At 40.1% G+C, this 144,179-nt stretch overlaps 1 long non-coding RNA gene across 2 annotated transcripts; it reads left to right on the top strand.

The window, feature by feature from the left end:
• Window positions 1-42,545: 42,545 nt before the first annotated feature.
• On the top strand, window positions 42,546-88,455 carry LOC143682526 (uncharacterized). 2 transcript variants are annotated; one of them, XR_013175173.1, is made up of 4 exons: window positions 42,546-42,601; window positions 48,595-48,714; window positions 71,911-72,018; window positions 88,350-88,455. It is a non-coding gene; the product is annotated as an uncharacterized LOC143682526 (long non-coding RNA). The 2 variants fall into 2 exon arrangements; XR_013175172.1 differs by lacking the exon at window positions 88,350-88,455 and adding an exon at window positions 74,082-75,275.
• Window positions 88,456-144,179: the final 55,724 nt, after the last annotated feature.

Here is a 144,179-nt window from a genome sequence, read left to right as displayed (position 1 = left end):
TAATTTAACCCATGGCTATTTTTAGCCCAAAGTTCTAGTCAGAGAAGTCTCTTATGGAAGCAAATTGACATTTGGAGCACAAACACTAACAAATTGAATCTAAATAATATGCAAGACCTTTTTTTTTATTTCCTTGACTTTTCTTTCTAAATATGTGTAGGAAAATATGGTTACATGGACAAACCTCTGAAAAGCTCTTTCTTTTCCACTTGGACAATTAATTGCTACCACTTATAAAAGAACAGAATATTCATTCCCAGGGATTCATTTTATTATATCCTAGAGCCAAAATTTATATCAGGGATATTTAGATAGAAAAAAAAGTTGCTATAGAATAATGACATATATGAGGAGAGGGGAAATCTGGTGAACATGGGTCTTTCATGAAATGAAAGCAAGGTTTGAGTTGAATCTTCATTTCAAAGCTACAATTGGAGGTCTCTGACCTGAAGTTTCTTCATCTCTAAAACGAGAGTAAGGTCTCTTGCTTTTCATGGTTGTTGTGGGGACAAAACGACTTCACACATGGAAAGCTTAGCCCAGTGTTCTGCTCACAGTGCAGGAATGTAGACAGCCAGAGTGAAGCTCTTCTCAACCCAAGTTTGCTGCTGGGGTGTTTGGGGTGAAAGCAATAGCATCTGCCACAATAATCAGCTTCTTTATAGCTAGAACCTTTTGCCTGTCATTCCCTGAAGTGAACTTTTGTCCTGGCACCCAACAAAATGAATCACTTAGCACCGAGATGAGTGCAAATCCACCATCTATTATTAGTTTCTTTCTTAACGTCTTCACCACCATCAAAAAAGTGGACCAACCAGCCAATTGGAAACCACTCATCACTAAAGAAGCATTTGGAATGGGGCCAAGCCTTTTGTAAAATTACAATCTGCTTAAAATAGATGGTCTCAGAGATCAGTTACAAATATGTCCCATTGGACATCCAAGTGTGTTTATTTCTATCCAAGGCAATTTGGAAGCAAGTAATTCAGACAGCTATTTGGGGCATCATGAACTATGTGCAGGTGCTGCTATTCCATGAATAAGATGTGCTGTGCCACTGCTTCAGTTATAAAAGGCCCTTCATCTCCAGTTGTCAAGAGAAGGCAAAGGCCATCAAACAGTGTGCAGGACTTACAAAGGACACTTAGGGGGAGGAATAAATCACATGGCTTGGGAAGATGGCATGCTCACACTTCTTACCTGGAGTCCTACTATATGCTCTATAACTGCTTTTACCCCTACCAAAGTGTTACCCTGTTTTTTTTTTTCTTAGAAGAAAAATCAAACAAAAAGCCACAAAGCCTTGTTTAAGAACTAAGCAAAAAATCAAATAGTTTTTACAAAGCACCATTTAGAGTAAAATAAACAAGGAGAAATGACCCAGATACTTCCTTTTAATAAATGCACACGTTGAAAAATAATAGTATTTATACCAAAACTTTCTTGAGCTTCCAAGAAACAGCAAAACATTTAAAAATTAGTTTTAGATGTCAGATAGCTTTCTTCTTTTATTTCTAATAAAATAAGAATAAGAATAGTGACAGATATGGTTTTTTTGCAGAAAAATGTGATTTTTTAAATTGTCAACAACAGAGCTTCCAGACATTGAAAAGACTAGCAATTTGGATTTTGAAAGTTTTTTAGGAAATCATTAACATCTAGTATTCAATTTAAAGTCATTCTAAAATTCTCCATTGATTCATGTTAAAATGAGGAATAAAAGAACTAGCTCTAGCAAGTAAGAATTTCCTAATACTTTAGAATATTTTATTTCACCAAAGAAAATGTCAATTCTTCTGTGAAAGCCTACCCTGACCACTCCATTTTGAACTAATTTTCTGCATTACTGAACTTTTATATAACATAAAGTTAGTGCACTCCATTCAAGAACTAATCATACATAGCTTTGTATTTTTGCCCAGTTAATTTACATGTATTGGTTTTGTTTTCCCAACTAGACTGTAAGGTTTTGAGAACAGGGGCCATATATTATATTTGTTCTGTACCATTCAGGCATCTGTCCTTGCAGCACAACACAGAAAGTCTGGGCTCCAATCAAAAGTTACTAGGCATGGCTAAGGACAGAGTTGGCCAGCAAGGTAGTGTAAGATGCTTCAGGGTGCCACAGAATCTTTGAACAATAAGCAAAAACTGACAGTCTTCCTCCTCAGAACTCCCAAAAACAGTCAAAGAGTTGCAGTAACTAGGTAGGTTCAGAATCAAGAAAACACAGCTTTACAGAATGTTGGGAGAAGCTTGCGCTGCCCCTGCTGATCTCTCTTCACATCTTCGCCAGTATTGTGAGTAGCAGCCTGCACTCCCATTGGAGGTGTCTAGCCTTGTTCTGGAGGGAGCAGAGTGACTCCTGCGTGCATAATGGGGTGTTTGTTTGTTGGTTCCAGTGTATTTTGTGGCACCCTGAAAGACGGAACCAAGAAACTCTTCTCTAGCTCATCTCCTAGAGCTTTCTCTGCAGTCAGAAGCAGCTTGCAGATGGTGAAAGATGTGTAAGAAACAATTAACTCAAAGCAGCCTGGGGCAAAGAACTTTAAGAGCACTGTGGAGGAGAATAAAGTCCATTTCATAGGGTGTAGAGGGGGTATTTGCATTCCTGTAAATATGGAGTCTTCTAAAGCCATAAACAAGCACATGACCAGGGTAAAACCCACAACCAGAAAAGTCAGAGAGGACCCAGCATGTCACAATCACCAGAGGCTGATCTTCTGAAAAGGAGGACTAAACTCTGAAGAAGAGCACCAGTCAACCATGAAAGGTATTTTTTGCTTTGGTATTTGTTAGTTTTTGGTAATTGTGAAAGCTATTTGTTAGTTCCTGATGCTCAAGTAAACTTCTGTCACATCACTAGCTGGATATAATTTTAAGAGACAGACAGCTCCAGGATTAAATCCCAGAGTTAACACTTTAAAGTATTAAAATGTATGGTATATAGTGAGAAATTACAAGACAAAGAAACAGGAAATGATGTGCAATTAAAGGGATAAGATAAAAATTGAGAAATCACCAATGACAAAGACCATACTTCAGTATATAACTCCACTTTTTAATTTTTTTAAGAAATTAATTTAACTAATTCTTTTTTAATTCTGTCAGTTTCTAAAATGCAAATGCCTAAAAAGTAGTGATAAATTTATAGTATTGTACATGCAATGTATAAAGATACCATTTTTAACAAGTACAATAAAACAATGGGTAGCAGAAGAGTATAGGAACAGTGTATGCTATTGAAGCTAAGTTGGTATCAAATAAAATGTGATTGTTATACATATAGGATGTTAGAATTTAGCCCCATGGCAACCACAAAGAAAATATTTGCAAAATATATCCAGAAAGAAATGAGAGGGAACTCAAAATGGTATAATAAAAAAACCAGATATGAAAGAGGGCATTAATGGAAGAATTGAGGAACAAAAAAGAGTCATATTTACAAAGACAAATTGATAGAAGGTCTAGTATTATCAGTAGTTACCATAAATGTAAATGGATTAAACTCTCCATTCAAAAGGCAAAGATTGGCAGTAGGGGTAAGAGTATGACCCAACTATGGGCTGTTTGCAAGAGGCCTGCTGTAAATTCAAAGACACAAATAGGTTGAAATAAAAAGATGGAAAAATACATACCATGTAAAAGGTCACCAAAAGAGAGTTGGGGTAGCTATATACATATTAGATAAAATAGACTTTAAGAAAAAACTGTTGCAAGGCACAAAGAAGGTCACTATATACTAATAATTTACTTCACAGCAGAGCCCCATATTATATAAACACATATTGACAGAATTGATATAGTAGTAGATTATTAATTAACAGTAGCATATTTAATTATGCAACTTTCAGTAATAGACAGAAATTCTATACAGAGGACCAATAAGGAAATAGAAGACTTTAGTAATACTATAAACCAAATAGATCTAACAGATGTGTGTAGAACATTTCACACAATAGCAGCAGAATACACATTCTTTTAAGTGCATATGAATCTTCTCCAGTAGAGACTATATGTTAGGCTACATAAAAAAACAATAATTTCAAAAACATTGAATTTTGTTATAATGAATTTGGTGAAATGTATCTTCTCTGACTACAACAGAATGAAGTAATAAATCAGAAACAAAGGGAGAACTGGAACATTCACAAATATGTAGAAATTAATACACTCAAACAAACATGGGTCAAAAAATAAATCACAAAGGAAATTAGAAAATATTTTGAGGTGTATGACAATGAAAATGCAATATACTAAAATTTATAACGTGTAGGAAAGCCAGTGCTGACAGGGAAATTTATAGCTGTAAATGCTTATATTAAAAAAGAAGAAATATTAAAAATCAAAGACCTAAACTCACAACTACAGGGTCCAGAGAAGTAATCTAATCCCAAAACAAGGAGAAGGACATAAGTAACAAAGATTAAAGTAGAAATAAATGAATAGAGAATAATAACAAAAAAATAGAGAGAGAATCAATGGAATCAAAAGTTGGTTCTTTAAAAAGATCAATAAAATCAACAAACCTAGCTAGATTAACAAAGAGGACACACACACACACAAAAATCAGTAATGAAAAGGGAGACATTAAAACAAACCCCACTGAGATAAAAAGGTTTGTAAGAAGATACAATTTACAACTATAATGCTAATAAATTATATGGCCTTGATGAAATAGACAAACTCCTAGAAACACAAAAGTTACCTACATGGACTCAAGGGGAAGTGGTCGTTTTAAACAGGCCAATAAAGAGAGTGAATCGGTCATTAAAAAAAAAAAAAAAACCAAAACTCCCAACAGAGAAAATACCTGGACCAGAAGACGTCACTGGTGAATTTTTCCACACATTACAAGAAGAATTAACCCACTCCCATTCAAACTCTTCCAAAGAACTGAAGAGAAGGGAACCCTTCCTTACTCATTCAATGAGGCCAGCATCACCTAATACTAAATGCAAATGATACTGCCAAAAAAGAAATGGCAGGGCAGGCCATGGTAGCTCAGCAAGCAGAGTTCTTTGCCTGCCATGCCAGAGACCCAGGTTCAATCCCCAGTGCCTGCCCATTAAAAACAGAAAGAAAGAAAGAAGTGGAAGGTCAAAATCTCTTATGAATATAGATGATATAGATGCAAAGATCCTCAACAAAATACTAACAAATCAAATCCAATAGCACATTAAAAAATGATACACCATGATCAAGTGGGATTGACCCAGTCATGCAAGGATGGTTCAAAATAAGAAAATCAATTCATGTAACTCACCACATTAATAAAATGAAGGGAAAAAATAACATATGATCTTAATGAATGCAGAGAAAGTCTTTCACAAACCGCATCACCCCTTCTTGATAAAAACTCTAAGAAACTAGGAATGGAAGGAGACTTCCTCAATACAATAAAGGATATTAATGAAAAACTCACTACTAACATCATATTCAAAGGCAAAAGAATAAAATCTTTCCCCTAAAGATCAGTAACAAGACAAGAATGCCCACTGTCACCACTGTTATTCAACATTGTTCTAAAAGTTCTAGTCAAAGCATTTTGGCAAGAAAAAGAAATAAAAGGCATCCAAATTGGAAAGCACAAAGTCAAACTTTCCCTGTTTGCCGATGACATGATCCTATATATTGAAAATCCTGAAAAATCCACATCAAAGCTAATAGAGCTAATAAACAGAATACAGCAAAGTGGCCGAGTACAAGACAGACATGCAAAATCAGGTGTTTCCATATGCTAGTAATGAGCAGTCTGAGGAGGAAAACAAGGGCAAATTTTCATTTACAATAGCAACTAAAAAAATAAACTAGCTAGGAATAAATTTAATCAAGAATGTGAAGAATTTATACACAGTAAAAGCTACTACATATTGCTAAAAGTTATCAAAATTGACCTAAACAAATGGAAGGCCCATGTTCATGAATTGGAAGACTAAATTTGGTAAGATAGCAACTCTTCCCACAGTGATTTACATATTCAGTGCAATCCCAATTGAAATGTCAAGAGCCTTCTTTGCAGAATTGGAAAAGCCAATCATTAAATTTATATGGAAGAGTGTTCTAGTTTGCTAGCTGCTGGGATACAATACACCAGAAATGGAATGGCTTTTTTAAAAGGGGAGTTAAAGAAGTTACAAGTTTACAGTTCTAAGGTCATGAAAATGTCCCAATTAAAGCAAGTCTATAGAAACATCCAATCTAAGGCATCCAGGGAAAGATACCTTGATTCAAGAAGGTTGGTGATGTTCAGGGTTTCTCTCTCAAGTGGAAAGGCATATGACAAACATGACAGCATCTGCTTTCTTCCCCTCTAAGCCCCTTGCTTCATGAAGCTCCCCCAGGGGCATTCTCCTGCATCTCCAAATATTGCTGGCTGGTGGACTCTGCTTCGATGCTCTCATTATTCCATCATCCTTCTCTGCTGTTTCAGACTCTCCAAAGGTCACTGGCTGGTGGACTTTGTGGTTCTCTCGGCCCTTGTGGCTGTGCTTGGCTCTTCTCTGGCTTTCTCGTCATTCTCAAAAGGCATTCTCTCCAAAAAAAAAGTCTCCTCTTTTATAGGATGCCAATAAACTAATCAATACTCACATGGAATGGGTGGAAACCCTTCTCCATCTAATCAAGTTTAATACCTACAATGGATTGAATCATATCTCTTTGGAGACAACCTAATCAAGTTTTCAACCTATAGTACTAAACAGGGATTAGAAAAAAATCATTGCTCCCACAAGTTTGATTAGGATTAGATCATGGCTTTTCTAGGGTACAAAAATCCTTTCAAGCCAGCACAGAAGGATAAACCAAAACATCTTGAAAAAGAAGAACACAGTTAGGGGACTCACAGCCTGTGATTTTAAAACTTAATGCAAAACTACAGTAATCAAAACAATATGCTCCTGGGATGAGAACATATATAGACAATTTATCAAATATGGTTCAAAACTAAACCTCACATGTATAGCCAACTGATTATTGACAAGGAAGCCATAGTGAAAGGAGTCTCCCCCACAAGTGTTACTTGGAAAACTGGATATCTGTATGCAAAAGAATGAAGATGGACCCTTACCTCACACCATGTAGAAAAATCAACTCTAAATGGTTCAAATACCTAAATATAGGAACCAAAATTAAAAAACTAGAATAAAGCATAAGGAAGCATCTTCAGGTCCTTGTGTTAGGTGGTGGCTTCATAGATTTTACACCTAAAACACACAAGTAACAAAAGAAAAAATAGATAAATGGGACTTTGTCAAAATTAAGTTGTTTGTGCATCAAAAGAATTCATCATAAAGTAAAAATACAGCCTAGAGAATGAGAGAAAATTTTACAAACCATATATCTGAAAAGGATTTAATACCCAGAATATATAAACAGATCTTATCACTCAACAACAAAAAGACTAACAGCTTACTTTAAAAATGGGCAAAAGACTTGAATAGACATTTCTCCAAAGAAGATCTACAAATTACCAAAAAGCACATGAAAAGACGCTCACATTATTAGCCATTAGGGAAATGTAAATCAAAACTGCTATGAGATGCCATTTCACATCCATTAAAAATGGTTACTTTAAAAAAATGGAAAATAAGCATAAGAGAAGATATGGAGAAATAGGAACAATCATCCATTGTTGATGGGAATGTGAAATGGTGCAGCTGCTGTGAAGAACAGTTTGGCAATTCCTTAGAAAGTTAAGTACAGAGTTACTATATTATCCATTAATCCCACCTCTAGGAATATATACAAAATAATTGAAAGTAGAGACTCAAATAGATATTCAGATATTGCACTCCAGTGTTCTTACAGTCCACAATTGTAAAAAGATGGAGGCAACCCAAGTGACCATAAACCGATGAATGGATAAATAAAATGTGGTATATTCATACTGTTGGGATATTAGTCAGCCGTAACAAGGAATGAATCCATGTGACAACTTGGATGAAACTTGCAGACATCATGATGAGTGAAATAAGCCAGACAGAAAAGGATAAATATTGTGTGGTCTCCTTGATAGGTAAAAATCAGAATAAATACATTTATAGAGTCAGAAACTAGAATACAGGTTACCAAGCACCAGAGTAGGAGTAGGCAATGGGGAATTAATGCTTAATTTGGTGCGTAATTTCGGAATGATGGAAGCATTTTGGTAATGGATGATGATGGTAGCACAACATTGTAAGTGTGTTTGATATGACTGAATTGTAATTTGTATGTGGCATAAGGGGAAATTTTAGGTTGTATATATATTACTAGAAAAAAAAAATTTCAGATAAACCAAAGAACTGGACAACACAAACACTGAACCCTAATGTTAAGTACAGCCAACAGCATAATTACAATAATATTCTTTCATCAAATATCACACTAATGCAAAGCATTAATCATAGGGGTAGGGTATGTGGGAACTCTATATTTTCTGCATAACTTTTCTGTGAATGTATAACTTTCCTAATTTAAAAAACTTAGTTGTAAAAAAATGGGAAAATGACTTCAATAAACGTTCATCCAAAGAAGAAATACAAAATAAGCATTGGAGGGCATGTGAAAATAGGAATCCTTGTTCATTGTTGGTGTGAATGTAAAATGGTGCAGCTTCCATGTAAAATTTCATAGTATAAACTAGGGACTATAGTTAATATGCAAAGAAGCAGAAAGATAAAACCCATATTGAAGGGAAAAATACATCTATCAAAAGAAGACTCAGAAATGGCACAGATGATAAAATTAGTACATCAGGACATTGAAATAGATAATATTTCTATATTCCATGTGTCAAGAAGCTTAGAGGAAAAAATCAACATGTTCAATAGAGATAAGGAAGATTCTATGAATAACCCAAATCAATTTGTTCACCATTTAAAACAAAATAGTCATAATGTATTTGGGGGATTATAACATATATAGAAATGAAATATAGAAATATATGAAAACATGAACACAAAGGAGGAGGGGTACAAATGGAATTACACTAATGAAAGATTATGCATCATGAAGTAGTTTAATATTAGTTTAAGTAGGCTGCAATAACATGCATATTTTAATCTGTAACACAACCATTTAAAAAAATGCAAAGCAGTATGCTGCTGAACTCATCAAATAAATTATTTTCTTTCCTTTCCTTTCTTTTCTTTTCTAATATTTCTGTTTCTTTTTAATTTCCATTTCTCTGCTAACATTCATCATCTATTTTGTTTCTTGTCCATCTTTCCATTAATACTTTTATATTTACATAGTTAAAGTTCTTTTTTGATAATTCCAACATTTTTGGCATATATTGATCTGCTTCTACTGCCTTTTTTCTCTTGCTATGGTTAACATTTTCCAGATTCTTCACATTTCATGCAATTTTTTTGTTGAACACAGTGCATTATGTGTGAAAGAATAGAAAGACTGAAGTAAATAATATTAACCACAGAAAGGGTTATGCCCCTTTTTCCATCAGACCAACTGCCATGGCCACTAGTCCAACCTAAACTCGGGTCAGGCCTTGTCTCTGTGATGGTTATATTCAGCTCACCCGTGTTTTCATATGGCTTGAGGGCAGAATCGGGACTTCCCTTTCAGCAGGGCTTCAGGTCTGAGAACCTGTGAGACTGAGACGTGCATGTTTTGCAGCCCAGTGTCTAGCTTTTTAAGGTGCTGAGGAATTGCAGGGCCTCAGCACAGCCTCAGCGCCTGTGCATGGGCTCTCTCTGCCCTGCTGCCTGCACCCTCAGCAGGACTTCCACGCTGCACTTGACAATAGGCTTCTGTGCTCTGAAAGCTCTCTCCCAACTTCCCTTCCCTGCCTCCAGTCTTCACAGCCCACCCTTACGCTTGGCAAAGTTGGTGGGAGAGACTCTGGTCTCACAGATCCAGACTTGCTTTATGCCTTTTAGTCCTCAGGATTCCGATCATTGCGCAGTCCACATGCCCCTGTTACAAGTTCATTAAGAGTTTGCTGGGTTTTCCTTTTCCCAGCCTGTTAGTCCCCCTCCTCCTGCTCTTCCACAAGGAAGGAAAACAGCAGTGTGTCTTCCACTGTTCTCCTGGGAAGGGCTCGTCCTTCCTGGAGTTTGATTCCTTTAGGTTTCTATGAATTCCTCAGATCCTTGCTGAGTTAAAAAAAATCTATGTCTTTGTAGGTGATTGTCATGGTTAGGAACAGGTGTCAACTTGGCCAAGTTGTGGTACCTGTTCATCTGATTGGGCAAGCGCTGGCCTGTCTGTTACAATGAGGACATTTCATAGGATTAGGTCATAATCACGTCAGCTACATCCACAGCTGATTCCATTTGTAATCAGCCAAAGGGGAGTGTCTTCTGCAATTAGTGATGCTAAATCCAATCATGGGAAGCCTTTTAAGGAGGACTCAGAGGAGACAGGTTGCATTCCTGCTTTGGCTGGTGAGCCTCTCCTGTGGAGTTCATCCAGGCCATCCATTGGAGTCATCGGCTTAGCAGCCTGCCCTGTGGATTTTGGACTCTGCGTTCCTACGGTCACGTGAGACACTTTCATAAATTTTATATTTGCAAGTGTTCCCTGTTGGTTCTGTTTCTCTAGAGAACCCTAACTAATACAGTGATCCAACTTCTTCTCACTGTTAGGAGATCTCTTGGGACATCCTCTGTCCTAACGTGGAAGGGATGCTCCAAGGAGCTTACAGCTTAGACTGGATAACGCACTTTGGCCATTTGTTTCAAGAATAATAACAGTGGCAGAAGCAAAACGTGAGTCATCTGTACTCACTCAGACTTCAAATTACATGCAGAGGACTTGAAACCCCAGACTTGTGAAATTTGATACTAAGCTACTTTAATACATTATTTGCATAAAGCCAGTGTTTTACTTTTTTGCAGGAAGTGACAGCAAACTCGAAATTACAGTTGGTGAGCCCTTACAGATCATCTAATCTAAAGGTTTTCACACATAGTCCATAGAATCCTAGTTTTCCATAAAAGCTTCTCTATAAAAGTATATCTATAAAAGTATATTGAGAGCTGCCATCATGAAAGTCCAGCCTACCTTGGGCCTCCTTCCCTACTTTTTAAACATAAAAATCTTGTTTAAACAGTTTTTAATATTAGGTTCTGAATTACATATAATTTGAATAGAGGTTCTGATGTTTTCAAATGGTGAGAATTAAAAATCCCGCCCCACCCCCGCTCTCTCACCACAAACACACAGATATATTTACATTTTCTTGTTGAAGAAATTGAAACTCAGAGATGTAAAGTGACTCCACTAAGGTCACACAGCTAGCTAATAGTAGAAATGGTGCTAGAACCCCTCCCAACCCAGTAAACTTTCTTCTCCACATGTTCTTCATCATTCCTAATTAATCTTCCTGCCCTGGACTATGGTAAGTCCCTACCACATTGGTCAATTTCAGTGTGAAACGATGGATAAGCAAGTCTAGTAGGATTGATTAATAATTCTAAGGACTTCAGCGCCTCTCATCTAACATCAGTTGGACCCAGGTGAAATGGGAATCACCAGTGTGTAAATGATTTGGACACTGTAATTTCCCCCTGTGATTTAGTTTGCTTCCTTCTGTTGATTTATTTAGAATGTGCTCTGCTACATCTCCCAACCTCGCTGTACTTTGAGAACCAATAAATGTCAAACAGATTAGACAGGCCCATTACTCTATGGACACATTTCTAAAAATGGTACAAAGGTGAAATCCCAGCGTTTGAGATGATTGGAGTATTTACAGGATGTTAGGGAAACATCTGCTTCAGAAATTTAGAGGTTCAAGAGTTGATGTAATGTTTTATTAGGAGCTTACAGCACCACTAGTCACTGTACAGAAAATATTAAGCCATTATAGAGTGAATGAGTTTTGAGTGCCTCTTATATAGAATGGGCTGTACAAAGATTGGTCCTCTAATAGCCACTTAGAGTGAATACATTTTGCTTTTATCAAAAGAGAAGAGAACAGAGCTCACTTTTATGGCTGTGCTCAAAGATAAATATGGGCAGGAAGAGGTGTTTTTTTTCCTTTCATACTGACCACTGAAGTTTGAGCATACGTTTCCCCTACTCTGATATAATGTCATTTAGCCCCAAAGAACACACACAAGTGGTAACTATTCAGTAGAATGAACCTTGATTAGTTATCTTCCTCATTACCATTTATGGACACCAATTATGGAGTCAAGCATTGTGCCCTATCTTATTTAAACTTCATAAGAATCTTGAGATATCGGTACAATTATTCTCATTTTACAAATGATGAAACTGGGGCTTAGAAAGTTTAAATAACTTCCTCGAGATCATACCCCGTTGTCATCAGTTATTAGAAAACTAGCTTACATTTGAAATATCCACAATAAACAGAATAGTTTGTTCTGGTCATTTCATACCCTCAAGAAATTCATATTCCTCTTCAAGGTATCATCCAGAATAGAGCTGGGGTGGCTATTTGCCACAATCACTGATGGATTCACACCACAATCATGTTTCTTCGATCTTGTCTTCGTGATTTAAATATACTTTTGGAATTTGCTTTGTGATATTGTTCTCTCCCCAAAGCTAATGAGGTAGTTAGTAGAGAGTTTGCAGAGCAAGAATCTATGCCTGAAGAGAAGAAAAGATGAAATATAGGGTGGGATTTCACAAGAACCAAACAATACCTGCAGTTTATGATGTTTCACCATGTAGTTTTATATAAACACGTAGATGTGTAGAAGTGCATACACATTTGTGCACATTGAAAAAGAAATAAGTTGCTTTCTTCTCTTTGCTTTGCATTTCTGAGGAAATTGTGGTCAGACCCATCATTTATTAATCAAAATTTCATGCTATAGCTTTAGAAAAATATCACTTGATTGTCCATGCGTATGCTGCTAATTGGTAGGCTTTGCCTCTAAACTAAACCGTAAAGGGAAGGGGGCATACTAAACCAATTGCCCTACTTAGGCAGCTCCTGGCAGGAATGCTGAGATGGATTAACATGCATAACAGAAGGCGTGTGTGACCCTGGGAGACAGTAGAACCTGAAATAGCCTTAATATCCTGTCAACTTCCATTACCAGACCCCACTGAACAAGAAAAGCCTATTTAACAATCTGTCTGGGATGGAAAAATCCCTTTCTTTTTTTTTTTCTAACTAGGATTTTTCATCCTGTTCTTTTTTATCCGGAGGTTGTTTTCTTCTACCTCACTTCTCAGAGTAACATCACTGTGCTAGATCATCTTATATGATGTGCTAATTTCATCAGATTTCCCAGCATGTATGCTGCTCCACAACCTTTGCTTCTATGAACATGCCCTCAAACGTCTAGTACACTGGCTTCATATCAAACAACTGGCCATCTCAGGCCAAGCAGTGTGTTTGGACAGAAAAAACTCCATCCTGACACTTCCCTGTGTGCAGAGCTGGGAAGGTACTAGAATTAAGAAAGAGGGGGAGAATTAGTCAAGCTGCAGAGTAGCAAAAGCAAGAATATCTTGGGTAAACACCTGGGCTTTCTCAGGCATACACAAATCCAGATGTCTTGTCAAGTTGTCAGTTGCATTTGCTTCAAACATCCTGAGGTAGCCTGGCATGCCAAGTGCTACATGCTCTTCAAGGGAGGTGTTTCTGGGAAAATTCTAAAAATACCAGAGCCCTGAAACAAACCGAAAATAATTGCATTTCTGTAGCTTTTTAACAGCACCCTCAAGAAACAGAGAATTCTCTCGGTCTCAGGAAATGTTTTTCCAGTTTTCCAATTCAGATGTCATGCCTTCAGGTTCCAAATTCCTTCCATTCACAGGATATGTCTCAGCCATAGATTCAATTCATTTAATCAAAGGAGTTGAGTCCTGCCTCTAGAGAGTCACTGGGCAGTGGACAGCTGGATTCTTCAAAGTAGAGCCATGTGACCTTGGACAAGTCACTGCTCTCATCTGAAGCATTAAAGAGGTGGAGGAAAGTATTAAATCCATTTATTTATTGGGTTCTTTACCATCAAGACCTTATGTAAGTGATTTCTGACACCAAATGGTTTCCAACATTTCTTGTAGTTTTGATTCTCTATTCTATTTACCGTGTGCTTAACTTGATTTCATAAATGTGCATTGAGAGATTCTGTGAACCAGGCACAGAGTTGCATGCTGCAAGAGTCATCAAAATAGATATGATAATAAAATACTTCAGGACTTTGCAAAATAGTTTTAGGATGACCCAGGCCTCCAGGTTTCTTTTTCCACAAAATTCAGAGAGCTTCTTATCGTGTCACTGGGGTCAGTGCATCTCCCACTCTGTCACCACATCCTGACAGAAATATCTCCTCTTACTCCTCAAGAAATTCCTCAAATCCTCCCAAAGCTATGGCTTCAGTTATCTGAGCTCCCACGTCCTTCTCTATTAAATGGACTCAGTAAATTAGAGGCTTAATGGGAAATAACAATGGGGTTGAGTGAAAGAAGAACCAAATTCAAGTTCTGGCCTTGGCATGAGGTATTTGGACAATTCACTTTGTCTTCTGGGCCCCACTTTCCTGATATGAGGAATTGGATTAGGTGATTTGGCTTGATTCCTAAAATTCTACTCCTTGAAGAAAAAGAGAAAGACAAAGAAAGAAACCAAGAAAATGTGCATCTAAACCTGCCCCACCCAACACAGTGAGGGGCTAGGAACATGGGGCTATGGGGTCCTGGAGTCGAGGTCAGTCTGATCGAGATATGCTGAGAGCGTAAGAAACATACCAGATTTCAAAGTTGAAGAGTGAGAAAACGAAGGCAAAATAGCGCATTAATAACATTTAATATTGATTACATAATGAAATGATAGCATTTTAGAAATGTTGGGTTAAATAAAATATATTGTTAAATCAACGTCACTTGCTTCATTTTACTTTTATTTTCCTGTGGTTTCTAGAAAATTTTAAATTCGCATGTGGTTCACAACTGTAGCTTGCATTATAGCTCTATTGGACAGTGCTGGTCTAAACCCATTTACTAAAAACCATCAGTTTTTGTAGAGTTAAGTACGTCATATGTTCATGTTGTTCTTACTGTCTGGTGGGCATGGGAGGAAGGAGGGAGAGAGGAAGGAAGGAGAAAAAGAGAAATGGAGGGAGGAAGGAGGGAGAGAGGGAGAGGGAGGAAGGAAAGAATGCCCTTACCACCTGAAGCCAAGGCTTCTATTTCTCCTCACCACTCCAGGACTTGATCATAGAGCTGCAGGTAAGAGCAAAGCTGAGAACTTGGGAGGCTGGCGGGGTTTATGTTATAAAAAGTAGACAGTTACCAACAAGGGAAAAACAGGAGCCCTGAGAGGGGCAAAGGGCTCCAGGAGAGAATAAGTCTCCTGCTGCTTGGAGCCGAATCTTTGCAGGGAGCTTGAAGTGACCATCGGTGCTCTGCTTTCTGAAAAAAAATGTTCTCTCTCCTTTCACCTCTTCATCCTTCTTCCTATTTCATTCTTTCATTTTTATCTTGCATTCTTTCTTTGCTAGGCACTTTCACCTATGTAGTTCATTTCATTGCAATAAGCCTGCAAGTTTGGTATAATTTTTCAATTGTGAAAACTGGAATGTAGAGAAGCTATGTGACTTACCTAAGATGAAACATCCAGTAATTATAATGGAGCCAGGATCTGAATCCATATCTCCCAATTGCAACGGCTGCGTTTTTTCCATTAACCACATCCTATCTGTGTTTTTCACCTCTTCCCTCCTAGTAGGCCCATGGTATATTTTAAATGTGGCTAATTCTCCAGTTGCGTTGTGAAGACAGTTTGAAGTTTATCCAACTTCACATTTTTACACGCTTTGAAAATATGACAGGGTTAATTTTCGAAGCTTCTTTCCTCACTGCTAACTAAACACTGTCCAAATATTAATCAGATTTAAGTATTTAGGCTAATAAAATAAGTAGGCCTGCGGCTTGTTTGAATAGCTTAGCCAAACCTGTGAAGAAACAAAATTAGCTGATACCCTGTCTTCCTTTCAGTAACAGATTTGGTGAAAAACACATTAAAATATTTTTGCCAAAAGAATTAAAATTAATTCCTTTTTTAGTCAACTACAAGAAATCCATTAATATATGAAAATAAACCCTTTGAATCAAGATCACGTATTTTCTGTAATTCAGTTTCAACAGAAGTGACAAAATCTGTTTCCTTTTCACCTTCATAAGCCACAGAAAAGAAGACAAATGAAATACAACCATTGTACTTGTTTGAAATAAAGTTCCTCAGTTTTCCATCTGTAATACCCTAAATGCCAGTGTTAATCCATCTCTAAATCCAAAGGCTTGCAGTTCAGACCCTAAGGAAAGCAGAAGTTATGCATACAGAACTGTGCAGTTCAAAATCCATGACAGAAGCCAGGTCATCTTAACACCAGATTCAGAATTAGACTTCAAACAAATCCCCAAGTTGGGAATTTAAGCATGCATCAGGGTGTTTTCTTAAATTCAAAGTAATAGTGAACCCAAATATCGAAATCATTTTATATATTGTTTCATCTCAACAATTTGTTTGTGCTGTAAAATCCTTCAAAGATAAGGGAGCCATGTATCATCTGCTTTCACAAAACCCAAGACATTACAAGAAAATTTAAATATACCAAACATTGACAGAAGAGGTGAAAATGGTTCTTGTGGACTAGTAAATTTTATTTGCAAAAGAATGCTCCCTGGGTTGTTTGAAGTAGCATTTATTCTAGTGAATTTAATTGCAAATATATAATGTTTACAGAATCAATTAGGCTAGAGGAGTTATTAGAAATGGCAGCTCATAATTTTATAAATCACTTATAAAATAATATGAATCATAAGTAACATAGCTTGATTTAGAAATTTTCAGTTCTCAAGAAGCTTTCATAAATGCGTATCTAACATAAAAGAAGATATATCTATGTGTAAATAAGATATCAGGAGTCTAGGAAATGTACCATTTGTAGGTAGGTAGGCAGGTAGATAGAGACAGATATTTTTTCCTTTTCAAATCAGGAAAGATGTAATAAGGAAATAAGTATTTCAAATAAAGAAAAGTCAGACTCCAACTCAAAGTAACTTTAGGTGTACTTTACCTACGTAGTAGATAGACTTAAAATTTTTCATATGAATCATGATTATGTGACCAAAGTATGTTAAATAACCCAAAATGTGGACATCATCTAGAGAAAACCTCTGGTGATTTCTTTATTAAAAACAATCACCTGCTTCTTCATTTACTGCTGTAAATTATTCACTCAACACATGATCACTGAGCACCAACTGTGTGACAAACTCCGAGTCTAACATTCAGACTGGGCAGACTGGTCCAGCACGCAGGAAATGCAGAATACGCACTCAACTTTAAGCCTTGTAGAGATGGATTAACACTGCAGACAAACAAGTGAACAAACTATTTTGCTTAATAATTACAAAATTTGCTGAGTGCTACAAAGGAAATAAAGATGGCATGCAGTGTGAATAATCAGAGAAGGATTCTCTGAGGAGGTGACATCCAAATCAAGATCTGAAAGATAAGGAGGGGTGTGCCCAGCACTCAGAAAGAAAGAGAGCAAAAATATGGGTTTGTTAGGCATTGCTGTTGTAGAGAGACCAGGGTTGAAAGACCCTGAAGAGTGAAGAAGGTTGAAGGTTAGTGAGGAAGGAGAGGAAGTGCCAGAGAAGTGTTTGGGTGGGTAGGAGTTTGGTGTTTAATCCAATCTGTGTGTCTAAAGGACCATTCACATGCCATGCAGAGATCTGATTGACAAGGGCAGCATGGAAGACAGGCCACTTCTTTGGAAACTATTGCATAATCACTGTGAAAATGGTGGTACCCAGACTCAGCGGTTAAAGTGGAAATAAGAGTAAAGCAGTGAATGTGAGGATAGAAACAGCAAGGCTACTGATGGGTTGGATGTGAGGCTTGATAAAGAGATTTGCAACAAAGATGTGTACCAGATATCTTCAAAACCCAGATTTTTATATGAACTCTTCTCGATTTGCTATAAGAATTATGTTCTGAGCACATGAACACATGGGAAAATGAACTCTTTTTCACAGGAACTTATTTTACCTTCTGAAATACAGATCCTCAATACAATTTATAACAAATTCTATGGGAAACCATATGAAGTCAAAAACTGGAAATCTGTGATTCTCTTTTTCCTTCATTATACACTCAGATGAGCACTTTTTTTTTATTTCTCTTCTTTAACAAAATAAAGGGAGTAAAGAGAGCAAGAAGGACAGAATTAAGCATACAATACCATATGCCGGGTGAACACAACTAGTCATGCAACTTCTGCACATAACTTGAAAGCTCTGAGGTTCAGAAAGAAAAAACTGACATAAAAAAATTGCTCAGAATGCTTTATGTTGTCACATTAATTGACTTATATTCCTTTGTGAATATCTTGACTCCATCAGCCCCAGTTGAGTAAAGCTTGGAACGTTGGTTTCCAAAACTTAAAAGCCACAGAACAAAGCTCATATGAACCTACCAATTATGACTTGGTTTTGGGATCAAACTTTTTCTCCTGCTGCAGCTTTCACTAGCTCATGTCAGTTATCTGGATAACATGGGCATATAAATTCTAAGTTTTCTCCCAGTATTTTCCAGCACTTTCCTGGGCAGTGGAGCATGCAGAAGAGTCAACAGCAGATTTACAGTGGTGCACCTTCCCAGATGACTCACGGACACAGAGAAGGAGGTCAGTGACCCACCGTGATGACTCCAGACAACCTCTCAAGCAGAGGCTAAGTGCTCAGTAAAAAGTTGCTAAGCAAGCTTTCCTTGCAGCTCTCAGTGGAGACCTGGTTCACAGTTGGTTCTGGGTTGATCAATACGTAAAATAGATGACTTTCTTCAAATCTACTCCAATGCTCTCATCTGTCCAATTTTTATTGAACTTTCATACCTCTCACAGAAAGTAAGCTGTGTTCTTTGACTGGTTAGATCATTGTGATTGTTATTTGTATAAATTTAGGTCAGCCTCATGAAATTCTGAATATCCCATATGGGAAAAGACAGCTGCCTAGGCAAAAGAGAGTCATGCCTGGTTTACATTTGAAATTATTTCTTCTCATCCTTTTTAATTTCTGAAATATTTTAGGCACTTTGAGGAGTGCTTGTCACAACTAAAATTAAGGTGGAATTGTCTCTGAATAACCCATCTCCTGGATCTCTTTTAATCTGGAGGCTTCACACTCCCCTCCCTTCTTTCCACCCACATCTCTCCTTCCTGCAAGTACAAAATCCTACAATGGAAGGAGCTAGGCCTTAAGTTTCAAAGGCTAAATATTAGGCCTACTCAGCAATGTAGTTTAGTTGCAGAAATAAAGGTTGGCTTTGTCATCAAACATGCTTGGGTTCAAATTCCCTGTCCATCACTGTGACTTAGAGACATGCTACAAAAAAGTAACTTCTCAGACCCTCAGTTCAGCACTTTGTAGCACAAGTCCTCTCTCACCAGTTCTTTGTGAGGAATCAGCTAAATAATATCCCTGAACATTCCTGGCACATGATAGGCTGCCAGTGAATCTTGAGCAGGAGTCCCAGCTCTGTTGTTTGCTACTGATACTTAGTCGTGTCTGGTTGCCAGGAGACTGTTTGCTTCAGGAACTGAAGAGCCTCCTGGGAAAGAATTCATACTGAATGGGACTATCAGACAAGGTTGGCCCAAGAAGAAAAAGCTTAATAATCTGGGAGAAGCCTGGCTTTGACACCGTGACCTACCCCTCCCCCAGCCCAGTCCCTTTCAGAGCTAGCATAGCAGAGTACCAGGGAGAAAGGAGACTGAACAAAAACAGAGATGTTTTTTCTAAGACTATTTGGCTCATTCTTTTGTATTTCTTCCATTTTTCTTTCCATACCCTTGTGGTCACTGGGCAGAATTCTGGCTGGCCTAGTTGCCATGAAATTCTTTATTTCCTTGGCTTAGTGGGTTTGGCTTATTGATTCAACCCAAAGTTGGAGAACCTGGGTTCTGTGCTTGACTTTCCAGAATGAGGTAAGCCCCTGGCTCCCTCTGTTTATTTCCCAAGTCTGCATTCTTTGGGTAAATTCACATTTACATGGACTTTGGACTTTAGAGTTTCTCACTAACATATGAAAGTCCAATTTCTGATTAGCAACCTCTCAGAACAAATTTCCTGTTACATTAACAAACCTTGTCCCTGGTGGGCCATTATGTCAATTTACCCCCCAACCTCAAACAAGGAAGCAGATACTCAGTATGATCATGGCAGTATGAGGAATGAACTTTGGGGATTGGCCAAGATATAAACAGGAACAACCCTACAGAGATGCTTGAGGTTTACAGGTTAAAGTAGCCAAATCTGGGGATCTAGAAACAGAGCTGCCGCTGAGGCCACCTTTGATTCCTCATCCTCAGTTCCCCACCCTACAGTGGCCCAGTGTCTTTCAATAAATAAAAAGCTCCTGCTTTTCACACCCCAAAGCTAGTTCTTCTAGGTTAATGCTGTCTAGCAGCATTTTCTGCAATGATGACGATATCCTAAATCTGCCCTATTCAATATAATTGCTATATGAGGCTATTGAGTCTTCGAACTGAATTTTAACCTTATTTTTGTGTGTGTGTGGGGGGGATGAGTCAGAAAAATGTGGTCTAAAGATGGAGCTGAAACTCAAATAAAATTAAATGGTCACTAGTAGCTTGTGACTACCGTACTGAACTATGCAATTCTAGATAGTTCTGGATAGTCAGCTCTCAGCAATATGAAACTCCAGGACCTTGCTATCACTCAGCAGATCTCTAACTCTGTTATCAGGGCCCTGGACCCTAATCATGTGGTTATATTCTCAATGTAAACTCCAAATTCTGATAATAAGGATCTGAGAAGGACAGTTATAGACATAACCTTATGCGAGTTGTTTTGAGTTCCATCACTTGAGGCCCAAAGAATAGAATCCCAAAGAGAACGCCCTAAAGACTTTCTACACTTCCTTGGTTCCTCAGAGGACTCCCATTGGATCTTCTTCTATTGTCCCCACTGCCAACTTGTCTGTCCAGACTTTCCCTCTTCCCATTCCCTCCCCTTCCCCAATAGACTTAATTTAGGATCACTTTTTTAATCCTTCAAGACCAAAGTATATTCTCAGAGTAAAAACATTTTCCCACACCAAAACCTCTTAAAATTTGTTATTGACCCCTTGCTCTGAACAGAACCCACTCTGTATGCAATAAGGTTCTCAGAAGATGGCCCTGGTTGAAAAAAAATAAATGTTCCTCAAAAATTATTCTCTAGTTTCAGATATACATGAGAACAGGACAGATACATATGTCTTACCTCTGACATTCTCATTCAGTAGCTCTCAAAAGGGCTTCAGAAATATGTCTTCTAACAAGTACCCCAGGAGATACTGATACAGGTAATCTTCAGAATTCACTTTCAGAAAATCTGAACCTGCTTAGGTTTCTTAATTACATCTCCTGGAATGTAATATATAAACTGTGTCGATGGCAAATTCTCTAGCTTTAGTTTTCTCCTGAAACATGCATCCTGCACTGATGCACTGCTCTCTTTCCCAAGAATGTGACTTATGGTACCTCCTGAAGCCCACATCAGAGACTGTCCCATTCAAACCAATGCCACAGTCCAGTAACTTTGTGTTCCTCCTGCCTTAGGGTCATCAGCAGGGCCCATTACACAGGTATAAGTTGTTGCTCCTCAGAGCTCCTCTATACCCATTCAGATGAGGGCTTTTCAGGCCACCTGTGACACCTTATGTTCTACTTTTTTATCCCATGCAAGGGGCCCCATGCTTAATTTATCTATCTGGATCATGATTCTACTGCTGCTAACCTTGAGTTTCCAAAGCTTCAACACACAATAACACCAAAAGCTTTTGATGTCAGCAAGTCTGTGACAGTAAGAAAGGCTTGTACATCAAAAGCTAAATTAGGAAGCATATGGCCTATAGAATCTTTCTTTCCTGCCTAAAACTCCCAAAGGTTTCCTTGCTTCTAGAACATATTATCTTCTGCTGTCAGGGACAAATCCATCCAGCAAATCAATGTACAAACCAAGCATACCAATAGAATTTTAGAACTTTCGGAATTTAGGCTAACTTGGGTAGGAGTCACGGAGTACCTCTGGAAATAGGGGAGGAGGGAGGCTAGAAGGAACAGTCAAAGAGAGCTAACTGGACAGAGCAGGGGCCAGAGTAACTGACCCAATGCAGCAGCAGGCCTGGGGAACCTGTTGAGTGCGTGAGAAAATCCTAAAGTTTAAGGCCCAGTACTGGGGTATTGGGCTGTTTGCAGGATACAATGACCCACGCTACAGTAATTCTGGAGGGTGTATAGTGAGCATTTGGGGCTAATGATGTGTTGTCAAATCCAATATGGTTCCAGCTTGGATTAAGGTAAGGCAATAGATTAGGTTTCAGAAATGCAAATAGGCAGAGACAGCAGCGACCAGTCAGTGAGACAGGATGCGGAGGAGGGGGCAAGGAGGAAGTGCTGTGGCTCATGGTGCACTGTCACTCAGGGCTTGGTGCAAGGGGTGGGCAGCTTAGAGGTCATGTAGGAGCCACCGAAGATGGTCAGTGTGATAACTAAGCCACAGCTCAGTCAGTGGGACTCAGAGATGGAAATCACTGAACTGTGAGCCCTAATCTAGGCTAGGGACAGTGACGGGGAGATCGCTATAATAATATCCTTCTTTGCTCCATCAGAATTAGCCCAGGAACTAGTAAGTTACTAGTAGAACTGTAAGAACAAGATTCATTCCATTTGTGCTAATTGTGTTCCCAAAACAGGTATGTGAAGTCCTGATCACCAGGACCACAGAATGCAACCTTATTTGGAAATAGGGTCACTACAGGCCCAATTAAATAAGTTAAGACAAGGTCATACTGGAGTAGTGTGGGCCTTTAACACAATATGACTGGTGTCCTTTCAAGAGGGGGAAAGTAAGCACAGACAGACCCAGGTAGAGAAGAAAGCCAAGTGATGACAGAGGCAGAAGCTGATTATGCCACCAGCCCAGGAATGCCAAGGGCCAGCGGCCACCATCTCACCATCAGGAGAGGCACGGGACAGATTCTTCCCTCCAGACTTCAGAGGGACATGGCCCTGCTAACAGACCCTTTGATTTTGCATTCTAGCCTCCAGAACCGTGTGACAGACAATACATTTTTGTTGTTTTAAGCCATCTCATTTGTGGTACTTTGTTACCTCAGCCTTAAGAAATTGAGACACTCATTAAGACAACTGAACCACACTTCTCAAATACTGTCATAACAAAGCAGGCTGCATCTCCCCCCAAAACACTCTATCCCCTCAAATTGAGATCCCACACACACATCTGCCAGCATCTCTACCACTCATCATCATCATCCCAGTCAAAGAGAATCAACCTAAGGAACCGAGACGACCCACGTTGATAGGTGCCCCAGCTCAAGCTCAGCTGGTTTGGTGGTGCCGCTCAGGTTAACTTCCAACGGCACCTTCTTCTTCCTTCCTGTCTCCCACTCTCACCTTCATTAGTTTTCACAGCACCATCAAAAGAAGTTACAAGCCAAGCATAGCTTACCAACTTTCTAGAGGCCAAATTAAAAATAGTTATGGCACATCAATACCAACCAAATAAAATATAAAATAAAACAAGATGTAAGATCACAAAGGCAAAATTACTTCTGAGGAATTACCTCTGAGAGGCTTTTGACCCAAAAATTTTAAAAAGCAACAACGAATGGAAAGAATGATGTTTCTGGGCAGGGTTTGAGCTAAATATCTGCTCACAAGGATCTTTTCCGTTCAGTACAAACAGGCATTAATTTGCATGTGTTTATTACTTCTGGTTTCCAAGCACATCGGCAATCAATTAAGAAATAGATAAAGCTCTCTCCCAAAAAGATTAAAGGAGAAAAATGTTAACACACCACTAATATGCTCACCAGAAAATAGAACGTGGGTAATCATTGCTAAAGGTAAATATCCATGTTAATATGACCAGATGGAAGGCTGATGAGAAAGTTGTCCTTCTTTTCACACTTCAAATAATGGATGAAATGGAATCTTCATCAGCAGTATAACGGCAGACATACATTAAGATGGTTTATACTTAGATATAACAAGCTAAAAAAAGTAGAAAAAGAACACCTGTCAGATTTAAAAAAAAAAGACTTTCTATTGTTTATTCATGCAATCTTCACAATTTAAACTGTATTTAATAAATTAATAGCATATTCACTAAATATCTCCCTAAAAAGCCATTTTATTTGAGGTATATACATATATTCTACAAGAGATGACCAGGTAATACCTAGGAATTAAATGTGATTAAAAGGTCTATTAGAGGAGGTTTGGAGAAAAAAATTCCTTACTGCAACTTCAATTTGTCAAGAATTCAGTGGAAGTTAAATTGTGTCTCCCTGCCATCAGTAAAGAGTGATGCTATAACTTTGGTCTTGTATGAAACTAGTGGAACTAATGTTTCAGCCACCCATTCATCCAGCAAACCTTGGTTGAGTATCTACTGTGGATCTGGCTTTATTCCAGGTAACAGGGATTCAAGTAAATTGGATGAATGCTTTCTTCTCTTCTTAAAGTTGGAAGAGATGCTCCTATTCCTGCCATGAGTTATTCTCCCATTATCAGCTGACACACTGAGAACAATAGACTAGAAAATAGCCTGTGCATACAGTAGAGTAGAAGAGGGAGAACAGAAGTGGTACGAGATAAAGCCAAAACCATCTGCAGAAGCAGATCAAAAAGAGCCACTGATGCCAGGGATCAGAGAAAATAGGCACTCAAAGTCCCTGAAGGCTTTTAACTGAACAGTAATATGATCGTATCTCTGTTATAGAATACTTGGTGATGGGTTTGGGGTTAAGGGTCACACCTGGAAGCAGACAGGTCAATAGTCAGCTACTGCTGTGATCAAGAGGAAAATATAAGGCGACTTGGTCTACAGTAGGGACTGTTGGAGATATCAAGACATGGGCAGATTCATGCACACGTAAGAAATTTCCCCCCGGCCTCAGGGATTGAGTAGATGTAAGAGATGAAAAGAGGGAGAAGGCAAGGGTGGTGTCACTTCATCTCCCTGGAACCCAATATTCCTATCTATAATATGTGTTGGGTTTATTATTGTAACCAACTCTATCGCATTACAAGATTGTTGTAGGAATCAAGTGAAAACAATGACAGTAGAAACATTTTGTAAGCTGGGAAGCTCTATATAAATGTTTGTTAAAACACAACAGCAAAAAGATGCTTGGGAAAGAAATTCTTTTCTTTGAATCTTGATTTCTTTCATCTACAAAAATGGAACAGTGAGGGTGCCTTCCCGATCTAATATTCTATGACTCTATGACGCCTTTATAACAATAAGGTGGAGTGGTTCACCCATTTCTTTGAGATGAGACTGAAAGACAGGCTAGTGATCAGCCACTACTATTTTAAAGATGAGCTATTGATTCCTGCTCTAATATGTGACGAGCAGGCATTTGTCCACGCATAATCTTTATTGCACCTCTTCTCTGTATACCAGGCCTGGGCATGGAAATGTGAATAAGATTCAGTTACTGGAGTAAGCCACTTACAGTATAACCTCTAACCACATGTATCTAAATGCTTAGATGTAGTAGATCTTTGGCATATCCTAAGTAGTTTCCTCTTTCTATCTTGCAAGATACAAGTCAGCCAGTCTTCCTTAAAAGGGCTCAGATAAATGCCCTGTTGCTTTCCAGAGAAGTCCTGCCCTCCCCTCCTCTAGGCCTAGTTGCATCTACCTCAGATGATGATGATGATGGCATCAAAATCTATTCCTAAACTAATGTTCTTCAACAAAGGGTACAGAAAGCCAAACTGATGAATTCCCAGAGTCATTATAGCTATACTTGAAGTTTGAGTAATTAATCCCTCATTGATTTATCCAGAAAGAGTAAACAGAAAAGAAGGAAAAAGAAAAAACAAAAAACAAGTTAACCACTCTAGGCTGTGGCCTCAACAGATAAATCAGTCTACAGTAATTCAGGGGCCAAGAATATGCTCATTGTTTCCCAGCTACCCTTTTCAGCTTTAGGCTGACCTGGAACCTTTTATGATTCCTCAGCTCCCTGGACTTACTTCCTTCTCAAGATTTTATTTGAGAAAATAAAGTACAAAAAATATATACCTGTTTGGCACTTCTCTACAGGGTCAACTATTCGATGCCACTGTAATAAAGGAGAAATATAAGACTCTGGCCAGTTTTTCTGTCAAGGAATATTACAATGTTTGCATTTGGATCACTCTTCAAAGATTAGTTTCACACTTTGATTTCAGCTCATGTATAAAAGCCACTAACTATCCTATCCTTTGCAAATATATCTTAATTATCTGTGGTAAGAGAAAAGTTATAACCTATAGGGGAGTTAAGAAAAAGCTTCTATTTAGAAAAAACACGACAGCCGAAAGTCTTGAAGAATTCTAATTGGGAATGTAGTCTACCAGAGTAACTCAGACATAGAACTTTAAAGATATATATACATATAAACAGAATTGAAGGAAATGACTATTCTAATCTTGTCCTAGTTTTTTTTTTAAGTATAACATCCGTTCCAATTTTTTTTCCAAGCATAGAGTTCCTTATTGTTTCTAGCTCATTAACTTTCCTCTGTCTCTCCCAGAACCACACATTTCACCACTGTTTTGCATATGGGAGGCATAAACAAAAGCAGGACATTTTAAGGAGTGATCCCATGGGGCCTTTAAGAAGTTTATATTTCACTGGAAACTGAGACTCTTTTACCCAGCTCAGGGGAACATCTGCTTCCTCTTAGCAACTTTAAAAACACTTTGATCCTGACATCCTTCAATATCACCCACACAATGTAGCTGAAGTTTTCCTGAGCAAAATAGGAGAACAGAGTGACATTTGAGTTGGGGGCAACATGGAACTTGCCAGGAGACATTTAACTAAAAACTTTGCTCAGCCATGAAAAAAAAACACACTTTTAGTGCTGTTCACTCTTGGTTCTTCCTTAGAAATGCTTTCTGCAATAACGCTGAGCATCTATGTAGCTTTTTAGAAACATTAAACAAATTATTCCTCAACCAACCTTTTGTCAGGAAGTCAGTTAGATAGAATATCATTTGTAGATGAAAAAAACAAGAGCTGGCTAAATTAGAATTCATGTTTCCTATTATCTCTGTGTCCATGACCCCCAAGAGTTTTCATATGTCACCAATGATTTTATTCACGATCATTACTTTGTGATAATTACATATTTCAAACAGAAAATGCTCCAGCAATCACATTATTTGGGGTGCCTTGATATTTTAGCTCATTGCAAAAGCAACTACTGTGTGCAGAGTAAATTTTTAGACAATGTAGTAGTTTATTTTTATCAAACCAAAGAATGTCCTAGTCCAGGGGTCATTAACTACAGCCCTCCTCACACTGTTTTTGTAAATAAAGTTTTTTTGAACATAATCATTTGTTTTACATATTGGTGCAGCTGCTTTCACACTGTAACAACAGGCTTGAATAGTTTTGAGATAGTGTGGGCCACAGGCCTAAACTAGTTACTCTGCGGCCCTTTATTGAAAAGTTTGCCAACTCCTCCTCTAGTTCAGTGATTTCCAAACACCAGATCTAGCTAAGAATCTGGCTGAAGGCACCTTAGAGGTTCTCATTCAGTACATCAGTATAAAAGGGGCCCAGGAATCTGTACTTTAAAAAAATCTCTTTCAAGTGATTGGGTTGTACAACTCTCTTTGGGAATCCTCTTCCAGGGGAGGCAGTTTAAGTGTATTCAAAGGGGGAAAAGGATTTTTCTAAATGGGAGGAATGCTCATGGGATGATATTAAGGAAATACTTCTTAGATGGCAGTCTTGCAAATGTTGATGGACTTAGATTGTTAGAGAGAAAATCTATAAAGCCTTCCAGGCAGCAGAGAAACAGTATGAGCCAAGAAGTTGAGGTGGGAAAGCACAAGGGTGAGTGAAGTAAGAAAATGACTATGGTAAAGAAACAAAATGAACAGTAGATGAGGTAACACTGAGAAGTTATGAAAGAAAGTACTTCTTATGTGTAGATTTGGAGGTCACAACGATAGATGCCTTTGAAGGCTCACTGAAGACCAAGTCATCTGCACTGAAGCAGAGCTGATCTGACCAGGTAGCATAGCCCAACCTTTCTGAAGACCCATGGAGGGCATCTGTAATGTCACAGGTTAAGGTCAGGCCACAAAATTAAATCAATGACCTTTTTGGCATTTGAACCTGCAACTTCAACCTCATGTGCACTACACCCAGAGGTTCTCAGATGCTAGCCTACAGTAGCATCACCTGGAGGACCTAAGGACACACAGGAGGCTGGGTCTCCCCCCTCAGAGACTGAGCCACCACTCTAACCAGATAAGACAAGTGCCTGGAAAAGTCCCGTGTCCTGCACCTATAAATAGGCGTTCTCACATTGAAGTCCACCCAGCTCCAAGGTTGAGAAGCAAGGCATCCCTGCTACCATCTTTAAGTCTGAACTTTTCCTACTCATTGCCAGTTTGGATGGAAACCAAATTGAAGTCATAAGATCATAAACAATGAGGGTAAAAATAGAAAAAATCTCAGAGAGCACATGGTTCAACCTTTCATTTGATAGAAGAAAAAACTGAGAATTGGAGTAGTTATACAGCTTAACTGAATCCAGTTCCTAGAATCAACCCAGAGGGTTCATCCCTCAGAAAGAACCTGCTTAATAAAAATGGGTGGTATTTAATACTAAAAACTAATCAAGGATGTACTACGTGTTCCCTGAGTTTACTAACAGCTTACAAATGGCAACAATGTAGGGACAATCATCTTAGTAACAGTTCCGATAGTGAAAGCCTATTGAAGGTGCAGTCAAAAGAAAATTAATCAAGACTAACAGCAATTTTGGCTCTTGAATAATTGGTCCAAAAGTGTATCACTCTATTAACTTCATGCCATTAAAAGGCAAACCATACCATTGGTAATATTGAATATATACATACTGAATATATATATATATGTATTTAACTCTTCCTTGTTTTGGTGAATTTCAAGTGCAAAGAAATTGAAACTTGATTTAGGTTCAAGTACTGTTCCCTGATTATGGGTAAATGACAGCTCAGGTAACAGCAACAACTGATTGAAAATGACATCTAAGCAGAGATGCTTTTAGCTACTACCTCTGGGCTCCCAGGACACTTAGAAATAATTCAGATATAGTTTCTTATCAGCCGGGTATTAGCAGCCTGTAAATATGTATCCCCATTCAACATAATGGATTCTGACAGAATAAAAGCCACCTGGAAAACATTTAAATGTCCTTCTTTAAGAGGTTGTTTAGCTGCTTTTTCCCTAGGGACAACATTATTTTAGTTTGTTAACATGTGGGATGTGTCAGGTTCTTGTTTTCTGTTTGTTTTAGTTTGTTTGCTTTCTGCACTCTTCATTTGTCTTTCAAATGAAAGTAAAAAGAGCCAGTTTCTTTGTCCAGCCTCATGTCATATGTAGATAAAAATGAGTTAATCTTTAATGAAGCAGAAAGTGAGTTATATAAAGGCAATTTCCTTCCTGGCTTTACATGACGACTCTTGTTCATGTTATTGGGCTCATCAACCAAATGGTTATTTATTCATAGGTCCATCCAGCATATGTCGAACACTGCTACATGTAAAGAATTTTGACAGTATTTGTCTATTTGTGTTGTTTTCCTCTCCTGTAATTATTGCAAAAGAGGAAGGAACAAGCAAATATATATGACTCCAGCACCAGGCAGAGTTTGAGTCCTATTTTGCCTTTTGCTCTGTCATAGTATCATTCTCACACTCTGGGATGGGTAATCATTTTACCAACAAAATTTCTCTTCCACCATTTCCAACGTGCTGAAATAAAGGATGCAATTTCTCCTCTTGAAAGCTCTAGGCATTATGAAATGTTCTATTTATTTATAAGTTAAACATAATTTTCCTCAGCCTGGTATTCCGACGTGTCCTTTACTTCTGCGTTCTTTCTTAACTTATCTTAACCTTGGCTGAACCCAGATTTCAACTCCGGATTGTCTACAAACTAGAGTCTAAGCAGGTATCAGGTGTACCCCCCTCTGCAGTCAGCTGTTTTCCTTCAACATAGAACGAACTTCACTTCCACAAAGATTACGACCCCTTCCAAGACTAACTTGAAATTCAGTCTCTTCTACTGGGCTCCTTGGGAGCTGCAAAAACCCACAGTGAGCTCTTTCTCTTTACTCCCAGAACACTGACTATTCTTTACCACATATTTGACATATGAAAGTCCTGTCTTACATGGTGAACTATTTACATGTGCTGTAAGCTCTATTGTAAACAAGAGGGCATATGTTTCTTTGTATATCTCATAGAGCTTAACACATTAGATGGCTACATCTGCTTGGGAGAGGGGGTCAAGGAGGACACTGAAGTGGGAAACCTCAGGAATGCTTAGAGTCATAGTCATTGCCAGAGAGTATTTATTCAGGAAACATCTCCAGCAGAAAAGCATCCATGGAATTAACTAAAAAGCAAAAAAGTTCAAACCTTAAGTCGGTTAGTTACTAAAAAAGATTTACTAACATTCTGAAATCACTGCAGTTGAAATTTAAAATGAATTTTAAATTTTTTTGTAGGAAATGTGGAAATTAAGTGATCTTCCTAAAATTATATAACGCAACCTTGAAGTGAGGAGTATGTTTCATCTTCAAAGAACTTTAGACATCTCTACTAATTAATTAACTCACTCATCATTAGCGAAACCAGCCATCTGGAAAGATGGTTGCAAAAAGGAAAACACATGGTTGTAAGAGTAGCAAACTAAAACCCTAACCATATCCTAGAAGGTCATCATTTGGTGATGCACTAGGGTTGCGATTCTGTTGGTTGTGTGGGTTTTGGTGTGGTGAGGTTTGTCTGGCTTCTCTTAGGCAGTGTATCACTGAGTATTGTCGGTTCATGCAAATAGCTCACAATGCCAGCCTTTGCAGGCCGGATGCTAGGGTTTTTCATTTCCTACAGCAGGATGGGAAACAAAGAAAACATTATATAGTGCTTTTAATGCTGAAGCACCAAAATATGCTTTCAGAAACATGTAGGAAGGGGAAGGAGAGACAGAGGAACACAAGAGATGATACAAAAAAGTGATTCCCAGTTTTAAGAAATGAGCCAAATTCTAGAATTAGAAAGAAAACCTCAAATTTTGATCTAAATATGTCTGAAGTTTTTTTTTTTTCAGCCTCAGCTATAATGACAAGTTACAGAATTTAGGCTTAAAAAGAAAATCAACCTTCCCTGATCCTCTGACCTATATTTGAAAGAGTATATATTCAGATGGTTTCTTTAAGCAAATAGTAACTGACTTTGAAACAAACAAACAGGGAGGTGGGGGAGGGGTGTGGCCTCATGCTAATGCACAGCCCCACCGATTTAGTCATCTTCAAAACAATTTTAAAATCAATTCAGTATTTCCTGGATAGGTTGACGTCACCCTTTCAGATCTGAGCGGAGGACTGAGCTGCTTGCTTCGTACTCATTAAAATTCTGTATCGTACACTATGCAGGAGCGGATGTCTATTTTCAGAACAGCCATAAAACAAAGCAGTGAGTGTTCCTGTCTCTGGGGCCAAGGTGGGGAGAGCAGAGGGAAGCCAGGACCGACGAGGTCCACGGAGGGGGCAGGGGGTTGGAAGAGCATGTCATCCGTTAACGCTTCCCAGATTCTAACAATAAAATTAGCTGTTAGCCATATACAATTAATAAAGCATCCAAAACACAGAAATGGATGCAAGGACACTGCAAGAACTCTCACCTGGCCAGTCAGAAAAATAATAATAGACCATTGAAAATGACTTTCCACCAAGAAAACGGAAAACACCGGTTCTCAGTTCTTCTTTTATTATTTTCATTTCTTCTTGCAATCCTCTTACACAGGGAAATTTCTGTCACCCCTCTTGATATTGCCTGCGTAATGGACGCCCAGTTCTTCCAGACATACGCGTGATGTGTGGGTGCGTGTACACACATGCACGTGCACATCTGCAGATACATGAGAGGCATCTGCCAGCAGGACGAGTCCTCATCTGCAGGGACCCTCCGAGATGAGGCTTTGCCTTTTCCCTGGATCTGAAGGCTGCACATAATTTAGTTCTGCTCCTTTGGAGAGAAGTTAGGGTGGCTACACGGAGCATCCAAATCTTACGGGACTGAAGGAGCAAAGCTGCTGCCTTTCCTTCATTGTCAGATGGGCTGCTGTGGCCATGGGTGAGGCTTACAGAGGCTCGGGGCTTACCCTCCCACTGAGGGAGTGAACCTTGCAGAAGGGAGACCACACCCCACCAGCAAAAAACACACGGTCTTCGGACCACTCAGAAGAGCTCACTCTGCACTCTCCTCAGTCCCTCCTGGTGGGAAACAAGCTACCCACTGGCAGTGCAAAAATGACCCCCAACTCAGAACAGGGCAATCGCATGTGTGCCACACACGTGGACACACACACACTTTGCTTTTGAGCATTCATATCATGTATTCTTTCTAGCCGGACAACAGACATACCCAACTTCAAACACTATTGAATACACTAATTATACTTAATATCCTCAATCAGATGCTGGACTTTTTTCATCTTCTATCACCTGCTCTTCACCAAAAACTAAAATAAATAAGTGAATAAGAAGCCAATGGGACTGTGCATGCAGTAAAAAGCAAGATTCTTATGCCAAGAACAGGCTGACCTTTCAGCGATCACAAGACACATACCTCTACGTAAATGCCCCAACTCACAGTTCTCTGGAATCCAACTCAGTGTGCAAAGGCAACCCAGAATTGCCTAAAGCCTCAGCTTCCCTCCCACGCAGGGTCAGGGAAAAGGAGGAGTTTCTCCAAGAGGGATCAGCCATGTGCTGCGTGGCCCAGAAGGAACCAGCAGCCTCTCTGCCCTCTATGGTCATACCCAGCCAGGTCCACGTCTCTGCTGGACAGAGTGGCTGGAGGAAGGGATGCCCTGCCCTGTTGGAGTACTGGGGACCTGGGAACCATGCCACAGGGTGGTCTACACAAGACACCAGGGTTCTTTCTCTCACTGGCCCAGGTCTTGCTGCCAAATGACAGATGGAGTCACAGTCTAGGAGGAATGGCTCACTGCAGCCCCCCAGATGCTGAGAACCAAAGGCAAACAAGCTTCAGTTGGCAGCCCTGCCACTTCCCAGCAAGTCGTTCAACATCTGGAAGATTCACCTTCCTTATCTGCGGTTTGGGATAGTGACAGTCCCTGCCTCTCAGGGTAGATAGAAATACTAAATGAGGCAGATTTTGAAAGGGCTGAGGACAACTGCCTGACACATACTGTATATGTGTCAGGTAGGGTTTTTAGATACTTTGGCCCACTCATTTTTCCATGTATCTCCTCTTCAATTTGGAAGAGGATGTACAGAGGAGAACCAGGCGCCTGCACTGAGCCCCTGACCCTGGGCCCTGCAGGTCCTGACCTGTCGGGCAGGCACCGCCCTCCCGTCCCACCCCCTCTCCTCTGAGTGTCTGGGCTGAGCGGATGCAGGCTGGGGGCTGGCTCAGCAGATGCACACAGGCGTCTTCATTACCCTGAAATGACCTAATAATGGGAGCCTAGACAAGAAGTGTCTGGCACTAGAAGGAACCTGGTCCACCTACTTATTGAGTACAGGCGTGTAGGTTCTGGAAATGCAGTTTTGATCCAAATGGTAGTCCTGACTTAGTATTAACCTGAGAGAGAGTGGACACACTGAGATGTTGTTCTTCCTTTTGTTTTCGAGTCCCTACTGCCTATAAATAAACCATCCCCTCCCCGGGGAGATATGCCAACTTCCTGCAATCTACTTGCAATATGCCACGATTGCAGGGGAGATGAGCAGGGGCTCCAGAGCTTTTCTGAAACTGGGATGGGAAATGTGTTTTTATAACTAAGACTGAAAGATTTCAGGCTAAGGAGGAATGCTTAGTCTAAGGAGGCTTGCTTCTCTACCTTGTGCATGGTTTCCAAACCAGGGGATTTTTATACAGCCTCTGGGACTGCTCTTGGGCTATCTTTAAAGTAATAGTATGAATGCCAAAATATTACCTTCTCTGGGGAAAAATAGGACAGAATATTTGCAGGGCCTTAAAAATACAGGCGTTCACCACACTTAGTGGTTTTGCAAGAAGGTAAAGGGCACCAAATACGGAAGTATTGTAAAAGTGGAAACCTGTAGTTGTCAATTTATAAGAATTAACCTCTTGTTCTTATCTCAATCGAAATGGCAAAGAGAAACTGTTGGGCTTTGCGTCTCCCTGATTAGGTACCAAAGCATAGTGGTCGTGGTCAGAACTGCCCAAACAGCCACAACTTCCTGATTCTGCCCAACGCCATGTGACCCCCAAACGGGAAACCCACCTGTTCTCCTTCCCGTCTCTGGTCATCCAAAAGGACAGAGTGGCCTCTTGAGCACTTGCGATATGTTCTGTACACTCCTGGGTTAGGAACCAGAGACGTAAAAGATGAAATTTCCCTGACCCCAGCAGAGCTTGGTCTAGAGTCTGTCTAGCAATTGTTAATGAGTGATGTTAATTAGAGTCACACTATCCGGGTTCAAATTTTACCTTCCCCCACTTACAAACTGGGCAATCTCTGGGAACCTCAGTGTTAACATCAGTAAAATAGAAATAATAAGGACACCTCACTCAACAGAATGTCCGAGCTCACGTAAGCAAAGAACAAGTTCTATGATAAAAGGTCCATAAACGTTAACTGCTGTAGCTAGAAAAGAGAAAAAAAAAGTGGTGACTATTGGCAATAAGCTATGGTCGGTTTGCAGTCTCCTAACCCTCTTCTAGGGATTTTTGAGAAGGTAAAAATTTAGAACATTTTTCCTAACATTAAATCACGTTAATACACAGCAATAGAAAATAAAGAAATATAATTTTTTTAAAGTAAGTTAACGGCTGGTTTACTTTGAAAGCAGAGTTTGGCCATTTCTCCCTTGATTTGAGCCTGTTCATCCATTAACATATTAACCATATTAACATATTAACAATCCACACCACACCCTTACCTAGGTGACTATTTTACTTGGATTTGTAGTGCTACTTTTTAAATTGAATGTCATAATTTAAGATGTATATTTTAGTTATAAAATTATAATCATTAGTGTTGAGCTCTGCTTTCTTCTCCGCCATCCCCCCTCCCCTGCCCTCTTTTGCTATATGGACTTGAGACGTTTTTAGCTTTAAATAGGGAACCTGAACAAGACATGCTCTCAAACCATCTTTTATTCTAACTTTTTATTAACCTATAAATTCTCCAAATGTCAAAGCCGTGTCACATTTTTAGCAATCAATAAAAGCAGATTTTGAGAAGAGGAAGGTGAGAGACATGTCTCTAACAGGCAGTTTACTCAACTGCAGGCAGAGCTTTTTTAGAGGTTCAGGAGTCACAAAACAAGAGCTCGTCTCTCCTCTCTGTACCACGACTAAAAAAAGAAAACAATGAGGGCAGCAGGGAGATTCCAGAAGGCACAACATGGGGCGGGGGAGGGGAGGGGAGGGTGGAATCCGGGAAGCAGATGTTGAGTGTTGCAGCCGAGGATAGGGAAACAGAGAGGTGAATTTGTTTTCAAATATTTAAAGCCTCCTGGTTTGGAGTCTAGGTATTTTCTAATCTTCACACGCTGCATCCTGTCAGAAACAGTGATAGCTCTTCATCTTCCCCAGCCTAGTTTTTTCTCACCTCCTTTCACACATCCTGTGCTTCTCATACATATCACATTCAGACACCGCATGCACCATCCAACAGCACATAGGGCAGTGCAGGAGAAGCAATCTAATTAGCGATTATCCATTTACAATTCTGTAGAAGCTGGTTCTCTGCAAAGTCAATAGGCAGTCTGACTCAGGGTTTCCCTTGTGCAATAGATTTCATTCCCCCTAAGGATGTATATTTAAAGAACAGTCTAATATATTATATCCCACCCAACCATTTGGCAGATGTTTTTAATCTAAAAATGAAGGGGAAAAATTCATTTAAGAAACCACAGTACTAATATGAATGTTTAGTAATTCTTACCAATCTATCTCCTTTTGGGATATCTGCCTTGAATATGAAGACAAGAATTAATTCAATCAGCAAAGACTTATTAAGAACCTAGCATTCAAGTTATTTTGTCAAATACTATGAGGCATAAAAAATAGTCCCTGTTCTTCAAAAAGTTTACAATCTAGTTGTTAAAGAAAACTCAAATTTCAATAAATATTTTAGTTCCTAATGCAGCAATATGAAACTCTATAAGGACAATGTAACAAAACTTTCCTATTGCCATTAGGTGATACAAAGTCATGAGAGTTGATAGGAAGGTAAAGTTGTCCAATGTGGTGAGCTGAGACAGCTTCCCAGAGGAGGTGGGATTTGCCCTGAACCGTCAGGCCACTGTAGCCTTCGGGCTGGATGGGAGGAGGGAAGACTGGCCGCAGATGGCGGGAGTAGGGAGAACCCCAGGAAAATAACAGAAGGAGCTACTTGCTTGCTGGAGCTGAAGTTTCATGTAGAGAAGCAGGAAGAGATGATGCTAAGACAACATCTACGTTTCAGACAATTTAAGGAGACCTGAGTCCTCCATGTTGCTCTAATTACATTCTCTGAGCCAATAAAAGATGTTAGTCAAGCCCCTACCATATACATGGAATTGTTTCAGGGTAGGGGTAGGTGAACAGGGGAACAAAGAGGAAAGATCTAATTTAAGCTCAGGAGCTAGATGCTAGATGTAAAAATAGGAAATGTCAATAATGCAAAATACACTAAACAAAAAAAAAAAAAAGGAAGGTGAATAAACAAATAATGACTCTTCCTGTAGAAGAAACTAATTATTTTGTTTACTAAATACCTTTTCCTTTCTTCTGAGAATAAAAGAGCTCTCTGTTATTTCTCAGTGTTATTCCTTCCAGACCTCCAACTCCAGCTTCCAGGAAAAAAGCTGCCTTTTTCTTACAGGATCCCACTCCTCAGACTGCAATTGAATAGTAAGGAGTGAGTCCTACCAGTATCTCAACTAGGGTTTCTTCCGGAAGCCAACTATATCCTTGCTCAACTCTTGGCTTGGTATTTCAATCTTTCTATCAATAATAGGAGCATCCTGTTAATAAAGTCTCCCTTTGACGAAGTTAAATCGAATTGGGTTCCTGTCCCTTGCAACTCAAAGAGTCTTATTTAACTTCCCCTTGAAGGTATTAAACTTGTGTTATAATCATTGTATTCTTTCCTTCAAACTTCTCGGTTGTGAAGCAAGAATGGTGTTTCATTCCTTTTCATATCATCTAACGTACTAGGTGTGTGATCTGTCCTAGCAAACAGTACTCTTTAAGGAAAACACTCAATCACTTGCCACAACATTAGTTTATTTCTCACTCACATTTGTGGGTATTTTTACAGGGGAGATATCTGTCCTCCAGATTGTGTGTCAGGGACCCAGGCCCTTCCCCTACGGTCATGGAATTCTGGGCTGAATCCTCTGCAGATGGGAGCAAGAAACATGAGGAGACCCCCTACTTCTCCAGCTGAGCCCAGAAGTGGCATACCTCTCTGCTGCTCTCATTTCATCAGTGAGAAGTAGCAACATAGATGCAAGTCTCCAGCAGGGAAGCCCATTCCCAGCAACAACTCTGCTTTGTGAATGGGAGGTGTTAATCATTGATGAAACACTACTTGTCTTTTCCAGAAAGATATTCAGATGATGTTTGTTGGATTTCTCTTACTACAATAAAGAAAAACAAAGAAAGAAAGAAGGAAAATTTAAAAAGTAAACAAAGAGAGAAAGAAAGGAAGGAAGGAAGAGAGAAAGAGAGAGAAAGAAAGGAAGGAAGGGAGGGAGAGAGGGAGGCAGGGAGGGAGGGAGAGAGAGAGAGAGAGAGAGGGAGAGAGAGAGAAAGGAAGGAAGGAAGGAAGGAAGGAAGGAAGGAAGGAAGGAAGGAAGGAAGGAAGGAAGGAAGGAAGGAAGGAAGGAAGGAAGGAAGAGAGGAAGAGAGAAAGAGAAAAAGAAAGAAAGAAAGAAAGAAAGAAAGAAAGAAAGAAAGAAAGAAAGAAAGAAAGAAAGAAAGAAAGAAAGAAAGAAAGAAAGAAAGAAAGAAAGAAAGAAAGAAAGAAAGAAAGAAAGAAAGAAAGAAAGAAAGAAAGAAAGAAAGAAAGAAAGAAAGAAAGAAAAAAGAGAAAAAAAGAAGCCATCTATGGGCAAGATGAAAAGAAAATTAACTGTGGGTTAGAGACTGGAAAGTTTACTTCAGCAAGCAAGAATTGGGCACTTTGCTTGCATTTCCTTAAAATGTTCACTGGAAGACATCCCAGATCACAAACAAAAATATGGAGGAACTCTGCTAATTTCCCTAGTGGAATAACAACACCTTTAATCTACATTTAAAAAAAAAAATCTTCCAAATTATTAACCTTTAGATCGAAACAGCATAAGCCAGAGCTCGCATCTACAGCCGCTTTCATTGTCAGTCACTCTCTGCACAGGAAGCAGTTGCCACATAAAAGCACAGCACAATCAGCCAAGGAACATTCAGGAAAAGGAATAGAGTAAAGGAGACCAGGCTTCCTTAAACAAAGCCAGACACCAGTCATGGAAGGCCTTGGGAACTTGGCAAGGTGTCAAGACAACTGCTCCAGAGCTGGAGGGAACTTCTGGAAGACAGGGACCATATTTAAGTCATCTTTGGTTTTCTTCTAGTTCAGTGCCCAGCACATACAACAAATAAATTAACAGAGCTGGGATTTAGTTATTATACCTTAGAGGTATGTGAGCATTGGGCCTCAATAACCAATTAAAAAAAAAAAAAGAATCTAAGACTAGGGTGCAAGCAAGCAAGGACAAACAAGACACGATCAACACTGAGTTTCTTTAAATACTATTAGTGCATAATCTGTGTGGTCTCAGGGTCAGGAGCAAGACCACCAAGCAGAGGTCAAAAGCATTTGTCTATTTACATAGTATGTAGAGTCAGGAAACCGTGGAAGTTATTATAAAATTATTGTACAACCAAATTGGAAAAGGTCAATTGTAAAAGATCTGGTTTCTTTCTTCTTAAGCACATACGTGCCATTTCAAACAGCAGAACCAACTTTGGGCACAACCGTGAAGTGGACCTGGTTCACTCCCTTTTCTCCCCTTTCTGTAGTCAGCAGGTGGCTGCCCATGTCCAGTGCCTGTACCTCTCGCCCCTGCCCATCCCCCACATGCCTCCCACCCCCCAGGCTGCCCAAAGCTGCCTAGGACACCTCTTTCTTCAGACTTTCCTTTCCTAAGTGTACCCCTCCTGTGTCTCAGCCACCCAGGCTCTGCTCTCAGCTGGTGAGTGCCACCTGACACGTTAACCTGCCTTAATGATAAGTCCAAGTAAAATGTAATCTTGCGAATGGGGCCCACTGGAGAGAAGGCATGCGCCCCGTGGAGCAGCTGTAATCATGGGGATCTCCACGTGACATGAGGCCACTGGGAAGGAGAGCAGGGCCAGGGTGGACTTTCCCTGCCCTCCAAAGCACACCAGCGGAGGCAGCCTCTCTTTCCATCAGATAAGCACAGCCTGGCTATCGAATCCTTTTTACAACAAACAAATGTCTTGGTGAATTAACCCAAAAAGACCTCTCGTGGCAAAATCTCAGCCGCAAGCCAGTGAGAAAGAGAATGATTCTCTTAGCTGATGCCTCTTTGAAAGGGTGCCTGAGTCATTTCCCTGTTTCAGTGGCCTGACTTCGTTATTCCTGGTGATCTCAAAATGCTTCCTGTAAATTAATAGTTGAAAACAATGTGGTCTCGGATATTCCTTCTAGACACCTTTGATACAGATCCAGCTGGATAGTCTAAAGAACAAAATTAAACATCCCCAAATTGTAACTGTGACCCAACCTACAAACTTCTGCAGTTGCTCATGGCTAAAGGAGGGATATTTTGCCACAATCCGACGAACAGTTTAGAGGCACTGATGTCCAAAGATAATACAAAATAAAAGTGTGAGCGATGGCATCTATTATGTAAGCCCACCGGTTTTACCCATTTTCCCCTCCCCATTCTCACAATTCTGGCCTTCAATCTTTTCACGCACAATCTAGAGAATAAGTGAGTTCATACACATGTTCATATATTCATATGTATATACATTTATGCATACATTCATACATAAGTCATTATTCCTAAAGCATTTCTCATGGAGGCTGCCTTTTAAAATGTTTTTCTTTAAAATAAGAGTAGGTTATTGTATTTGTCTCAAATTATAATACTTTACTCAGCAGTCAGCTCTCTAGAAACTCAACCAAATTGAGTTTTGTTTTCCCACTTGAATTGAACAACCACAAAAAAGGACTCTAGCACTGATGAGGAATGTACATAAATCAAGCTCATTCACTGCTCTTAGGCCAGAGTTAATTAATCTACTATGGGGCTTGTTGCCTGAACGTACCTGGTAAGGCACACATGGCCTTAGCTAACAGAGGACATGAAATTAAACATACGGTGGGTTGTATGAAGTGGTCCCGGGGAAAGCAATGCGAGTGAAAGCTAGAGAAGAGGAATCAAAAGAGAAACCCAGCAGACAGCCACTGTCCTTTGTGAGCCCCAGTACCCAAGAGCAGCACTCCAGGACCTCAAGTTTACAAATAATGGTCAGAGAGAAGATGCAGAGTCCTAACGAAAAAGTTAGGTGGCATCTGATAGACTCTGCTGATTAAGATAGGAAGAAGAGAAAGCTTAAAAGCAGTAACTCTCTATTAAAAATGACTTCCAGAAACCTTGGTACATAAAATGTATTTGTAAAAGTCCAAACACTGAGAGCACTTTATTCTTCAATAGTGTCCAATAGATGAAGTGTTAATGCGTCACCTAACTAAATTCAAGAACTGAGAAAAATAGAGGGAGAAACCACCAAGGGCTAATCGTTATTTTTTTAATTCTCTAGGATACTTTCAAGCACCTAGAGTATTTTTAAGTTTTGAGGATCTGTTTTAATAAATGCCAATTAGGTAAGCATGTTTAACTCAGCATATTTAGAATATGCCATCATATTGTTCAAAGGCTGCGTCAAACCTACGAGCACAATGTGTGGTATAAGAGCGGAGAAATGACCGAAGGAGTATGGTTTAGTGTGTGTGTATATGTATGCACATGCATATGTTCTACTTTGCTAGCTGCTGGAATGCAATATACCAGAAATGGAATGGCTTTTAAAAGGGGGAATTTGATAAGTTGCTAGGTTACAGTTCTAAGGCTGAGAAAATGTCCTAATTACAACAAGGCTATAGAAATGTCCAATCAAAGGCATCCAGGGAAAGATACCCTGGTTCAAGAAGGCAGATGAAGTTTAGGGTTTCTCTCTCAAATGGAAGGGCACATGGTGAACACAGTCACAATTTCTCTCTCAGTTGGAAGGGCACATGGCGAGCAAGGCATCATCTGCTAGCTTTCTCTCCTGGCTTCCTGTTTCATGAAGCTGCCTGGGAGGCATTTTCCTTCTTCATCTCCAAGGTCACTGGCTTGTGGACTCTCTGCTTCTCATGGCTATGTCGTTCTTCTCTGCTGTCTCTGAATCTCCTTCATTCTCCAAAATGTGTCCTCTTTTACAGGACTCCAGAAACTTATCAAGAAACTCCACCAAATGGGTGGAGACATGTTGTCACCTAATCCAACTTAACAACCCCTGTTGATTAAATCACATCTCCAGGGAGATGATCTGATTACAGTTTCAAACATACAGTATTGAATAGGGATTATTCTGCCTTTACAAAATGGGATTTTGATTAAAACATGTGTTTTCTAGGGTACATACATCCTTTCAAACCAGCACAGTATATATGAATGTATGTAGGGGTACATATGTATATTGATGGATAGATGAATTAGATGGATAATTGATAGATGAAGATGATGATAGATAGATGAGAGAGAGAAAGAGAGAGAGAGAGATGGATTTTTACACCAGTGACTAGAAAGTAGTACTGACATCCAACATTATGAAAATAAATCATGGCAGAATAATTAAGATTATAGCACCTAGTATCAGACATATCTCTATCGGAAATCATTCTCTGCTACTTAATAGTTGTGTAACCTTGAAGAGAATACTTGACTTCTCTGAGCTTCTATTTTTACCTGTAAAATAAAGATAATAGTAGTATCTAACATAAAGAATTATTATTAAGATTAAAGCTCAAAATCATTCATTTTTTTCTTTTTTACCTTATTATTAGTTATATAAATGTCCTTTAAAATGGCCTGTGCTCACCCACCAGACATTCAGAATATTCTGTTTTCATTTCAAAATTGGATCTAAACTGTTGCATTTTAAAATGTAGACAAGGAAGGGGGTTGAGCGTTTCACCTACACAGGTAAGCACGTTCAAAAGAACAACGACCAGCCATGCGGCGGGAAGAACTCCAGCTTTGGGGGAAGCTATCCTCGTTGCCCAGATATTTTGAGGTTATTTTTAAAATGAAAGAAAGACACACACACACACCAAAAGGCATAGAATAAACACCCAGAAATAATTTGCTTCAGTTTTACATGGGTTATTTTTGTAGATTTGTCTTGCTGTGTGGATTTCATTGTGAATGAAACGAATCCGTGATGTAGCTTCCATGGAAACCTGCATCTCTGTGATTGGCTGCATGGTAACCAGCCTCTCCAACAACACCTCGCAGAGCAGGGATCCTGTGAGTATTTAACAGACACAGCCAACCCCACCAACCCCACGGCATTTCTGAGGCAGCTCACCATTGAGAAAGGACTTCACATTTTCTCACCCTCTGAATATTCTTGTGAGGATTTGTTTTTCTTCCTTGTAAGCCCTGACTGAGAGAGAAAAGGAGTGTGGGGGTGGGGAGACCGGAGGTGGCCAAAGGGGCAGGCAGCCTTGACAGCCTGATAAGATAAACCCTTATCAGAGTTGTGATTGTAATGACCTCCATTTCAGTGGTTTATTTCAAAACAGAAAAAAACAAAAGAGAGATTTGCCCCTCAAAAAAGATGTGCCGATATTTCTGCCATTTTACATTTCATCACCATTAAGAAAGTATCATGTCATCTAAGACCATTTATATAATCACCAGCATAAGGATGTGACTAAGCAAGCAAGATGAGCAAATGATACCAACTAAGTGGTCCAAAAGATGCCATGCGTGTGGAGATTTTTTTTAAAAAAGCATTCATGATTTGAAACTCCCAGAGTGCCTTGATTTTAATGCCTTGAAAAGCATTCACTGCCCCCCACCCCACAAAGTCCTAATTTTAAAAAGAGTTAAATTTCCCGGTAATCATTCACAAGAAGATTACTACCCCTGGATTACTACCTGGATACCTCAGAACTCACCTCCTCACCTGCCCCCTGTACTTAAAGTTTACTTATACCCCCTCACCAGCCACTCAACCACTTAATAGGGGTTAACAGTACTAAAAAGCAACAAGGATTTTCAATATTTGCATAATTATATTCCAGTTGGGATATTATTTGAGTGACTCAACTCCAGAGACAGAATACACCTTGAAAGTCTCAAAATAAATGTTTAGGGTAAAACCTTAAAAATGATGAGAGAAAATTAGTACACTCTGAGCTTATAGCTAAATAACTCTATAGGAATGTCTTGATATTGTTTATCAGTCCAATGTAAATCATGTTACAAATGCCATTGTGCAAAGCGCCTGGACTTTTTCTGAAGCTGATATTTGCTGATAGCCCAGAAACATAGTTGTCAATGTGCTTCTTGTCAATCTTTAGTCTGATAAGGCTTAATGAAAAGACAGGTTTAAAAATGTATATACAGGAAGACCTGATACTCTCACAAGTGCTGGGGACTGCCGAACTTTATAGGACAGGCCCTGGATCTTGGGGCGCACCCCTATGACATTTATTCCTGCAAAAGAGAAGCTAGGCCTAGTTATGATTATGCCTAGGGGTCACCCCCAGAGATCCTCTTTTGTTGCTCAGATGTGGCCTCTCTCTAAGCCAACTCAGCAGGTGAACTCACTGTCCTCCCCCCTGCATGGGACATGACTCCCAGGGGTGTGAATCTCTCTGGCAATGTGGGACAGGACTCCCAGGATGAGTGGGGACCCAGCATCCTGTGATAGAGAAAACCTCTAGACCAAAAAGAGGAAGAGAGAAATGAGACAAAATAAAGTTTCAGTGGCTAAGAGATTTCAAACAGAGTCGAGAAGTTATCCTGGAGGTTATTCTTATGCAGTATATAGATATCTTCTTTCAGCTTTGGGTGTATTAGATAGGTAGAGAGAAATACCTGAAAATTTTGAACTGTAATCCAATAGCCTTGATTCTTGAAGATGATTTTATTTCTATAGAGCTTTTAAGGTGTGAATGTGTGTGTAAAAACCTTGTAACTGACTCTCTTTATCCAGTGTATGGACAGATGAGTAAGAAAAAAACAGACAAAATAGATAAACAGTAAGGGGGTGGGGGTTATGAGATGTTTTTCGGTGTTCTTTTTCACTTTTATTTTATTTTTATTCTTACTTTATTATTTTTGGAGTAATGAAAATGTTCAAAAATCATTTGTGATGATGAATGTACAGTTTTATGATGATAGTGTGAGCCACTGATTACACACCTTGCATGATTATGTCCCAATAAAAAAATCATTGAAGAAAAAAAATAACTAAACAGGTCTTCCTACTAGAAAAAAATGTACATATACGTGTATCTCATTTATGCTAGATTAATGAAAATTCACAAAAGATTGCAAAGTCATATGCAAAAATATTAACTGCGATTATCTCTGGGGGCTTATTGTTGATTTGTGTGTGTGTTTTATTTATATCTTTCTTTATGCTCCTTATTTCTCATATAAATACATGTTATTTGTAAAGGGAAAAATTACATTTTTAAAGACATCATCAGAGCACTTGTAACTTTTCTTTATAAGAACAATAAAACCTTAAGTGTAGAAAGAACCTTACACATCTTAAAGGAGCGCACATCCATTATCTTATCACATGCATACCATAGACTGGGATGGAGATTATCAGAGGTTGCGTCTCATTTGCAGATAAGGAAGCTGGGGGCCGGGAGTCAGCTGGCACTGCAAGAGGGTAGGGGAATGAGCATCAGAGTTGAGTGAAAATAGCTGTTGCCCCAGGGCCCCCTGTCTCCCAACACTTAACGTTATATAAGAGTAATTACACTGACCATTTTCACATCTTTTAAAACTAAGTTAAAAATCCATTTTCACGTCTTAATATTTTTATGTGGCCTGTTCCTGCATGTAATGCACTGTTAAGTATCAAGTAGATGCTCAGTAAATGTGTCAATAATTTACAACAAAGCTTCCCTCCTTGTATTTATTTTAAAACCCATTTACTTATTTAACTAGGCATATTTGCTAAATAATTGAAAGAAAACTCTTAAATCAAATTTGTTTCCTGAACCGAGACTATGGTGGTTTAAAAAATATATAGTTACCAGGGGTGCAAGGGTAGTTCAGTGGTAGAATTCTCACCTGCCATGCGGAAGACCCGGGTTCAATTCCCAGACCATACACTTCTCAAACAAAGAAACCAGCAAAAACCAACCAGCAAACAAAAAATTCAATAAATGGTGCTGCAATAACAGGAATCTCACATGGAAAAAGAATGAAATGTGACCCCGCCATACAGCATACAAAAAATATATACATATACATATATATGTATATGTTTATATATGTATATAATGTATATATATGTGTGTGTGTATATATACAGTTTCCTAGCCAGCCACACAGTTTTAGGGGAAAGTGTACAGGAAGAATAGCATGAGTGTTCACCTAAGTATAAACAGCAATGCCTAGAAAGAGGGTGAGTGTAACTGCAACCGCACCAGCTCCCTAATCCCAGAGGGCAAGAGAGAGGGAAAAAGGAACACACACACTTCCCACTCAATCCACCTTTCCCATCTACCCCTCGAGTGAGATCATCAGAAGTCTGGAGAGACAGAGCTCCAAGAGACAGTCCCAAGATGCATGAGTAGAGAAGGGAGAAAATAAGGAGACAAATACCCCAAGACGCCACAATGGAAGGATATTCCCTACGGTTTTGAAGTTCCTTTCTTAGGTTGTTCACTGGTTTTAAGGGATCTGCATCAGCAAGGTTACTGCTGATATGCATGACTCAATTAGAAAAATTCCCCTTTTCCTCCTGGGCAAGACAAAGTCTTGCACCAAAGCACTCAATTGGTAAGTGGAGCCAGGGTTGGATTTCAGCCCCCACTTGAGCCTTAGCCAGTGACCCTTGTGCAATGAACAACCTACACAACTGTATTCCATGGCTCTGTCCATGAACTGTCAAATTGGGGTTGCCTATAACTGGAGAGCATTTTGACTCCTTGTCAATGAATTGTTCTTTGGTTGATGAATACACATTCATACACATCTCATATATAATTCAGACAAAGAGATGATTTGGGGAGTACAGAGGTAAATGAGTTATTTACCTAATTAAAAGGAAAATGGATAGCCACCTCATAGAGTATTTTAATGACTGAATGAGATAATAAATATCAAAAACAAAACACAATGCTTAGCACATAGCATCATTCAATTAAATGTTGGTTCCCTGCCATTTCCCCCTACTAATACAGAAACTATTTAGATAAAGAGGTTGCTACTGGAAAAAAAATTTTTAATCTAACTCCTCTGGCCATAAATCCTAGAGCCTTCATATCTCCCCATATAGGAACCAACTTTATTCCCTCCCCCGCCACCATCCTCTACACCACATGCATTTAGTGTCCCAGGCAGTATGCCATAGACACTGAACCCATCTGGAAGGACTGAAAATTAGTTTTGTGTGAAATGTTAGTGCAAAACTCAAAGCCAGATCTGACTTTACATTTTATAATGAAACTAAAATTTGGCTCATGTTTGCAAAAATGTTTGCCAGCATTTGCTATGGGCTGTGATTGTCATTAACCCATGGATTTGAACCCATCTCAAAGCCAGACAGTTCCAGATCTGTTTAGAGCCAGGCAGAAGTCAGGCATATCTCCCAAATGTCACTTGGAACATTGACCCTGAAAAAATTAGCAGAAGTCAATGCACAAGACTGTGCAGGAAAAATCTGCAGAGTCATTTCTTTCCATGAACTTGGGTCACAGCCCTTCCTGTGGCTCTTCTGTCTCTTCCAAATGAGCTCCAGAGACAGATGGGCTGTTTCTGAATGTTTACCGTGGCTTCTGGGGTAGCAATGAATTCTTTTTCTCTCCTATAGCTTTTTAGTTAAAAAAAAAAAAAAAAGTATGAATGTGTAGAGAATCCACCTGCTGTATCTTGACCAAATGAAAAGGCAGTGGTAAGGAGACAGTCACTCTCTGTTACTGTTCCCAATCTTGGCATCCCTTACCATGCTGACATAGAGGGACATTGTTTTCGATATGCCCTTTATTCTCTCTCTAAGGCAGCTGCAGCCTTCTCAGAAATTCTGAACCCTGCAATCTCACGCGTAGACAATGGCCTCCATAGTGTTTAGACTTTAATAAAATGGCATTTAGCCAGATTTTGCTGATCTGCTATGGCCTAAACCAAGACAATTTCAAGAGGGTGAAACACAGGGTAAAAAGAAGTAGAATGAGATATCTTAATAAATAAGAACTTGTGCAAATAGAAGAAGTTCTATCATAAAAGCAAGTTTGGGAGGAATGGAGGACATTATAAAGAACATAAGGCAAATATCAGAATGTAGCTACCCAAGTCAGAATGAAATGGTACACAAAACCAACACAAATTCAAAGTAGTTTAAAGCTAAGGAATTAAAAATAAATTCCTTTAAAGTTAAGAACACCATGGAGGAAGAAAGCAATAACAGAATATAAGTAGAGAGCTTATATTCTCTATGGTATCCTCTGAGTGATAAAAACTATACAGCTGAGCATACCAAGTGTGGGGGGTTAGAGCCTCTGGGGTGGGGGACAAAGAGAAAGCAGAGCTCTGTCTTTGCTTCTCTCCATTGACTCACCCAACAGTGCATGGCCTCTGCATTTCACTGACATCTCAGTACTCCTGAAGGCTAGGACCAAACTGCCTCTTGGCAAAGGCCTCCAGATCTTCAAATCCCACTTCACCCATGCCTGTAAATAAATTAGTGTCCGCTATTACGACGCAAAAAAAAAAAACCTCAAAAATAAATACATGAATAGTCTTCACCAAATGTACATCCTCAGAATTTTGGAAGCACTTTATCAACTGTTGCAATGTCTCACCCTGTAGTGTAGCTGTTGGTATGCTTCCTATCAACCCCATTAATTCCATGAACACTGAATCCATGTCAAAGGACCATTTTATAATCCACAGATCCCAATACAGTGCCTTGAATAAAGAATTTAGTTCACAATTTATTCAACCTTCAGACTATATCCATATATTTCCCTATGCTTACCATTAATATCTAGAAGTATTGTCAGCACTGTTCTGTTTTTCCTTGAGTGTGTCTTCACACCCATTCATCCCACAACAGTAGGCACCAACCGCTTTGCTAAATTTCTCCAGGATACCAGGGTATGGGCACCAAGGTCTCTACCCACCACAGTCCATCTCCACGGAGATGTCAAAGTGAGAAAATTACTACAATAGTAATGACGGGTGGTTCTGTTCCTAAAATGGCTAAGGAAAAGGGTGATGGGGGGGCTCCTGATCTGAAAGTCTCAGTCAACTTCATCCTGCAGGTTCAGAGACCTTTGGGTTCCCAGAGGAAATATAATCACGGAGGTGAGGCCAGACATGCACATCATTTTCATGACTCCTGCCGTCATTCTATCAACTTCAAGGCGGATTCCCATGCACTGGTAGGTGGTCAGTATTTGCTGTGGGAAAGATGGGTTGGGACAGGCAACCTATGAGCTGTAAGCTCCTCAACTGGTCTATTGGAGCATGAATGTGGATGATAAACTCTTTTCCTGCTTCCCAGTGGATCTTCTCAAGGCAAGCGAACTGTTCCCCTGAGGCAGGCAGACCCAGGACAAACTCACTGTAACATCCGAGTTCTCAGAGAGGTAGCCCACTAAACTATAAGCCACGATGACAGAGCACCATCTGAATTAGTTCTGGTATATCCTCAACACCTGACAAGGTGTGGAATATAATAAAGCACCCAAGAGAATGTGTTGAATGGATACATAAATGAATCACGAAAGGACCTAAAGCAATAAGTCTAAAGAGGAGACACCAAATGAATAGCTCCAAAGACCAGAGGCCACACAAAGAGAAGAAATTCTGCTGTCTTCTCTCATCATATTCTGATGAGAACCTGGGTCCAAGACTGTCCTTGGCCTTGACCCTTCCCCTTGTGGTGCCTAGGAGGAGCAATCTGAGCTTTCCTTAGAGATGGGCTGTGCACAATAAATTCATTTTAAAAGTATTCTCAGAAAAACACATGCAAAGAAAGTGTGCTCCGAGTATTGCTAGGAATACAGCAGAAAACAGGAGAAAAGCTCTTGAGTCATAAGGTTAAAGAAGGCTTCTTAGAAGTGGGACCATTTGAGCTATTTACATTTCATGCAGACCACAAAGCCTGTCTTTCCACTTGTACTTAAAGAAGAAGGCAAAAAGAAAAAGGATCTCATGCTTTCTGCTATAAATAAAAAAAACAGAGGAAAAAATCAGAAAAAAAAAAGCAAAAACTAAATGGGGAAACAAAAATCATCATAGAGACAATTTTCAAAAATGTAGACTTCCAAAATAAACAGCTGGGTTGTTCAAGCAGGGAAAATCTCGGGAGTTTCTATCCCAGTACCTAATGATGCCCCCCTTCCTCCTCCCCCACCTCCATTCCCTGCCACCCCCATCCCCTGCCACCCCCCATGCAAGCTAATGAAGTGGCGGGAGGCCACGTCTCTGTCATTGGACCGGGAAGGGTCAACACTCCCTGAAGTCAAGCTGGGAAGGTAGGGTGTGGCTGCACCCCGTTTTCAATGAGCCATTTCAGCCACAAAACCTGAACCCCTTCTTCAGATTTTCTGGGAGCTATTAGACCCTTGGGTCCCTGCGGGGCCAAGGGAGGTTGCAGGGCAAAAACGGGGGGATTTAATGTCCCACCAACCCACAGGACATGGGCAGCAAGCAGTCAGATTCATGCGAACACAAGTTGAGGACCAAACTCATAACCATTTTAAAGGTTTGACCAAAGTTCAAATTTTCCTTTTAAAAAACAAAAGAAAGCCCCTAAATCTCTGTAAATGAGCAACAGACTTCCACACCAAGTACTCATATTTACCTCACACATAGCAAGTCAACTGGAAAACCAGTCAAGCTTGATAAATTCGCCCCATTTCTGACCTTCTGGACTAGAAGAATGCAGGTCTCAGGCAGTTTCTGTAACTGGCCTGAGGTGACCTGAGGCCTTCCTCCCCCTAACAGATGGGAAAAAAGAAAAAGAGCAGCCAGCCACTTCACGGAAGACATAGGAACACAGTGGTTCATGTTTGGGTGATATCACATCACATGTTATAAAACTCATGTTTTTCTTCCCACAGAATGTTTAAAAATGTCTCTGGGTAGCATGCATTCGATAGGGACATTTTGCTTTTCTAAATTGCAGGCATTCATCGGTTCTTGAATGTTCCCTACATGGCAGAATTTCTGGCTTACTGTGTATGAGAGAAGCACATTTTTTAATCAAAACAGAGGGAGATTTGCAAAATGAATTCCAATGAAACATGAGCAAGGAAGCACATCCAAGTAGGTTTCGTGATGACTAATCAACATTCAAGAAATGGAAAAAATAATAATAAAAAAGAACATATCCAATTGTCAAATCAAGACTTTCCAGTTCCCTGGTCCTGCATCAATTTGCCAAATGCCTTTTCTGTTCTCTAATCCTATTTTTCAATATCTCATAGCTCTAACCTGACTGATTGCTCGGCCACCTCAGCCCAAACTCATTAGGCCAATTAAATAAGAGTGTAGAAGAAGGCTGGCTTAGCTTGACCGTGCCATAAGCAATTGCATTTGAAAACATTGCACTATCCAGTCTTATTTCAAGTGCTCTGATCTTGTAGAGGTGGTTTGATTTATTAAAGGGGACACACTGCGCTCAGAGGGCTTCTCAGGACACTGAGAGGGAAAAAAAAGAAAGTAGTAAAAACCAGGACCTTCTGATAAAAATAGAATGCTTTACCACCCAAACCCTAAGGCAGTTCACACACACGGTGCCATTTTTTAAACATAAAGAAATAGACTCTGTCTTCACAGCCTGGTTCTGTGAAGACAGTATCTCCCAGGGAGACTCTCTGGTGAATGTTCAGAAAGAAGCCTTGTTCTAAGGAAGGCTTTACAAAAGCTTTGCATGGTTGCTCAGAGCATCCGGCCGGGTGGCAGAAGTGGGGGCTGAGCTCAAGTCCTGCCATGATCACAGGATCATGTGAGGGGCTGTACCAGCCTCTAGGAAGGAATAGGCCTTCCCTAATTCGGTGGCACAGAAGTGGGCACATTTATGCAATTATTGGGGAGGGAGTGCCTTTTTCTTATCCACAAAGAGGTTCCATCCATGCTAACAGATGGTGATGTGGGTGGTAAATAGGTCAGGAAATAATGTATTATCACCTTTAGGAAGTCTCTTGAATTCCCTTTGGCCGCCGAGGTGTCTCTGCCCCCACACTTGCTACATGGGAAATTGGAGTAGAAAAGGCCAACTGTAGACTGGGTTTCAGCCCTGGGTTTCCTTTGGGAAAACAGACATACGTAGAAAGAAGGATGAACTTGATGTGCATTGTGTCTGAGAACTGTCTTTTCCACTATTGCATTCTTAGTGTCATGTACTCAATAAGTATGTGTGAAAGGAAAACATTTATGACCATTTTATTCTTTCATGTTGCTTTTATCAAAATATATATATATTTTTATATATTAATTTGACAAATAAAGCATATATGGGAAAATTTTTCAAAATATATTACAGCATTGTAGGACCTTGGAGCTGAGTATTGTAATCTAAACTGCTTACTTCCAAATGAGGCAACAGAGTTCTAGACAGTCAAGTGACTTTTTGTAGGTCATGCAACCAGTTGGAGGCAAAGCCAGATATGAAACTCAAAACACCAGACTCCACACCCTACGTCTTTCTTCAATGCTTCTGTGACTTGGACAGCAGGCACATGTACCTCTACATAAGTCTCTGCTCCTCTGTGAGACCTTGATAGCCTTCTCATATACTGGGAAAGCCCTAAACCATACCTGTGGCCCCTCTACAAGTACCATTACTTTTGTGAGCAATTTTCCCAATGCTACCTCTGGCACCCCCAGTCAGTTCCATATTCATGTACCTACCCCACACTACTAGGGTCATGGGGAGCAGTCGGATATCAGTCCCATAGCATCTGCATGCATGGGCCACAAAGAAAATCCTAGAACCCATATTTTCAAATCTTTTGTGAAATGAGCCACGGAATAAGCAAATCAATAATCATGAAATGACCACCATGGGGAGGGTAGATGTGCCACGTGGCATTTTTGAGCTCTGTAAGGATGAGGACAGAGCAGAAAGAAGCCAGGAAGTGCCCATGGAGTCATGAAAGAGTGCTCTGGCTTTGCAAACATCACAGATCTGCTACACTGCAGACACCCAAAACAAGCCAACCAGGTTAAAAGAGAAGGGTAAGCTGAAAGAGCTGCTTACTTATTACCTAACTCCACTTTTGTGCAAAGCATTCCAGTGACTGCTAATAAACAAGAGGGAATCTCCCCTAAAGAGCACTGGATTCCAAACTCAAACAGCGGAACAGCATTTAAAGAGATATTTTGTCTGTGGAGAAATTACAGATTTTCTAAGCTACATTTTAAATAACTGGAATGGCACATGTGGCTGGTAACTCAATAGAGAAGAATATGTGAAAACCATTATAACAGATGGAGCATTTTAGTCAAATAATAACAAGTCGTTTCTTCTTTAGGCAAGTGGTTCCAACTGGATGATTGTGGAAGGAAAATAAATATTCAGAACATCAATCACATAGGATCACACAGGCATTTCTAGCTTGGCATGAACTTGAAAAATATGATAAAGAAAAACTTAACAATGAGTGGCAGATTTACAGGCTCAAAATGTTTAGCTCCATTTGCCCTTCAAGAGCCTTCTGGAAATAGATTTTCATTTGGATAACATGATATTCTACCTTCTGTATATTCACTAGAAAGTCCAAATTGGACTAGCCAGCTATGAAGCAAAAGATAATTTTATTATACCTTGATACCTTTGTGTTTCTACTCAATATTTTTTCACCTGGGAATATTAGTGTCTTGATCATTTTGTTTATCATCATTTCATATTTATCAAATGCCAATGCACAAGCTGCTACACAGAAGACATAAACACGAACTGAATCAGCAGAGTCAAGTAGGGGGTAGGTCAATTATCCAGTAAGTTGGTTAGCTATTTAAAACTGGAAGCATTTCAATAGCTAGGTTATAAGCATAAATTATTTTTGTAAATATTTTTGTAATTTGGAGGGGGAAAGAATTGGGGGTATTAGGAAGAAATCTTTGTAAATAGTGTCTAAAATTCAGTTAGTTGTGGTTTAGACACTCTAAACCATACTACTCAGTTTATAATGATTAAAGGAAAGGGTAAGAGATAAAAAATAACTCCTTTAAAAAGATAAGTTGGCTCCATATTTGAGTAACAAAATTAAGTTGTAATGAATTATGATCCAAAGTACGAAATAAGTATCTAGGAGTCCATGCTCATATAAATAAATATTAAATAAACCAATAAACAAAGGTGAATATACCAATCTCCAATGCAAGAATTCCAAATAATTTGTGTAAATACATCATCCTCAAGAACATGGAATATAATTCCCCATTCTTTAAGTGTGGACTGTACATAGTGACTTCCTTCTAAAAAGTAAAATATGAAAAGAGAAATCTTAAAAAGTAAGCTTACAGTGGAGCAACCTGCCAAACATGTTGTTTTGGTTTGCTAAAGCTACCAGAATGCACTATTCCAGAAATAGATTGGCTTTTGCAAGGGGATTTATTAAATTACAAGTGTACAGTCCCAAGGTCATGAAAATGTCTAAACTAAGGCATCCATAGAAAGAGACTTTGACTCTGAAGAAAGGCAGACAGTGTCCGGGGTTCCTCTGTCACATGGAAAGGCACATGGTCACGTCTGCTGTCCTTCTCTCCCAGCTTCTGTTCCCACATGGCTCTGTGGACCTTTCTGGCTTCCCCTGCAGTGTTTTCTTTTTTCATCCCCAAACATCTGTGTCTTGATTTCATCTCTCTGCTCTCTGTTGGCTCTGAGCTCTCTCTCTGTTTTTGGCCTCTTATTCTGTTCCTAGAGGACTCCAGTAAAAGGATTAAGACCCACCTTGTACAGGTGGGGTTACATCTTCATGGAAACAACCTAATCAAAAATCCCACCTAGAGCGGTGCAACAGTGGCTCAGTGGCAAGAATTTTTGCCTGCCAAGCTAGAGACCCAGGTTCAATTCCCAGAGCCTGCCCATGCAAAAAAAAAAGTCTCACCCACAGTAGGACTGCACCCACGAGACTTTATTCAAAGAACATGGCTTTTCAGGAGCATATAACAGTTTCAAACCTGCCAAACACTGCTGCAGTCAGGTTATTAAAGTACACATCAACAAGTCTTGCTGACAGTAAGCAACCATGATACAATGTAACACTAGATAACCATGATATAATACAATGTAACAGTAGGTAAACATGATACAATATAACACCAGGTAACCATGATATAATGCAATGTAACTAGAGGTAGACATGATACAATGTAACACTGGGTAACCATGATATAATACAATGTAATAGTAAATAACCATGATACAATGGCTCAGTGCCACACCTGAGCTCTTCCTCAGGAAATCCATAACCCCAGTCTAGTCATGAGAAAAACATTAGATACCTTCTAAGTGACAGTCATAAGATCTTCAAATACAAGAAGAGTCTGAGAAAGCACCATAGCAGAGAGGAACCTAAGAAGACAAGATGAATGAATGACAGAACGAATATTGATTCATTAATATTAATCATATTATATTAATATAATATAATTGCATGCACAATATTGGTTCATTAATTGTGACAAATGCACCATGCTAACATAAGATGTTAATAATAGGAGTAATTGGGTGTGGAATATACGGGAATTCTCTTTACTATCTTTGTAATTTTTCTGTATTTCTAAAACTACTCTAAAATTAAAAATTTATGTTTTATAAGTTGTGCCGAGAGGGGGGGGGGTGGGGAGAGAGAGAGAGAGAGAGAGAGAGTGGGAGGGAGGGAGGGAGAGAGAGAGAGATTACGAGAAGAGAGGGGTCAGCGGGCGGGCGAAGACCCGGACGCCTAAAGGAAGCCGCAAAGGCGAGGTGGGACGCTAGCGGGGCGGCTCCAGGCTGCAAGGCAGGAGGCGCGGGAAGAAGGGCGGAGGGCCGGGAGGGGGTGGGGGGGAGGCGGGACACGGCCGGTGCCGCGCACCAGGACCAGAGAGCGAGGGGCGCGGAGCCCAGTTCTGCTCATGGCGGAAGGCGCGCAGCGGGGGAGGGGAGGGCAGCTGCCGTCTTTGGACAGAAGATGCAGGAAGGCATCTCGAACGTGACCATTTGCATGTTGCTGCTGGTTTGAGGGCTCCGGCCGGAGCGGAGGGCTAAGCAGAGCGGCCCTGGTGGTGGACAGCCGCTAGCGGCCCGGGGTGCGGGTGCCACGCGGTACCAGCCGGTGCCAGGCGGCCCAGCCTGCATGGCCTCTGGGCCCCGCTCCGCGTCTCTGAGGGTGAAGGCTGGTCCCGGCCGGTGTCCTCTGACTGCGGCCTCCTCTCTGCCCTTCCCCGCCTCTTCCAGCCCTCCCAGCCAGGGCCCATCTTCAACCGTTATGACTACCACTTCAATACACCTCGGTATACCTGCGGCACCCAGCATTGCAAGCCCCACAAATCCAACATGCATATTTGGCATTATCGTTATTAAAAAAAAAAAAAAGAAGAAGAAGAAGAAAAAGAAAAAAGAGGTGGGGGAGATGGAAGTTAACAGCAAGACCAGGAAATCTCAATCCGGTGGAGCCGAGAGTGCTAGCACTTGGGGAGAAAGTCAAAATTAATCTGTAGATGCCAAGCAGAACTGTTTGGAATAATATGCTGAGAACAGCAGGGGGGGATTCACAGCACAATTTGCACCTTGATTGAGTGAGGGATAGCAGGCAAACGAGGGTCCTCAGCAGGTGCTGGGTGACATCTAAACTGAGGCAAGGCAACCAAAGGAACTGAGGTGTTAAGTAAATAGTTGAGGCTGGTAACAAGCATTGCTCTGGGATGTGTTCTCTCTGGTATTTCTAACCCGGAGGAAGAGTTGACTTTTTTTCTTCAACATTGTCATTTTGATGTTTTTACAAAGGCATTTATGTCTAGATAGGGGCCCTACTTCTCACTACCTTGAATTTTGCCTAGTATGAAAACACCCCGTAGCAACACTTGACAATGCTGGCACTGACCGTTCTTCAATTTCAGCAGCAGATTCTTTATTTGGAGGGACTGAGTCATCCATTTCTCAATTTTCTCACCAGCCAAGTATTTTTAACTCACTGTCAGCTATGGAGTGAACTTTAGGGCCTATAAGAAAACACATAGTCTTTTTCAATTATCTGCTTTTGATTGCTGAATCCAGGTATGTATTACATCAAAAAGTAGGGTCTTTCTATCTGAAAGCAAGATTGGTTTCAACATTTTTCTCCATTTTGTTAAATGCCTAAATGAGTCTCCACTGTACTAAACAGAGACCTGGTGATTACTCGCCTCTACCACCCTCAGTACAGAAACTGTGTGCTGCAGTCTTCAACTCCCCGGCAGCCTCCATGGACAGAGAGTGCATAGGGACGGTTGCATCCAGCTCTCCACAATAGAAGGTCCTGCCCAGGGAGGTGAGCCTCTATGGACCTTTCCTGGTATATCTTAAAGGCTTAAGACTGGAAACAGACAAGGCTTAGCTGCTGCTTCAGAGCCACTGTACACGTTGACACTTAAGGACAAACCTTCATGAAAAAGAGTTCACTACAACATCTAAAAGAAATTGTCAAGTTTCCATCTGGTTCTTAGATCTAAATAGCAATGGAAGTAAGGAGACCAAGAATAGAGTGCATGTTTCTCATTATCTGTGTATACAGCAAAATGGCAATTAAAAGCATTTAAGTAAGACTTTCCTTTTCTCAGTTTGTTGCTATTTGCATGACAGATAAAATTGGATCTCATGGTCAGGGGTAGAGGGGATCTAGAAATGACTGGCTATTGCAGAATATGGCATGCAGATAATACAGTTCCGTGTGATGCATTTAGAAACAGAAAGCAGACATTGCACTTTGGGATAGGAACACCAGGGAAAATATCAAAGCCAATTAAGACAATGATTAACAGAGATGCAGGCTGAGCACAAACCTGATGCCCAGAACTGCAGGATAGAAGAGGAGCTTGGGAGAGGAAAAGTCCCCTGTAAAATGTGATGGTTAATACAGAAACCTGAGCTGATCAAGTTTGAAGAAAATCCCAAAGTATCTGATCTGTTCTTAGACACATTGTAGGTATTTTGGAAGGCAAAGCCAAACTCATGTCTATAAAAAGAAAACAAATATTCAGAGTTAACACTAAGAGAGCAATCACTATATACCAGGTGATTTCCCAAATGTATAAAGATAAAAACTCGATTAATACTATAATAACCCTATGTGGTAGGGACTTTTATTGCCCCTACTTTACATATGAGGAAACTGAGGCACAGAGAGGTGAAATGACTTAGCCAGGTTACTGAGCTAGCAGGTGTGCTCTTAGCCACAATGTGCTAATTCACATCACACCCAAGCTGCCAGCCTCCAGGGAAGAACACACAAATTCAGATTAGAACTGTGCTGCAATCTAAAATAATTTTAAAGTTCACTGTTTGGAGCTCACTTTGTTCCTCCATATTTTTTCTTCCACTTATTAATTCCACAAATACCTACTGAATGCACACTCTGCATCATGCACTATAATAGGACTTAGTAATACAAAACATTCATGCCTTCCTGAAGCATACTTTCCAGTGAGAGGCAACAAACAATGAAACAATAAATAAGTTTATTGGTGGCATATTAGATGGTCATGAGTATGGTGGAGACAAATAAAGCAGAGAAGATGGACAGGGGTGATAGCTGCAATTTTAGTAGTGTGATGAGAGAAGGTCTTACAGAGACCCTTATAAAAGGGGTGAGGAAGAGGCCAGGCAGATATCTGGGGGACAATCAATTCAGGCAGAGAGAAGAGCAAGCATAAATGCACTGAGTCTAGAAAGGGCTAAAATGTTCAAGAAACATTCAAAGGGACTTGTGGCTGGAATGGATTTTTTTTTTGACCATTTTAATGTATAGTATAACATATATGCAAAGCAAAGAAATAAAAAAGCAATAGTTTTCAAAGCACTCTTCGAGAAGAGTTACAGGACAGATCACAGAGTTTGTCACAGGGTACCATACAGTCTTCTCACATTTTTTCCCTTCTAACTGCTCCAGAATATAGGAGGCTAGAAGGCATAAATTTTTTAGCATCACAATCAAATCAACTTTTTTTGCTTCCTATTTTGTGAAAAATAACATATATACAAAAAAGCATTAAATTTCAAAGCACTGCACCATGATTAGTTGTAGAACATATTTCAGAGTTTGACATGGGTAACAATTCCACAATTTTAGGTTTTTACTACTAGCTGCTCTAAGATACCAGAGACTAAAACAGATACCAATTTAATGATTTAGCATTTATATTCATTTATTAAATCCTATCTTAACTGTACAACTCCACCATCAACTTTGAACTTTCCATCCCTCCTTTTAGGTGTGTTTGGGCTTTGGCCATTGTAAATCTTTCATATTGGAAGGGTCTGTCACTAATATGGGGTAGGGGGATGGAACTATCTGATGTTCTGGAGAAGCTGGGCCCTCTACGTTTCAGGGACTTATCTGGTCCAGTGACTCATCTGGAGATTGTAGGTTTCTGGAAAGTTACTCCAGTGCCTGGAACCCTTGTGGAATCTTATATATTGCCCTAGGTGTCTTTAGGATTGGCTGGAATGGTCCTGTTTGGGGCTTGGCATGTTCTGACAGGTAGCAAGGTCTACCTGAAGCTTGCATAAAAGCCACCTCCAGAATAGCCTCTCAAATCTATTTGAAATCTCTCTGCCACTGGTACTTAATTAATTATGCTTATTTTCTCCCTTTTGGTCAGGATGGAATTATTGATCCCTCAATGCCTGTACAATGGCTGGACTCATCCCTGGAAACTACCTCCCACCGTCGCCTGGGAGAGTTTCACTCTGGATGTCATGTCCCATAGAAGGGAGGGCAATGATTTCACCTGCAGAGTTGGGCTTAGAGAGACTGAGGCCACATCTGAGCAACAACCGAGGTCCTCCAGAAGTAACTCTCAGGCATGCCTATAGGTAGTCTAAGCATCTCTGCTCCCTACATAAGTTTCACAAGAGGAAGCCACATGATCAAGGGCATGGCCTATTGATTTGGGTGTCCCTAAAGTTTGACACAGTATCAGGGGATTCCCTGATGGTAAGGTTTAATAGTTCCATATTCTTTCTCCCTTCCCTCAGGGGACTGTGCCAATACATTTAATGTTCTCTAGGCTGTTTCCAGGCATTACAATAATCTATACAGGATTCAAGGACCTCTTTCTTTCAAGGGGCACAGCCTCCCTGTGTCTCAATTGTTCAAATGAGCTGTACAGATAGGCTGACTATGTGCCACAGAAAATTTCAGTTCCAGACCAAATAAAACTTTCTTCCTTTGGTCTCAAAGAGTATGTGTGGTTCTAAATTGTAGACACTATCTTCCTTACCCTGTGTTCTGAATTACTTTAACTCCAACTTGATCAGCTTCACTCTTACCTCCAAATATCAGGTTATATATAGAAAACAGCATCTCAAAATCCAGAAATAATAATCACCACTCCCAACTTAATGTGTCTGCTCTAAGAGCTTACAATCTAGGCCTCTGTAGTCTTATAAGCATTTTCTAAAGGTGACCCTACCATTGTTGTTCTTTTGTTAATGGCTTATTTTGTCTCACCAAATGCCCTACATGTTCATTCACATCGTTGCATGCCTCACAACATTGTTTCTTTTTGTGCCAGCACAACCTTTGTTCATAAATATACACAATCGTTTGCCGATCTACTTCTCAATCAGTGCATCCTTCAGCCACCTGGGTTCATCAGGCATCATGTATAGGGCCCAAAGTCCACAGTCCACTAACATTCTCAATTTTAGATAATTTCATTGTTTCCAAGAGAAAGAAAAGCAATAAACACACCCTCGCTAAATAGGAGATCTAAACCCCCTTTAACTCTTGTCCCTCCCCCCATTATTTACCGCTGCTGTTGCTGTGGTAGTGCTGATGATTTCCTTTTGAAAACAGCTCATAACATGCAATAGCAGTGTTCCCTCATACCCTGGACTTAAACACTCTTTGTACACGAATCATATCTTTGAAGTAATTCTTGCAAGAATTAATTCGTAATTCTAGTGTTAATCAGTGGCACACATAGGTCTATACAAATCCTTTCAATCTTGTTCATCTTCAATATGGTAATATTACTCATAGACCCAGTAAAGAACCACCTTCACTCCTATCTATCCCCTTACATTGGAGTTAGCTAATGGTTCACCCATCTCTTGTTTCCATGTAGCTCTAATTCCCCTATATTCTGTACTATAAGCCTCTGAATATACATTTATGCTGGTCATAAAAGTAGAATCATACACTATCTATCCTTTTGCATTTGGCTTATTTCACTCAGCATTATGTCCTCAAGGCTTATCCATCTTGTCATGTGCTTCAGGATGTCATTTTGTCTTACTGCTGCATAATATTCCAACATATGTATGCACCACATTTCGTTGATCCACTTATCTGTTGATGGGCATTTGGTTTGTTTCCATCTTTTGGCGATTGAGAATAATGCTGCTATAAACATTGGTGTGCAAATATCTGTTTTTGTTATTGCTTTCAGCTCTCCTGAGCATATACCACGTAGTGTTATTGCTGGGTCATAGGGCAACTTAATATTTAGCTTCATATGGAACCGCCAAACAGTCTTCCATAGTGGCTGCACCATTATACGTTCCCACTAGCAATACATAAGTGTCCCAGTTTCTCCACATCCTCTCCGACATTTATAGTTTTCTGTCTCTTTAATAGTAGCCATTCTTATAGGTGTGAGTTGGTATCTCATTGTACTTTTCATTTGCATTTCCCTTACATGAATGAAAATGAGCATCTCTTCATGTGCTTTTGAGCCATCTGTATTTGTTCTTCAGAAAAATGCCTATTGATATCTTTAGCCTATTTTATAATTGGGTTTTTTGTTCTTTTGTGGTTGAGTTGTATGGATTTCTTTTTATATATGGGAAATTAGACCTTTGTCCAATAAGTGATTTCCAAATATTTTCTCCCATTGAGTTGGCTGCCTCTTCACCTTTTTAACAGTCTTTTGAGGTGCAGAAGCATTTGATTTTGAGGAGTTCCCACTTATCTGTTTTTTTTCTTTTGTTTCTTGTGCTTTGGTTATAAAGTTTAGGAAGCTGCCTCCTATTACTAGGTCTTGAAGATGTTTCCCAACATTTTCTTTTAGAAGTTTATGATGCTAGTTCTTATATTTAGGTTTTTTTAATCCACTTTGAGTTAATTTTTTGTGTAGGGTGTAAGATAGGGGTCCTCTTTCATTCTTTTGGCTATTGATATCCAGTTCTTCCATGCCCAATTATTGAAAAGACTATTTTGTTGCAGTTCTTCCATGCCCAATAATTGAAAAGACTATTTGGTCCCCATTCAGATGGACAGTTTGGGGGCCTTGTCAAAAATCAGTTGACCATAGATTTGGTGGTCTATTTCTGCATTCTTGATTTGATTCCATTGGTCAATGCTTCTATCTTTGTGCCAGTACCAGGCTGTTTTGACCACTGTAGCTGTATAATAGGTTTTAAAGTCAGGAAGTATTAATCCTCCCACTTTGTTCTTCTTTTTTAGGGTGCTTTTAGTTACTCAGGGTCTCTTTCCCTTCCAGATGAATTTACTACTTAGCTTTTCCAAGTCTTCAAAGCATGTTGTTGGAATTTTGATTGGTTCTGTGTTGAATCCGTACATCAGTGTGGGAAGAATTGACATCTTAACTATATTTAGCCTTCCTATCCATGAGCAGGGAATATCTTTCCACTTATTTAGGTCTCATTTGATTTCTTTTAGCAATGTCATGTAGTTTTTTGTGTACAAGTCCTTTACGTCCCTAGTTAAGTTCATTCCTAAGTTATTTGATTCTTTTAACTTCTATTTTGAGTGGAATGTTTTCCTTAACTGACTCCTCAGTTAGGTCAGTGCTTGTGTATAGAAGTGTTACTGAATTTTGCACATTAATATTATATCCTGCCATCTTGCTGGATTTGTTTATTAGCTCAATTAACTCTGCTGTAGATTTCTCAGGATCTTCCAAGTATAGTATCATGTCATCTGCAAATAATGAGAGTTTTACTTCTTCCTTTCTAATTTGGATGCCATTTATTACTTTATCCTGCCTGATTGCTCTACCTAGAACTTCTAGCAGAATGTTGAATAATAGTGGTGACAGTGAGCATCCTTGTCTCATTTCTCATCTTAGGGGGAAAGCTTTCAGTCTCTCTTCATTGAGTACAATGCTGGTTATTAGTTTTTCATATATTCCCTTTATCATATTAAGGTATTTACCCTTTATTTCTATCTTTTAAAGTGTTTTTATCATAAAAAAGATGTTGAATTTTGTTAAAAGCCTTTTCAGCATCAATTGAGATGATCATGTGATTTTTCCCTTTCGATTTGTTAATGTACTATATTACATTAACTGAGTTTCTTGTGTTGAACCATCCTTGTATTTCTGGTATAAACCCCACCTGGTCATGGTGCATGATTCTTTCAATGTGTTGTTGGGTTTGATTTGCTAATATTTTGTTGAGAATTTTTGCATCTATATTCATTAGGAAGATCTGCCTGTAGTCTTCCTTTCTGATAACATCTTTACCCAGTTTTGGTGTTAAAATAATATTAGCTTCATAAAATGAGTTAGTTCCTTCTTCCTCAAGTTTTTGGAAAAGTTTGAGCAGGATTGATGTTAGTTCTTCTGGGGCTGTTTGATAAAATTCCCCTGTGAAGCCATCTGGACTTGGGCTTTCCTTTGTAGGAAGATTTTGATGGCTGATTGAATCTCTTTACTTGTGATTGGTTTGTTGAGGTCTGTTTTTTCCTGAGTCAGTGTAGCTTGTTTGTATGTTTCCAGAAATTGCCCATTTCATCTAAATTGTCTAGTTTGTTGGCATATAGTTGTTTATAGTATCCTCTTATGATTTCTTTTATTTCTTCAGGGTCTGTGGTTATGAAACCCTTCTCACTTCTGATTTTGTTTACTTGCATCCTCTCTCATTTTTGCTTTGTCAGCCTTGTTAGTGGCCCATCAATTTTGTTGATATGCTCAAAGAACCAACTTTTGGTTTTATTGATTCTTTCTATTGTTCTTTTGTTCTCCCATTCATTTATCTCTGCTTTAATCTTTATTATTTCTCTTGTTCAATTTGCTTTGGTGTTACTTTACTGCATTTTTCTCAAGTTTCTCCAGGTGTGCTGTTAAGCCCTCAATTTCTGCTCTTTCTTGTTTATTAATAGGGGCATTTAGGACAATAAATCTCCCTCTCAGCACAGCCTTTGCCACACCCCAGAAATTTTGACAAGTCGTCTTCTCATTTTCATTCATCTCCAGATACCTACCGATTTCTCTAATAATTTCTTCTTTGACCCATTAGTTGTTTACAAGTGTGTTATTTAATCTCCATGTATTTGTGAATATTCTCATTCTTTGGTGGTTATTGAGATCCAGCATCATGCCATTGTGATCAGAGAAAGTGCTTTGAATAATTTCAGTGTTTTGTTTTTTTTTTTTTTTTAAAGACAGAGAGAAGGAAGGAAGGATAGAAGGAAGGAAGAGAGGAAGAAAGGGAAACATCTTTTAAACATTTTCTTGTTTTTATTGTATTTTGTTTCTCCGTTTTCGTTACATGGGCTGGGGCCGGGAATCGAACCGAGGTCCTCCGGCATAGCAGGCAAGCACTTTGCCCGCTGAGCCACCGCGGCCCGCCCAATTTCAGTGTTTTTAAATTTATAAAGACCTATTTTGTGCTCCAGCATATGATCTATCCTGGAGAATGTTCCATGAGCACTAGAGAACAATGTATATCCTTGTGTTTGGGGGTGCAGTGCCCTATAAATATCTATTAGGTCTAATTCATTTATCATTTAACTTCTCTATTTCCTTGTTGATCTTAGGTCTGTTTGTTCTATCTATAGAATGGTGTAGTAGTGTTCCTACTATTATTGTTGAAACATCTATTGCTCCCTTCAGTTTTGCCAATGTCTATCTCATATACTTTGGAGCTCCTTGATTGGGAGCATAAATATTTATGATTGTTATATCTTCTTGGTGAATTGACCCTTTAATAAGTACATAGTATATTTCTGTGTCTTTTATGATGTCTTTAAATTTAAAGTCCATTTTGTCTGATATTAGTATAGCTACTCCTGTTTTCTTTTGGTTACAACTTGTGTGGAAAATCTTTTTCCATACTTTCACTTTCAATGATTTTGTATCCGAGTGTCTAAGATGAGTCTCCTGTAAGCAGCATATAGCTGGATTACATTTCTTAATCCATTCTGCCAATCTGTATCTTTTTATTTATGAAGTTAGTCCATTAACATTCAAAGTTATTACTGAAAAGGTGCTTCTTGAATCCACCATGTTATCATTCTTATTTTATTTGTCAGATGTATATATTCTTTTCCTTCTTTCTCCTTTTACTCTTTAAATTACCCTCACTGGTACTCTTCAATTCTGCGCCCTCCTCCAGACCTCCATCTCTTGTCTTTTTCTTCAGCTGGCAGAATACCTTTTAGTGTTTCTTATAGGGCTGGTCTCTTGTTGACAAATTCTTTCAGGACTTCTTTATCTGTGAAAACTTTCATCTCTCCCTTGGTTTTAAAAGATAACTTGGCTGGGTACAGAATTCTTGGCTGGAAGTCTTTCTTTTTCAGGATCTTAAATATATCATACCACTACCTTCTCACTTCCATAGTGCTAGTTGAGTAGTCTGAATTCAGTCTTATGTGGTTTCCTTTGTATGTAGTAGATTATTTTCTCTTGCCACTTTTAGTATTTTCTGCTTCTCTTCAACATTTGACAGACTGATTAATATGTGTTTGGGGAAGGCCTATTTGGATTTATTCTGTTTGGAGCTTCTTTGACTCATTTGGCTTCTTTGACTTGTATATTTATGTCCTTTATAAGGGTTGGGAAGTTTTCCCCCATTATATCCTCAACTACTCTTCCTAGCCTTTTATTCCTCTCTTCTCCTTCTGGGACACCAGTGATTCTTATATTTATGTGCTTTGTTTTGTCTATCATTTCCCTGAGATTCAATTCAAAATTTTCCATCTTTTTGCCGTTTTCTGTTTTGAGTCTTTGAGGTCAATTATCCTGTCCTCTATATCATCTATTCTTTCTTCTGACTCTTCAAAACTGGTGTTGTGTGCTTCTACCATGTTTTTTATTTGGGCAACAGAATCTTTAATCTCTGTGATATCCACTATTTTTCTATTTATTTTTAAAAATTCTTCTTTATGCTCTTCTACTGTCTTCTTGATCTCCTTAATGTCATTTGCCATCCCACCTGTTTTATTAAGTAGAGTTATATGAGCATCTTTGATTAGTTGTTTCATTGTCTGTGTCTCCTCTGGTTAACTTGGCTGTTAGGCAGGGCTTTATCTGTCTGAATTGTGAAATGCTTAATGATCTGTTATTTTCATGGCATGTAAACATCTTGACTGACTTACTTTGTGAGTTGATTTCTTTCAGTAGTCTAAGGCCTCGTGTTTGTGGGATGCATGTGCAGCAGAGAGCATGGCATAGGGTGGGGCACAACTGTGGGCAGGTATAGGTGCAGGTTGGGGATACTATGCTGGTGCTTGTGAAGGTGGGCTCCCAGTGGCCAGGGAGGATGTAGCTCTCCAGGTGCACATGCTTCTATGTGCACCTGCAGAGCTGGGGGTGTAACCCTGGTGGTGTAACCCTGGTGTGTGATGGTCTAGGGCACAGGGCCCTTTGTGCACATGCATAGAGCTGTGGCAGCAGGTCAGTGTTATGCCTTCATGGGTTGGGAGCAGATGTGACCCAGCTGTACAAGTCAACTCTTTCTCAGAGCTGGGAAGTATGAATGAAGGCCATGCACATGCACAGTTCTAGGACCACCAGGACTGCCATAAACTGACATTCCCAGAGCTGAAGGGCATGATTGGGGGCCATGCACATGCCCAGGTCTAGGACTGTCCTAAGCTGAATTTCCCAGAACTGAAGGATGTGATTGGGGGCCCATGTGCAAGCGCGGCTCTAGGACTGCTGTCAACTGATGTGCTGAGCTCAAGGGGGGTGTGGGGTGAGGCTGTGTGACACTGGGCAGGGGGGCAGAGGTAGTCTGGGCATGGAGGTTGGTGCCCATAGCCTTTATGTCCCAGAAACAGCCTGCAGGGAGCAGGAAGGAGGAGGTAGTACTCAGGAGGGGAGCAGGAGAGGTGGGATGGGCTGCACTTGGCGTGTGGTTGTGGGACAGTTACGTGCACTGGGGGCTGGTGGGGTGGGGGCACCTGAAAAGCCAGGAATGGGAGTGGGTGATGGGGTTTGGGTGCGTGGGGTTTGGGTGAGTCACGGGTCACGGGGCTGCACCAGTGAGGGTAACACGTTCAAAGAATGTGGCCCGGCTTACTTCAGAGTCCCCACCTACCATCCCTGCACTCTCTTGGGCTCCGCGTCTCTGTGCCAGGCTCCAGTCTTCTGCCCCTCAGTTCCTCAGCCTCTGCAACTAAGGCCGCCCTATGTGGAGAGCAGAAAGCTCTCCCAGGACAGTTGCACTCCCAAATTGCTGCCTCCGTTGCCCTCCTGTCCCTTCTCTACTTTTTCCATGGAGCAGAGTTGAACTCAACATATTCTATTTAGCCATCTTCCCAGGAGTCCTAGAATGGATTTATATGTGAATAAATCCCTAGGCCAAACGTCAACATGATGATTACTTTCTATACAAGTGAAGTAAAAGCAGTCTCCAAATAATGTATACTTCACATACTGTGTTTATTCAGACTTATTTACCTTTTCAATGTCATTCTTCTAGAAATAACCCAGAGGACACCAACTCCTCCCAGATCCTTCCATCATCTCTTGCTGGAAGCAGTATATGCTTTCTGCAAGTTCCTTCGGCATTTGCCACATTCCACCTTGTATTTGATTAGAGTTATTTTTATGTCTTTTCATCCTTCTAAATTCATACAGGTACATTCAAGGGCAGGACATGGACCTAGTTCATTGTTTAATTCTCTGCAGTTTAACCTTGCTCAGAGTAAGGGTTCAATAAATGTTTCTTGAGAAGATTTGAATATGTGCTATCAAGTTAAACTCTATATTACAACAACAGCACAGATACCACCTCTATTATTTTGCTGTAAAGAAGTATAGCATACTCTCTTGAATTTTTGGTTGCATAACATTCACAAAGGTTTTTGTCAAGATATTATAACTCACCAGTCAGATTTTAAGCCTCAGTGACCTTCAAGAGTAACACATTTTCCCAGAGACTCTTAAACTAAAAGAAAGAGATACGTTTCAACTACTTTGCATAAACAAGTAAAAACAGCAAGGAAAAAAAATATCTTGCTCATATAATAAAAAAATTGGAAAGAATAATATATCTAAGTATGTCAAGTAGATAACCCGTTTAAAAACTAGGTTAGTTTCCATTTTTGCCCAATATGGCATTGACCAGTGGGTCATGCTCTATGATTTCCTGACTGAAGACTCACTAGATAGGATGCTTTTTTGCAAGGCTACCACAGAATCTGATATGGGGTTGTGAAGATATTATAGCTAATGATTCACTGCCACACAACCTTCAAAAATTGAAAAGAATGGAAACAATGTAAGACAGAGTACTACAGCATTTAAAATAATTTCTTCTCAATTTCTCCTTATTTCTCTGATATAGAAACTGGTCTCCAAGGTCATGTAACTGATCTAAAATTGACCAGGCAGACAATTCAGCTCCATGATGATTGTTGCTTTTGAAAGAGGAAAAAATAAATGATAACATCAAGTTCCTGATTGAGAAAGACCAAAAAGAAGTCAGAACTTGATTATTTCTGCAGTCACCCTGGAGATGGAATTTGAAACACACACACACTCATACACACACCTGCCTCATGGTTGCTGGCTTGAAAAGCCTCTTAGCTTGAGACAGAGGGTTCAGTTCTGTAGAGTGAGTGACTGGAAGTGTTCATTTGAAGAAAAGGAATGACTTTGTATCCTTAAAATAAATAAACACACAATTTTTTTCCTAGAGTCATTGGATTCTTTTCCTGAGTGAGCAAGGTAATTTGGGGAGACAAACTCTTTATTTGGAATTCTTTCTGTCCCTGTGTCCTTCTGGGGACATGGAGTGATTTTAGGCGCATGAGCTAGTTAGGAGCTTGGGCTTCTAGGTAGATGGCTCACTAGAAGATGCAGCTGCTGGCCTGAGAAGGGCTCTATAGAGTCTCTTCTGTCTCCAGGTTGACCAGAGAAGGACTTGGCTCATGTTCAGGGCAGGGTATCTCAAATGGCTTCTGCTCAATTACCCGCGGATTTACTAGGACTCTGTATCCTGTTGCAGGGGCAAAGCAGAGGCAAAGCTCTGGCAATTGGATATTAGGAACTTCTTAGCTCCAAGTAAACACAATTTTATGCTCTCTGCACCCTCCTGGGTTTCAAAACACAAGTCTTTCTGAATGGAAACAATTTCTCCCTTTCCCCTTTCTTTTTATTAGCCTATAATCTCTTTCTCAATTGTTTTGGACTTCATTTTTTCCACCAAGCTAATCCTAGCTTTTGTTCTGACCATCCTCAACCATTCAAGCAATATATATCTCCTGCATACTCACCACATGTCTCACCGGGCTAAGTTTGGACCATGATCAAACAAAGCGGATACAGCCTTGTGCACGTTAAGGAGAGATGGAGGGGTGAGAGCTGGGAAATGCGGGATGCAAGGACACTCAATCGGTTTCTTGATACAAGACGGCATATTTAAAAATGCGTCACCCAACTCAAGACTGGGAAGCACTGACATAAAGTGAGATCTCAGGGAGAGTCAAAGTCTATGTCAGAATCACAGGAGGAGAGTTTCTAAAACCCACAAGCCCATAAACAGCCACCACCCTCTCCACCTTCTCCTTCCCGCTCCACTTCCAATGCTACCTTACCATCTCTTCTCCCACAGCAAAGATAATGACAAAAGTTGTGTTTTTACTTTTTAGCAATCTTATTTCCCCATCCTGTAGTCCAAATAGCATGAATGGGGTTGGGGTAGGAGAGACAGCATATATTTTTGGTTTTGAGTTTCCAAAATTGGTTTATGACATAGCAGAAGCAGACTCTTGATGAAAGAAAGAAAAACAAACAACAAACATTTTTGGGGGTTATGAAGATATGGAAAGAGTGCCCCATGGGGCAACTTGGAAAGAGGCAAGAGGGACAGTTTAAAGGGAGTGCCTGTCCCAGGACTTCCCACGGGGCTCAGCTCACCAGTATTCTATTTTATGTTTCTTACCCCCTTCTTTAGGGGAACCCTGTTTTCAATTTTTATGTATTTTCATTTTTAACTTTGTTGCACTTTGGCAACAAAATTTACCTTTGTTTGGGAGGATTTACAGCTTAAGATTAGCATTATAATGAAGTTCTACTTATCTTTTTTTAATTTCTGAATGAAGTGCTTTTCATGTTTACACCAGACAAACATTTTTATAATAAAAAAAACCCTTCAATAGCCCTTTAAGGGCATTCCCCACAGCCTCCATGTGGGGCACCCTGCGTCCTGGGGGAGGGGAGGTTCCAGGTTCCGCCCTTTCCCCTTGCCATCCTCTCTCTGTGGCCTGTGAGCGAACCTGTGGTCTCAGCAGAGGGCAAGTCCAGGCAGCCTGAGGCCTCTTCGGCGCCATCTGCCCAGCATTGCAGTCTTTAGGGTTCTGTTGTGAGTGAGAGGGAAGGAACTACCCTTCCTCAGCATCCTGCTGGTCACACCTTAGGGCTAGAGATTTTTAGGGGCTGCTGGATTGAACAGAGCTAGAAATCATCCCAGGAGGAAAGACATCAGTCTGCATCCACTTCTTAAACCTTCAAGAAGGAGCTAGATGTCCAAAGAGCAGCTTTCCCACCACTTGGATAAGAGGAAATGGTTTGCATGGTGAGTGGGAGGTAAATGCCTGGAGGTAATTGCGTCTGGATGCAGAGCTGAGGACCAGAGAGTAGCCTCATTGTCCACTGCCCTCTCTCTCTGGATTGACATAGGAAGACCACAGCTGTCTCCACACCAGAAATACCAGGTGAGTTGGCAGGGGGAGAGAGGGGAGTGTCTTCAAGGAGACAAGGCTGTTTTCACCTTCCCACAATGTGGTTCAGACACCCCTAAAAGCCTGGAGTCCAACATGGCACCAAGGGGTAAGTTCAAAGGCACAGAAGGAGGATTCTACACAGCCAAGCCCGGTGCATTCCCAAGTCTCGGCTTTTTCGGTGTGGACCGTTGAAATACACCTGAGAGTTCCCAGACACTTGGAAAAACTATGAGTCACAGAAGTGGCCGAAAGGGGTTCTGTTCACTTGGGGTTCTTGGGCAGAGAATACAGACTGCACAGACTTTTCAGGAAGGGGAGACCAAGGAACAAAAGGGAAGAGACCCTCAGCAGAAAACCAGCAGGATCAGAGGTGCCCAGGAAAAAGCAGATGTCCTTTCCTCACGTCATGTTAACCTACCAGGAACTTAGAGGAAGCAAAAGGAGGGGGAGGAAAGTTCTGCTTGGACTGAATTTTAGACGAGAATAAAACAGAAGTGAACGTTGTAGAAATAACAACATTAAGTCTTCCAGAAATAGGGATTAGAGGTCAAGTTCTGTTTTAGAGGAAACCAAGTTACAGCTTTGCGCATTCAAATTTGTGGACTACTGTTACTTATGAAATTCATACCTTTTTTACTGATACAGAAGAACAAGGAAACTTATTAACAGCTCATGGCAGGGCCAGACAAATCACACCACCAATATAAATTATCTTCTTCCTCAATACTTCTTTGAAAAGTTCATGGCAAAGTTATATACAAAGATGGTGATAAGTGACCTACTCAAACATTTCACAATAAGAAACCAGATTGATTGATTAATTAAGCCGAAGGCCATGGCTGGTCCTCCTCATAGTAAATTTTTGGTACAAGTGAATGATTCATAGCTATTTCTAATGGAGTTAATGAGTATTTGAAACTAAACAACTGCTGGGCACAAACCAGCAGTGGCAAGTAGGTTTGTATCACATGTCTATTGTCTGGATTTGCTGTAGGGAGTTTGTAGGGTACAGTACTTAGAACAAGGATTCTGGAATCAGGGAGCCCGAGTTTCAACTCACTCCACACCGATGAGCACAGTACCATGTGTGAATCTCAGAGGCATTGATTATGATGAGTGAAAGAAGTGGGACTCAAAAGACCACACACTTTTGATCTCGTTTATATGACATCACATTTATGATTCCATTTATATGACATTCTGGAAAAGGCCAAATTGGAGGCACCAGAAAAAATCAGTGGGTGTGGGACCTGCAGGTGGGAGCGTAAAGGGTAAACTAGGAAGGGGTCTGAGGAGTTTGCAGGGGTGTAAGTTGCAGAATGTTCTCTATCGTGGTTGTGGTGGTGGATACACCACGGTCTACATTTGTCAAGACCCATGGAGATGTACATTGAAAACACAATAATAAAAACAATAATAAAAAGATAAATGAATGTTTTAGTCCCATTTTTACCACTTAAAGGCTAGTTTGATCTTGAGTCTAGAATGATCTTGTTTTGGTGACTACTTTTCTCTGTGTTTCAGTTTCTTTACTGAAAAAGAGAAATAACAGCACATCAGCATAGGATGGAAGATTAAGTGCGTGAATGCGAATAGTGACTTGGAGCAGAGTCCGGCCCCCAGAAGGCCTCGGTAAGTGAGAGTTGTGGTCGTCATCACTGTCCTGTGTATGTAGTGCTCCACCCACATCCCATGCCTGCCCCTGCACCTAACGCACCCATCCTCTGATTACTGGAGATTGGGGCCGCCATCCCCTCCCAGCTGCATTCCTCATTAGGGCTTTCCTTTGGGTACAGGATGCATCAGCCAGACATTGGCTCTGGGTGGCTCCTAGGAAGGGATGTAACCTTGGGCTGATGTGGGGCTACAAAGACCCAGTCCCCTTGCCAAAATAGGGGGCAACTTTGAAGGGCCACCCCAGCTCCAGAACTTCCTGTAGGATCAGGTCCGGTCTCAATCACAACCACACTGTGAGTCAATTACTGCTCTCCTGTGACATCCTCATGGGCAGTGGAGAGAGTAAGTAGGCAGACCCTGGAGCCAGCACACCTGGGTTCACGTTCTGGCTTGGTTGTGGCCAAATGATTTTGCAAGTCACTTAACCCTACTGTGCCACCCTTTCTTTATGGGATTCCAACAATATGAAATAAGCAATGACTGTAAGAACACTTCAAATGGTATCTGGTATACAGAGAACCTTATGAATTAGCTGCTATTATTACCAGTCCACAGTGATCTAGCTTTCTTTTGACATTTCACAATATTCATCTGGCATTTGTCACTTAGCTTATCTCACAATATAATTCTATTTTAACGTCTATTTTTGTTTTTGCTGTTGGTTCATCTCAGCTAGAAGTGAGTATTAGTCCCATTCCTTTCAGTTTACAAAATAGAGATTCAGAGGCACTAAAAGATTAGGATTAGCTCAAGAGGACTGCCAGACAATGACCTGCCAGTTTGTTTTCACAACTTGGGCTTTTCTCATTACACTACACCAGTTTATAAGGGACTGTTGGAAAACCTGCTCCGTATGCATATTTATTTATTTAAATGTATTTTGTATGGAGAAGATAGTTCTTAGTAAGGAGACAATTAAGTACAACTTGCAAGAACATCAAAAAGTGACAGTGCAAACCTCTCCCTACCACCACCACCGTTCTCATTTCCAAGTGGTGAGTTGTCTGGCCTTTGAATATTTTCAGTGATAAAGAATTACAGCTTCCTGAGGCAGCTTGGTTTGTGAGGCTCTCTTGATCAGAAAGGGGACATATTAAGCCATACTTCCTAAATTCTACTTTCCCTCATTAGTCCTCATTTGCTTGGGGAGCCACACCAAATAAAATACACCCTTCATCCACATACTAGCCTTGCAAATATTTGAAAGCAGTTATTATACCCTATTCTTGCTTCCAAGCAAAAAACAGCAGATGTCTTCAACCAATCCTCCCAGCACAAAGATTTTAGTCCCGGCCCCCATCCTGTGAATATTTTTCTAGACACACTCCAGTTTGCAAGCATCCTGAAATACAATACCTGAATCCAAACATGGATTCTTACCTCTGAATGGAGTAAGTCAGGAAAAAATAAAAAGCACCCTCTTTGATATAAACACTCTGCTTTATTTAATTCAGCCTAGGAATACCACCTTTTGTGGAAGTCATGGCATCCTGATGACTTACGTGCAACTTATTTTCAACTAGATTCATCAAATATTTATTCCAAATCTCTTCCCCACTCCAACCCTGTCTTATAATTGTCTGGTTATCCACTTATGGTTATTCATTTAAATTTTGTTTGGGCAAATAAAGCCCATTATATCAATATGTGAGGAGCATTTGGTCAACTAAACGTCACTTAAAATATTAACTCCTTCCAACATCCAGCCCATTTGGAGATCCCATCAGCATTTCCTTGAAGTCCACCTCCAAAATATTCATGAAAATAATGACCTACAAAGGGCAAAGACCTGCGGCCTCCCTCAAACATGCCTTTGTCCTCTTATTCAGGCCCCTTTGGAGTTCTGGCATATCACCAGTTGCAAAGAATTCTACCCACAACACCATGATACAATTGTAATTTTTCCATATCAGTCTCAAAGATACCATGAGGGCCAAAATCTCGATATGCTACATTTCTGTCACTCCCATTATCTCCTGGTCTACTAACCCTATTCTCTTTTTCATGAATACTTCCAGCTCAAAGATAAAAGATATTGGGCATTACTCTAAAGAGCATACTAGGACTTCGGGTATCTTCTTCAGACCAGCCTGAGCACTGCCCAGACAGAAGACATGGTCTGTGCACCGAGGCAAAGGAGATCAGGACATATTTTAAAAACGGAAATTAAGCCTACATGCTATGAGGAAAAAGAACAAGGGGAGGAAGAGTGGAGAGGCTGGAGAGAGACAAGAGGGACTAGACCTTGTTAGGGAATGTAGACTTCATCCTGATGACCATGGGGAGCCATGGACTGATGTTAAACAAGTGATAGACATGATCTGATTTGCATTTCACAAAGATCACAGGCAAAAGCTATTCTGGATACTCCTGCTTTGATAAAGAAGTGAGAATAGTTCACCTCTACAATCCCATCCAATGCAGAGAGCCTGCTGTCCTACTACTTAGCTAATCAAGAAATCCAAAGGAAAGTATCACCTTCTGACAGGATTTGCACTTTCCCTTTCCTCACACAATTCTGTAGATAAGTTATTCTCATGGTGTATGTCTCGGCGTGGGTGAGTAATAGCTAACATCATAAGATCCCAGCACCAGCCCTCGCACGGCACAGTTAGGATAGGGTCTCACTGTCACTGACTCTTCATGAACAGCAAGCCAGGCTGGTAAGACCTGAAACAGTCAGTGAGCCTAATTTCTAAGCTGTGAAGCACACAAACACCCAGCTACCCATATTGAAAGAATCAAGGAATTGACAGAAATTTGACATTGATTTCATTAAAATTTCATTTTTACCAGGTTTCATGCTGTAAAAAAAAAATCCCAGATGATTAGGTGGTAAATTTAGGATTTCTTATGTCTGTTGTTAAGAAAAAATGCCCATAATATGTAAATAAGAATAAAAGGATAGCTGCACATTCTTTCAATGTCATACTGAAGAATTGTTTAACAGGCCCATTAGAGTTTCCAAGAATAATCTGTTGTTGCCTAATTTTTCTATTTAAAATGTAAATTAAGAACTCAGATTCTGTGAAGTTCCACGTTAACTTGTAGCTCTGTCTGGTGCAGAGATAATATCTTCTTTCGAAAGGAAACAACAATCCCAAATTCCATTACTTACTGTACTGTTGGACATCAATGTGTTTTGTTTCTAATGGAGCAACCTAATATAACATGCCTTGATTAAATTTCCTACAAACATCCAGGTCTTCAAATGCCCTTTGAACCAGCTTTATAATCTTCCTGTTTTCCTCATTAATTAATATGTTGAATAATGTCTTTGACTCATGTTCATTCTACATTTGTATAAGAGTCATGTTCTCACTTTTTGAAAATTACACTTTGACATTCTAGGCACTAAATAGCTAAGACATTCGCCACTGTACCCTGTCCTGTTGCTGAATTTTAAGGTTTGATCCTTAAGAGCAACTTTATTTTTCTTTTTTCTCCTCTCTTTCTTTGACTTATGATGCTGATATCAAGTAAAGCAGGGCTGGGATGACTTGTAGATCTTTATTCCAGGCATCTTAGAAAGTAGCAATATACGTGAAAGAATATTTATACCTGGGGAGGAAAAACATATATATACATACACAAATTTACCCATTCAGCAACTTCCCTAATCCATTTTTACTGCTTAAAACTGCTCCATGACAGAAACGTCTTTCAAGTTGTAGGGGATTCTTATACATTTCCTGGACGCGCATTCAGCAGAGCCCTGATTCAAGGAGTGCAGGCTCCCCCAATCCTTTTTGGAATGAGGTAGGACTGAAGTCATTAAGTAAATAAATGAAGTCATAGAAAATGAGAAAGGTAAAAGCTGCTTTTCCCCACAATTTGAATGCTCTTCAGACACTTCATTTAATAAATGCCAGGCAGCGATTCTCTTTCCAATCCCTTCCTTGCTGGAGCCCACCCCAGGGCTGAGAGCTGGCCGAGCCCCTCTTGCACCCCGCACCAGCCCCTGCCCAGCCATCGCACGCCACCCTCCCAGCCAGGCCACGGATCCATGGGCCCTGTCACAGGGACTCAGACAACTGCTAGAGAAGAACAAAAAGCCTTCTGGATTCGTCTAGAGCTGGAGCTGTGGGAGGCCTAGGAGCACCTGCTAGAGATATTTTCAGAAACCAAGTTAATACAAAAGACTCATGCTGTAATGTTAAGGCCAGCCTTTGCACATCCTGTGTTGGAGAACCGATCTTTTTGCCATAACGTACCTTGATGGCTCAGTTGTCAGATCCCGTAAGAGCCAGAAAAAAAGTGTAGCACAGTATGCATTGGTTGAATGGCTTTGAGACAGAAAGTGCTTTGGTTTAAAAGACACTTGAATTTATGCTTACAGCCCAAGCAATCTCAAATTTGGATTATTAAAACCGATATTGTATTTTTAAAAGCCACAAAAACTCAGATTTCAGACTTTAAGGAGACCATTGATTGCTTCAAAGCAATTCAGCAGGAGCACCTACGCTCTTCTGGGCTGAGCCTGCACCCACAGGAACCAGCCCTCCTGGTGAGGGAGGAGGCAGGCGCAGGAGAGAGAAGCTAACCTTTTCCTTGCCCTGGGGAACAGCCTCATTTCAGCTGAAACCCAGGATGGGCCCAAAACAGTGAGGACCCCGCAGGCCGTCCTCCAGTCCTGTTATCCCACGGCCCTTCAGCCCACTTGGTTGGAAAGCTGCAGCAAAGGGATCCTTCTCTCTAGAGGCAGCTCATCCTTCCTATTGGCAAAAAGGAAAGGAGCAGAAGGTGTGGGCAAAACAGCATGTACATCCACACATCTTGAAGACACTGGTCGAAAAGGGGTCATTCATTTCCTGTGGAGGAGGACAAAGAAAGTAAATTGTGCACTCGGAGTTACAGTGCACAATTAGAAGGTAATTTGGGTCAGGATCTATAATAAGCCTAAGAGGAGGGTGACGGGGTGGGGGGGAAGGACTGTTCTCGAGATGCAAAAAGAGGGACGATTTTGTAAATTCAGTGTTTATTAAGCACTTCTGTGTGCTAGGAGCACAGAAAACAAAACTTGGTCCCACCTCAATGGGACCAATACATCAGCAAACAGGAACTGCAAAAATCTTAACAAGTCCTATGCAAAACTGCACTTGAAAATTCTTGACGAAAGGACTAGGCTTTGTTCCAGGGTTGGAACTGATCAAACTTTGGTGAGTCCCTTGTGAAGCAGTTAGTTGTCTGACATTCAGCATCATATTCTATGAAGAAGTAAAAAATCTAAACACTAGATTCTTCTTCAGCCTAGAGAAATGCCCAACAATGAAAACCTGAGAAACTGAGATCAGCTAACAGATCATGAGATTCATGTCTCCTGTTTAAACTAAATCCCAGATACATGCTTCTAGAAGAGGTTTTTCTCTCTCTCTCTCACTGTCTCTCACTCTAGCGTACTTTCTTTCCTCACCTTCTTCCCAGCCCCCCCCCTTTGCTATTGGTTTATAGGTCTAGTTGCATGAATTAAATGCATATGTGATGTAATTACCTAACCTCACTTTAAAGAGTATGATAAGTGCTATGACAATAACAGTGTAATCAAAATATTGCAGAAAATTGTTTTAATGTGATGTCAAGGAGTTAATCTGCTCAGGATTCATAGTTTTAGATCATCTTAATTCCAAAGAAACATAATGCTTCAGAATGACTAAGCATCTTCCTAACTCATGCAGTGCCAGGGAGGTTGTCATGGTGGAGTGGGCGTTCCAGCCCTCCTACCCCATACTTCTGGGTTTGAACCCTGTGCCAGCTTGAAAGAATTATGTGCCATGGAAAAGCCACATCTTAATCCTAATACATTTTGTGGAAGCAGTCGTTTCTTTTAATCCCTATTCAGTACTCTAGGTTGAGGGCTTGATTAGATTATCTCCACAGAGATGTGACTTGCCCAACTGTGGATATTAACCTTTGCTTAGAGGGAGATGAGACTCCATCCATTCCAACTGGGTCTTCATTAGTTTACGAATCCTTTAAAAGCAGAAGCATTTTGGAGAAAGCTTCAGAACGACGAGAAAGCCATGAGAGTGACATAGCCACAAGAGGAGAGAGCCCACACAGCCAGAGACCTTTGGAGATGAAGAAGGAAAACACCCCCGGGGGAGTTTCATGAAACAAGAAGCCTGGAGAGAAAGCTAGCAGATGTTGCCATGTTCACCACATGCCTCTCCAGTTGAGAGAGAAACCCTGAACTTCATCAGCCTTCTTGAGCCAAGGTATCTTTCTCTGGATGCCTTAGGTTGGACATTTCTACAAACTTGCTTTAACTGGGATATTTTCAGGCCTTAGATCTGTGAACATGCAACTTAATAAACTCCCCTTTTTAAAAGCCAGTCCATTTCTGGTATATTACATTCTGGCAGCTAGAAAACTAGAACAGACCCCCAACTCCAAGCAGTTGCAGTACTCTGTAGGATCATCATCATCTTGTGATGGGAATTCTAGAATGATGAGTCTTCATTTGTTATAATGGCATATTTGGGGGGAAAAAATGTTCATTTTAAAAACCCATTCAGGAAAAATATATATATATATATTCAAGATAATTCTAAAGATTGGGTGCTTTTGATCTTCTTGACATGCAATCCACAGTGTTGTTCAAATCCTGAGAAGGGAGACAAAAATTCTGCCTGAAGCATAAGGGAAGGCTTCACAAGGTAGGCAATCTTTGAACGCAACATTGAAGGAATGGGGTGGGGTGGACTCCAGGATGCTGGTACAGCAGATCACTACCAGTGGCAGAAGGGATGTAGCAAAAGCACAGCTCTATCACAAAAAGCCTGCCTTGACCATCCTCCGTTCTCCTGGTTCTCACCACTCTCCTGGTCTTTAATCCCTCTATCCCTGGCAGAAGCGTGTATCTTGGTTTCATTGCTACATGTCCAATACTCACAGCAGACCTGCTCCAGCAGGAGATACCCAGGCTACACGCAGTCTGGCATTTCAGGGTCTTGTTCAATTAGAAAACAGTAAAACAATTTGTGCTATTTCAGACAGCTGTTTTACCTGGCAAACAGTAAAACTATGGACATAAGTATTTTAGCTAAAATGTTAAAATGGAAGAAATCTCAATCAATGCCTTCGCCTCCTTCTTCAAGCTTTCCCCAAACTGCTCTCTGCCAAAATAATCTTTTCTCTCTGTGTTCTTTAGCACTTGGCTTTCTAATACAGCACTAAAACATATATTATACTTATTCATGGTGTTTCAACTCTTGTTTGTCTCCCCTATTGGATTATAAATTCCCTTTGGCAGCAGGGACAGATTTCCATTCATCTTCCACTAAACTGAATCAACCTTTTCACACATAGAATCTTTCTGGGGAAAAGTGGACAAGAAAGAATGAGGAGATTTGTTGTTTTTAATAATAAGTGATGACATGATGAAAATATTGGCTTCAGAGACTTATTCCTTCAGTAACTTTGTACTGCCCATGTTTTAAGTATCCCTTATTTTCATTATCATTTTTATTTTCAGAGATACGTCTTGGTAAAAATGGAAAGGTTCACTACACCAGTTGTAGAACCTGCTCAAAAAGCTTGGCTCCATTTTCTGATTTTTTAAGTCATTTTTTTCTTGGCGAAAACTGACAGGAGTGATTGTTAAAGGAAAATACAAAAACTGTTTTTTCTGTACAGCAAAATATGCTGAGCTTTATTATGTGTTATACCTCAGCATATTTCTCACCTAAATAGGAAGAATGGGTTAGTCTTTCTTCTTAGCATCCATTTTTATCTCTTTAAATGTTGCTCTTACTTGCTTAATCAGTGTCTCTACATTTAAATTGTCTAGATAAAGGCTGATTCCAGAAGAGTGACCATATACCCCTTTCTCAGCAAAACCATTTTCTGAAACCAGGGACTTTTCCTAGATCAATAAAGTCTTCCAGAAATTCATGGCCCCTAGTATGAGAAGCCCATCTTGGAAATTGGCTGGCATATATTATTAATATAGAAAAAAAAGTAAAGCTATAAATTGCAGTTCTGACAAGGATGAAATTATTCTGGCATTCTCATTCATTGTTGGTGGCAGACATAACAGAGTCAATTCTTTGGAAAGGAAATGTCAGAATAAGGGCTATAAAAATGCCCAATATAGCTGTATACGCTGTTTCTCAGATGTAAAATTAAGTCACTGAAGTCAGATTTTACCATGGTGAATTCTGGCTCCATCAAGCCAAAGTAACCTTTTATTGAATGCTTACAGTATAATTATGTGGAGAGAAGTGAAGAAGATAAGTTACTTAACCTACTAGATAATGATAAAGTGTTCAAATGTTATTTATTAGTAGTCTGCATTGTTTACATTCAGCCTCATTTTCAAAAGGATACAAGGTTGCTTTCAGAGATATGTAAACGATAAAAGACTTTTTAAAAATGAATAAGTAGAGGGAGGGCCACAGGGGCTTAGTGGCAGAGTTCTCGCCTGCCGTGCCAGAAACCCGGGTTCGATTCCTGTTGTCAGCCCATGTAAAAAAAAAAAGAAGAAGAAGAAGAATAGAGTGTAGGGGCTTTAGGCAACCAAGATGGTGGTGTAAGATGCTCCAGATTGCCACCCCCCACAGAATCTTTGAAAAACAAGCAAAAACTGTCAGAGCTACCTTCCTCAAAATTCCAGAAAACAGTTAAAAGTTTACAGAAACTGGATGAATGACAAATCAAGAAAACACAGCTTTGAAAATGACAGTTGTTGCAGTGACATGCTACCCTTCTCTCACCCCACAACCCTTGGTCTGCACTTCCCTTGCGGGTCCCTGCCCCCCGCACACCCTATGTGCATACTGGGGCGTCTTGTGCTGGTGCCAGGCCATCAGATGGTAGCCTGAAACATGAAACCAGAAAACTCTTCTCTGGTTCCCTCCCCGCCCCACCCCCAGTGGAAGGGATTCTGCAGGCAGAAGCAGTGTAAGAGACAATTAAGTCAAAGCCGGCTGAGGCAAAAGACTGCCTGCTTTTAGTCACAATAGAACACCCTGGAGGGGAGAAAGTCTATTTGATAAGGGTTAGAAGCGACATTCAAATGCCTGTAAATGGGGGAATTCTTAAGGGTATGAGTAAACACAGTCCCAGGACAAGATGCAGGGTCAAAAAAGACAGAGAAGACTCTGCACTTCCCATTAGCTTGGAGCGTATATTCTTGATGAGAGGGAGAGCACCAGACAGCACAGAGCCAATTTGCAAAGATGTTGAAATTTATTTTTTTGCTTTTTTCCTCTCTTTTTTGTTAGCTCCTAGCATTCAAGGAAATCTCTGTCATATCACTAACACAATACAAACTTCAGAAACAGATACCTCAGGGACAAAATTGCACAGTTAACACTTTTAAAAATGTACAGTGCACAAAAAGAGGATGCAAGACAAACTAAGAGGAAATGATGGCCCAACCTAAAGAACAGGAAAAGTTCAGAAACCATCAATGGCCAAACCCGACGTAGACCTACCCTATGTGGGCCATGACTCCCCAGGGAGGTAAATCTCCTTAACAACAAGAGACAGAGCTTCCTAAATGAGCCAGGACCCAGCATTGTGGGATCGCCATCTTGACCAAAAGTAGAAAGAGAGAAATGAGACAAAATAAAGTTTCAGTGGCTGAGAGATTTCAAACAAAGTCAAGAGGTTATCCTGGAGGTTGTTCTTATGCGTTATATAGATATCCCTTTTTAGTTTACGCTGTGTTGGAGTGGCTGGAGGGAAGTACCTGAAATGGTTGAGTGGTGTTCCAGTAGCCTTGATCTTGAGGATGATTGTATAATGATATAGCATTTACAGTGCGACTATGGGATTGTGAAAACCTTGTTTGGATGCTCCTTTTATCCAGGGTTAGACAGATGAGTAAAAAATATGGATAAATAATAGTTGGGATAAGGGGTAAAATAAATTGGGTAGATAGAAATACTAGTGGTCAATGAAAGGGAGGGGTAAGGAATCTGGATTATCTGAGTATCTTTATTTCTTTTTCTGGAGGGATGCAAAGTTTCAGTGGCTGAGAGATTTCAAACAAAGTCAAGAGGCTATCCTGGAGGTTATTCTTATGCATTATATATAGATATCCCTTTTTAGTTTATGCTGTGTTGGAGTGGCTGGAGGGAAGTACCTGAAATGGTTGAGTGGTGTTCCAGTAGCCTTGATCTTGAGGATGATCTTGAGTCCTTTTAAAGGACTCCAGTAAACTAATTAAGTCCCACCTTGAATGAGCAGTGTTACATTTCCATCCAGTCAAAGGGCCACATCCACAATTTGGCCTTTTAGAACATTCTAAAAAATGTTATGGTGATGAATACACAACTATGAGATAATGCTGTGATCACTGATTGTATATCATGTGTGGACTGTACATGTGTGAATATTTGTCAATAAAAATACTTAAAAATAAAGTGGCCCTCAATATGTTGATGGAAATAAAGGAGAATTAAAATACACACACACAAAAAGAGTAAATAGATATCAAGAAAACAGTGAATGAACAACCTGCGAATCTTAATAAAAAGATAAAAATTTAAAAAGGACCTGTGCTGATTTGAAACTATAATGTACCCCAGAAAAGCCATACTCCCTGTTCTAGTTGCTAGCTGCCGGAATGCAACACACCAGAGATTGATTGGCTTTTAATAAAAGGAGATTTATTTTGTTAGTTCTTCAGAGGAAAGGCAGCTAACTTTCCACTGAGGTTCTTTCTTACGTGGAAGGCACAGTATGGTCTCTGCTGGTCTTCTCTCCAGGCCCCTGGGTTCCAACAACTTTCCCCGGGAAAGTTGTTGCATCTCCAAAGGCCTGGGCTGAGCTGCAAGTGCTGAGATGAGGAATGCCGAGCTGCTTAGGTGTGCTACGTTGCGCTCTCTCATTTAAGCACCAGCCAATTAAGTCAAATGTCACTCATTGAAGCAGGCATGCCTCCTAACCGACTGCAGATGTAATTAGCAACAGATGAGGTTCACGTCCGTTGGCTTATGTCCGCAGCAACAAGACTGGGTATGCTCACCTGGCCAAGTTGACAACTGAATCTAACTAACACACTCCCTTAATCCTGGATCCAGTATTGTAGGATGGGATCTTTTGATTAGTTTGTTTCCATGGGTATGTAACACACCCAGTTGTGGATGTGGCCTTTTGACTAGATGGAGATGTAACACTGCCCATTCAAAGTGGGACTTAATTAGTTTACTGGAGTCCTTTAAAAGGGGAAACATTTTGGCGAGAGCTCTGACACAGACATTTGGAGATGCTTAGAGTGCCAACACAGACGCTTAGAGAGCCATTAAAACCAAAGCTAGCAGACATTGCCATGTACCTTGCCATGAGATGCTAAGCAAGCCAGAAACTGCAGAGAGCCAACACAGAGAAGCTAAGTGAGAGCCCACAGATGCCCTGAGAGGAAGCCACCGGAATCAGAAGCACAAAGCAATGAACTGGGAGCAAGGACCTCAGATGCCTGCCATATGCTTTCTCAGTTGCCAAGAAATACTGGACGTCTTTAGCCTTTTCTTCAGAGTCAAGGTATTTTTCTTAGGATGCCTTAGTTTGGACATTTTTATGATCTTAGAACTATAAACTTGCAACTTATCAAATCCCTTTATAAAACCTGATCCAACATCCAGGGGTGAAAGTCTCCCTGGCGATGTGGGAAATGACTCCCAGGGATGAGTTCAGACCTGGCACTGTGGGATCAACAATTCCATCCTGACCAAAAGGGGGAAAAGAAGTGTAATTAATAAAATATCAGTGGCAGAGTTCAAATAGAGCCAAGAGCTACTCTAGAGGTCACTCTTATCCAAGCTTCAGTTAGACATTGCTACCCATCATAACTTGCCAAACCCCAACCAGAACCATTCCAGCCAATTCTAAAGAACACCTAGAGCAACATATAAGATTTTACAAAGGTTCTATGCACTATGATAACTTTCCAGAAACCTACAACCTCTAGATGGGTCCCTAGACCAGACAAGTCCTGAAACTTAGAGACCTCAGCCTCTCCAGAACATCAGCTAGTTCCATCCCCCTACCCCATATTATTTTTAGCCCCTTCCAACATGTAAAAGTTAAAATGGCCATAGCCCAAACACCTCTAAAGAGAGGAATACAAAGATCAAAGATGATGGTGGGGTTATACAAAGAAAGCAGGATTTAAAGAACAAATATGATTGCTGAATCGTTAAATTGATATTTCTTTTAGTCTCCAGTATATTAGAACAGCTAGAAGGAAAAACCTAAAATTTTAGAAGTGTAACCTATACCAAACTCTGTAATCTGTTCTACTACTAATTGTTTTGCTGTGCTTTAAAATTTATTGCTTACATATATATGTTATTTTTCACAGAAAAGGAAAAAATAATTGATTGTGATGCTAAACAATATATTTATTTCTTCTAGGCTCTTATATTCTGGAGCAGCTATAAGGTAAAATCTGAGATGATTATATGGTAGTCTATGACAAATTCTGGAATCTGCCCTGTAGCTATTTGTTGAAGAGTGTTTTGAAAACTACTGCTTTTTCCTTTCTTTGCTTTGTATATACGTTATATTTTTAAATAAAAAAGTTTAAAAAAAAAAAGCCAATCCATTTCTGGTATATTGCACCTGGCAGCTTAGCAAACTAAAATAGGAACCAAACAAAATATAGGAGTTGAAGAACACAATAGTTGAAATGGAAAATTTCCTGGAGGGCTGGAACATCCAGAAGAAAGAATCAGTGAACTAAAAAACAACACAATTTAAATGAGTCAGGCTGAGGAGCAGAAAGAGAAAAAGAATGAAAAGACCTGTGGAACAGCCTAAAAGTGACCAATACACACATTATGGGAGTTCAGAAGAAGAAGAAAGGGAGAAAAGTGCAAAAGGAATATTCAATGACATATAGAAAAATTCCCAAAATTAATGAAAGACATGAATGTGCAGATTCAAGAAGTCTAACAGACCCCAAAAAGGATAAATTCCAAGAGAACTACGCCCAGACACATAGTACTCAATCTGTTGCATGCCGAAGATGAGGAGAGGGTCCCTGAAAGCTGCAAGAGAAAAGCAATGTGCTATGTACAAGGGAGTCCCAATAATTTAAGTGCTGATTTCTCATCAGAAATCATGGAAGTAAGAATGCAGTGGAACAAAATATTTAAAGGGTTGAAAAGAAAACAATTGCCAACCAAGAATCTTGTATCCAGCATGACTCTTTCAAAAATGAGTGACAGTTAAGACATTCCCAGATAAACAAATGCTGAGAGAATTCTTTACCATTAGGCTTGCTAGAGGGAGTTCTGTGGATTGAAAGGAAAGGACACTAGACAATAGATCGAAGCAGCATAAAGAAATAAAGACCTGTGGTAAAGCTATTCATACGGATAATTAGATGCTGGTACTACTATATTGTATTTTTTGGTGTAGAATAGTCTTTTTATTTCTTATAGGTTCTAAAAATGCAACTGCATAAAAACAATGATAGATCTATGGTTTTGGATATACAATGCATAAGGATATAACTTTTTAAAACAAAACAAAAAGCAAAGGGAAAAAGGCAAAGGGACAAAGGTGATAGCAACAGTGTATGTGTTTTGCTGCTAAAGTTATGTTGGTATCAAATTGATTGTTATTTTGATAGATATGGGATGTTAAATTTTAGCCCTATGGTAACCACAAAGAAAATAAATGAGCGTAGCAGTTAAAACAAACAAGTTTATAGAGTCAGAATCTAGAATACAAGTTACCAGAGGATAGAAAGGGAATAGGGAATGGGAGGTTAAGGCTTAAAATGCACAGAGTCTCTATTTGGAAGGATGGAGATGTTTTGATAATTGATGGTGGTGATGGTCGCACAACATTGTGAACATAATTAACGGCACAGAAATATATACCAGAATTGCTTAAAAAGAGCAATGTTAGGTTGTATATATGGTAACAGAATAAAATATTAAAAGAAAATCCATGGTGTGTGTGTGTGTGTGTGTGTGTGTGTGTGTGTGTGTGTGTGGAGAGAGCGAGAGAGATAGATGATATAGAAATGAGAAAGGGTTCAAAATAGTTCAATACAAAAAATCAAATAAATGTGAAAAGAGACATTAATGAAAAAATTGAGAAACAAAAATGCATAAGGCCTACAAAGATCAAATAGCAAAATGGCAAAGGAAAGTCCTACATTACCAGTAGTTATTGTAGAGGTAAATGCATTACACTCCAGTCAAAAGGCAGAATTAGGCAAAAAAAAAAAAATGGATAAAAAAGCATGGCAGAGGGAGAATTGAAAGTTTCACAAATAGGAAGAAATTAAACAATGCACTCATAAACAACCAATGGATCAAAGAAAAAAACTCAAGGTAAATTAGGAAAAATCTTGAGGTGAATGAAAATGAAAACACAGTATAACAATATTAATGGTATGAAGGGAAGGCAGTGACAAGAGGAAAATTTATGGCTCTAAATGTTCACATTAAGAAAAAGTTCTTGGGGTGCAAAGGTAATTCAGTGGCAGAATTCTTGCCTGCCGTGCAGGAGGCCTGATTTGATTTCCAACCCGGGCAGTTCCCAAAAACAAACAAGCAAACAAAAAAATTCAATAAATGGTGCTGCAATAACGGGATACTCACATGGAAAAACAATGAAATGTGACCCCACCATAAAGCATACAAAAAAGAAAGAAGTCTTCAAATCAGAGATCTAAATGCACAGTTGGAGTTTCTAGAAAAAGAGTGGCAAACCAAACCCAAAGCAAGCAGAAGGAAGGAAATAACAAAGGTTAGACTGAAGATAAATGAAACAGAGAACTAAAAACAATAGAATCAATGAAACTAAAAGGTGATTCTTTGAAAAGATCAGCAAAATCAACAAACCTTTAGCTAGACTGACAAAGAACAAAAAAACAGATGCCGAAATAGTTGAAATAAAAAATGAAAGAGCAGACATTACCATCAACACTACAAAAATAAAAAGATTGTAAGATGATACTATGAACAACTATATATTAATGATTTAGATTACCTAATGAAACGACCTATAGTGACTCAAGAAGAAATAAAGGCTCTCAACAAACGAATAATAAGTGAACAGATTGAATCAGTAATCAAAAACCTCCCAATAAAGAAAAGCTCAGGTCCAGCTGGCTTCACGGTAAATTTTAGCAAACATTCTAAAGAATTAACACCAACCCTGTTCAAAATATTCCAATCAGAGGAAAGAGCATTTCCTAACTCATTCTATGAGACCATCATCACCCTAATACCAAAGTCAAATAAAGATACTACAAGAAAATAAAATTACAGACCAACATCTCTTGGAGTTCCTTGGCCTGCATCTCTGCATCCCATCACTTGACGAGCTCTGTCACATGATGATCTCTCTGCCCCTGTGTCTGCTTCTCTGGTGTCCACTGACTCCAGCTTCTGGCTCTTGGGTGGTCTTCTCTGACTCCTGGCTTTTTATAAATCCTGCAGTAATACAGATGAAGACCCACTCTGAATCAGTTGGGCCTCACTGAAATAGGACTTTAGATCTATGTGCAGGATCTAGGATCTATTCTCAGGATCTGGAATCTATTCACAGATGAGTCACACACTGGCTCACCTTAACATATTCAAAGACATTGTTTACAAATGGTTTCATTCCATCCAGGATCCTGGATTAAGATTAAGAGCATTTCCATGATGGAAATGTACCACAAATGGTGACTGGAAATGTAAGCCTGGTTTGAGAAGAAGATCAAGGCATAGTGGGAGTGACATTTCAGAAAAGTAGAGATACTTCGAGCCCACACTCATCACCAGGAGAAAAGCACTTTGCTATCTGAATGTGATTTCTATTACAAGGTACTGGCATTCTTTAATCAACTCTGTTGGAGCCATCCCTCTTCTTGCAACCTCTTCTACATTGGTCAAGTCATGATTAAGAATGTATGTCTATAGTGCATTTCCTAATATAACTTATGTGGACAGCTTAACCAAATACTATAGTACTTGGAATCTTGTGTAGGGCATGAGATTTTGTAGGTTTGTCCAGACTGATGCCCAGATAAATCCCAGAGCAATTTGAACAATGAATAGGGAAGTATTTGCACAGTCCCCTAAGGGGAATGGTAAGAAAGGGGGAAAATTCAACTTCCCCAAGTAGAGAATTCTTGATATTCTCACACACACTGGGGAAGCCAAAGCAGTAGGCCAAACCTCCAATCTTGAGGTTTGTTCATATGGGTATGACTTAATTCCACAAAGGATAGGCTAAGCTTACTTAAAATTAGGCCTAAGAGTCACCCCCAGAGAACTTCTTTTGTTGCTCAGATATGCCCTCTCTCTCTCTCTCTCTCTCTCTCTCAGACAACATGACAAGCAAACTCACCACCCTCCCCCTGTCTACGTGGGATATGACTTCCAGGGGTGTGGACCTTCCTGGCAACTTGGGACAGAAATCCTAGAATGAGCTGGAACTCAGCATCAAGGGATTAAGAAAATCTTCTCAACCAAAAGGGGGAAGAGCAAAATAAGACAAAATAAAGTATCAGTGACTGAGAGACCCAAACAGAGTCAAGAGGTTATCTGGAGGTTATTCCTATGCATTAAATAGATATCACCTTGTTAGTCAAGTTGTAATGGAGAGGCTGGAGGGAACTGCCTGCAAATGTGGGGCTGTGTTCTGGTGGCCATGTTTCTTGAAGATAATTGCATGATGATATGGCTGTCGCAGTGTGACTGTGCGGTTGTGAGAACCTTGTGTCTCATGCTCTTTTTGTCTACCTTATTGATGGATAATTAAAACATATGGATTAAAAATAAATAAATAATAGGGGGAACAAATGTTAAAATAAATTTAGTAGATTGAAATGCTGTTGATCGGTAAAGGGGAAGGGTAAGGGGTATGGACTGTGTGAATTTTTTTGTTTTCTTTTTGTTGCTTTTTCTGAATTCATGCAGATGTTTTAAGAAATGACCATGATGATGAACATACAACTATGTCATGATAGTGTGAGTTATTGATTATATAACAGGAACTGAATGATCATATGATAAGGATGTTTATATTTGTATGTGGCTATGTACATAAATAAAAAATAAATTAATTAAAAAAAGAAGAATTTATATCTAATTTGTTGTTCTGCTAATTAAAACACGGCAAGAGGTAGGAGAGAAGTTCAGTAGTATGTAATAAAAAATGTTATGAGAGCTGGGCAATGAGGCAAGTGACCTTAGAGGAAAGGATGCATCAGAAAGGTAATTCTCTCAGTGGACTACTGACAGGTAGGATGCTATGGGTTTATACAAACCCAAACGCAACTACCAGTTCAACCAATCTGTAATCTTAGGCAACTCATTTAACTTATGCTCACCTCAGTTTCCTTATCTGCAACTACTTACTCAGAAGGTTTATTGTAAGAATGAAGTAATAAAATATGGAAAGCTCTTAAGAATAAGTGCGTAACTTAGCATGTAGTAGGTGCTTAACTTAGCATGTACTACTTACTAGGCAGTAGAATTAAGATTCTCTGGGAAAGAATATGGCAAAAAATATATTAAATTACAATGAAAATGACAATTTCATAACTAAATGAGGAGAGGAGGGGATTAAGGATTCTCCCTGTTTGAGCACCACTTTATACAAAGTGCTTCTCAGTTTATGACACATAGTAGGAGTTTTAAAATGTTGTTTTGCTGTTTTTGTTTTTTGTTTTCTTTCCTTCACCTAGTTTCTCTTCATCTTAACACTTTAATATAATTTATCCAAGCCAGAAATCAATGAATGTATTTTGAATTAATGGTGAATGTATATTTTTAAATGATCAAAAATAGGGTTGTTATCCACAGATCTGGGATGATGGGATGATTTCTTTCAGGCATCACAGAGATGCAAAGTCCTTCTGAGTCTCACACTTCTAAGTATGAGAATTCCGAATTAGTTTTTGAGAGGAAAAACAATTTCCTTCTTTAAACTGGTAACTTTTTTATAGACTGACTGAGGTGAGTACACATAACTCCTATATATAAAATTAAGGAGCAAAGTATTTGCTCCTTTTTATTCTCCAGAGTTTCAGACTCAAGATTTATGGGGAAGAAGTGAACTTCAACTTATTGAGCAAACAAGGATTTACAACAAAATATATATTTCTAAATTTTATAGAATGTGAGTCATTTTTTCTGTTCTAAAAAAATGGGCATTTTTTCATATTACAACTCTTATGAATATCTCTACATACTTCACAGGCATTTATCATACCCCACCAATTCTGTGATGAGACAGTAAGTCAGCAAGTTACCTAATTTGTGTCAAGGACAAGGAAAAGATATGTCTGCAACAGCAGTTTTTTTTCCATCTAATGATAGGTTAGCACTCTGACTGTTGTAATCCATTGGAATTTCCTGCTTCTGTTTTGCTGTTTTTGCCCTTTTTTCTGTTGAAGCAGTGGGGCAGGGTAAGGCTAGCATAGCTTGTAGCAACAAATAGCATCTGAAATAATCATACATGATACACTGGGACAAAATAAAATTCATCTGGCTAAGTTCACGTTTCCAAGGACATTCTGTTCATTCAAAGGCTTGTCTAAAGAGTATTTTAATAGCAGCTCAGGGGCATGGCATGCACTTCCTTTGAATAACTATTCAATACTTTTCTCCTTTCAAAAAAATTTACTAGAAACATTCTTTCTCTCAAAGAAATTTTCTCCCTTATATAAATTCTGTTCCTCAAACAAATTTGAGTACTTTTTACATTCTGTAAGAATATGTTTTTAACATACTTTACAGGATGGCTGCCCAACTATTCATTTGACTGAAAATTCATCTAGGGCAAACAGAAATTGTCCCCCTATCCCCAGAAAATATGATGGTGTACCTAACATTGCTGTGTGAAGATACCCAAAAAATATGAAACATTAATTCCTGATCTCAAAAGGTCTACAGCCCACTTGGGGAGGAAAAATAGTCACTGGATTTTTTAATGAGAAAGACTTGAGTCCATCATTTTATCAATGGCCACAGGAAATAATTCACTGTCAAGAGAATAAAATAGAGAAAAGGATTGACCATCAGCAAACAAAATTAAAGTTCTCTTCCCTATCCTCTAGAATTGGCAAAGGCATGGAGTCATATACTGAAAAAGCCAGATAAGCATCCAGCATTATGCTGCAAAGATTATCAACAGAGGGTAAGTGCAATGCATCCCAGTACAAGCTTCTTGTGGTTGGCTGGATGCATGTTAAAAAAAAAAAGTTCCTCAGAGAGGGCCTGCTGCATGCTTGCCAGCATTCGGTACTGAGGATGGATGGACAAAGGGGCGGAGTATACTCTTGGATGCAGGGGTGCCCATAGGGTCTTAGATCAACAGTCAAACAAGTCTGGTGACAGCTGTGGAAATGTGACTTCTGGGCCACAACAGGATATATCTCCAGATGATGTGAGGGTGGAGATGTTTTTTAAGATGTGGCTGCCTTTCAACATACAATATAGACAATTTATAATGGACGTATGTATTACATGGTATTTTTTGTTAATGAGACATTTTATTACAACTCCAGTCAAATATGTTGTTGGTATATTTTTTTATATTCCCATGAGCAGTGGAAAAGGAAAACTATGACATTTAACAATTTTCCATGAAAAGAATTATCTGTTGGGTGCACATTATGGATATTGTTGCTAGAGGAGTGAAAAATGGGGGAAGTCACTGCAAATTGGCAGAAAAGACATGTAGATGAAGGAATATTGGAATGGGACATGACATTATGGGAAATATTTGGATTTTTTAAAAAGAAAGAAATAGATTCCGGGTGAGGTACTGGTTTGGTTTGCTAAAGTTGCCGGAATGCAATGTACCAGAAATGAGTGGGCTTTTATAAAGGGGATTTATAAGTTAAAACTTTACAGTTCCATAGTCACTGAAATTTCCAAACTAAGGCATCCCGTAAAAGATACCTTGACTCAAGAAAGGCCAATGGCATTTCTGTCAGCTGGGAAGGCACATGGCTGACATCTGCTCATCCTTTGGCTTCTGGTTTCAAACAGCTTCCCCATGGGCATTTTCTTTCTGCAACTCCAAATGTCTCTGTCTGTGTCAGCTCTGAGCTTTCTCCAGGTTCTCTCTTTCAGGACTCTAGTAAGCATATTAACACCACCTTGAATGGGTGGAGACACATATCCTTAGAAACAACTTAATCAAATGGTCCCATTACACTTGTGTGGGTTGCATCTCCATGGAAACAATTTAATTAAAAAGATCCCATCCAAACAATAGGTCTGCCCCCACAAGATTGTATTAGAATAAAAAACATGGCTTCCCTGGGGTACATAACAGTTTCAAAACAGCACAGGTACCCCTTATCTAAGGGGTCAAAATACATAGAGAAAAATTAAGCATAAACAAGTGGTGGCACCTTTAAGTTCAACAGGTATTTAGAAGTCCTCTTGGGCTAGGAGGATGGCAGAGGAGCCAGTCATGAGGTGCATTATTCAGAGCAGATGAAAAGACAAAAAGCTCTGCTGTCTAAGACATTTATTGCTCATCTGCTAGATGATGCTTGAAATTTTTTGACCTTTCATTTATTGGGCTCTGCTTAAATGCTTGAGTAAGCACATATTTGTAGGTTTCGATGAGATCACCATTTCTCTTCTCCATACCAGGCAGGTAGGAGTGAAGTATTTGGGTGTACTAGGTTTGGACATTTTGTTTTTAATTAATACATCCTTAGGTTTAGACCCAGAACTATAAATAAAAAGTAATTTATTTGAACATAATAATCTCTGACATTCTAGAGAAATACCTTTTAAATTAAATAATTAAAACAAACTTAAGTAATTGGTTATAGGAACATTAAAAGCTTGTGCGTTAAATTTCAAACCCAGAATCCTCAAAGTCCCATCTTGTGGTTTAGATGCCTGAGCACCCCCCTCCCTTTTTTACCTTTTTGTTTTATGATCTATCATTGAATTTCTGAGTTCTGAACTATGACCTACTACCCAGTTATTACATTTTTGTCAGGATTTTTCTCCCTTCCAAGAAAAATCTTCCGTATTCTTGTACACTTTCTGAAATGTGCTTTTATTTTTAGAAAGGCACACAATGTGGGTGAAAGAGTAGGAATTTAAAGTCAAAGAGATGGGGATCCAAATCCTGGCTCCAAAGCAAACATTAGCTGTGTGACCTTATCCAAATTACTTAACCTCTCTGAACTTCAGTTTCCTTCTCTCTCAACATCCTTACAGAGTCAGCGTGTAGATTAAACAAAGTAATAAATGCCTCATCACGCTGTTTATATAGGAAGGAACTGACTTCCATGTGAAATGGCATCAAGAACCTACCTCTGGCAAACAAGAAAATCTATACCTAATGTAGCTTCTTGGTTTCCTTGCTTAAAATGTCCCTGATTATAAATAATATCCATAAACATGTAATTTAAAATGTAAATAAATGTCAGTGCCATAATCTGTACCTAATGAGCAAAATCAAAAGGACTAGATTAGTCCATATAGGCTAACTTCTATAACAAGCAACCCCAAAATTACAGCAGCATCGCACTATAGCATTTTTATTTCTTGCTCGCATCGCAGCCCACTGTGGGACTGGGGAGGGTAGTGCAGGGCAGACAGCCACAGAGCCTGTCACGGACCCAGATACCCCCTCTTGGTCCTTATTATCCCCTCCCTTAAGCCAACAGATGAGAAAGAAAGGGAGAGAAATGAGAGCGGGGATCTCACTTGGGGAGATTTTCTCAGAGTTCCTGGAAGTGGTACACGTCATTATAGTTTTTATTCTCAGAACTCCATTGCATGGCGTTACCTGTCCACACGGGGGTCTGGGCAATGTAGTTTAGCCACGTGCCCAAGGAGGTGCGAATGTAAATATTATACACTTGTGAATACATTTCTGTTTCAGGAGTCCTAAAAACATATTAGGTGACCTTTTCTGCATTTGTTTGCCCATACCTGTTTAGTTCCCATTGCCCAAATACAGGCTTTGATTGTTTTCAGCCCTTTGCACTCTATATAAATTCCTAGAAGCACATGTTTTTCAATGAGCTGAATTAATAAGGGGGGAAAGAGAAGCCAGAAATCCCTTGGTATATAAAGTAGGGGATGGGGGGAGGACGGGGAGGAGATAACCTCTAAGAGGAAAGAGGAAAAATAGCAAGGCTCAGGGTGTACAGGCAAATTATAGATTTTCTTGTGACGGGCCCAATGAGGTCATCTAAAGTCTATACAACCAAAAGAGTCACATATCACAAAAAACTCTTCTGTAGCCGCTTTCCCTTTAAGGCCCAGTAGCCTTGAAACCCTCTGAGCTTTTAAAGTTGCACATTGAAAAACAGTAGTGCTGACTTGAGAGGAGTTGCAGAAATTAATATACATGTAGGCTGTGAGTGTCTTAGAAATAGCAAATGACAGCTGCGATGAAAAATGGTTTCAGGTTCATGGACTATTTCATACTCCCAAGAGGGACTGAAGGGGAGACAAGTGTGAGCCACACTCCCCAGTTTACTTCCTTCCTTCCTTCCTTCCTCTGGCCCTGAGTATCCGTGAAAAAGCCCAGTTCTTCTACTGCCCCCACCACACCTGCTCCATCTGACCTGTTTTTCTTGAGGTCAGTGGAGACCAAGAAAACTTCAATACTCTCCTTGCAAAAGTACCCACTTTCTGTTTGTGTAGCTACAGTGCCAGGAGGTCCCAATATTAGCCATACATTGGGGAAGACATAGAGGACCTCTGAAAAAGTACAGCTATTAGCTGACAGCTATAATGGTCATTATCTGCTAAGTGCCTGAAATGTTAGGGACATTATATATATATATATAATATATATATACAACCAAAAGAGTCACATATCACAAAAACTCTTCTGTAGCAGCTTTCCCTTTAAGGCCCAGTAGCCTTGAAACCCTCTGAGCTTTTAAAGTTGCATATCGAAAAACAGTAGTGCTGACTTGAGAGGAGTTGCAGAAATTAATATACGTGTAGGCTGCAAGTGTCTTAGAAATAGCAAATGATAGCTATAATATATATATATATATATATATAATGCACCCCAGAACAGCCATGTTCTCTTAATCCTGATCCACTGTTGTGGGGGCAGCCGTATTCTTTAATCCTGATTCAATATTGTAGGGTGGGATCTTTCGATTAGGTTGTTTCCATGGAGATGTGACACACCCAGTTGTGGGTGTGACCTCCTGAGTAGATGGAGATGTGACTCCGCCCATTCAAGATGGGTCTTGATTAGTTTACTGGAGTCCTTTAAAAGGGGAGGCATTTTGAAGCGAGCTCAGATGCAGACATGGAGACACTTGGAGAGGTGTTAGAAACCAGAGCCCAGCAGATGTTGCCATATATATTATATAATATATATATATATTATGTCATTAACCCCACAAAAATCCTAGCAGTATTATTTCCTCCATTTAGAAAATGAAAACTGAGTTTCAGTAAAGTTAAACAAACAGCCCAAAGCAACTGTTTTAGTTTGCTAATGCTGCCAGAATGCAATGTACCAGAAAGAGGATTTATTAAGTTACAAGTTTACAGTTCTAAGGCCTATAAAAAGTCCAAACTAAGACATCCAGATAAAGATACCTGGACTTTGAAGAAAGGCCTATTTCTGTCACCTGGGAAGGCCTGTGGCTGGCATTCGCTGGTCCTTGTCCCCAGGTCCACTGCTCCCAGCTTTCTTCCAGAGGCTTCCTCTCTAAGGAGCTGTGGGTCCCCACTTAGCTCTTCTGGGGCAAAACCATGGGTTCTGTCTTGCTTAGCATCTCATGGGAAGGCACATGGCAACGTCTGCTGGGCTTTGGTTTCTAATACCTCTCCAAGTGTCTCCATGTCTGCATCTGATCTCACTTCAAAATGCCTCCCCTTTTAAAGGACTCCAGTAAACTAATCAAGACCCACCTTGAATGGGCGGAGTCACATCCCCATCTACTCAGGAGGTCACACCCACAACTGGGTGTGTCACATCGCCACGGAAACAACCTAATCGAAAGATCACACCCTACAATATTGAATCAGGATTAAAAGAGTACGGCTGCCCCCACAACAGTGAATCAGGATTAAGAGAACATGACTGTTCTGGGGTACATGACAATTTCAAGCCAGCACAGCAACACAGATAACAAAAGAGGGAGCCAGGATTCAATCCCAATTTTTTCTGACTCCTCCCACATGAAGCAACTGATGTTTTTTGAGAGGTCACTGTGTACAGGGCATTGTTCCAAGCACTTTCTGCGGCTTGACTCATTTTATCCCCACAACAGTGCAATGAACCATCATTACAACCATTTTGCAGATGAAGACAATAAAGTATAGGGTGAAATGATTTCCCCAAAGTCCTAGTATAGGAAAGGGGTTGAGTTGTCACTGGAACCCAGGACTCTCTGCCTTGAAATGGATAAACTCTTTTTAAAGTTTGTATACTTTTTAATTATGAAAATTTTCAAAAATACCTAAAGTAGAGAGAATATATACATTCATGCCATCACTTATGTTTAACTATTACCACATTTTGCCATATTTATTTCAATAATTTTTCTTAAGTATTTTAAAGTAAATTACAGGCATCTTAGCATTCACTCCTTAGGGGTGGGGTTGCCATATGATGCTGCAACCCCGTTCTTCAGTATGGAGTGAGAGGAGCTGAGAGTGGGGACATGGAGGGACATTTGCACACTGGTGTTTACGGTGGCAGTTTGCAATCCATAATGGATGGAGGTGGTACAACGACTGAGGGAAGGAAGGGGGAACTGTGGCATATACATATAGCAGATACTGAGCGGCAAGAAGGAATGATGTTGTGAGGCATGTAACTAGGTGCATGAAACTTTAGGACTGCATATTGAATGAAATGTCAGGAACAAAAAGATGAATATTATCATGCCTCAATCATATGGATTAACTTTAATATAAAAACTTGAATTGAAGTCGAGAGCATGGATTGTCAGGTTGGGGCCTATTGTAAAGGGCCCTAGAGTGTGAGCTCTTACAGCAGTCACATATGTTCAGGAGGTGTAACTGTTATTTCTAAATTCTGAGATGCTGAGCTGTTTGTTTATAACCTGGTCATTCCCAGAAAGGTTGGGTATTTATATAACATCTGAGACTCAGAGTGTGAGCTCTGAAGCTATGAACATCAGCACTATCATCCCATACAGGAACTGTTCAAAATGTTGAAAAAGTGATCAGACTTCAAGTAGAGATATGAAAGAAGCTGATCTGAATAGGACTAAGGTATATCAGAAGTCTGGGTAAAAGACGATATCATCCATATTTTTAAATTTTGACTTCTGTGTGAGACCAAAGGGAGAGATGTTTATTTGGTTCAAAATTTATATTTGGGAAGTGCATTTCCAAATAAACTGACTTGTATGGTCAGTTTAGTTGAACATCGTAAGTACATAGAATCTTGAATAGGGAGTGAAATTTTGTTGGTTTGTCCAGATTAGTGTGATGCCCTGATATACCCCAGAGTAATTTAGGCAGTGAATAAAGAAGTATTTGCAAAGTCCCCTTAGAGGACTGGAAAGAAAGGCAGAAGTATTCAACATCGCCATTTAGAGCATTTCCAATATTCTTGCATACAGTAGGGACAATCATATCAATAGGTCAAGCCTTCAATCTTGGGGTTCACCTCTACGAAACTTATTCCTGCAAAGGATAGGCTAAGCATACTTATAATTATGCCTAAGAGTCACCCCCAGAGAACCTCTTTTGTTGCTCAGATGTGGCCTCTTTCTGTAAGCCAGCTTGGCAGGGGAACTCATTGCCCACTTTCTACATGCGACATGACCCCCATAAACCTTCCTGGAAACGTGGGACAGAAATCCCAGGATGAGCAGAGACTCAGCATCAAGGGACTGAGAAAGACCTCTTGACAAAAATGGGAAGAGAGAAATGAAAAAAAATAAAGTTTCAGTGACTGAGAGATTTCAAGCAGAATCAACAGATTATTCTTATGCATTATAAATATATTTATTTTTAGTTTATGTGCATTGGAATGACTGGAGAGAAGTACCTGAAACTATTGAGCTGTGTTCCAGTACTCTTGATTTTTGAAGATGATTATACATGACATAACTTATAATGTGACTCTCTGATTGTGAAAACGTTTTGTCTGTTGCTCTTGTCTGCTGCTCCTTTTATCCAGGGTATGGACAGATGAGTAAAAAGAAATGGATAAAAAATAAGTAAACAGTGGTTCAGTGGTAGAATGAGCATTCTACCTGGGTTTGATTCCCAGACTTAAAAAAAAAAAAAAAGTAAATAATAGCAGGAACAAAGAGTAAAATAAATTGGGTTGATGGAAATGTTAGTGGTTAATCAGAGGGAAGGGTAAGGAGTATGGTATGTATGAGTTTTTTCTTTTCATTTCTTTTTCTTGAATGAGGCAAATGTTCAAAAAATGATCATATTGATGAATGCACAACTATGTGATGACTACACAACTATGTGATGATATTGTGAGCCATTGATTATACACTATGTATGTAATGTACATGTGTGAAGATTTCTCAATAAAAATGTTATTTATATATATATATATATATCAGTGTGCATCTCTATATAAGGATATATTCTTACCTATCACAACTTTCATACCTGATAAAATTTAAAAATAATTCCCTAATACCAAATTCAAAATTCCTCAATTCTTTCAAAAACAATTTTTTACACTGGGTTTGTCCAGATCAGATCAGTAACTTCTGAAGGATTATGATAATTCAGGGTCATAAAATACCTCCTTCCTATTACTTTTTTCTCGCTTTCTTTCTTCCCTTCCTTCCTTCCTTCCTTCCTTCCTTCCTTCCTTCCTTCCTTCCTTCCTTCCTTTCTCTCTTTCTTTCTTTCTTTTTCTCTTTTTCTCTCTTTCTCTCTTTCATTTTTGTCATGACATAAACTTGTTGAAAAGTCCAGGCCAGTTTTCTATAGACTATTTGCCTTATGGATTTGCTTGATTGTTTGCTGGTGATGTCAATAGAGCCCCGCTGACTTCTGTGTTTCCTGTGAAGGAGAGGTTGCATCTGCAGGCCTGAATAGGTGCACTCCAGCAGGAATCCTTGGTAGGTGGTATTGGTCCTTCACGCTACACCATGTCTGAGCTCCACAGTGTGCCACGTCTGGCTTCCCATCCACTGTGGCATCAGGAGCATCCACAGAGTTAAGGTGATGACAGCCAATCATCACCTCTACTGGGTGATGTGTTCCCTCCCTTTCAATCCCACCAGCCTCTGGAGTGTGTGGCAATGGTCCCCATTAGACCTCATTCAGAGTAGCTTGTGCAGCCATGTACCAGGATGCTCCAGTTTTAGCCACACAGTGGTTTCAGCATCCACTGAAGACTCTTGCTCAAATTACCATCAAAGCCAGCAAATGGTGACTTTGTAATCATATCATTCCACTTACACTCACAGCTAGGCATTTTTCTGTAAATAAAAAGTTATTCTTTATCAATTGGGATGATTTGGTTACATGAAAATACAGTTTTTTTCTTGGAAAGACATGTTAAATATTTAATTATTTGTAATCACCAATTTTCAGGGAAAGGAATGGGTATAGTAATCACTTTCAATGGTGTAAATGAGCTTTGTTTGGGAATCTTTCTCTTTTGTGTGTGTAATTACTGATTTGTGGAGTTTTATGCACTCGTAGTCATTTCTTTATGCTCAAATTGTTTGAAACTTAGCCACTTCATGCTCTCAACTATGAAGCTACTAGTCCTAAATCAGGACCTAAATTCAAACCCAGGTCTTCCAGGTAATTACTGAATGGATCTTGCCTCTCTGTCCTGAAGAGGTTGAGTAAAAAACTACATATGACTTATCACTGTAGTAATTAAAAGAGAGTATCCACCTACCAGGGTTAGTAAAGGGTGTGGCACTGAGGAATAATTTAATAAATGCTAGCTATTTCTATTTTCACACCAATAAGATGACCAACTATCCAGAAAACCCTGACTAATACAACTTAACGAGAAAAGGTTAATTGTAGGCTTGATAAGAGGGATTTCTTAAAATTCGGAGCTATTTTCCCCTCAACACCTGGTTCTACCTTCAAAATAACTTGCTAGTCAGGGTGCACGGGTACAAGGGTTAGAATGCCTGCCTTCCATGCTGGAGACCTGGGTTCAATCCTCAGACCAGGCAACAACAACAACAAAAAAGAGAGCGACAGAGATGGGAAAATAACTTGCTAGTCACTTCAGACTCCCCAAACTGCTCAGTCCAGAGACCACATTAACCACGGAGCATGAGCTGTGTCTGTGTATGTGTGTAGGGGTGGGACTGGGTGGTTTTCTTTCTTTATCTTTTCTTTAATAAAATAGTTTTGTTGCCCTCAGAACTCTCCAGGACCTAGCTCTGAGATTTATAGAGACGAGTGAAGTTCTACAGCTGATCCAAATAATCCTGGGTTTTCATAAATTGTGGTGCTATTGTACAAGGAACTCCCAGTCCTGCCTCTTTTTTAATGCATGCTAAACTTTGCTTTATAATCACTTTCAGTGCCCTAGCAAGTCTCTGTAGAATGTTGAGTGACTTGAAAAATATTTGGCTCCCAAACCAAAAAAAAAAAAAAAAGTGAAACAAAGCTTAAGTGTGAAGCATTTAACAAAGGAACATTCAGAATCTTCCTTCTGGCAAATGCGTAGCAGCAAAGAACACCCTCGTCCTTTTCCCCCTCCCTGCCACAAATAAAAATCAGGAGAAAACATAAGCCAATAGCCAGAGGTCAGTTACCATTAAGAAACACAAAGTTTCAAACCATTCTATCTCATTTTGAACTTCTAAACTATGGCCATCACTAACCTCTGAAACTGTTAACTGATTTTTTTTTCTTGCTTGTTTGGTATTTCTGTACCAAAGTGTTCAGATGGGAGGGAAATAAAGGCCCAGCAGTTTGGATTCAAAAGTTTGAACTTGAACTCATTTATTTATATTTCAAAATTCTGAGGCAGATTACCTGGAAGGCATCCAAAACCTCAGAAGCCAAAACTTCTGCCAAACATCTTTCGGCTTGGCAATCTGTAATAGAATACAGCCAGATCATTAAAGAAATCCCATACTGAATTCCCTTGAAGATCCTACGGCAAAGTTTAAACAAAAATTATTTCCTTCAGAGACTTATATGCATGATAAGGTTCCATCTGTGCATTAGGAAGCAGCATAGTAGATTAGATGCTTTGACTGAGAAAAACAAACAAACAGCAAAAATAAACCTATGTTTCGTTTCTATCTCCAGACCTGCGTGACTGTGTGTTCATGAGGCAATAATCTGCCTGTCTCTCGTCTCTTAGGAAGGGGTTGTTTATTATGCTTTTGCTTTATTATGGCTATATCATTAATTTGTTTTTCAACAATCATGTATTGGAAACCCACTATGTAAAATTTGCTGTGCCATTTGGAGAAGCAAAGAGGGAGATGCAAGGTACTGTTTCGAGGAGCATGAGAGATAGAGATAAGTAAGGTAAGTAGACAGACAAACGAGGGTAAGAGAAGGTGGAAAATGTTTAGTATCTTTGGAAAGGTATGATGAGGTGCTCTGTGGGTTCAGACGAGGGGAATGATCATTATAATTAAGGGGGTCAGAAAAAGCTTCGGAAAGGAGGCTCCTCGTTTGCTAGGGCTGACGTACAAAGTACCACAAACTGGGGAACTTAAAACAACAGACATTTATCGCTCGCAGTTCTGGAGGCTACGAGTCAATCAAGGCGTTGGCAGGACCATGGGTCCAATGAGGTCTGCGGGGAAGAACCTGTTCCATGCCTCTCTCCCAGCCACTGAGATGGCTCGCCAGCCATCTGTGACATTCTCTGCCTCCGTGGCCTCAGCGTTCTCCCCTCTGGGTCCAGTTTTCCTCTCCTTATAAGGACACCATTCATATTGCATTAAGGGCCGTCCTACTACTCTACAACCTCACTTTAATTTGTCTACTTCCACCTGTAATGACTCAGTTTCTCAATAAGATCACATTTTGGGGTGCTGGGAAGTAGAACATCAACATATCTTTTGGAGGAATGCATTTCACCCCATAACAACAGACACAGAGTCAGAACTACATCTTGAAGTGTAGGTAGGATTTGAACAAAATAGAGGTTTTCTGTATCATGATGTTTCATTCAGTGCTTTGTTGTCTAAAATGTGCTCGTTCATTTCCAGACTGGATCAAGTTTAAATCTACCCATCCCCTTAAACAAAAAGTGACTACAAGGGAACACAATTTTCTTGTCCACTTATTTAAATCAAATAAGATTTAATCTCACAATTCTGTCCTCACAGCTTATTTTATATGCTGCCATCTCTTTTTGCCATCTAAATTGCTTTTTTTCCATCTGAATTGTCTTTTTTTTCCATTAATTTAAGGAAATTAATTCATTGATTTAATTTAATTAATTTTACCAGAAACAGGTGACCTAGTGGTGTGGCAGAGCCATCCATTAATCAAGACCCGTGTGAGAACAAGAATCTGAATTATCTAGTCTCATAAACACCTTCCCACTTCGCCTGTTGGAAGCTTAAAATGAGGAATCCTCTTCTTGCCACCATTCCATTGTGGCAACCCAAGGAAAGATCAGAGTCTATTCATTTAATTCAACTCATTTAAATAAGCATTTACTGTAAAAAGGTAGTATTATTTTTTAAGTAATTCTGATATTGTAAAAATCAGTAGTTCCATTTACCAAACTCAGAGCCGAATGATTTTTCACGTTTTCCAGCATTCAGATATACCTTCAAATCCAAAGATTTGCTGCAATTGAGGATATTGAAAAAATCAACATGCACCTTGAAAACAATATATATATATATATACATGAACGTGGTCTAGAATGGTTTTTAGTGACAATGGTATCATTTCAACACATTCCTACCTCCTTTGCCCTACTCAATTTTCACAATCCAATTGCAAAATTGCCTCTACAGTGGGGTTCTCCTAGTTTCGCTCTGCACTTCCAGGCAATTTTGTGGAAAGCTGTAACTCCATTGCTGCAACCAAGTCCAGGCCTCTGCTCACCTGCATCTTACTTTCTTTAACTGTACTAGGAAGATTGTAATGATTAATACTTTCTAGATTAAATTAATTAATGCCATGTAAGAACCGCACATGAACCTTGGTATCAAAACAGTATTTTTTCTCATCATTGACCCAAGTAACTACCACAGAGTAGGTCACCAACGTTGGATCATTGAATAAAACACATACTTTTTAAAGCAGATATGACAACATGTATACATCCCGCTGTGTTTTAGACTGTTACGTAAAATAATTCATAATCACATCTCATCAGTTAAAAATAAACATCCACTGAGCTTAAGACACAGTTTTGTGCATTGAAAACAATGCCAATAACATTTATTGGCATAGCACTTTATAGTTTTACAAAGCATATTTACAGGGAGAGATTAATTTGATTTTCTTTCACACTATGTAATTCAGTTCCAGTGCTAATCATAAATGACAAGTGCTTAATATATTTGCCTATTTGGGCTCACCCATCAAAAGTATCTAAGTATCTAAGTTGTAATTGAAATCTGCAGTGGCTGTATAATCAATGAGCTTCTAATGGTCTTTTTATTATGATTATCAAATTCTTATGCAAGCATTTCTTTCTCTGAACCTCACCCCTCCTGGGCTCTCATCCTCCAGAAAAGGGCCAGCTGCTTAATACGATTCCTTTTCTACTTGGTGGGAAGGGAAAGGAAAAATAAATACACACATTTCTGACTTTTTAGCCTACAGACTGGCTGGCCCTATCCCTTGGCCAATGTCCTCAAAAATATGATAATGAAGTGGTTTGTGTGACTGTGAAAGAGTGGGTCCGTTTTCCTGGGATAGAGCCAAAGAAGAGAGGGGAGGTACCCAAACACAGCTGCCGCTACCTCTGCCCGTTCAGCCGTTTCAGGGAAATGAGCTCACATATCTGGAAGGAGGTCAAGTGAGGGAACAAATAAAAGACTCTCTGGGAGTGATGCCCCAATGAATCCCAGAGTGATTCGATCAGTGAGTGGAAAAGTATCTGCAAAGCCCCCTTTGGGGAGTGGTGAGAACGGGGAGAAATTCAACTTCCCCAAGTTGAATTCTTGATATTCTCACAAGCAGTGTGGACAACCAAAGCTATAGGCAGAGCCCCCAGTCTTGGGGTTTGTTCATATGAAACTTAACCCCACAAAGGATTGGTCAAGTCTACTTAAAATTTAGGCCTAAGAGTCACCCCCAAGAAGAGCCTCTTTTGTTGTCAGATGTGGCCCCTCTCTCCAGACAACACAATGAGCAGTCTCACCACCCTCCCCCTCTCTACGTGGGACATGATTCCCAGGGGTGTGGACCTTCCTAGCAACGTGGGACAGAGATCTTGGAATGAGTGGAGACTCAGTATCAAGGGATTGAGAAAAACCCTAGAATGAGCTGAGACTTAGCATCAAGGGATTGAGAAAACCTTCTCGATCAAAAGGCGGAAGAGGGAAATGAGACAAAGTGTCAATGGCTGAGAGATTCCAAACAGAGTCGAGAGGTTATCCTGGAGGTTATTCTTATGCATCAAGTAGGTATCATCTTGTTATTCAAGATGTAATGGAGAGATTGGAGGGAACTGCCCGAAAATGTAGAGCTGTGTTCCAGTAGCCATGTTTCTTGAAGATGATTGAATAATGATACAGCTGTAACAATGTGACTGTGTGATTGTGAAAACCTTGTGTCTGATGCTCCTTTTATCTACCTTGTCAACAGACCAGTAGAACATATGGAATAAAAATAAATAATAGGGGGAACAAATGCTAAAATAAATTTAGTTTGAAATGCTAGTGATCAATGAAAGCAAAGGTAAGGGGTATGGTAGGTATAATCTTTTTTTTTTTCTTTCCTGTGTCCATTTTATTTCTTTTTCTATTGTCTTTTTGTTTCTTTTTCTGAATTAATGCAAATGTTCTAAGAAGTGATGAATATGCAACTAGGTGATGATATTGTGAATTACTGATTATGTATGTTGTTTTATTTTGTTTCTTATTTTTTTAATTAATAAATAAATTAAAAAAAAAAAAAAAAAAAGACTCTCTGGGTTGGCTGCTTCTGTCCAGATCCTGCAAGGGTCCTCAGGCCGAAACTACAAACACTCTAGTGAAACTTGGGAGAGACCAAAGACAGAGGCAAATTTCCATTATCACCATCTCCCAGGAGTTTAATTCCTTCAACATTTTCATTGCAGATGATTAGAGTGAATGTCAATTAGCATGAGGGAGTCATAAATTGGGATCAGGATTATTATTTGTGTTATAAAGATTTGGTTATAAAGAAATAGGTCAAAGTTGAATTTTTGCTTCATGGCAGATTGAGAGAAAAGATAAAGGAATATGTAATTCTAACTATTCCCTGCCAATTATATATATAGTGAGCTATGTCAGGGTTGACACTTCTGCTCCAGAGTCATACAGCACATGGGATCAGAAAGGTCTCCTAACTCAACCTCTTGCTTTAAAGAGGAACAAACTGCAGCACAGAGTACCTAGCCCAAGATAAACCAGCTGCTCGGTTGTAAATTAAGGCTACCGTCTTCACGGGGGTGGGGGGGGGGCGCATCTTCCTCCAGTTCTAGCCGGGGAGCTTCTTGGACTCATCCAGTCTGCATCGACTACTCTACTTTCCATTTACCTATAGCATTTTCATGAAATATATCACAGACTTCGGCACTTATGTATTGTGCATTATTTTTATGACCTTATGCAGGTTAGTCTCTGCTGAGCATTATCATAAGCTCCTTCAAGCTGGACACCGTGGCTAAGCGGTTCTGAATCCTCCCACCCAACCTGTAGCAGCACTGAAAATCTGACATTTGCTGAGTCCCTTCCATTTCCAAATAGGCCCAGAGGGCGACAATGAGTAAGAAGGGTCAGTAGAAGTTCCTGTCCTCCTGAAATTTAAACTCGAATAGGCAGAGAGCTACACGGCTCCAGTACAGCCTGCTGTGGTAGAGGTATCGTCACAGTTTTGTGTAAATATAGGTAACGGGGATGTTAAATTATACTTAGAATATTTGAGAAAAGGTACTTTAAGTGCGGCCCAAGGACCAGCACTGGTCACCCAACTATCTGAAACAAGTGCAAAAATTAAGAGTAAACATTTAGAAACTTTTATAACAACTGACAATATAAAATTATACTCTAATAATTTTTTTTAATTATGACTTGTGTTTTGTTTGTTTGATATTAGATTGGAGATTTTAAAAAGGAAGATGGAAAGAAGGAAAAGAAGGAAGGAAAGGAGGGAAAGACCGAGAGAGGGAGGGAGGGAGAAGCGGACGTCCCCGCAGTTTGAGAAGCCCTGTCTTGGAGGAACAGAACTGTTCCGGTCCTTACAGATGGGCAGGATATCCCCAGCCACAAACAGGCAGGAACAGCCTGGGACCAGGGGTCAGCAGCGTCATGGGGAGAAGATGCTCCAGGGAACCCAGGAGGAGCAGAGAGACCAGCGAAGAGAGGACACAGGGCTTGTGAGTGTCGGTGGGAGTATAGGCAGAGAACCCAGCGCTAGGGAATGGCGGTGAAAGGCTGTAGGATTTAAATTTCAAGCTAAAGAGGTTGGAACTTACTGATTTGGCCACAGAGAACTATGGAAAGCTTTGGGCTGCAAAGTAACATAATCAAATCTGCATGGGGGTAGAGAATGCTTGTTAGATATTCGCTAATTGAATTACTGAAATTTTGCTACGGTGGGGAGGGGCCTGTAAACTCAGAAGGCTGCGTGCTGGGTTGGGCAGTTCCCAGACACAGGAAAGCAAGGCACACAGAGCCTGCCAGGGCTTTCCTCATCTAATGGGCGCCTGTCACTCAGCTCCAGCAGTCGTTTCCAACTTGGAAATCAACGCCTAATGTGCCAGATCGCCAATTTTTCAAAAGAAGCTCAAAAGCTGAATCTATATAACTTCTAAATTGAAAAAAAATGTCTTAAGATTTGTAAAAATGTTTATATATACTATTAAGGCCAAACAAAACAGGTCCAATTGTTGGATTTGTCACACAGGCCCCCAATTTGCACCTCTGCTTTAGCCATAAAAACAAAGATTTGTTGTGTCTGTGATAAACTGCTTTTGGGCCCCCAAAGCTTACAGAGACTATTTTTAATACTCATGATGTGATGTCTGTACTGCCCTGTAGACCTCTATCTTCAAAGATGATTGCTGACATTATTGCTATGTGCTGATACACCCAAATCTGATGCATAGCTTAAGTTCCCTCTCAATTGTTTCAGCAGTAAAAATTATGCGCAGTTACAGCCAACATTTATAGCTCCTGTCAGTGCTGCCATCACTAAGGAGTAGAGCTATGTGTGATTTTTAGTGTCTTTATCCCTGAAACCAGAGCACTTGCAATCCCGAGACAAAAACAGGCTTCCTTATCCAGCCTGCAGATAAACCGTGCATCCTTTTGCTCAGAGTCCTTCACTATTCCCTTTTCTCTGGGGATCCTAGAGCCGCTGAGGTTGCCTGGGCACAATTTCAGCCAAGGTAAAAGCAGCATCGAGAGGCAGCTGGTAGCCCCATTAGGACTCTTCTAAATTATGGAGAACTTGAAAAGGGAAGTTTTTATGTCAACGGTTTCAGAAAAAAAAAATTTTTTTTTTAAGCCTTCCAGTAAATTTCAAATGTGTTTGTTGGAAAGGGTGGGAAGAGGGGTGGAGAAGAGAAGGAAATAGTAAATGAAAGAATCAATAAAAATTCTCTTCCCAGCTGTTCTTTCTACAGCCTGCATAAAGAATATGCATCTTTTTGATTAAAGTGCAGCTTTCATACCCATCTCTGGCAGGATGCCAAAAGCCAGCTTAAGGTGAGTGCTACTATTTTAAGGTAGAATTGTTTGCATTTGACTTTGAAAGACTCATTATTCCACAGTTTGCATTTTCCCCTCAGAGGGGAGGCAGTAATCTAATCCTGAAAAAAACAGTATGGAGGAAATGACCCCTGGACATTCAGGAAAATTTTTTTTTAAGACTTTCAAATAATTTCACAATTGTCACCATCTCCCGTGACAAAGAAACTTGACTAGTTCTGGATAGGGTTAAAATCAATGGAAAACTACATCCACAACTTCCACAATAAAAGACTATCATTCAATTATAAATATCACTCGAGTCTCAGATTTATTTAGTTGAAATGAACATTTTTTCATTCACTTATCTTATAAATGTATCCATTTAGAAATGCATATCACTGCTCAGAATTTGAATTGGTTCCAAACAAGGATAAACTCTCTGGATTGCTGGCTGAGATTTTTGTTGTTATTATTTTTTTAAGTCTGGTCATTTTTATTTTCTTGCAATAAAATGTCTTGGTCTTTTAGCCTGGAAAGTCATCGGATCTGTGTTTGAAAAATAAATTACTGTGTACACACCCCAGTGTGGCAGTCTGCACTGTTAAATCTGAAATATGGTTCCTTTTTTAAACTCCTCAGCCTGGCAGTAATCAAGGCTGCGTCCTTGCCTCACTTTACCTGAGCTCCCCTCCTCTCAGCCAAGTGAGGTCAGCATTCTAGAAATGCCCCCAACTAATGCCCGGTGTTTCTTTTTTTTTTTTTTTTTACATGGGCAGGCACCGGGAATCGAACCCGGGTCCTTAGGCATGGCAGGCAAGCACTCTTACCTGCTGAGCCACCGTGGCCTGCCCTGCCTGGTGTTTCTTAACCAATCCATTGTAGAATTTCTGTTGGTCAGTCTCAAGTTCTTAAAAATTATCATTAATTGCTGTTTGTCCTTGTGGGCTCAGAATCTATGAACCATTTTTTATGAATCTTGACCATCTTCTCACAAGACTGCTTCTCACAAATATAAAGCAAGAATTATAAGTTTCTAGTTTCCTTCTCTTCTGACTCTCACTGTTCTTTTACTGTTATTAGAGTTTAGCACTCATATTTGAGGACTTCTCCCTTGTGCTGTAATAAAGGAGACATTCCTATGCACCTAGGCATGAACTATGTACCTAGTTCAGAATGATATTATCCGGAAACAGCGAGAAGATATGCTCTTCTTGTGATGTAAAGAAGATAAAATTATAAATTGAAATACCTGCGTTGCTTTTTGGTTAATTTCTTAAAGCTACAGCGCAAATAATGCCACACAAAATCGCCTTTTCCTCTCCAGGATTAGATGGTTTTATTTCCCCGTTCTCTTCAGTCCCTTTCTGTCTCTTCTTTCGTGTGTGGGGGTTTCTTTACGATACTTTTTTTTTTTTTTTTTTTTACTAAATAAACAATTTTATTTCACACATAGGGGAGAGCCTCCATGTAATGTCTCATACCACACTGAGTTTGTGAGGACATTTATATAAGATATGGGCTCTGGAGCAATGGAATAATTTACTTCCTTCGGAAGAGTGACTCAAGCCTTTTGGACTCCCAGGAGGATGCACTCTACCTCAGCTACGAGATGTGATGAGAGTCACTGATGGCTGTGAGCAGAGAACTTCCTATGTCACCACCTGGAAGGGGTCACACCAGAGAGTGCTGTCAGGGCATCTTCAGCTTTCCATGTCATATCTCCTTTGAGAATTCAAGAAATCCACGAGTCTTCCTCCCATACAAATATACACATGTCCATGTCCCCGCAAAAAAAAAAAAAAAAAGTCTTTTCCTAGACTCCACTGGCCAAAATTTAAGCTGCTGATGATTTTTAAGCTGATTTTTTATGCTGATCTTAATTCTTAAGAGATAATTTGTCTCTGGGGCCAGCTTCAGGAGAAGCAAACCTAGAGCGTGATGTAATAACCAGAAAGCCAAATCATTCATTTAGAACTAGAGACATGACCGGGCCCAGGAGCTAGGTCAACTGCCTGCACGTTCCCTTCTGGTGGGTAGCTGCACAGGAAATCAAATTACACATCACAAGGCTTTCCTGGGGCTTTTAGAAATAGAACAAAGGAGGTGGGTGTTTATCTTGCTATTGCAGCCTGATCAATTTCCCTTTTTCATTCTAAGGATATTGCACCCATGCTTCCAGCTGGAACCCCTCTCCCCAGGCCAGTATTCTTTAAGCCTCAATATGCAAAGGAGAGAGTCTGTCTGTCACCCACACAGCGTTGCTTAAACCAAGCAAGTTAAATACAAATGGCTGTGTTACAGATTTCAGTTATACTCAGATCATTTCCCTCAGGGTATCTTCTTGTTAGGATGCTTGCACCTTTTGAGGATTTGAGAATTACTTTATTTTCATTAGTAATGACTGTACAAATCATTTCTTTTGCAGGTGACTGTAACATAAGTTGATTATCTCCAGTTTACATATCAGGGAGAGGACTTAACCTGACCTTGTCTCCAAGTTCTGTGAGCACATCCCGGCTGGGAATTATAAACTATCATGCATCAGCTAGAGTCAACTCTAGCTTATTTACAGTGATGCAGGCAGACATAGCAGATAAACTAAAACAGTATATATTGTTTTTCCCAAGTATGTTTCTCTTCTTGTACTCTTGTATTTTTCTTAGCTTGTTATTTCGTTATGTTTGCATTCCCTGAGCCAGACAGTGGAGCCTAGAATTATGCTGAGCTAGAAAGAGCATTGTATTCTCCACTTGAGACTTCACTTAAAAGGTTGAATTTTCCTATCTCCTTTCTCTCCCTCTCTCTGTAAATCCCAATTAGAATCCATAAATTCTTTTTCAGCACTTCAGTTACCACAGAAGAAGTCTCAGTCTCTGTTGACAAGACTCAATACTTTTTCTAAAGTTGTTCTAGTGAAAAACTTGCTCAGTGATTTAAAAAGAAAAAATAAAGGTCTTATGATCTTTTCCTAGGGAGGGACCAGGTAAAGTAGGACTTGTGTAGGAGATTGAACCATGTCCCCCACAAAGACCTGTTCACATCGCAGTCCCGTGGGTGTGAACTCATTTGTGAAAGCGATCTGTGATTAAGATGAGGCCAAACAGAAGCAGGTGGGCCTTAGACCAACATGGCTGTTGTCCTCTTAAGCAAAGGAATTTGGTCATGAAGCAGACAGGACAAGGGGAAACAGAAAGAGGCTGATCACCAGGTAACAGAGGCAGAGACTGAGTACTAGTCAGCCAGCACGAGAACGCTACAGACGTGGAGAAAGTACAGCCTGCCAAGTCCTGGATTTTGGACTGCAAGCCTGCTGTCCATGAGTCAATCGACTCCTGTTGCTTAAGTTAACCAGTTCATGGTATGTTGTCAGAGCAGCCTTGGCAAACTGAGACAACATGGAAGTTCTTTAAGTATACAGAACAAAATGGTAACTAGGAGGCAAAGGGCAAAGCCGTTGAACGAGTGAAGTAAGCACCAAGCAGGTTATCAGAATACCAAAGAGCAGAACCCATGGTGGAGCTAAAGTCAGAGTAGGAACTCAATTCTGAACAGGTAAAGAGAAGATAGGTTTCTGGAGGGTGGGAATCAACTTGCCCATCTGACAAGGGAGTCTTTTTAGGAGGGCTAAGATGATGGGAACAAAGTTAGACTGGGGTTCACAGCAGCAAAGAAAAAGCATTTCATGAAATTTTTGGCAAGAGAAGCATCCCAATGTGTCCAGGTGTTCACAGGAAACAGTAGTAGTTTTATTTTTGAAACTAAATGGAAGCCACCAGCAGACCCTTCTCTCTGCTTGCAAAACATGGTGAAGTTTGCCAAGGAACTAATTTATATTTCGCACAAAATAGCATCAATTAAATGAATGTTCTTTAGTAAATACTGATTAAAGATATGCTCAGGAGAAGATTTGCATTTGTATATAATACCGCTGAAAAATTTCTTCTGAAGATGAACACAAATTCTACAAGAAGTGTTTTCCGTTAAACCATTTTACAGTCTTTGTTTTGTGGACACCCAGAGAAATTAAATGCTTCCCCACCAAGACCCCGCAGTAAGCCAGGGGCAATGCTTCCCACTAAGAGAACATCGATACCACGAGCTAAACAACACTATGAGATCCATGTCCTATTTCCCCACCAAATTATGTAGAAAATGTTTTCATCTTTTCATTTCATTGAATTTAAAAAGAGAGCTAATACGGCAATTGCTTTAACAAGCATTTAACATCTTGTAAAGAACTAGAGTTGATCTTGACACTGATGGGTACAAAAGCTGCATTGAACTGCTAAGTTGTGAGGTACTTCGGAAAGCCTGAGTCAGTAGCACAGTTTTGGAAAAGAGCCATTCGTCCACCTTTTTCCTTTTCCAAATCTGATGATTACACACAGTTCTTGGAATTCACACCTGAAAGTGCTCTTTTTCTTTAAGGATTTGAACAGTTCTGTATGGACCAACAGTCTTCAACTAAAGCACTGGAATAACCCTGAATTACCAATTGATAAATAGTTCGATCACTTTGGGCAAGACCATATGCCAAGCATTGTAGCAGACATAGAAACAGAAAGGGTTCTATTTTGGTCCCACAGATACATTTTCCAACTTTCTCTGCCCTGCGTTGTCACTGGGGAGGCGAATCTTTATAAGCTATGTGGCCAGTTTTCACTTGCCCTCTGATTTATGGTTGGGTTTGGCCAGTGGAAGTTACCAGCAAGAGAAGGGATGACTGAATGAGTAGAAGTCAGGGGTTTTGTTTCTGAGCTCACCCTCCGTGCCTGGCTTGGGCTTAGGCAGCGGCTAAGATTCTTTAGGCCACAGTTCACGTTGGAGCTCATTTTTCTTCTGTGAGGCTCAATAGCTCTCCAGGCTTTGAAAACAAGTAAAATTCTTCTCCTTCAGGCCTAGAACTAGAAATGATTTCCACCTGTTGCTAATCCTCAGCTGCCTCATGATCCCTTGTTGATTCACTTAACCCAACCTACTTTTCTGTAAATAGGCCCTTCATTAAATTATTTTCAGACAAACCTTTTGGAGTCTGCCATCTGTCTTCCCCCGGGACCCTGAGTGATACATGATTTCTGCCCCTAGAGCTTCTGCAATTCATATTGGAAAATAAATAGCATGAAAATAGACCTAATACATTTGCAGGGGATGCAAATGTTCCATATCTTGATCTGGTGGTATTTACCTTTGCTTAGGATTTGTGAACATTGCTATATACACAGATAATCAATTAGACAATATGATGCCATTTAAGCTAAGTGCCAGATGGATAGCTGGGATAAAAATGGCTAAGTATTTAGAGGAAGAAGAGAATCATGTTTCAGAGTAAGGTAAGTGATGGTTTTAGGAACAATGAGGTCTGAACTGGTGTTAAAAGGATGAGTAACATTTGGACTAGTAGACAGAAAGAGGAGATGATTGCTAAGAAGATGCATTGATGTGCACAAAGGTGTGGAGGTGGGAGCTGACACAGGGGCCAGTAAATAGATAGACACTTCCAGCTGTTTTTCTTTCACCCTTGTGCAAAATATAATTTAAATACATATTCTTCACTTTTATTAGGTCCCCATTTGCTAATAATCTAAGCTAAACTAGCCCATATAAGACCGTCTCAAGGCAAATTAATCTGAAGATAAATCTCTTTACTCATATGATCTGTCATTTTCCATAAGTATTTAAAACAAAACCAAAAAATCTCATGTTTGGAGTCATTGCCTCAGAATTTCTATGAGATGACATCATCTCAGATAATCTCCCAGAACGGATATTTAGCACCACTCCTTTTTCAATGAGCCCTAGCTTGTCATTTATTTTCCACTTAATCAGGTCAATCCTTGGAGTCTGAACTTCACTAGAGTGCATTTGGGACAAGGAGAGGTATTCATTCAAAATATTTTGGTTCATTGAGCCAATTAAGAATAAAAAAAAGTAATGACTTCACTGTGTTGATGCTTTACAATGTTTGTTTTAGGAAAGTCAATTTTAAGAGGGTCTATGGCACATTAGTGTGATAGCATTGTCTCTGTTCACTTCAAACATTATTTAGAATAGTCCTGCATACTAACATAACCTTATCCAGCTCTACACATGGTTTCAAAGAAGGTCCATCTTGTCCTTCAGAGAGACCTTTTTTATGAGTTGGGGAAATAAGATAATAAAGGAAGACTGAGCACCTGGTATTTGGTAGTGATGAATGGAACTAAACCGAAAATTTAGGTCAGCTGAACTAAGATTATAGATGAGAAAAGTTGATGACAGTAAGTAAAAGCTGTGTAAAATCAGCCCCTTTCCTGCTTGCATTTTGAAAAGTGAACATGTTTAACACTTGAGAAGTGCAGGGGAATCTAGATATTTAGGGCTATTTTGAACAGAGGCAGCTGTACGTTCTGAAACAATATGGTCCCAACATCTATAACGCCGGAAGACACACACACACACACAGGGAAGCCCAGAATGGCATATTTGAATTGGCCATTTTGAAATTCCTTAAAGGTTCTGACATGCAAAAATGATTCCCTAAGAGCCAATACGATCAGTATCAGTTATTGGGAAACATTCTACTGATGGATATTTGAATTGGAATATGCGGAGATGGAATTCTTTCTACACGATGCTTCAATCCAGTTCACCCCAATCAACAGAACCATGTCCCCATCTCATTTTGTCAAGGTGTATATATTTGAGGGAAGAAGTCAAACCAAGGGTAAATCATTCTTGAGTGACATAGCTTCTCTCAAGGAGCCCATGGACTCAGCTTTCTGGTTTTCTCATTGTTTCCAATGGCAAGACTTCTGGCACCTCCATGAAATGACTTGTGTTCATTGCAATGGGCAAATTTGACTCTTCCTCTTGTCCATTAACAAGTATTTGGTGAACTCCCACTTGTGATCTCAGCCCTGTGCTGGGGACATTGGAAGAAAATGAAACATGATTGTGACCTCGAAGAGCTTTACCAAATACTTTACTGGGACAAGATCAAAGTGCATGAAATAAATCCAGCAATGGTTCAGGAATCTGTCTAACTATAAGTCTGAAAATGCTCTAAAGAGGACCAGTTCTCCAGACCCTCTAATATCATGCCTCTTTTATTAAGGATTTACCCACTTAACCTGGGTGTGGTGAGATTTTGGAGCTTTGTGGAAGGGTTTCCTCTTACATTCCTATCACCCCAGAGGATGACAGTTGGCCATCAATCTATTTCATTCCCTTTTCTCCCTCCCTAATCTCTCCCTAACATGTAGTTTATCCTCTCCCAAAACTCCCAACATCTGGACCAAACTCTCTGCCTCTCTGGACCTAATTATTTCCCTGATTCTTAAGAGTGATCTCTTCCCTTTTTCCTATGACTCATAATGTTTTATTAACGAATAGTTAATTCTTTGCTCTTCCAATGCTCCCTTGGTCTATTATTCTCTCCTGTACTCTGCTTAGTGTGCTTTGACAGGTGAATACAAAAATAGGTTATGTTGCTACATGCACACACACACTCTCTTACTAAAACTCTTCTTGACCTCACTGCCATCAAAGTGCCAGGAATTCCAACACCAGAGATTGAAGCATGAAATGCATAGCTTGATAAAACTAAAGCTTCAGAAGGCCGATAAGAAGAAGGAAGGAAACATAAATGAGTTGCAAGACAATTTGATAATCAAGGAAACCAAGGGAAAGGAGAAATCTGAACACAGAGTGGCAGAGATTAAAGAACAAGAGAACATAAAGATGAGAAAAGAAAAATTAGAAAAATAGTCTTTTAAAATGGGAGGGTGTGGAGGGCATTTGTATTATTTCTCAACAGCTGTGGGACGCAGCGAAAGCAGGGGATCAAGAACTCTTCAGTTAAAGTTTGTTCTCAACTGGTGCATCCTGTGGTAAATCATTAATCTCTCTTTGTGTCTTGGTTTCAATACCTACAAAACAACGCATAATAAATCTAAACTATAGCCCATGTATAGTCTAAAGAGTAAAGTCTAGAGAGTCAGGGGTTATTTCTCTGTGGCTTCTATTGTCAGAAAAGCTTGACCAAATGTTAGAAGGAATCTGTTACTGTTGGTGCATGGGGGGAGGGAGGACGAGGATGGGAACAGGAGTGTATTGGGCTGTCTGTGCTTCTCCACCCAGAGACTTCAAAGAAATACTCCCGACAGGTCACCATCAGGGCATTGAATTAAACAGGATACATTTTCAGAGCCACTGATGGATGTCCCAGTTTGCCTGGGAGTGTTTAGGTTTGGGAGCTTTGCGGGAGTGTTTCCTCTTACATTCCTATCATCCCACACAGGTTTGTTCTGAAATGCAGCTTGCTGGCAGGGCGGATGCTGGCTGTGACAGTGGAACAATGGTTGTTCATTAAGAAGACCCAGGAACAAGAACGCGCATGTCCCTCGGGACTCATACCTGTCCGACCTTACCCTGGCAGTGCCTTTGGACCCTAGAGCTAGTTCTGTCAGTCAGACCTTAGAGTGGTTCTCATTAGAAGAGAAAGGTCTAAGAAATTCTTCTACATCAACTTGACTTCTGTTTCCTGGAGTGAATTGCCATGTGGGGAAGTGTCATGCGAAAATTGATCAAATGTTTTTGAGTCAGTCATCTCCAACAAAAGTGTGCACAGGTTTTCACGGTGGATATAATCAGGAGAATTCTTTTCATTAGCACAGCACTTTTCAGTTTGTATGTGACCCACGTGTGTCCTCTTATTTGATCCACCTTCTCCTCCCTCCTCACCCTCATAATGCTGGAAGGTGGGTGTTATTACCCTGTACTTACAGATGAGGAAACTGAAGGGTAGATAAGTTTGCTCCAAATCACAAAGCTTCCAAGAGACCTAGTCAGGGCTTAACCTCAGATTTTCTGACTCCAAGTTAACTGTTTCTTTTTTATCTTATTGCTGCTTCAGAAGATGATTTAAAAAATTTTTAAAAGATAAAATTTCAGAGAAAAAAATATGAGTTAGGAAAAAAAATTAAAGCAAGGAAATGCTAATTTGATGCTTGCATAGAATCCCTGATTTGTGACATTAAGATTAAGCTAACGGATTTCCTCAAATAATGATGACTTCAGGTTTCCAGACATATGGTTGGTCTCCCAAAAGGATTGGCTGATTCTACAAAAACAGTCTCCTAAGTAAGTATTTCATAAACATTTTTAATCACTGGGAGTTTATCAGTTGAACTAAAATTCCTTAATTGTCACTGATTCGCTAATCACACTATGTCATGAATAAAAATATAAAAATGAATTGGTGGGGTGGGGGAGATGAGGAAGAAGTAACCACAAACTTGCAAAACAAACACCAAATCTTTAACAGTGGGTATCTCTGCAAGATGGAAAGATTTTTATTTCTTTTACTTGGGCTTGTCTGAATTTTCCAAATGACCTACCACAAAAAAAGCATTACTTCTATAATTAAGAAGGAAGTTATATATTAATATATTATTTTAACTATTATAAGAATAATGCAACATTAGATGATAAGTGAAATAGAAAATTGCCAGAAAGAAAAATAAGTCATCGTGTAAATTAGTAATGGAAGAAACCAGCCAGAGACACCCCTCCCTAAGTCTTTCACAAGGCATTAGGGGACTCCACCCTCGAGATCATTCTTTGAGATGTCTATTCTGGAAGATTGTGAGGGAATAACTCAGCATAGTACTTGCTCCCTTTTCCGCTCCAGCCCAAACCATTGCCAAACTTTAATAGGCTTTTGTCTTGTTTAGTTTCATTTTGTTTGATGTTTATCAGTATTTTAGAACTTTATTGATTTGAGACAGCAACATAAGCAGGTCTGCTGTCCTGCCAGGGATGCGTTAGATGTACAGTTCAGGTCAAGAAGTCTGGAAATCTTAAAGAGTGGCAGTAGTGAGGGCAGGCACAGGGAGGTATGGTGGGTAAGCTCATGCAGAAAGTAAGGAAAGACTGTCGCTGGCTTTACTCAAAAATGTGGTATTTCCAAAGCCTTGCAAGTGTCTGCTCTCAAGGTGGACAGACACATGACATCCCCCTGTCTTCCATCACCCACCTTCCCTCTCCTTCTCCACTCTATCCACTTCTGCCCTTGGCCTCCATAAATTCACTTATCAAGGATCCTAAATAAGAATTCATTGTGTCATATTAAAGACTCGGAAAGGCCTACTGAGCCAAAATATAAAACAAACAAGAGTGGGCCTGTGTACATAAACATGTCTCTCCCTTCAGAAGAGGGTGTGGTTTAAAAAAATTAATCAGCAGAAGAGTTTCCAGCATAAGTGCATTCTGAAAGTCAAGCCAGAGGAAACAAGTTGGATGCTTACTTAAGAGTCCTCGCCAACAATGGTTTCTGAGACCAAAAAGAATAGAGCTTTTTGTTGTATTTGGTTTCCAGCCAACTTTGTAATAACTGTATGAAGTAGATTCTTCAATATACTCTCTACTTCTGCACTCAGTCCTTACCTCACTCCTCCCCTCACCTTTGCTTCCAGCCATTGGAGAGAAATCTCTCACATTCGATTATTGGCAAATGTTCCTGCAGTGCATTAGTTGAATCCTATTTCCTGTAGTACCATATATGAATTATTTTACATTTCTGATTGTAGAACAGATAGGCACCAGCTTGTTTAAAGCACTCGTGTTATCAAACTGAGCCACTCTGGATAGAAGGAAATGTAGTTTTTAGCACCATATGATGATGTCTCACTTGGTTGGGATCTATTTTAATCAATATCAGAAAATTGATCTGAGCTTGAAGCTCCATGAGGGAAAGGTCCGTGCTGTTTTCTCCCCCAATGAACCTAGTACTTAACGTAGGACCTGGCACTGAGATGTGGAAGGCACCAGCAATTTGAATTAAAATGTGATTGAATTGAAATCAAAGTTCAATGATATCTCCAGACTTAATCAGCCTGCAGCGTCATTGAAAACAGGGTCCCAGATAGACAGACAGGTTTAGAAAACCCAATCTGACAGTGCCCCTTGCAAGGGGTAATCGGATGATTGCATTGACACAGAAAATGGTGAAGGATGGATTTGCCTGTGAGGAGCTGGAGGAGCTTGGCATGCAGCCCCGTGGGAATGGCAGTCAGTCCCAGCCAGGGGGGTAAGAAGCCACACTCTCTTTGAAGTCAGTCTCTCTGGAGAGCCCTGCCCTTAAAATCTCAATGCTGTGGCAAGTCACCCCAGAGCTGTCCTTGGCTAAACCTACTCCAGTGTGAAGCAAGACATAAAAATCTCCATGAGAGACACCCCAATTGACCCATGGAAATGTCGCCAGGAAGCTTTTAGAGGAGCCAGGGTTTAAACCTCATCCTCGGTGCACCAAATCCTGCTACGGAATGGAATAAGACTGGAATGCTGAGCAGTCTGGGCAGGTAGGAGTATGGGAACCTATTTTTAAATATGTGTAAAGATGGATTTATTCTGTGGCCTCCATTTCCAGCTGGGAGCAATTTAAATTGCCCTTTGCCTCCTGTGATCGAGGCAAGAAGTACAGACTGGAAGTGGTCAGGGTCAGGAGAGACGCTGGAGAGAAGATTAACACCTTCTAAGGGTCTACGGGGAGAAGGGGGCAGAGTGGCAAGAAAAGAGGCTTCCCTAGGCTGAGGTTCCCTTGAGCATGGCCCCACCCTGCTGTGATCTAAAAGCTTTTACATATTCAATGAGCCTTTTTCATATAGCAGCTTCAGAAAGACCTTTTTGGGTTTTTTTTTTTAATTTAAAGCTCTTTTTCTTCATCAAGCAAATAAAGTCCATCCTTCATCGTTTTGATGTATAAAAGCCAAAATGTGATTGAATTGCTCCAGAGCAAAGGTTCCAACACAATTTTTCTACGTCAGTAGAAAAACTGTGTTAAGTATGAGAAGGATTCCTAGCGAGCAGTAGGCAGTATTTAGAACCCTCTCCATTGTAGACAAGGTAACAGGGGAGGATGAAAATTTAGGAAAAGCAATTCAGGAAAAACAACAACTTCCAAAAGTCCAGGAAAGAACTGTGCAGTGCTGGGGGCGGCCCTGGAGGCCATTTGATTAATGATGAGTAGCAACTGCAGACAAGGAGAACTCCTTGCAGGAAGCATGGGTGCTAGAAGTCAAGAGGAATTGGAGTGAATCGGGGGTCTGCGGGTTATTGAAGGACATCTGCACACTGAATGTGTTCACAGGGACTCTGAGAATGGATGCTCAGTTTGCTGGAGAAAGCGAAGAGAAGGTCTGGCTGGATGCATTAGCCTGAGTCTCAAGATTTCTCACCAAGATCAGAGAACAAGAGTGCCCCATAAACTCAACATTCCTACTGGGCTGCCTGTGCTTGAAAGACCTGTAGATATGCAGATCCCATATCCCGCTTCAGCCTCCATGTGTTTTTAATGGACTCAAGCCTAAAATGGCACTGGTCCAGCCATGAGGCATGTGACTGGAGAATAATTTTTTGCCTTCAGTAACCAAACATCCATTTCCTGTGAAGCCAGATAGATAATTAAGGAGAAAACAAAACCACATTTCAGGGTCATCAGTCCAGCCCTGCAGCTTCTAAACAGAAACCATCCTAGTGAGTCAAGAAAGGTTTGTCTGCATCTGCCTCAGTCTGAGAGGTGAGATTCTACCTAAAGCATTCAGTGATGTCTGGGGCATTTCTAAGCCATCCACAGGAGAGGACAAAGCCACTACCCAAATTTTGGGATGCTTTCCACAAGGTTTTATTCTCCCCAGGCTGTGGGATTTGAAATGGACTGGGTGAGCCAGGATACAAATTCAAATTTGCTTAGGCACTACTGAATCCTGCTATATTGTAACCCTCTAAAGTCAAACTTCTGGAAAATTGCTTAAAATATGGCTCTGATGTCTCTTGTCAGAGCAGAAAAGGATAAAGTCTTTTCCCACTTCCTGGGAAGAAACTCGTCGCTGAGGGAGCTTCGAGCACACTAGAACACTGCTAGCTACAAATGTCTAATTACCCAGCCAGGTGAGTCCATCCAGTTCTAATATGAAAGGTGCCCCGAAGCTACGCACATGCAGAACAGAGTTACGCTGTCATATTTAGCAGCATGGGAAGCTCTGGTGATTAAAACTAATGGTGGGCATAGGCATGGTACACGTGGGCTGAAGGAGGTATGGTTTTTGATGCAAACTTGCTCCTTTGTGATGGAACATTTACACCTCTGGTTTGTATTTTCATAAAGAGAAAAACAAAGCAGAGGAATAAACAGAAAAACAAGGCTTCGGATGCTTCTGCCAACATCTGAGCAAATCTTTAAGGAGATTCCAGGCAACAGAACTTGGCATGGTGCTTCACAAGTTGGTACAGAATTCTTCGTGCCAAATGCTAAGGTGGAATATGCCTGTGACTCTGCAGGAAAATTCTGACAAAGCCCACTCCCTTGTGGGTGAGCCCTCCCGTGCCTTTGCATTGGGAATCCCACGTGACTCCATGGCACAGGGCGCACCACCTTTCCCTGCCGTGGTATATATCCCGGCATCCATGCTTCTCATCTACTCAAATTCGGACTCTCCCGGTTAACGTGGTTTGGACAATCAGGAACGATTTGAGGCAATCCTAGCAGATGCTAAGGCGGGGTAGTGTGTTCTCTTCCTGGAAAGCCTCCAGTGACTCACAAACTGGACAGCGCCACTCTAATGTGGTCAAGACCCAAGTCAGAGCCCCAAGAAATGAATGTAGGTTTGAAAGCCAAGAGCCAGGAGGAATGATGTTTATAATCAGGATTATGTAAAAACACAAGCGCAGTAGAGCATAAACCCCACATTAGGCTGGGGCTGTGACCGGGTAATTGGTCTTCATCTGTAGAGATAGGAATGAAGTTTTCGTTCATCCAACTACTCATTGATATGTTGCAGGAGCCAGCCACTGAGGTTCCATAGAACAAACTGAACTCTAGTCCTGCTGGTCCCAAGGAGCTTACAACACTCCTCATAACAAATAACACTTGCAGGTAGGCTTTTATATTTTACAAAAATTCTCTTGCATAGATCACACGGAGATCAGTAAGCAGCCCATAAATTAAACAGGAATAAAACAGTGATCACGGTTTGGCATAGAACAAGGTGTCAGATGAATAGCGCCAACAGTAAACCCTTAGATATTAGAGGAGAGAAGAGTTGCTGAAGGCCAGGATGGTTGGGGAAGGAAAGTTTTACGGGCCAGAGAAGATTCAAAAAATGCAGGAGAACATTTGGGGAACTTGGCTCACCAGAGAATATGTGTCTTTATTCAGTCAGACAACAAACTATATTTTGAGCCTGTTCCAGGCACTTTGCCAGGTGTTGGGATTATAGCAGTAAAAAAAGGAAGGCTAAGTCTCTGCATTTCCAGCGCACAAAATAGATGGACAATGTGTAAGCAAGTAAGTAAACAGAATAATTACATAACGCGGTAAGTGCTGTGAAGAAAAAACATGCTGTGACAAGACTCTTTTTATTTTTTAGCTCTCCACAATGTGACACTTTATACATAGCAAGTGATGTTAGTTCAATTTAATTAAACATGCAGTAACATATAACTCCATAATACTTCAAAACAAAAGATCTAATGATAAGTTCAACTCTTCTGCAGCCAGGATCCACCAAATGCAAACTGATTTTGGCCTGCTGGTTAACCTCAAAATAGCTATTGCACGCCTCCTCACTCAGTGTTCTCCGGCAACCTGAACCAACCACGCAATGAATTTAGAACAAAATATTAAGGATGGAAGTGTCAAAGGATGCATAAAAATGAATAAAATATTGTTATCTCATTGTTAAGAGGAAGATTGTGATTTAAGTGGAAAATTCCTAAGATATTCAGCAGGCATGACTTTGAAAAGGCAGAAAATGATATTGAAAAGACAATTGAAAGATTATCTTCCTGAGATGAGGATGAACTTTCTGAAAAATAAAATAATCCAAATCAAATATTAGCCATGTAGCTGGATATAAAGTGCCAAAAAAGTAGTTTGATTGATCCCTGATCACTAATTGATTAGATAATGTTATTTTGCATCATCCGGTCCACAGTCATAGTTCTGTGCAACATGTAGTCCGATTTTTAAATCCTATTGATGCAATATTAATCCAGAAGAAGAGACCAGATAGTGACAGGTGACCCCTGTGAAAGAATCAGGAAGCTGTCAGGAGAGGCAAGACTTGTTAACAGGAGTTATAGTGTGAAAAATATTAATATACTTTTCTATTTTGCAATTCCTGCGCATAAACCTTCTTTCTAGGCAGAGTGAGGCTTCCTTCCATTGCAGTGGTGGGGAGATTGTTACAACAAACGGAAACAAAGAGAAAGAAGGTAATAGTCTGCATCTGATATTCAAAATAGGATTTTTCAGCAAGGCAATTGGCTTGAAAAGCAAGGTTTGTCAAGGAAAAGAAAGACTATGTTCTATAATTTTGTAGAATGTCAAAAAGCAAACCTGAAGAACGCAGAGCATATGGTGTCTTCTCTATTGAGAGAATATTGCCTTTGATCTATTGACAAGCAGGACCAAGCCTAGCAGGCATAGAGGAAGAAAGAAGTTCTGAAGCCCTTTCCTTCTGTCGTGCAAGATCCTCAGAGGGTCCCCTCCTCCACTGCTGGCTCTTTGGAGGGGATGCAGTGGAGGACTCCAAGGAAGCCCTCGGGCAGCGCTGTCCGGTAGAACTTTCTGTGATGACCCCATGGTCTGTATGTGTACTGCCCAATATGGTAACAAATTCTTCACTAGCTACACATGACTCTGGGCGCTTGAAGTGTGCCTAGCTACACAGAACTTTAACTTTCCTTGATTCTCATCAATTTAAATATAAATAGTCATCTGGAGCTAGTGGCTACCACATCCAACACAACCCCAGGGGATGATACAGTCACAGGGTGGAAAAGGTTTAGACCCAATCACTGCTTAGAAGGGAGCCAACTGGCAACACCTCCTGCGGTCCATCCAACTGTGAAGTTAGCAAGAAATAAACATTTACTCTTTTAAGATTTGCTAGGCTGTTCCAGCAGGTATTGTTAATTACCCTAGATAATGGTGACAGGCACTCTTCTTACTCTTAACTATTTTATGAATGAGAAAACTGGGCACAGAGATGTGAATTAACTTGACCATGGCCATGAGGCTATTAAGTCTGGAACCAGGCTCAAACCAGGCAGAGCCACTCCTGTTCTTAAATTCTTTGGTGTCCTGCAATCCCACAGGATATAAGTGAGCAAAAGAAAGGGGATGGTTTATGATGCAGACATCATTGCTTTACATAAAAATAAACAAATTTGCAACTTTGCTAAATGGCATAATCGCTTTTTCATGTGAATCATAAGTAATCAAGTCTGTAGTCATCCATACTAATTACAAAGGATAGTCATGTACATTTCTCATGCACACAAACCTGCCGTCTGGTTTCTTTGGAAATGACAAGATACCATAGGACCACAGGAACACAATGAAAAGTGAGTCAGTTGTGCCCAGACTGAAGGAACGAGGAGTTCTGTAAATATGAAACAGATGGGATTTCCGGAGCTGTTCCCATGCATTCTGACAGTTTTCAAATGAACTACGTTTCAAAATTCCATTTGATTCTTCACCAGCATCTGAACTGATTTGAACTGAAAAAAATTGTCCAGACCACTGAAATTGTCCTCTGCATTACTCACCTGCACTATTGTTCAAAAATTGGATATATTCATATCCTCTTAGGGGTGCTAGAATGTCTGGTTGTTTCCACTGTAGCCCTGACTTCTACATTGAGCTTAAGGAAGGCGGTGATTTTAGCTCCTCTCTCCCCGGGTGTCTTCAGCGCTAATACTCTCAGTTTACTATTTGATCATGTGCTTTCATGTAGCCAATGTTTGTAAACCTTCCAGTGTCGGCTGCTCAGACTAAAGTTAAAGCCTGCTGCTTATTAAGCATCAACTTTGCATCAGATTTCTTACATAAATCTTAAAAATGGGAAATTAACATCATTGTCCGCTATTTAATATTAACACAAATTCTTAGACGTAGAGTGTTAACAACCATAAAGTTACTTTTCTAAGTGAATTTGTGTATTAACTCAGTCTTTACCAAAGGAGAAAAAGGAAAAAAGTTCTATAATCCTCATCCCTCTTTTACAGGTTGGAAACTGTGGAATGAAGACGGTTAATAACTTGCCCAGCGTCAAAGGGCCGGTAAGGCACCGAGCCAGCCCTTCAAATCCAGTCCTTCTGGCTCCAAAGGCTTTAACCTCTTCCCCGTACCCCAGGTTACAATTCAGAAAGCACTTGATAAGCTAGGTTCATCTAATTCCAAATCTCAGGTTGCCTCCTTCAGATTAGTGTTTTCTCAGACGACCCTCCTCTGAAGAATCTCTCGCCTAAGTGAATACAGTCGCCCGAGCCCCGCAGCTCGCCACGGGAGGGACCTGGGCAGCGGCAGGCACTGAGCGCTTCCCTGGCGCTCAGGGCGCAGGGTTGGGCCCGCAGGCCACCTGGCCACCCGCGCTCCCTCCTTGAGACTCGAGTTCTAGCCCGACAGGGTCTGCTAACACCGCGCGGCACAGCTCACGTCGTGGATGAGCCTGGGTGGGACGCGAGTCTGGGAGAGGCCCTGTTTTGTGGGCTCGCGCCGCCTTCCTCTCCAGGTATTTGGTGAGCGTTGGGGATGGGCCTGGACGTGCGGTCTTGCTGTCTCCTGGGCGGGAGCCTGTTTCGCTTTCCTGCCATAGGGCTTGTCTGTTATCCGTTTGGCCTCCTACCCTTTGTTCCTCTCCATTATCAGAAGTCAGGGACTTGCAACCAGCGAGTTGGCTCCCATACTAGCACGTCGGCCCGAGGGAACCTGTTGGTGGGGCCTTAACCTTGACACACCCGCGCGCGGGCCGCGGGGCAGGCGCAGAGGCTGCGCGCCCCGGAGGCTGCAAGGCGGGACGGACGGGGCACCCTGGGTGCCTGGGCCCAGCCACTGCAGCGGAGCAACCTCTCCTTCCAACTCTTTTATTCCCCTTTTCCTTCCCCTTCTTCCCAGGGATTTTGGCAACACCTGAGCACCTTTGAATCCCTACCTATGAATAATGTCCCGGGATGTGTGTGTTGGGAATAAAACCGTTTATTTGGAAGCCAACAGAACAGCCGATGTGGCCACCGGCAAAGCACACCAACAGGACTCAGCATGGAAAGTGCTATGGAAAAAGAGCAGTTGCCTTGAAATCAGGCAACCTGACGCTGTAGACCTGGCTGTTCCACTTAGCAGCTCCGTGGCCTTGAGGAAGTAAGGACCTTTATCTCCATATTTATTCCCGCATCTCCGAAAAGCCTGGTTTGTATTGTTTCTTCTTTCAATCCTCTGCCCAAGCTTATATCCTATTTTTTAAAGGCAAATTCCAATAAGGATGAGGTACTAATAACAATTGAAAAAATGCAGCTGCAGTGTAAAGTTAAATAATGAGCAAGAAAAGTTGAACTAAGAGCTCTGTACAAATAAGTCCCTAGAATCCCACAGGCAGCCGGTATGAGCTCATCATCTGCCCCTAAGCACAACTCTATCTTGGCTCTCTACCTTCCCGCCCACTCCCATGACAACATCTGACCCGGATTACAAGGGAGACTTGGAATTTGAACCTTATTACCTAGTAATGTGGCTAACTATTTCCAGAAATATAAATATCAGGCACAGCATGGCAGGTCAGAGTTGAGTCAGCCTCGAAAGCAGCACGCAATGGCTGGTGTGCGCAGGCCTCGGGGAACTTTCACTGAGAAACCTGAAACCTTTAGTCCGCCTTACTAGGTTTTCTGAGCCCCTCGCGGATTCAGACCAGGATTGTTTGACTCCGGCCTTGAAGTGGCCAGGTAACTAATTCTCACCAGCTGCGCGCAGTTACAGTGAGTCTGTCCAGCCCTGCAAGGGTGACTCAAAACTCCTAGAGGATTTGCTAATTAAAAAACCCTTGCTCCTGGAAGTAGGGATTTGAAAAGTTAGAAGGGAACTTACCGATGATTTAGGACAAACACCTATTTCACACATGAGAAAGTGGCTCGAGCACCCAGAAATATACATTTTGCACTATCTCATCAAGTTTTGAAATATGACTTTCTACTATATCTGGACTCTTTCCTAATCTATAATTTGAGTGCATTTTTTTATTCTACCCTTGTCACATATAGAGAAATTAGAACGTCTAAACCACAACAATGAATATTTCTGTCATATTTTTCTCCTTATTTCCACATACAAATCTCCTTTGAGCTGTGCCAAAAAAAAAAAAAAAAAAAACATGTGAATAAAACTGAGGCCAAAATTGCACAACTAAGGAATGACAGAGACAGGATTTGAATAGAAATCTTGTTTCCAAATCCTAGATTTTTTTCTACTACACCACATCTACAGCCACAAAAGTAAATAGTCCAGATAACAGGGCAAAGGACAGAGGAGTCTATTCAAATGATTTACCCAGGTCAGCCTCCAGCGAGTGCACTGTCCAGCCAAACCATCATTTTCTGTCAGCATCCACTCTGAAAAGGAAGAACCACTATTAAATGTTGTAAAGATCAGTCCTGTCATGACTGGCCAGCGTGGAAGACTCACTGAAGGTAAGTGGGCATCCGTGCAGTGGGCTTTAGCGTACCCCAACGGGGGGCAGACTTGCAGCTGGAAATTCTCCAGTTAGAACATTATCCACCATCTGTTAGAATGTTCTTTAAGCAGCTACTACTTATTGACACTTGAGCGTCAAGGAAGGATCTGAAAGCTGGGTTTTTAACAGGAAGGAATCTGAGACCAGAGGTGAGAAAAGAAGGACCAAGCTCACAAAGCAAGAGAAGAAACTGGGAAGAAGTGTAAGAAGATTAGAACCCTGGATGGATACCAATATTCATGGAACTCTTTTTGAGATGTCGGTCTCAATGATTGATGCTTTCTCATTCATTATCTAATTTTGATCCTCATTATAAGTTTATGAAATTGCTCTTACACCCCAGATTACAGATGAGTAAACTGAGTCTCAAAACTGTTCTCTCCTAACTTACATTTTTGCCTAAGGCCAATCCTGTGCATCAAACTCCTTAAATCTCTTTCCAACATATTAAGTGATCCCACATACCACCCCTGAGTACTGGGTAAATTTATAGTGCCTTGCTTTATAGATTGGAAATGGAAACAGTTATACTATAAAATACACTCAAGTCTAAGTAAGAGGATTATCATGCATCCTGAAAACCACACCTTGTTTCACTCATATTTTTAAGTTTTTCTGAGGGCTATGTTGAAGGATAACTGCATGATAAAATGCTGTGCTGTCACTAGAAATGATGACGTGTGTGAGTTTTCACTGATGAAACTTTTCGTGATAAGGGATGAAGAACAGCAAACAAAAAAATCTTGACACCTTTCCAGAAGAATGAACTTTTTCATTATTGTATTTTTGAAAAAGAATATCTTAATACAATTAGAAGTGGCTTCATGTGTGAGTATTATAGATTTTCTGGATAAATCATTCTATGTAATTAATTAATAAATACTTTTTAAGCACCTGTTGTTTGCTTTGCACTCCACCATGTCCTGACTTGATCAGGCCTAAAATATTTTCCCTGATTATTGAACCCTATTTGAGGGGTTAAGAAGGTACTTGGCAATCAACCCTGTTATCATAAAAAGCTCCACCATGCTCTATAAAAACAGCTTTCCAATGATACTGAAGTCCTATTTCTATTCCTTAAGCTACTAAGAAAAATAACCAATCAGCTGCAATGGGCAACAAAAAAGGTAAATTAAAAACAAAACAAAAGCAAATAAATGAAACAAAAGAAAACACATAACGAAAAACTATAGTGTTTGTTTAGTGTCTTTACTTTGCAGTGGTTTGAGGTGCTAGAAAGAAATGGATGACTGAATTCATAGTGTTTTATTAGATTAAAATTCCATGGAACCAGGAAGCAGTTTCTTGATTATGGTGCAAGTTACCATAAAAGATAAAGTCTGGGAGCCAGTTTTTAGTCCGCAATTGATTTAGAATCCAAAGGATTGTTAAAAAAAAAAAAACCTAGTAACTGAATGCTTTTCATTTCCCTATGGCCACATATTTCTAACAAGTTCAGTTTGGGGACTGCATCTGTGTTTTTCAGCATGTACACCTGGGAGTTTTGCCATGAAATTATTTACAGTTGTGAGTCTCCAAATGCTCACAACTTAAGTGGCTATTTAAATGCATCCTTAATAAGAATGTCTTCCGGCATAGAACACAATGTCTTGGGCTTAGTAGACATTTGATTGGTTGAATTAAACGGAATTGTTGATATGGACAGACTCACCCTCAATTATCACTTAGGGTGATGCCAAGATTGTGGGCACTGCAAGAAAGAGAGAGTAGAAACATATTTCTTAAATGCTTAGTAAACTGTTGACAGTGTTTTATATGACAGGAACCTAAGTTGGTAAATGAGGAAATTATTGGCACAAGAAATGCAGGGAAAGGTAGAAAAGGAAACCAGGAGGAGGTCAGGGATATCATGGGGTCTCAGGACCAACTGAAAGGAGAGCCTCAGAAAGTGCCAGTATTTCCTCTGTATTTTTGTCTCTGTGGCTCCACTCTCTCTTACAGCACACTGACCTCCTCACCAGGCAGAAAACATGGATACCAGGAAAAAGCTCCTCACCCCATAGCTCCCCTCTCTAGCAAAGATGAATTCATCCAGGTTTGAGAAAGAAAAACCCCAAGAAAGTAATCTGATGGGCCCAGTGAGTCTATGGCCCACCCACCAGCCAATCAACTGCGTGTGAAGCAGCAGAGATTCCTCCTGATTCTCATGATTAGAGGGAGGAAAGGAGCAGTTAGAAAAGATCAAGGTGCTTCTTCCAGAAGATAGGAGAAGGATGGGGCAGCCCAGGCAAAACATCAGGCGTTCCAACCGAGGAAAACTGTTTGAGGAGTCATCACACAGGCCATTTTTTGTTGGTACTTACCCTTTTTTTTCTCAATATTAGAATAATAAAATGACACATGAATTAGGCCTACCATGAGTTACTAATGGAACTACAATATGTTTATATCTCTTTAAAATATTTTATTGAGGTATAATTAAAATGCAGTAAACTATTAATAAAATTTAAAGTGAGCAATTTGAAACATTTTGACATGTATATATTATATATGCACGCAAGCATGAAAACATCGCCACAGTGAAGAAAATGAACTTGTCAATCAATTTCTAAAGTTCCCTCCTGTTCCTTTCTAGAACCTCCTTCTTACTCCCTTCCAAACTCTTCTTCGCATCCCTACTGCAACCAATTTAGAAATTTATATAAATGGAATCATGCCACATGTACTCTTTCTTGTCTGACTTATTTCCCTCAGCATAATTATTTTGAGATTCATCCATGTTGTAGCGTGTATCAATTGTTCATTCATTTTTTTTTTATTTTTAAAGAAGATTTTTATTGAGAAATCTTCATGCACGTACAGTCTATACATAATATACAATCAATGGCTCACAATTTCATCACATAGTTGTGTGTTCATCATCATGATCATTTTTAGAATATTTACATCCCTCCAGAAAAAGAAATAAAAAGAAAAAATGAAAAACACATAATATCCCCTACTCCTTACCCCTCCCTTTCATTGACCACTAATATTTCAATCTACACATTTTTTACCCTTTATCCCCAACCCCCATAAGTTATTTATTTGGTATCCTTATTTATTAAACATCTGTCCATACCCTGGATAAAAGGAGCATCAGACACAAGGTTTTCACAATTACCGGGACACATTGTGTTCATTCATTTTTATTGCTGAGTAAAATTCCATTACATGGATTTATCACGTTTTCTTGATGGGCATTTGAATTGTTTCTAGTTTGCAGCAATTACAAATAAAGCAGCTACGAAATTCATGTACAAGTCTCTATATGCACATAAACTATCATTTCTCTTGGGCAAATTCCCGGGTCATATGGTAAGTATTTATTTGACTTGATAAGAAACCACCAAACCACTTTTGAAAGTGGTTGCACTATTTTACATTCCCAGCACTAGCATATGAGAGTCCCAGTTACTTCTTATCCTTTCCAGCTCTTCGTATAGAAGTTTTTTTTAAATATAAACATCCCAGTAGGTATGTAGTGGTTATCTCATTGTGATTTGAATTTGCATTTCCTTAATGACTAATGAATTGGAATATCTTTCCACATGCAGCCCTACCATCCAAATATCCTCTCTGATGAAGTGTCTATTCAAATCCTCCACCCATTTTTTAATTGGCACAGTAATTTTTCATTGTATGCCTCATGTTGCAAAATTTATCTTTTGAAGACCTGAATATTTTTGTATCCCTAGAAACATTCTTGGATCTTGTTCTGGGATATGGATAAATTATTCAGATAATAATTCAGAAAAATTAAGAAAACATCTTAAAAGATGTTACTTTTAAGCTTTTCTAGATGGCAACAGAGTAGCATTTTCTTGGACTATTTTGCCCAAAAATGAAGGCATCTCCCTTCTGAGTACTCCATGATGTCCCATACATTATGAGGTCTTCCACTATGTTTGGTGGAAATAGGAAATATTTCCAGTCCTACTTCAGCTCCAGGACTATTTGCTCCAATCCTTTTAAATGAGCCTCTCCCCAGACTCAGATAATTTTTGCACAGGCATGTGCTAAGCCTTGCTCTGCGGTATACTAGAGAGGGACTCTGCAGGCCTCTCGGGTTCTCTCTCCAATCCAGTACTCGGCCTTGTGAAATCTATCCACTTTGGCTCCCTTAGATGGCCAGTTATGTCTCTTCAATTCAAAGATGCTGCCAAGTGAGCTACCCCCTTCCTGAAATGTGGTCTAGAAATCTCTCCACATAATAAACTGGGCTATGCAGAGTTTTCACAGAGCTCACCTCAATTGTTTCCCATCTCTCGGTGATCACTACTCTTCATTACCTAATGTCCAATGTCTAAAAAAACATTTCTTCATATATTTCGAGTTTTTAATTCTTTCAGGTTGGAAGATAACCACTCCTTGAAATTATTCCAGTTTTTCTGGAAGAAACTAGAGTAATTATAGTAAATTATAGTAAACTAGAGTATATATAGTAAACATGTGCATATGTGGATATACATAGCATACATGCACGTATGTTTATATGTACATATATAAAGATATTTGTAATATCATTAGAAGACTTTATATCTGCCTGGAATCCAAGATCTATGTCATATAAAATTTCTGTATTGCTTAAATCGGGATCAACAAACTTTTTCTCTAAAGGGCTAAATAGTAAATATTTTAGGCTTTCTGGAGTATATGTATATATTCTCTACGTCATATCTTTTTTGTTTTTTAACAACACTTTAAAAGTGTAAAAACATTAAAATCTTTCTCAAAGACAGGCCTGGGCTGGATTTGACCAGTGGGCCATAATTCCTCCAGCCCTGAGCTAAGATGACATACCTCTGTAACTAACTCAAAATCTTGATTGGTTAATACAACCAAGATTTCTTTCTCACTGATGTCCACAAAAGGTGATCTTGATAAGTAGGTATCTATGTTAACTCTCCAAGCCTTGGTATAAGGCATATCCCCTTTCACCTCATGGCTCCTTCATTTCCACACAAAGCTTCCAAGATTGCCATTGTGGTGGAAATAATATGGAGGCTTGCGTGGGGGAAGTTAACAGCAGTAAGTCCTTAAAGCAGTACACATTACTTGCAACCACATTTCATTGCGCAGAATTCATTCACATCAGTATGCCTAGCTGCAAGGGGTCTGGGAAACCTACTGTTGTTGTGTGCCCAAAAGAAAAGGGAAATGGGCTGAGGGAACAGCTTCATTACAATGTACAATGAACGTAAGTAGTCTTGCCCCAAATATCCGAAGTACACAGCTCCCTTGTCAGAGTGTTAGTCAGTCTGCAGTTACCATGCTTAACATCTGAGATGATGAGTTTGATTGCTTCAGCAGTTCCCTCTTTCATTTTCCTCTGATTCCCAACTCCCCAGCCATCTCAGAACCCCCGATCCCCTCACTTTTTCATTTCCTTGTTGCTCCATGAAGGAAACCATTGCACACAGGACGCTGCCAGGCTCATTCTTCATTGAATGACACCATTTCTGTGAGAATTCAGATCACCTATCACAGTGATTTTTCATCTCATCCTGCTGCCTCTCCAAAAAAATGTTGAGACAGCCCAAAACTAGCATATGTGCTCTTTGAGGGAATCATTTCTGTCTTATTATTCTTTTTATCTCTTGTGTTTACAACATAGTTAAGGGGTCAGAAAGATTTTCTGTATGCATTAATTTTGCATCTATTGATGATTGCTCTGTTAAGTTCCTACAGATAAGAGATATGCCAGTCTTCGCTTTGAGAATCAGTCCCCATGCTCATTAGTTCAAATTCCCTAACAATGTTCCCACCTCTACTCTGGACCTTCCTATGATGCACCATCACACTCTCATCTCTCACTGGGTCACAGGTATACGTGTGTTAGTGTGCACCTTATTAAAACAATGAATATTTCCATTCGAAAGCATGAAAAGAAATAGTGACCATTTCTTCATTAATTTACTTTTTAAAATGTAACAGCAATAGGTCTTCTGTTATGGGAACCGTACATAAGATTAACTACCCCCACCACACACATACACACACACACACACACACAAACATTTCATCCAATTTCATAAGAAGGTCCAGATGCCTGTCCAAACTTCTGCTAACTCGTGAGAGTGCACTCTCACGCCAGCCCCTCTACTCCCACTTCCAGGTCACTGTATCCTTTTACATTGTTTCTGCTTTGCCTTGACCCAGATATGTAGTAGTCCCTTCCTTATTTCACACACACACTCTTAAACACAGCAGATGCTCTCAGAGGTGGAGTTCCCATCAAGCTGATGAGCTGAGGACACTTAAATTTCAGTGCCCTCTCATATGCAGAGCGCTGGGCTCCTGTTTGTTTCATGTGTGAATTTATGTTCTTTTTCAGAAAGACAACCTCCCAAATTCAATAAATTCCAGGTCCCATAGAACCTAGCTCCACTCACACCAAGCATTCATGGATATTCAGCAGACATTAGTGGAATAAGAAATTGTTAGATTGGTCTATAGTCTGCCAAAACCTCCTGCTGGGTCTCCCTGCTCTCTCCTTCCCCCATTTCCTGTCCAGGACCTCTTGCTCAGCTCTTCCTTTCCTCTAAGAAGGAAAAGCAGGAAAAAAATTCCTTTTCTAATCTAATGCATAGCATCTTTTCATATTAGAACATCTCCCTGAAATTTCCATCTCTACCCCAAGAATATTATAAACATATTTCTATTTTTTATTACTTTTAGAACAGTTCCAAGTGTGCAGAGAAATCATGCTGAAAAGACAGTGTTCCCATGTACCCCCTCACACTCACAATTTTCCCTGTTATTATCATTTCATGTTAGTGTGGTGCACTTATTACAATTGATGAACCAATATTATTATACTTATCAACTATAGTCCATAGTTGACATCAAGGTTCACTCTTTGTGTTGTGCGTTCTATTATTTTTATTTTTATTGTGATAACATATGTAAAACATGAAATTCCCATTTTAACCACTTTCATGTGTGTAATTCAAGGGTGGTGATCACGTCCACAGCATTGTGCTGCTGTCACCACCATCCAGGACCCAAATCTTCCTGCCACCCCAAACGGAAGCTCTGCACCACCTAATTCTTCTTAATAGAAAAAAAAAATGTACTTAGCTTTGTCATTTGGGTTATTTTCGAACTCATGGTCATGGTTTCGTAATGCATGCACACAGTATAGTAAAATTGCTGTGTGCACATCGTTAGCACGTAGCAGGCTAGTGGAATTGAGAACATCAGTGTATGGTTGTGTTCTTCTGCAACCTGAACACATCTGAGAGCCTCTGGAGAAGCACCTGCCTCCAGACCAAAGCATTTTAGGCTGCAATGACCTATGTTACATTCCTGGGAGCGAGACAGTTTTGGTGTTTTCACAATTTTTCTCTGAGAATTTGGGCAGCATATGTAATTGTAAACACTATAAGCATATTTAAGATGAGTTTATTTAAATCACATAACCAAGGCATTTGAAACCTCACCTGCTTCCCTGGGTCTCTCCCCTGGGAAGTTCGTCACAACTCGCACAGACATGCACGCCGACTTGGTCACACCCGCACCGCGGGAAACCGCCCTCCTTCAACCCCTTGCGCCGCTCCTTGAAACCATTGCCAAGCCCTTGATTAAGCCACTGATGGATCTTTCCGCAAAGGGAAACACATACTAAGAAAAAGCATCCATCTCTGGACGAAAAGGTGGGCATTTGCATCACTATCCTGCAGCATGCCCTGGCAACATAAATTGCAAAATTTAAAACAAAAATCAGGCATATAATTTTAGGTTTGGGAGGTAGTTGGCTATTGTCTGCACAGTTATAAACTGGTGGACCAGCTGTTCATCATTAAGTTGATATATTTTGGATGAGATTAACCAGTTTAAATGAAGCCAAAGAATCTGAGTCGGCAAAGCTCTGAAAAGTGATGTAATTCCAGGACTAAGCTGATCTCAAGTCCCCTCTTCACCAAGTAATATGCAGCCAATGCTCACTCACCTCCCATAATGGGTGGTCCAGTACATCTTTTTCTTTCAATATTTTTATTGACAAATCTTCACACACATACAGTCCACACATGGTGTACAACCAATGGCTCACAATGCCATCACTTAGTTGTGTATTCATCACCAGGATCATTTTTAGAACATTTGCATCACTCCAGAAAAAAGAAATGAAAATAAAAAAGAAAAACTCATACATAGCTACACCTTATCTCTCTCTCTCATTGACCACTAGTATTTCAACGAACCCAATTTATTTTACCACTTATTTATTCTTTTATTCATAGTTTTTACTCATCTGTTCATATCCTGCATGAAAGCAGCATCGGGCACAAGGTTTTCATAAACACACAGTCACATTGTAGAAGTTATATCATTAATAATCGTCTTCAAGAATCAAGGCTACTGGAAAACACAGCTCAACAGTTTCAGGTTCTTCCCTCCAGCCAATCCAATACACCATAAGCTAAAAGAGAATATATATATATGTTTATATAGGAATAACCTCCAGAACAACTTCTTGACTCTGTTTCAAATCTCTCAGCCACTGAAACTTTATTTTGTTCATTTCTCTCTTCCCCTTTTTGGCCAAAAAGCCTTTCTCAATCCTATGATGCCAGGTCCTGGCTCATTCCCAGGAGTCCTGTCCCACATTGCCAGGGAGATTTACACCCCAGGGAATCATCCCAAGTAGCAGAGAGGCAGTGAATTCTAAGCTGAGTTGGCTTAGAGGAAGATTAGCCACAAAAGAGAGATCTGAGCAACAAAAGAGGTCCTCTGGGGGTGACTCTTAGGCATAACTATAAGTAAGTTTAGCCTATCCTTTGCAGGAATAAGCTTCATAGAGCAAACTCCAAGATCAAGAGCTCAGCCTACTGATTTCGTTGTCCCCAATACGTGCAAGAATATCAGGAATTCTCCAGATGGGGAAGTTGAATATTTCCTCCTTTCTCCCAAGTTCCCCAAGGGGAATTTGCAAATACTTCTCTATTCACTGCCCAAATTACTCTGGGATATATCGGGACATCACACCAACCTGGAAAAGCCAACAAGATTTCATGCCCTACTCAAGATTGCATGTACATATGGTGTTCAACTAAACTGACCATGCAAGTTAAATTAGGTAATGTGTCAGGCCATCTTCCAGCAGTTCTGACTGTTGGAAGTTCTGTGCAGTTCTGACTGTTAGAAAGTTTTCTTTAAGTGGAAATACTATGTCTTTCTTTGTCTTCTCCCCATTGTTCTAGTTCTAGCCTTCATGGACATTTGGAACAATCCAATCCCTCCTTCATGCAAAAGCATTTCAGATATTTCAAAAGACTATCACGTTTGTTCCTCCCCATCAGTTTTCTCTTCCATATTTATGTATTTCTCCCAAGGTCAGCAGCCGGGCCTAGACTGTAGCTGCGATAAGTCCCTTGTAATTGTAGTTTTACATGTAGACCTCTCTGTCTCTATGTAATGGGTAGCTTGGTATAGAAAGCAATTCCAGACACTGGTTTCATAAGGTATTAATAGTGTTCCCTGAAAACAACAACAAAGAAATGTTCCATGGTCAGATATGTTTTATGTTCCAACTCTGAACTAAATAAAGTTAAATAGATTTCCTTTTTGCAGGACTTCTCAGAGCCTTTAATGTGCTGGTGCACATTGTGAAGCTCCAAGATGAGAAATTTGTAAAGCACTCCCCAAACATAAAACCACATAACTTAAAAAAATAAACCCACTGATATTCATAAAGAACACCGACTTTCAAGTTGACTATCCTGAGTCCATACTCAGCATTTCCATTCCCTAACTATGTGACCTTAAGGAAATCATACTTCAGGTCATTCTTCATCTTTTGTGAAATTGGGGTAATAATGCCTACCTCCCATCTTATATAACATCTAGCTCATAGTTAGGACTCAGCAAATGGTAGCCATTATTGTCTTCCCATATGCTCCAATCAATTGCAAGCACTTCCCAAATTAAACATGTCAAATACAACTATTTCCAAATAAAGTAAAGAAGATTACTTTACATATAGAGAAAGAAGATTCCTCTGTGTGTTTGCCTTATAATTCTCCCTTATCCTTACTTAAAGGAAATAAAACCCAAATATCTTCACCTTCTCAAAACAATGAAATAAATGGGAACTGCACCAGATACTGGGATTGATGGAAAAGAAATGAGGGATTTTAGAAAGACTGAAGGAATATTATGTTGTACCAGGACCAGAGTTAAGGAGGTTGACTCCTCAACTGCAGCTTCCATCCATGCCTTGGAAACAAGAATCAAAGACAGAAAAGAGACATCAGGTTTAACACACACAAACATATATTTCCCAAACTCTCTCTTTGAAAGTTGTTGTAACTTTAAAATGGATCCTGTTCGTTCTTGGGGAAAGTATAAATTAGAGTTAGCAGCATGAAAAGTTGGTGTCTCAATCTCAGCAATGAAAAATAACTAGCTTGTTGGTTATTGAAAAGAGCAAATGAAATATACATATAAAGGGCCTAGAACGGAAGAGCTCTCACCTGTCGTGGTTATAGTCATCAACATCACCTCCTTTGGGGGGGCGGTTCAGTACCCTACAGAGCTGACGTGAGCAGGGAGGGGACCCTGATTCAGCTTGGTCGTGAGGCATCACGGCCCAGCTTCAGAAGAGCCCTGGAGGAGGGCTGGCTCTGGTGCCAGCTCTGCATCTCTCCAGCACCATACTTTGAACCAGCCATTTTCGTTCCATGAGGGCCTCAGTTTCCTCACTTGTGAAATAATTTCCAGAGGTCTTAACATCTAATATTCTGATGCCAGAAAAATCCACACCCAGGTGCCAAATTATAAAAAGCAGTGATTGTCATGTTTGGGATCAGAGAGGGAAATACTGGTGACAGGGGACCCAGGAAAGCCAGGCGTGGCTCAGTATGGGAAACTCCTTGGCTGGTGAACACCAAGCGGGAGAAAGAAGTAGCAAGGCCTGTGGCAAAACAGCCACACAGGATGTTGTCCCATGCACTGCTCCAGATGATGACATGCTAGTTAGGAGCCGGTGTGTGTGTGTGTGTGTGTGTGCATGCACATGCATTGCACACACTTCAGCAGAGGTCCACACCAGGCAGGATCATGAAGTACCTAAGCACGTGCTTTACAAAGACAATACAGTTGCAGTAGGGTCACCAGGTCAAATGCAGGATGCCCAGTTAAAGTTACATATTAGATAAGCAACATTCATTGAGATTTCTATTAGTGTAGGTATGTCACAAATGTTGTACAGGACACATCTGTACTAAAAAATAAACCTTTGCTTACCTGAAAGTTTGTTTGCTAAACCTAGCAGCTCTCAGTCCCAGAGCTAGCTGCTCATAATCAAATGCAGTGTGTACACAGTTATTTCATTCAGCTAGCAGAGAGAAATGAACCTCATCACTTGTAATTTTATGTGAGATCAGCCCCTCGGATGCACCTTGACTTGCCCTCTGGAAGCATCTGGTGTTCTGATGAGTTTTCAAGGTCAGATCCCTGAACACGGCATTTGAAGGCTTGTGCTTAAGTAGGAAAAGTCATTTCTCTTCCCTCCTTCTGAAGACAGCATAGTTAGTGATGGGTAAATGTCTTTGGCATTAGACTGACCTGGATCCAAATCGCACATCTGTGGTGACTCAGTGTGTAACCCTAACCCAGATACATACTTTATAAGCCTCGATTTCCTCATTTGCAAAATGGGGACAATGACACCTCTTCATAGGGCATCACTAACTAGACAGTCTGCCTCCTCAGTGCGTGACAAGAAGTAAGCTCCCAGAAGGGTCACTTAGATTACTTTGTGTATTTATGTATTAATTCATTCATTTAAGCATGTATTTATTCATACTCTCATTCATTCCCAGAAAGGATGATCAAAGTAGGAAAAACATGGCCATCTGCCAGAGAAATTGTCTAGGCAGGTGACGATGACTTTGAAGCAAAAATAGTGGTGGATGTACTCCTTACTCCATGTTATCAACGGCAACTTCCAACATGAAAAAGCTAGAATGGCCATAGCCCAAATACCTCTGAAGAGAGGGATAGAAAGATCAGAGGTGATGGTGGAATTATACCAAGAAGGTGGGGTTTAACAAATGAGTATGATTGCTAAATCATTACATTGATATCTCTTTTAGTCTCCAGTATCTTAGAGCAGCTAGAAGCAAAAACGTAAACTTGGGAATTGTAACCCATACCAAATTCTGAAGTCTGTTCTACAACTAATTGTTGTGCTGTACTTTGAAATGTATTGCTTTTTTGTATGTATGTTATTTTCACAAAAAAAGAAGAAGAAAGTCAAATGTGATGGTTAAAAAATATTTATTCCTTCTAGCCTCCTATATTCTGGAGCCCCTAGAAGGAAAAATCTGAGAGGATCATATGGTAGCCCATGACAAACTCTGGGATCTGTCCCGTAACTCTTGTTAAAGAGTGCTTTGAAAACTATTGCTTTTTCCTCTCTTTATTATATATATATGTTATACTATACAATAAAAAAGTTATAAAAAAAAAAGCAATGGTGAATGTAATATGAGAATGTCCAATTGAGCTGCTTTTGGAGAAAGTGGGGAAAATGTTTGGGATCCCAAACCAGTATGGGGACTAGAATATTTCTCAGTTTGCTGGTATCCAGCTCATTTCCCCTTTCATTCTTTCGTGAAAAGACCACTTTCTGCTTCTTGACCTTCGCAGTAAAAACAGTTTATGAATTTGGGAGGTGTTGCTTCATTGACTTCCAGAACTGAAAGAGAAAAGCTGACAGTGTATCTCCTTTTCTCTAGTTTGGCTCTAATCCTGAGACAACACCTTCCCAAGTAGGGGAAAAGTTACCTTAGCAATAAGCAACTGATTAACTCAACTAACTTTTCCCCACCTCCTTTATCAATACTCAATTAACATTGAATCTCTTCTTTACCATGCTCTGTAGTTCAGTCTGCTGAAATTTTAAAAATGTAATTTATATTTCTTTAAATCTATCTATTTCTCTCTGAAACCCCCATTCTGGTAAGTACCAGAAACTTAATGTCAGTCACTTCAGAATTGTGTCCCTGTCCCTCCATTCCCGGAGTTGCTTCAATGCTACACAAGGTAAAGTGTAGATATGTGTGTGTGGTGGGGGAGGGGGGCGGATGTTATTCCGTCTTCATTTTTGGCACCCTGGAAACAACCCCCAGTTCCTGAGGCATTTGCTCAGCAGACTAGAAAATGCCAGCGCCCAGCAAAGAAGAGATTTAATGTTAATCGAGTATTGATAAAGGAGGAGGGGAAAGTTAATTGAGTTAATCAGTTGCTTAGTTGCTAAGGCAACATTTCCCTCACTTGGAAAGGTATTGTCTCAGGATTAGAGCCCAATTAGAGAAAAAGAGATGCACTGTCAGATTTCCCAGAAAGTCTGAATAATCAGAGCAAGTGCCCAGGAGTCAGCGGCAGTGCAAGACCCTCCCAGAGCCAAGGTTAAATCAGTCCCCCAAAAAGCAGCAGACCCTGTTTCAGGAGAAAGCCTGCCGACCGGTAAAACCCTAGCGAACAAGGAAGTCATTCTTCCAACAGTTTTGGATGAATTCGGCCAGCAAGAAAAAGTGCTACACACAATTTTAACACTCAGATTACAAATACCTCCCAAGAAAGCTGAAGGGAAATGCTGGTGAAACTTTATAGGTGAGAAAAAGCAAATGTTTTCAAGGGGATGGAAAAGAAAATAAAGTTAGAGTAGGTTGAGAGGGCTGCTTGTCAAGGTTAGGGGAAGTGGCACTCACCTTTTTAAAAACTAGATTTTATTTAGAGAAGACATCCAGAAAGACGGCCAAATGGAGTAGCTTGAAATCAGCCCTTCTCCATGGAAAAGTTAGAGAAGGGACAGAAGAGTGACTGAGGTGGCAATTCGGGAGTGCAGCTGACCTGGGAGAGCCTTCTGCACCACATAGGGTAGCCCTAGGTGCTGAGGCTGAGGAACTGAGATGCAGAAAGCTGGAGCCTGGTGAGGAGGGGCAGAGCCCACGAGAATGCATGGAGGGGAGCTGGCGACTAGGCCAGGCCACGTTCCTTGGGCACCCGCCCCTCACCAGCACAGTGACATGATGGGTGACTCACCCCACACCCCACACACCCGAACCTCAGCACCCGCTTCTATTCCCTGCACTGCAGGCACCCTCAACCTACTAGCCCCCAGTGCACTTACCTGCCCCACACCCACACCCCGAGTGCAGCCCAACCCACCTCTCCTGCATCCCTCCCAAGTACCACCTCCCCCTCCCTGTTCCCTGCAGGCTGTTGCCAGCACATAACCTCCATATCCAGGCCACCTGTACCCCCTGCCCACAGTGCGGCACAACCTCACCCAGCCTCCCTCTGAGCTCAGTGCATCCGTTTATGGCACTCCTTGATCCACACCTGTGCACAGGCCCCCAATCACATTGTTCAGCTCTGGGAATCTCAGTTTACAGCAGTCCTAGAACCGTGCATGCGCACATCCCTCACTCACACTTCCCAGCTCTGAGAAAGTGTTGACCTGTGCAGTAAGGTCACATCTGCCCCCAAACCATGAAGGCATAACACCAACCTGCTGCCACAGCTCTACGCATGTACACAAAGCACCCTGTGCCTTACACCAGCACACACCATGGTTATGTCACCAAAACTGGTGCACTTGCACAGCTACATCTTCCCTGGCTGCTGGGCATTCACATTCACAAGCATGAGCTTAACATCCCCAACCTGCACCTATATACTGCCCTGAAACAAAATCACCGTATTGAGTGCCCCACCCCATACTCTGCTCCCTGCTGTATATTCAACCCACAAACACACGGCCATAGACTACTGAAAAAAATAACTCCCAAAGTAAATCAATCAAGATATGTACATGCCATGAAGACAGCAGAAGATCATTAAGCATATCAATGCAGAGAGATATGGCCCTGCCTAATGACCAAATTAAAACACCAGAGGAAATAACTGGGATAGCAAATGACATAAGGAGATCAAGAAGGCAGTAGAAGAGCATAAAAAGGAATTTGAAAGAATAAATAGAAAAATAGCATATATCACAGAGATTAAAGGCTCTGTTGACCAAATAAAAAATATACTCTAGGCACACAACACCAGATTTGAAGACACTGAAGAAAGAATAAATGATATAGAGGACAGGATAACTGACTTTGAAAATTCAAAACAACAAATGGTGAAAAAAGATGGAAAATTTTGAATTGGATCTCAGGGAAAAGATAGATAAAGCAAAGCACACAAATATAAGAACCATTGATGTCCCAGAAAGAAAAAAGAGGAGTACAGGGCTAGGAAGAGTAATTGAGGATATAATAGAGGAAAACTTTCCAACCCTCATAAAGGACATAATTATACAAGTCAAGGAAGCCCAACAAACTCCAAACAGAATAAATCCGAATAGACCTTCCCCAAGATACATACTAATCAGCCTGTCAAATGTTGAATAGAAGCAGAAAATTCTGAAAGGGGCAAGAGAAAAACAATTTACTACATGCAAGGGAAACCAAGTAAGACTGAGTTCAGGCTACTCAGCTAGCACCATGGAGGGAAGAAGGCAGTGGTATGATACTTCAAGAACTTGAAAGAGAAAGACTTCCACCCAAAAATTCTGTACCCAACCAAATTGTCCTTCAAAACTGAGGGAGAGATTACAGTTTTCACAGACAAAGAAGTCATAAAATAATTTGTCAACAAGAGACTGGGCCTATAAGAAATACTAAAAGGAGAAAAAGAAATACTAAAAGGAGTTCTGCCAGCTGAAAAATAAACAGGAGATGGAGGTCTGGAGGACGGCACAGTACTGAAGAGTATCACTACAGGTAATTTGAATAATACAAAGAAAAAGAAGGAAAAAATATATAGATCTGACAAATAAAATAAAAAAGATAAGATGGTGGATTCAAGAAACACCTTTTCCGTGATAACTTTGAGTGTTAATGGACTAAATTTACCAATTAAAAGTTACAGATTGGCAGAATGGATTAAGAAACATAATCCAGCTTTATTTTGCTTACAAGAGACTCTTAGACACAAGAATACAAATAGATTGAAAGTGAAAGGATGGAAAAATATTTTCCACACAGTTGGAACCAAATAAAGGCAAGAGTAGCTATACTAATATCAGACAAAATAGACTTTAAATGTAAAGATATCGTAAGAGACAAAGAAGGACATTATTTACTAATTAAAGGGTCAATTTTCCAAGAAGATATAATAATCATCAGTGTTCATGCTCCCAATCAAGAAGCTCTGTAGTAGTTAGGGTCAGGTGTCAACTTGGCCAGGTGAAGGTGCCTGGTTCTATTGCTGTGGACATGAGCCAATGGCATGTGAACCTCATCTGTTGCTGTTACATCTGCAGTTGGCTAGGAGGCATGCCTGCTGCAATGAATGATGTTTGATTTAATTGGCTGGTGCTTAAATGAGAGACTCATCCTAGCACAGCCAAAGCAGCTCAGCATACCTCATCTCAGCACTCACAGCTTACCCCAGGCCTTTGAGATGCAGAAAGGAATCACCCGGGGAAAGTTGTTGGAACCCAGAGGCCTGGAGAGAAGGCCAGCAGAGATCACCTTGTGCCTTCCCATGTAAGAGAAAACCTCAGTTGAAAGTTAGCTGCCTTTCCTCTGAAGAACTATACATTAACTAAATAAATCCCCTTTTATTGAAAGCCAATCCATCTCCGGTGTGTTGCATTCTGGCAGCTAGCAAACTAGAACAAGCTCCAAAGTACATGAAAGAGACATTGGCAATGGAAGGGAGTGATAGATGTTTCAACAATAACAGTAGGAGACTTCAATACAGCACTCTTCTCTACAGACAGAACAACCAAACAGAAGACCAACAAGGAAATAGAGAAGTTAAATAACTTGATA

The sequence above is a fragment of the Tamandua tetradactyla genome, chromosome 5, assembly GCF_023851605.1.
Source record: "Tamandua tetradactyla isolate mTamTet1 chromosome 5, mTamTet1.pri, whole genome shotgun sequence".
Classification (NCBI taxonomy): Eukaryota; Metazoa; Chordata; class Mammalia; order Pilosa; family Myrmecophagidae; genus Tamandua; species Tamandua tetradactyla.
The sequence above is the reverse complement of the archived record's forward strand: the minus strand, read 5'-3'. Positions and strand labels throughout refer to the sequence as shown.